Genomic DNA, 128,857 nt, shown 5'->3' on the forward strand with positions numbered 1-128,857 from the left:
AAATCTTGAGTCATCTCAGCAGTCAATGAAAACCAAATACGATAAAAACACCTCAAAACGGAAGTTTGAACCAGGTCAAAAAGTTCTTGTTCTACTTCAATTCCTGGCAAACCACTCCATGCTCGTTACTTTGGGCATATCTAATCGATAAGAAATTGAGTGATTTAAATTACATCATAATAACACCTGACAGGCGAAAACAAAAGCAGCTATGTCACATAAATATGCTTAAGCCATATTTGGATAGGGATAATCCTACTATAACTCAGCCTGTCAGTACCGTCAGTTCTGGCCATTATGAAGATAGTGATACTGAAACTGACTTGAGTGAAAATACTCTAAACTCAAAGCTGGGCTCGGTCAAGCTTCAGAACTCAGAAATCCTGGAGAAGCTGGAGTCTACAAAGTTGGCACACCTCCAGCCAGAACAACAACAACAGGTGAAAGAACTGCTCCACGAATATAAACACCTGTTTCAAGATGTTCCAACGAGGACAAACGTCATCTATCACGACGTTGATGTTGGGGACAGTAAGCCTGTAAAACAACATCCATACAGACTGAATCCAACAAAAGCAAAATATCTCCAGGAAGAAGTCAAATACCTGCTGGACAATGACTTTATTGAACCCAGTAAAAGTAACTGGAGTTCGCCGTGCATACTTGTTCCCAAACCAGATCACAGTTATCGTATGTGCACGGACTTTAGGAAGGTCAACACTTTAACAAAGACAGACACTTTCCCAATCCCGAGGATTGATGACTGCATCGACCGAGTGGGAAAAGCCAAGTATGTGACGAAATTTGACCTACTGAAGGGATTTTGGCAAGTCCCTCTGACGGATCGTGCTCGTGAAATATCCGCCTTTGTTACACCAGACGGATTGTTCCAGTACAAGGTGATGCCATTCGGAATGAAGAACTCTCCGGCAACGTTCCAACGGATGATCAACGACGTCATATCCGGGCTAGACGGATGTGCAGCTTACGTTGACGACGTCATCCTGTATAGTGACACCTGGGAGGAACACATCAAGCTCATGCGGAAGTTCTTTGAGAGACTGAGTAAAGCAATGTTGACTGTCAACCTTGCCAAATCTGAGTTTGGTTGGGCGAGGGTAACTTACCTCGGACATACTGTAGGACAGGGTGAGGTAAAACTGTTGATGCCAAAATCAGTGCCATTTCAAGTTTTCCCATACCAAACTGCAAACGACAACTGATGCGCTTTCTCGGTATGGCTGGTTACTACAGAAAATTCTGTCCAAATTTCTCCACAATTACTGAGCCTTTGACTAACTTACTTAAAAAGAAAGTAAAGTTTGTTTGGTCAGAGCAATGCCAACAGGCATTTGATACACTTAAAGCCATACTGCAAAGTGCCCCAGTGTTGTCTGCACCAGATTTCACTTTGCCATTCAAATTAGCTGTAGATGCTAGTGATACGGCTGCTGTTGCTGATTCATTGCAAGAGGATAGTCATAGGATAGATCATCCTGTTTGCTATTTTTGCACGCAAATTTAACAAATCCCAGAGAAACTACTCTACAATTGAAAAAGAGTGTTTATCTTTGATATTAGCTTTACAGCATTTTGAAGTTTATGTTACTTCTTCAAATCAGCCAATAGTGGTTTATATTGATCACAACCCTCTTGTTTTTCTGCAGAAATTCAAAGGCAAAAATCAGAGATTGCTAAGATGGAGTTTATGTTACAGGAGTTTAATCTTGACATTAGACATATCAAAGGCAGAGACAATTTAATTGCAGACTGTCTCTCTCGTATTTAGAACTTATTGTTGTTCACACTTTTAAGATTACATTTGTAAAAGAAAGATTTTTCATTGAAAAATTTTCTTTTTTGAAGAGGGGGTGTGTTATGTAGGTCATTTACCCCACACTCATCATGACCTGAGTTCAATCAGTCTAGAACATTCCCAAGGTCACTGCCCTTGATGACCTCACAACCTTGAATTCAATTAGTCATGTTTGGAATGTTCTGGAAAGTTGATTAGTTGTGTAAGGGAGATAATTTTAGAACAGTAATTAGCATGTCAATAAAAGGTTCTAGATTGTTCTTACATGCCTTTATAAAAGGGACGTGCACAGCTTCCAGTCAGACTTTTGGGATCGTGTCTCTTGTGTGTTGCTGGGCTCCGGCAGTGGTCGTTCTCGGGACTTTTCGGGGCCTTCGCTGTCGGCGCTGGATTTGTGCTGTGGACTTTGGTGCAGCTGCGGGCCTGCAAGGACTGTTCATTCATTCAGCTGACTGTTGCAGCTCTGGGACTGGAGCTTTGCCGTCCCGGCTGGGATGGGTGGTCTGTGCACTTTTGGAGCTTGTGCTCTGTCCCTGACTTGGCAATTGGTTTTTTTTCGTGGTGGATTTTGTTTAGACGTTGGCTGCTGGGTTCGCCCTTTTGTTCGTTTTCTCTGCACGTAACAAAAGTATATAGGAGCATAATTGTATGCACTAGTAGAAATATTTCAAAACAGCTTTTTTCACCTGAAATTTGTAAACGCTCAAGACTTGACATAATACTGTAGTCTGTGTTCCTGGCATGGCATAGCAACGGTTTATCTGAATTTTCTGACAATGTTTGACAGGACCAATGTACAGGTGAGGAGGTGAGAAATTGGAATGAGGAAAGCACCTTAGAATACCTATGATGGATAACAAACCTGATAACAAACTGAAGGTAATAAGGACAATGTTCACAGTTGAAATTCTGTCTTACATCTGAAGGAATAAGACCTGATCTTTCTATTGCATTAAAACTGGAAAAGACAATTATTGACAAGACTTGAAAGAGGTAAGGATTACTGTCAAGTAATGTAAAGGATTACAGGTATCTGATCCATCAATCATGCACTTGCATCTCCTGACTGATTCCCCTCATCATAATAAAAGATTGTGTCTAGTTCTAGGCCAAATGCAAGAAACAATGATTAGAATAAATTAATAGCAGGTATGACAGACTAAGTGAATTTCAAAGCTCACAGATGCAAATGCATTTGGAAACTTACTCTGGTTAACAAGCCAGGATTTACACGAATTGTAAGGTATTTTGGGGAACTAACTCTGAGTGACATACTTCAGATGTGTGCTATTGTTAAGAACACCCACTTGACAACTCTGTAGTTTTAATGATTTATAGCAGAGTGGTAACCACGTCCACTTGTTTGCTGTGTCATGTACATTGTCTGCAGGTCACCTCACTCAAGTAGTTCTTCATGAGAAAATCAAGGTGATAGAGATCACTAGTTACTGAGCTTAAACTGCTTAAACTTCAGCAAATCCGCCAGACAATCAGCATGTCTAAATGGTGTTTGTGTTTCTCAGATAATTTTGACCTTTGGAATTTAGACGACAGAGAGATTCCCAGTGTGGCTGCAATTGGCCTGTACCTTGGTACCATGTAGGTTTTGTGAAACACATTGACTATTAATTTTGACTTTACTGTCAATGTACTTGAAATGCTGAATGCAATACAGTATCCCAAGATGCAATTTATCTTACCAATGACCAATATGGACACAGGTGTACTGATCAGATTTGAAAAGTTCATGATGATGTAACAACGAGAGAAGCAATACACAATTTAACCTTTGAATGGTATGGTCTAAACATAGTAGCAATGATAACAGACTAGAACCTTATCATATCAAACAAAATGACATTTAACACCATTGTTCTATGCTGCTTATGAAATGGATGGACTGTTAAGATGAGAACAAAGAAGTAACTGAACAGGTACAGCTACATGTATGCTGATAAAATGGTCTAGCCAGCTATGAAAATAATATGGTAGACAATTACATGTACATCTATACGGTACATTGGTCCGGGCAGCAATGGAAATAATATGTCAAGCAATACTCAATGCTTTACCCTGGGTATTGTAAAGTGAACTATTGTATCAAACACAATAGTATCATCATTATCTCTAGTAATGCTAAACCAATGCCTGTAATGCTAAACCAGTGCCTGTAATAATAAACCAGTGCTTGTCATGCTGATCAAGAACGGTTCATACTTGTATCAAAGAAAGTAACAAAAATGCCATTAACAACAACTGGCATCAACTGTTTACCACTGATTCACAATTAGTGCAAGAGGCGAGGTAGATGACAATATAAATCATTTTAATGAACATTTATTTTGGTATTAAAATCATATAATAATGAGTCATAATCAATGTGGAATGTTCATCTACCTCATATCTTGAATTGTACATTGGTTCAATTTTTGTACATTTCCTTTCCATCTGATTTTCAAGTATAACTTCAACAACTTCATAATTGTTGTAACTTATCACCACTTTTAAATTAACACTGGTTAATATTCCTTTACAAATACTGTCTGGACCAATAAATTCCATCAGAGCAACTTTTTTGTTTTTGCCATATTGCCAGCACCAATGCAAGCCTTGCATGTCACAAACAAGTCCTACAAACACTGTCTGTATCAATGCTACGAATAACATATAAAATTTTACTTCTTGTTTGTGAAAATTGACACCATAAAAGTTCTAAGGTCTTCATACAGCATATATACAATTTCAGGCAGAGATTAAATAGAAAATTACACCCTAGATGGTTGAGGTATTGATTTCACATGATAAAACTTAATACTTTCTGTCTGGTGAATACAAACTGTACTTTTAATGGCAAACAGAGAATGGAATTACAGTGTTTTGAGTGGAACAAACAGCTTATACCATTATCCACAAAAAGGAGGTAACTCAGATGTAGTCACACTAAATGATTGCACCATTAGACTCAGAATTACAGACTCTCTACCTTCAGTGTAAAAGCAGTAGATAGTTTTATGCACATTCAGACCTATGATTGGGTTTGTAGCAGTTCCTATTCTCACTTTCTCAAATCTTAGTTTTAGTACTTGGGATAGTTTAGCTTGACATTGTGTTTGAAGAGTCCTAGCTTCTAGCACAGACACTGCAGCAGAAATGCATCCTGGTAAGGTTTCAATTTTCTATCAGTGTAGTGAAAATACACTATCCCTACTAGATACTAGTACACAGCTGTGGAGATATTTGGAAAAAACTGGTCCAGAGCTGGCTCTCTTGGCAGATCTCTGTGTTGTTTAAACAGCTTTGCCTCCAACATTTAACAACACATAGATCCACACAAAGAGTTAGCATGATGAAAATAAAATGTCATGCGATTTATGTCCGTGTTTTTTTTAAGTACTGACAAGCCATGCTACAGAATATGATCACACGGTTATTGAAAATCTGACCAATGACAATCAGAACAGATATACAAAATTATTTTCGAGATCTTGATATTTGCATATATTGATCCGACATCCCTTATTCAACACCAAAATATTCTGGATATATACCCTTATTGCGTGCATACAAATATATATAACTGTTATTTTAGAAAAACACTACAGTAATCGCTGTGTCATGAGTGGTACTGTCATCTTACGTCCATCAATTCCTGGCAAGAGTTCCGTGGCAATGGTAGAAGTATTTCTCTCTTGAATTGGTCGAGGTGAAACTGATTCTCCTAGGGGTCTGGGAGTGATACCTTCAGAGTTGTTTGGGCTTGATATAGACCCAACTTTCCTTGGTCGAACATTCACCTTCTTACGCTCTTTTTCAGGAAACAAAGGCTGTGCATAGGGACTGTCTTTTATCAGTGAAGATCTCCTGGAAATAGCCTTTCCATTGATTCCTTTTGTCATAAAATTTCTATTGGGTGAAGGAGTTTCATTACGGTATTTGTCAACTATTTCACTAGTACATGACAGTGAGCTGCTTGTGTTGCCTTCTGAGGCAGCAATCACACTCGGAGCGCTTACAACGTGTTCTCTCAAATCAACTTCACTGTCACTCTTCATCATCTTTGTGAGAACATCGTTGTCGTCCATAGCCTTCCTCTGAGACGGTGTCAGTTTCCTGAGAGGTTTCAATCCCTGATCTGCAGGCACAATAGTAAATGCTGGAAATTTTTCATAACTTTTAGAGTTCACTTTTCCACTCTCAACAGAATATGCGGATTTCTTTTTCAGTCTGACAGCGTACTGATCATTTTCAGCAAGAGATTCGTCTAACCTCTTGTTAATTTTGTCCAGCAAGTCCATCTCTTTTTCCTTTTTCATACCCGCTTCGTGTTTTGAATAAAGCTGCTGTATTGCTCGTACCCTTGTATTCTCAACAACTAAAGTAACATCACCGCTACCACTCACAGTCGCAGTGGTTTTACCCGAATCATCATGTTTCCTGTGCAGTCTGTAGTCAGCTATTTGCTTATTCTCTTTCCTATTTTCTTTTCCCTGACTCACTGACTCGTCTTTGCGACCGCTTCCAGATGATTCTGTCGTCGATCCGTGTAATACAACCCCGTCCATTCCGTCGGCCGCATTCGATGCATGGCTGGGTTGCAGAGGTTGTTTTGTTTCCACAGCATTTGCACTTTTCCCATTCGCATCCTGACTTCGGAGTAAATTTCCTAAAAAATCGGCTACAAATTTCTCGTTCAGTTTTTGACTCCCAATTTGAGAATCGGTCTGTTCTCGATTTTTGAAGGCCAGCTCCAAGTGCTCTTTAACTTTATTAATGTGTTCTTGTAGTCCGGGATCTGTCGGTTTCTTCGTTACAGTACCTTCGTTTACTGCTTTCAGAGACCGAGTACCGGTACTTTGTGTTTTATTTCTAGTCGTGTATCTGTATGTAGCCGTGGCCGTGGCTCCGTTCTTTTTTCGTTGTAAGTTACTAAAATTACTGTAGTACGGTGACCGCTTTAATCTATCCTCATCATCGTCCTTTCTCCTCTTGACGGGAACTGGATTTAGGATCACGAATTTGGGATTTGGTACTGTCGCTTTCCAGCCCACGGCTGCTTCGGCCCAGTCATCACAGTAAATTGTATCAGCGAAGTCTTCAGATCTGTCGCTGCAGTCCAACAGAGCTTCTATGTACGACCGCTCGTCCAGAGTTGGCGAGTGTGCTTTTTCTGTAGCTTTTTCGTTGTCTACCGAGTTGCTCTCGTTGTTGGTATTTCCTCTAGTCGTGACAGACATATTTATCCCAAGCTGCCCTTAAAAAATTCACAGCGAATATCAATTTTTAATGTATTTCCCGTCGTACTGACCTCATCGAATCAATCACAGACTTCTGTCCTGCTGGCAGGGTGGTTTCGGTGTTTGCGACGAATTTTGAAAACTTCTGAGCGGCGACGGGAGCCTGCGTTTCACACAGCCCGACAGTTCACCTCCTTCTACACATTTTCGCCGACTAGATTCAGCCTCATACAATCGCGAACAAGTTTCGAAGTGATATTGCTCGATAAAACTGTCAGTCGAAAAGGGAACAGTTTACAAGTCATCAAGAAACTGATTCGGAAACACGGAACGTCGAACACACAGAAGAGGGCGGCCACTGTAGCAATTGAATAGAAAATGGCGTACATTGACAGCAAAAGGTAAACAGTAGGGAGAGGATCAAACCATTATGTGAGTGGCACTTTCTGACATATTCACCGCAAGTATGTTTTAATATACCTGTATTAAAAAAAATGGCTTTGAAGAATTTCCTCATCGTAATTGAGAAAAGATGACAAATATCCATACAAGTACTTTTACCACCCGAAATTTAGAGCGACTACCCTAGTCGATATTTTGCAGACAGCTAGAGCGGCCACCCCTTCCTTAAAAATTGGAGAGCAACCTTCAAATCAAAATAGTTTCCCATAGCGTAGCAACGTGTCGGACAACATACGGCATGTACAACACGAGTCGAGTACACTTATCACAGCTTGTACATTGCCATCGGTCGGTGGGTTAGAAATTTAATGATGGATATGAACTCAAAATCCCACAAGATCCAAGGTTGTTTTGTCATCTCAGAAATTTCGCAAATAGCGGCATTAAAAACGTAGCAACAGGGTTACTCACTTACTGCAGAGTAACCGTGATAGCAACAAGCATAAGGTTACAGGAGACTTGCTCATCCCGAGGTGTAAAATGCCAGTAAATCCAAAAGCCAACATCAACAAATACAAAACTCCATAGCTGTTTGCTTGTTAAAAATAATTTTAAAAACCGGATGCCGCAGTGCTTGCTGCGAAAGCGAGGGGATTAGTTGGCCAAGGCAGTCGCCAAGGATAATATCTGGTTAACCCTTAAGGATCTAATTCTACGCCTTTTATATTGATGCCTTTATAATCTTGGAATTTAATTGTGGATTTTTCTCCGAGACAACTGTACCACTGGTTAGGAGACTTTGAGGGGCGTAGTCTTTTTTGAGTCTGTGCGAAGTTAAACAAAGGTTCAAACCCCCCCTTCATCAACTCATTTTCCCATGTTTACGAACAGCGAATAATTTTAATAACAAATTGTTATCATGCTGCTCACTTTTCCGTTTCGTAGTTCCAGTGTGTATAATACAAAGAAACAAAAATGTAATTTTTGTGCCGGTAAATATAAATGTATTGTAAAATCACAGTAACAGCAACACAATACCTGTTTCATAGCTATCACCCAAATAAAAATAGACACTGATCGGGTAAAATTCTCAAGCCATTGTGGTTTTTTATCAGACAGTTAAGAAGGGGAGTCACAAAAATGGTCAGAGATAATTATCCTCTATATATTATCCACCCATCTTCTTTTCAAATATGAAAATATCCACTGATATGTGGGTGATGAAACTACTCGCTAGTAATGGAAGAATGTACATGCAAGAGAAGAGAAACTTGAGAATAAAGCTCCAAACTAACATCAAAGGCTAGACAAGCCTGTTGTTTGGCATTTGTATGCATCTCAGTGAACAGCACTGAATGAAGTTCTGATTCATCTCTCCGTGTGAGCAAGGCTTTCTGCAATCTGATATCTCACCTCTCATTTGTATGCATTCATCTTGCTAAGGTGTTGAATAAATGTTATTAAATCAATGTTATTAAATCGTTAAACGCAAAATCACACTTCTTCTTTACTATCAATCCATCAACAGAGCCAGCAGTTTCAACATACATGTACTCACTCTAATCACACCAAGAAAAGACAAAAGAATATACTGAAAACTTTTCCTTTAATCCATTCTCTGTAGAAAGTAACTACGGGCATAAGGCAAGTTTTCTAACAGAGCTGTAAGCAACTTTACATTAATAAGCTAGTCTATCATAATATTACTATATTTTATGAGAAGAGAAAATTTGAGTAAAAATTAGCAAAAGTTACAGCCTCAGTGATCTGTATGATTCAATGCTACCTATCAACAGAATATGCCGTTCTTTGTCTGATTTCATGTGCATCTGGTTCTCGTATGTATGGTTGTGATTGTTTGTTCATTTTCAATAAACCGTCACTTTCGTCCAACAATGAATGCTCCGTACTGTAAAGACAAAATCAAAGACAAGACAGGTTATAGCAATACCATTTTACACTCTTATTGTCATTTGGAACAGATTATCTTGCAGCATAAATGCATACAAGGTGTTTTTGAAACAAACATATAGAGCAATCCTCATTAAAATACATCAACCACTGCGTCAAGACTAAGTTTTGAAATTAAAATCCTACTGGTGAAATTATAGGTATGCCTGGTATCAATATTTCAATATTTATCAAAAAAACAGTTTGTCAAGTTTGGAAAAAATCAAAACAAGGGCTAGAGGATGCCAACACCTTTCCATCCTTGCCTTGCTCTGAGACTGTGATATGAATGGATGTACTTGTATTGTATTGTGGAAAACATCACAAAGGCTTGTCTATTCTTGCTCTGAGACTGTGATATGAATGGATGTACTTGTAGTGTATTGTGGAAAACATCACAAAGGCTTGTCTATTCTGTAAACACCTCCAGGCAAGATCATCTTAATCTTGGTAATTTTCAAATGTCTCATATGCTGTACATCATGGTTATGAATTATTCATCACATTGTGCAGAAAACTATATAAGCTTATCCCTGGCAATATTCAGCAACCCCACATCAAATTCTACATGGGAACTGATGACACCGACCCTGAAAGCTATTAGTATTATCAAATACAACAACTTTACAAAGTTTACAGTCCAATCCCAGTCCTATAGAACCAGTTGTCACTGCTTGTATGACTAGCTGTCATAGCTGTCAATAATTGTGTCAGTCATTTTGTCAGAGATGATCACTGGAAAGACGTGATTCAATACTCATCCAGCTTGGATGTTGCAATATTTAAATAGTGTCAGTACGTCTTATACTTACTAGAAATGACTGTAGACAATAAAATAATAAACTATTAGACCAGTAAATAACAGCACAACAGCTATCACATAGGCTGTCATTCCAAATGCAGAGCCCTGAAGGTAGAGATCAAAGATTAAGTTACAAACACTGTTCACTGTGACACACACAGGGTAAAATTTGGCATGCAATTCGTGCTAAATGACAGTCAATCCGCCAAGCTACATAGCACAATCACAAACTACAGAGATGACTTTGTACATGCCACATTTGACAAACCTTGGGAGAAAACAGAGTCAGGGCTCGAATTTAACTTTTTTACCTACTTGCCCAATGGGCAAGTATCCAGAAATTTTACTTGCCCAATGTGTTAACCTGCTTGCCCTAATTTTTTGTCTGTTTACATTTTTTGTATTGATGGTAATGTCAATTGTCAAAATCCATAAGTGTTGGTCTCCGTGATGTCTGCCCACTTGTCCTCTGATATTCTAATGAAGGCTTGGGGTCATAGAGGTGAATATTATTATTGGCATAAACACATCTAGTGTCTTTGGAGTCAGTTGCGACAAATGTAAGTTTTACGTTCATGAGATTAGATTTCCCAAGGGAGGAAAGACAACAGCTGGATATCATTGTGAATCGCTGAATGTTGATGTCTGGCAGATTAGTTGTCAGCCTGTCGATGTAATGACTTGAAATTCAATAACAGCAAGCATTGTTCAACGAAATTTCCTTAGATATTTCCAGAAGATGTAAATTTGATCAAAGTCTGTCACTTGCCGAAATGGGAACGTGCAATTTATTTTTATTTGCCTGATGTCAGGTTTTACTTGCCCCAGGCAAGCGGGTACCATTAAGTTCAAGCCCTGAGTGTATTACACATGGACAGCACAGCAATGCATGGCTGTACTAATAGACTGACCACAGCAATGCATGGCTGTACTAATAGACTGACCACAGCAATGCATGGCTGTACTAATAGACTGACCACAGCAATGCATGGCTGTACTAATAGACTGACCACAGCAATGCATGGCTGTACTAATAGACTGACCACAGCAATGCATGGCTGTACTAATAGACTGACCACAGCAATGCATGGCTGTACTAATAGACTGACCACAGCAATGCATGGCTGTACTAATAGACTGACCACAGCAATGCATGGCTGTACTAATAGACTGACCACAGCAATGCATGGCTGTACTAATAGACTGACCACAGCAATGCATGGCTGTACTAATAGACTGACCACAGCGATGCATGGCTGTACTAATAGACTGACCACAGCAATGCTAATAGACTGACCACAGCGATGCATGGCTGTACTAATAGACTGACCACAGCAATGCATGGCTGTATTAATAGACTGACCACAGCAATGCATGGCTGTACTAATAGACTGACCACAGCGATGCATGGCTGTACTAATAGACTGACCACAGCAATGCATGGCTGTACTAATAGACTGACCACAGTAATGCATGGATGTACTAATAGACTGACCACAGCAATGCATGGCTGTACTAATAGACTGACCACAGTAATGCATGGCTGTACTAATAGACTGACCACAGCGATGCATGGCTGTACTAATAGACTGACCACAGCGATGCATGGCTGTACTAATAAACTGACCACAGCGATGCATGGCTGTACTAATAGACTGACCACAGCAATGCATGGCTGTACTAATAGACTGACCACAGCAATGCATGGCTGTACTAATAGACTGACCACGCGATGCATGGCTGTACTAATAGACTGACCACAGCGATGCATGGCTGTACTAATAGACTGACCACAGCGATGCATGGCTGTACTAATAGACTGACCACAGCGCAATGCATGGCTGTACTAATAGACTGACCACAGCAATGCATGGCTGTACTAATAGACTGACCACAGCAATGCATGGCTGTACTAATAGACTGACCACAGCAATGCATGGCTGTACTAATAGACTGACCACAGCAATGCATGGCTGTACTAATAGAATGACCACAGCGTTGCATGGCTGTACTAATAGACTGACCACAGCAATGCATGGCTGTACTAATAGACTGACCACAGCAATGCATGGCTGTACTAATAGACTGACCACAGCAATGCATGGCTGTACTAATAGACTGACCACAGCAATGCATGGCTGTACTAATAGACTGACCACAGCAATGCATGGCTGTACTAATAGACTGACCACAGCAATGCATGGCTGTACTAATAGACTGACCACAGCGATGCATGGCTGTACTAATAGACTGACCACAGCGATGCATGGCTGTACTAATAGACTGACCACAGCAATGCATGGCTGTACTAATAGACTGACCACAGCAATGCATGGCTGTACTAATAGACTGACCACAGCAATGCATGGCTGTACTAATAGACTGACCACAGCAATGCATGGCTGTACTAATAGACTGACCACAGCAATGCATGGCTGTCTAATAGACTGACCACAGCAATGCATGGCTGTACTAATAGACTGACCACAGCGATGCATGGCTGTACTAATAGACTGACCACAGCAATGCATGGCTGTACTAATAGACTGACCACAGCAATGCATGGCTGTACTAATAGACTGACCACAGCAATGCATGGCTGTACTAATAGACTGACCACAGCAATGCATGGCTGTACTAATAGACTGACCACAGCAATGCATGGCTGTACTAATAGACTGACCACAGCGATGCATGGCTGTACTAATAGACTGACCACAGCGATGCATGGCTGTACTAATAGACTGACCACAGCGATGCATGGCTGTACTAATAGACTGACCACAGCGATGCATGGCTGTACTAATAGACTGACCACAGCGATGCATGGCTGTACTAATAGACTGACCACAGCAATGCATGGCTGTACTAATAGACTGACCACAGCAATGCATGGCTGTACTAATAGACTGACCACAGCAATGCATGGCTGTACTAATAGACTGACCACAGCAATGCATGGCTGTACTAATAGACTGACCACAGCAATGCATGGCTGTACTAATAGACTGACCACAGCAATGCATGGCTGTACTAATAGACTGACCACAGCAATGCATGGCTGTAGTAATAGACTGACCACAGCGATGCATGGCTGTACTAATAGACTGACCACAGCGATGCATGGCTGTACTAATAGACTGACCACAGCAATGCATGGCTGTACTAATAGACTGACCACAGCAATGCATGGCTGTACTAATAGACTGACCACATCGATGCATGGCTGTACTAATAGACTGACCACAGCAATGCATGGCTGTACTAATAGACTGACCACAGCAATGCATGGCTGTACTAATAGACTGACCACAGCAATGCATGGCTGTACTAATAGACTGACCACAGCGATGCATGGCTGTACTAATAGACTGACCACAGCGATGCATGGCTGTACTAATAGACTGACCACAGCGATGCATGGCTGTACTAATAGACTGACCACAGCAATGCATGGCTGTACTAATAGACTGACCACAGCAATGCATGGCTGTACTAATAGACTGACCACAGCAATGCATGGCTGTACTAATAGACTGACCACAGCAATACATGGCTGTACTAATAGACTGACCACAGCAATGCATGGCTGTACTAATAGACTGACCACAGCGATGCATGGCTGTACTAATAGACTGACCACAGCGATGCATGGCTTTACTAATAGACTGACCACAGCGATGCATGGCTGTACTAATAGACTGACCACAGCGATGCATGGCTGTACTAATAGACTGACCACAGCAATGCATGGCTGTACTAATAGACTGACCACAGCAATGCATGGCTGTACTAATAGACTGACCACAGCGATGCATGGCTGTACTTATAGACTGACCACAGCGATGCATGGCTGTACTAATAGACTGACCACAGCAATGCATGGCTGTACTAATAGACTGACCACAGCAATGCATGGCTGTACTAATAGACTGACCACAGCAATGCATGGCTGTACTAATAGACTGACCACAGCAATGCATGGCTGTACTAATAGACTGACCACAGCAATGCATGGCTGTACTAATAGACTGACCACAGCAATGCATGGCTGTACTAATAGACTGACCACAGCAATGCATGGCTGTACTAATAGACTGACCACAGCGATGCATGGCTGTACTAATAGACTGACCACAGCAATGCATGGCTGTACTAATAGACTGACCACAGCAATGCATGGCTGTACTAATAGACTGACCACAGCAATGCATGGCTGTACTAATAGACTGACCACAGCAATGCATGGCTGTACTAATAGACTGACCACAGCGTTGCATGGCTGTACTAATAGACTGACCACAGCAATGCATGGCTGTACTAATAGACTGACCACATTAATGCATGGCTGTACTAATAGACTGACCACAGCAATGCATGGCTGTACTAATAGACTGACCACAGCAATGCATGGCTGTACTAATAGACTGACCACAGCAACGCATGGCTGTACTAATAGACTGACCACAGCTATGCATGGCTGTACTAATGCATGGCTGTACTAATAGACTGACCACAGCAATGCATGGCAATACTAATAGACTGACCACAGCAATGCATGGCTGTACTAATAGACTGACCACAGCGATGCATGGCTGTACTAATAGACTGACCACAGCAATGCATGGCAATACTAATAGACTTACCACAGCAATGCATGGCTGTACTAATAGACTGACCACAGCAACGCATGGCTGTACTAATAGACTGACCACAGCAATGCATGGCAATACTAATAGACTGACCACAGCAATGCATGGCTGTACTAATAGACTGACCACAGCAATGCATGGCTGTACTAATAGACCTACCACAGCAATGCATGGCTGTACTAATAGACTGACCACAGCGATGCATGGCTGTACTAATAGACTGACCACAGCGATGCTAATAGACTGACCACAGCGATGCATGGCTGTACTAATAGACTGACCACAGCAATGCATGGCTGTATTAATAGACTGACCACAGCAATGCATGGCTGTACTAATAGACTGACCACAGCGATGCATGGCTGTACTAATAGACTGACCACAGCAATGCATGGCTGTACTAATAGACTGACCACAGCAATGCATGGCTGTACTAATAGACTGACCACAGCAATGCATGGCTGTACTAATAGACTGACCACAGCAATGCATGGCTGTACTAATAGACTGACCACAGCAATGCATGGCTGTACTAATAGACTGACCACAGCAATGCATGGCTGTACTAATAGACTGACCACAGCAATGCATGGCTGTACTAATAGACTGACCACAGCAATGCATGGCTGTACTAATAGACTGACCACAGCAATGCATGGCTGTACTAATAGACTGACCACATCGATGCATGGCTGTACTAATAGACTGACCACAGCAATGCATGGCTGTACTAATAGACTGACCACAGCAATGCATGGCTGTACTAATAGACTGACCACAGCAATGCATGGCTGTACTAATAGACTGACCACAGCGATGCATGGCTGTACTAATAGACTGACCACAGCGATGCATGGCTGTACTAATAGACTGACCACAGCAATGCATGGCTGTACTAATAGACTGACCACAGCAATGCATGGCTGTACTAATAGACTGACCACAGCAATGCATGGCTGTACTAATAGACTGACCACAGCAATACATGGCTGTACTAATAGACTGACCACAGCAATGCATGGCTGTACTAATAGACTGACCACAGCGATGCATGGCTGTACTAATAGACTGACCACAGCGATGCATGGCTTTACTAATAGACTGACCACAGCGATGCATGGCTGTACTAATAGACTGACCACAGCGATGCATGGCTGTACTAATAGACTGACCACAGCAATGCATGGCTGTACTAATAGACTGACCACAGCAATGCATGGCTGTACTAATAGACTGACCACAGCGATGCATGGCTGTACTTATAGACTGACCACAGCGATGCATGGCTGTACTAATAGACTGACCACAGCAATGCATGGCTGTACTAATAGACTGACCACAGCAATGCATGGCTGTACTAATAGACTGACCACAGCAATGCATGGCTGTACTAATAGACTGACCACAGCAATGCATGGCTGTGCTAATAGACTGACCACAGCAATGCATGGCTGTGCTAATAGACTGACCACAGCAATGCATGGCTGTACTAATAGACTGACCACAGCAATGCATGGCTGTACTAATAGACTGACCACAGCGATGCATGGCTGTACTAATAGACTGACCACAGCAATGCATGGCTGTACTAATAGACTGACCACAGCAATGCATGGCTGTACTAATAGACTGACCACAGCAATGCATGGCTGTACTAATAGACTGACCACAGCAATGCATGGCTGTACTAATAGACTGACCACAGCGTTGCATGGCTGTACTAATAGACTGACCACAGCAATGCATGGCTGTACTAATAGACTGACCACATTAATGCATGGCTGTACTAATAGACTGACCACAGCAATGCATGGCTGTACTAATAGACTGACCACAGCAATGCATGGCTGTACTAATAGACTGACCACAGCAACGCATGGCTGTACTAATAGACTGACCACAGCGATGCATGGCTGTACTAATGCATGGCTGTACTAATAGACTGACCACAGCAATGCATGGCAATACTAATAGACTGACCACAGCAATGCATGCCTGTACTAATAGACTGACCACAGCGATGCATGGCTGTACTAATAGACTGACCACAGCAATGCATGGCAATACTAATAGACTTACCACAGCAATGCATGGCTGTACTAATAGACTGACCACAGCAACGCATGGCTGTACTAATAGACTGACCACAGCAATGCATGGCAATACTAATAGACTGACCACAGCAATGCATGGCTGTACTAATAGACTGACCACAGCAATGCATGGCTGTACTAATAGACCTACCACAGCAATGCATGGCTGTACTAATAGACTGACCACAGCGATGCATGGCTGTACTAATAGACTGACCACAGCAATGCATGGCTGTACTAATAAACTGACCACAGCGATACATGGCTGTACTAATAGACTGACCACAGCGATGCATGGCTGTACTAATAGACTGACACAGCAATGCATGGCTGTACTAATAGACTGACCACAGCAATGCATGGCTGTGCTAATAGACTGACCACAGCGATGCATGGCTGTACTAATAGACTGACCACAGCGATGCTAATAGACTGACCACAGCAATGCATGGCTGTACTAATAGACTGACCACAGCAATGCATGGCTGTACTAATAGACTGACCACAGCAATGCATGGCTGTACTAATAGACTGACCACAGCGATGCATGGCTGTACTAATAGACTGACCACAGCAATGCATGGCTGTACTAATAGACTGACACTCATGCTATGTTATAACTATATCCCTATCTTCACACCCCTTCATTATATGACACTTCTTTCACAATGTCAATTTCAATTAATTTTAAATTTCCATGTAGAAACAAAATTGCTATACAGCTATAAATGTATATCATGACAATATTTCTAATATTAGAAACATAGCAGTATATGTACAATGTGTGAAGTTATTGAATAAATGATGAAATATTAGTGTCTGTACCAGAATTCAGCTGTTTACACGTTTAGTAATTCATTGACAAACCTGTCTGTATTCTTCATTGATTAAATCAACCAATTCATTGATTGAATAGTTGAATGATCATACTACTAACTTAGGATTGATAAACTTACAACTATGAAATTATTACTCTATTGATTGATGGATTGATTGATTTACTGATTGTATTCCATACAAGGCAGCTGAGCAACACTGATAATTCCAACATTCAAAGCTATATGAATCATGAGTAATGCTAAAACATATGTTAATGTAAGCATCTCTGGGTTTTCCAATAAATAATAAGTCTATACTATACGTTCTCAACTTCATGTGCTAATACTCTGCTTGTTTAACTGACATGCATGACACATTATGAATAAAATATAACATGTACAAAATATACACTTAGGACAGTGATGTTGCCAGATGTTGCCTGTTTGCTTAAAACTTCTAATTCCTTATTTGGATGTGTTGATTTCATATTATTGTGTGATGCTCTGTAAAATGAAGGAAAGATTTTCAGAAAAAACTAATTTTCTCACCACTCTCTCCCTTGCAATAGTTTGAATGATGTCAAAAGAGTTAGGGACATTTCTGTCCCAAATCAAGACAATAACACTTTGAATTTACCCATTAAAATAAAGATTTTAAGATTGCACTCACATCAGTAAATTTTAAGTAAATTGACCCTCCTACTAAAACTTTGGCAAAATGCCATTTACCGGTATTTATAATTGACCATTAACTTTCGGTTGTTCCTTTTTTAAGCTGAGGCATATTATCATCACTATCTTCTTGTTCATTGATGTTGTTATCTGTTTTATCAGTTATCTGCTAAGATAAGATCTGGTTTTAAACAAAGCGCATTGCATTTTTATGCTTTCACGTACTATCCTGTTCATAGGAAACTCTACAGTACAAATTCCTGGCAATTCCCTCACTCTGTAAGCAGCATGTCTGCTCTTTTACAACATTTTAAAACTCTTTGTGGGAGACAATATGAAAATCCTTTGATATTTTCTTTTGATTGCCCATATCCATGTGCACTGTTAAAACTTTCATTGATTCAAAGGAACTGTTCATGTGCTATTATAACTTGGTATAGACTGATGGATCTGACACTTTCATTGATTCAAAGGAACTGTTCATGTGCTATTATAACTTGGTATAGACTGATGGATCTGACCCTATCATAAGGTCCTTACCTGTTTCAAAGGCACTTCCCAAAACTTGTCACATGTTAGAGATGAACACAAAGATTCTCGGACAACTCCTGCAACAAAATGTAAATTCTTTGTGTTAAGTTCTACATTTGCTGAATAGGACACTGGCCCTTTTGATTCAATTCTCCTTGGTTATTTCCAATGATTTAGTTTGATTTCTTCATACAGCTACATCAGACCAAGGCTGATTTCAATCAATGCAATGAAACTACACAGGAAATAACAGAGATGTTAAGGGTGGCAAAGTCAGCCTCTGGTCTTGCTATCAGATTACTCATCACAGAAAGAGGCAGCTGAACTTGAATGCAAGTTTCAAAGACTATTTAGATTGTACGAAGCACACCCAGTAGTTTGGCCATATCAAATGTTTTAGTCCGAAACATGTGTTTGTTTTTTCCAGTAAAAGATGTACAATACCAGAGTTTTCTGAACTATTGACATGAGTGAGGATCAATAGATACAAATCTTTGGATACAAACTACCTTGGTTTTCTAGTGGAGCCCCTAGCCATATACTCTGCCCCCGAAACTAACCATGACTATGGTACTCCCTGGTTTACTAGAGATTCACACAGAATTCCATCTTTGTCTGCAAGTCTTCACTCTTGCCAAAAGTTTAAACATGATTTGCATAATTGTTGGCATCTTACTTTGAAAATCATATCTCTCTGTTCCGATTAGACTAAGAGGGGCACACACTTTGACCATTGTCTGCAAAGAAGATACAATAATCATTGATGAAATCAAATTGTTATTGCACACAAGAAACGCATTTAATGTTAAATTTGGGGAAGAACAGATTCAACTGATACAAATATTCAATGTGAAAATGATTAGTTGGATCTGCTTGTAATGTTTTGCATCTCTGAACAGTGACTCACATTACTATGATAGTGTTTTAATTCCATTTTGATGTGCATACTATTCCAAGGATTTCGTTTCATTCATAGTCTGGTTCCCTGACCCATTTCCCGGTAGAGGGCGTGGGGAAATATAGGGTCAGGTACCGGGTAGCCATCTTGAACAGAATTTTGTTCAAGATGGCGGAGGTTAGTCACCTGACAGAACATGCTACAACAAATATGGCTGCTACCATGAAAACGCCGGTCAAAATTCGACTGGATCAGAATTATGTTCGAACACTGGTATCCGAACCAAAAACATTGGCACACGAGACGGGAAACATAAACTGAAAGGATTAATCCAAAAGTATGGGGAAATAGAGGTGATTGAAGGCTGGCTGTGATATCGCAGCAGTACTTGTTGCGTGTATCGAACGCGCTAGGGTCATTGAGGTCATCGCCGTCTGTGGCGTGACCCGATCGAATGACCCGAGCACGTTCGATACACGCCACAAGTACTGCTGCGATATCACAGCTAATTGAAAGCAAACTTTGTTGGAACTGTGAACGACGATTGATTTCGATGGATAGAATGGTGTCCGAATTTCGTGAAAAATGCCAGGCATCATGTCGACGTTCTAAAAGTATTAAGAGGTGTGCTAAATCACAGTGGCTAAATCATGGAGGTAGAAAGTCTTTCATTCTACCTCCACGGCTTTGTGGTACAAACAAGAAGTAAGTGAGCGAACCCAAGAAAGATGAGAAAAAGTTACAAGTGTTACTTTCATCCAATCACAGCTTGTTTTATTTTAACCCAATAGCGTCCATGTTTACATTAGCCGGTACCTGACCCTATATTTCCCCACGCCCTCTACCGGGGAATGGGTCAGGGAACCAGACTATTCCAAGGATTTCGTTTCATTCATAGACAGCTTTGATGTTACAGATACATGTATAAGCATTATTATCCCATTGGCATGTGACCATGTGACCCTTGATACAGACTCCTCAAGGAACAGTAGTTGCAACCTTTTATTAAATTTTCATTATAATTGTTCAATAGAACAAATACATTTTCTACTACAACAAGACAAAAGTAAAAGAGGAATAAGCATCAAAAGCTCCAGTGAATGAAGTTTAAATCCTTCAAAATACTCAAAAATAACTGAAATTTGTTGATGTGGTATCAATGTCAGGGGTACCTAAGAAAGTGTAGCTTTTAAATGAAAACGACAGCTTTGACACCGTGCCGGATAGCTTGGGTAGGGAAATGATAGTTGCTGGAATGGAATCCGTAAGTTTGGTCATCGAAAACGATAGCTTTGAACATATTTTTTTTGTTAATGGCGTAAAACAAGATGGCTGAAAGCAAAAGCAGTGGTAGCAGCGGTAAATATTTTACTCGTTTTCTCAACAAAATAACCAAAGTCTGTTGTGTAAGATGCCGCATTCAGTGAGGTTCAGGTTCGGTTGCGCTTCTGTAAAGTTTCTGCACCCATGTTACAAAACTTGCAGAGAAATCACCGTTCCCGTTTTCAAACTGAACAGGCTATCAGGACGTCCTATTCTAATACATGTACAGGGATTAGAATGTATATGATAGTGTAAAGACGTATTCGTTAGTGTTGGCAATGTCTGTTTTCCAGAGTTAAGACTTACCAAGATCTCAAAGTTAGCTTCAGATAAGATGAATAGTTATCTTCTCTACCTTCCATGTATGCACGAGCACTCTTTTCATACACTATCACATACACAATCCATGTACATGTATTAGAATAGGACGTCCTAATAACCTGTCCAGTTTGAAAACGGGAACGGAGATTTCTCTGCAAGTTTTGTAAAATGGGGGCAGAAACTTTACAGAAGTGAAATCAAACCCGAACCTCACTGAAGGCAGCATCTTACACAACACAATTTGGTGATTTCTTGTCGAAAACGGGTAAAATATTTACCGCCGCTACCACTGCCTTTGCTGTCAGCCATCTTGTTTTATACCCTCAACATCAAAATATGTTCAAAGCTATCGTTTCAGATGACCAAACTTACGGATTCCATTTAGCAACTATCGTTTCCCTACCCAAGCTATGCTGCACGGTGTCATAGCTATCGCTTTCATTCAAAAGCTACACTTTCTTAGGTACCCCTGAATGTTTTCATTTGATGTTATTTGACATGTTAATGTAAAAATTACGTATATCAGTATCTCATATCTTTTTATTATTTATACATTGAAGAGATTGCAGCTGCAAATTTTGATGATTTTTTTTCATTATTAGTATTTGTGTTTGGTTTATCAATGGCAAGTCACCTTGTTCTGTTCCTCAAAGCATGTTACAACACCTAATATTTAGCTCACCAATATACCGGTATCATCTATATGTGTAGAATGTTTTCATTGAATTCTAGAGTGGACCAGAATTCACTTATCAACAATAGCAATGCAATTAACATAGTGTACAGGCTGAGTTGACAAGCTGAACACTGTGTATCTTGACATGTTTTTGGATGTAGAACAAGAAAATATAGTTGACATTAACAACATACAGTGGTAAATAATGAAAAAATCATCAAAAATAGAGTTACTGGTCAGTTTTTGGTGATATCACTATTTCAATGAGTTTGACAACTCACCTCACACTTTTCTTTGAGTACTGCAACGTCTGATTCTTTACAAAGTGCTTTGTCCCAATAACCAGGTTTTCTAGCTCCTGATACGATGTCACATCTCAGATAATCACAGTAGTCTGCTAAACACACTGCATTGGGTCCCTTCAAAGATTACCATGTTTTTAACAAAGAAATCAAAGGACACTGCTCATCATGATAAATGTATAAACATGCCAACTGTGATTACAGACTGGTTTGTAATTGTGCATTAAATGGAATTTCAAAATTCATTTGTGTACAATGATACTCCTCAGTCTGCTTGACAAACTCATGCAAAATTGTAGCCTAACAATGATTTCATATTCTTATTATGGCAAATGATATTGACTTGAACATCCCAGGTTTCACTCAGAGCCAGACTGATAACTACATAGACAGACAGACAGACAGATACACAGGCAGACAGATAGGCACACACATAACACTAACCTGAAGGACTTGATCTGAATGTCTGTTATCAAAATGTACATCCAGTGTCTGCTCTGTCATGAAGGCCTTGCCGCAATAATGACAACTCCATTTACTGATGGTCTCCTGGCTTTTGTGATTTTCATTACCAAGATACATATCTCTGGCTGGCAGTAAGGGGCATGACACTGGCACATCAACAGCGCCCTCAATATAATGTTTATAGAAATGCTGAAAGAAAGACATGATGATAATGAGCAGTTACAGTGGCATCAACTACAAGTATTATAGCAGAGACACAAATATAGAAAGTGGAAAGCAGGATAATTAGTCTTTGGTGGAGGAATATGTAATTACAAATGAAAATTAACATTAAATTTTTTCACCTCAAATTTATTGTTGGAGACAGTAAAATGGTTATCAAAATTTAGTTGTAAAGGGTGAGACTTAATGTTTGCAGTATAGGATGGTTCTCTTGAGGCATGAAAGTAAAATCAAGTACGGTATTTTCACACCCTTTCCATGTCTGGGAAACACAGATCAGGGTTATGAAACTGAGTCTATGCACGCTGCTCTATTTCAATGATATCACAGAAATACTAGTAAAAAAAGCTTTGACCATATGTAGTGTGTTTTATTTCAAACACAAATATCATAGAGTGTTATTTATTGAATTTGTGAAACCAAGATAGGAAGACTCAGGAAATTGATTTTGACACTGCAATTATAATTACAATGTAATTGATGCAAATGAAGTGATAATCACGACGCAAACAGAAGTAGTCGGTTACAGAGTTGATGAGACAAGAACAGAAATCAGAAAGAGATTTACCAGTAAAAGAAAACATTATAAAGAACAACATATGTGAAAGCTACAAGTATAAAAGGGCATAATTTTATGTTGCAGTGTACCGGTACACTTACCAACAAAAGTATAACAACGATGCAAGTTATTGTCATCAAATGATTTCAAGTCCAATTTTTAATTAATTATGCTATTGCAGGTTAAACAAATTGTTTAAACTTGGGCAGTCTGCTCTGTATTGTTGACTCTTCACAAACGTTTGTGAAAGTCTCATTTAACATAGTCTAGACTCTACACTTCACTTGTGGCCTTCGCCACACTCTGTCTAGCTGCATGAGCAGTGATCAAGCAGATTCAAGTTACAGTTGTAAATTGTTGACTCTTCGCAAACATTTGTGAAAGTCTCATATCACAATACAGAACAGTTGAGCACAACCCTTGTAAAATTCATGTTTTTCACCAAACGACTTAGCACCCATCACCTACAAACTCTGCTTACCTCCTCTAAAATTTGACGTGCTGTGCGTGAGTGCTGTCGGGAACAACTGTAACCATGACAACTGATGATCAGCATCAAGAAAAGAGTAAATGTATCCTGCAATGAAACATGAGTGATACTTCATAATCTTTGGAAATTATCAAATCTACATGATTTATTTTATGATTAGTTTTTATAGCTACTTTTATAATTATTAGTATTGTATTATTTTACCAAACTGTATCTACAGATGATAGAGCAGTGTAATAAAGTTATTATACATGATAAATGTTGATAGATATATCTGAATATGAGATGATAGCTTAGCTGTGAGTGTATGGCATTGACAATAGTGACATCCATAATTACCCAACATGGCTTGCAAGGAACAACAATTCCTATATCGCTGAAGTACCAGTAAATCTCTCCATAAGTCAACACAGTCTCAAGTACACTGCAACCAACCATTGGGATTTGCTACCAGACTCATTGAAAAAAATCGACAACAGAACCACCTTAGAGCTGCAATTGAAATAAAATCTTTTTCCTGCTTGATCTGTTTATTTAGTCTGTTCTGTCGTCTTACTTTTCCCCTGTCTGATTTATATCTATTTTTTTTATTTGTACTTAAATTTTAATTTAACTTTAATTTTACTTTAATAATAATAATGCAAATGCATCGCATTTCATGTAGAGCTTCCTTTTAGGGCCACAAGCTTGACCAGTTTCTTAAGAACTATTTTTGTGACTCCAGCCAGAAATATTTTTTTTTAAAGTTCGAATAGCATATTAGAGTATGAATGTTTGCTGTTTCTGGCAAATAAATTATTATTATTATTATTTTGTTATTATAAATATATCCTGGCAGCAGATAGTACACACCAATAGGTCAAACCCAGAATTGGAATGGACCATGGTACAAACAAACTGACGTGTGCAAATGTGCATAGACGTTCGTGTATTTCCATACGCGTTTGTGCACATGTGGGTTTGTTTGTACTGCTATAAACACATGATCTTTTGGGTGTACTGAGTCTGTAGAACATATAGCATCCTTTTTATTCCAGAGTAGAACCACTGACCAAAGATCTGTCAGCTACACACTTTGTAACAACACATGGTTGACTTACAACTGCTAGGTAATTGTGTAGGGACTGTGGTAACATACACATACATGTATCTCAATACATTTCACAGAACCCAAGCTGTTTGTAAATCATTTTGTTTTTTGTAATCGAGTTATAAATCATGTTAAAATTGTACTGGTAGTATTCAAGCTGTTGATGTGACCTTAGCTCTGATGGGCAGGGCTGTGTGTTACTGGCTATAGGTCTCCCACCACGGACCCATAGCAAGTAACACACAGCCCTGCCATGTAGAGCTCAACTGACCTGTGCTTGTACAAAGTCTCTCCATCATTGTGGATTGTAATTCACAATGTTATTGTTGATACTATTTTATCTTGTCCTGACTGGGTTAATTTTTGGGGATTGATTTGTCTACAATGGCATTATAACCTATATATTGCACACAGTGTGTTGTGTTTAAAAGTAAGGGATGGATTTGAAGAAAACATTGTTCTGTAAATAATATAATGAAAATATATAAATACAAGACACATGCCAAGATTTCCTGACGTTGAACCAGTGATAGAGGGACCGTGAACCAGTGCATATTTTTGGGTTTGTAGCAAGTGTCTAAATGTGATCACCAATGCCGACCCATCCTACCCCTGTATGGCATAAAGTGCATCAAGAGCAGAATGAATCTGAAATAAACCAAGAACTAACCCAGTGATTTTTATATTATCACTGACTTTGGGGAAACCACACAAATATTCCAAAAGCCTATGATATTGCTATACAATGAGTGGCAACAAAGCTTTCTACGAAGTTAGCCAACGTTCATCGTTTAAAATACAGAGGCAGCCCTAACGATAGTTTTAAGAACAGGCACACGACTCAATGCAAGCACACCGTGACTGATGCAACCAGTATTATATTATGCCATGGCTAGCATTGAGTCGAATGCCTGTGGTTTTGAAGTAAGAGCACCGGAAAATCTTACCCTGGCCCTAGTTACTGCTTTACCGTTGCTATGGAAATCATACATGCCAAATCGAGTCATATCACTCAGAATGACTGTTCTGTTTTACTCTAAAAACAAAACAAGTCGACGTAGTTTGGTCCTCTCAGTGGCCAGCTGGCAAGTTTGGAACCGTCTCACCAGATACAGCGTCCGGGCGTGCATACACACAATACTGGTGAAACGCTCGTCGCCTGTGTATTGTTGAGGATCTCATCGGAGGTAACTGAGATTGTTGGTGTTCATGAACGGAATTATTTAACGTATACTAAAGCGCACATTGTGTCAGATCGCAATACAGCAAACACTTCTGGGTTCTCGACTTATCACAACACTGCAACAACGACAAAACCGGAAACATGTATGTCAGCTATCATAGGTCAACACTGGGTCAGCTGCATTATGTTGTCAAATCTGGTGAGGGCGCTCTGTCTCGCGGAAAGTCTCCCTCATCACAGGCACCGCCGTAAGGTTGTTACCCTTTCTACTACACTAAAAGCCGCTCAATTACGGCGGTGCCTGTGGGTCCGACGAGAAGGATAAACTCATGCGACGGGGAGATGGCGTAGGAAATTTTATAATGGAGACGGCAGCAAGGGAGAAGTTGAAAGAGGATGGTTTAAAGTTTAATCCATCGGAAAATTTAGGCGAAAGTTTCAGTCTTTTAATACTTTCGAAGTGTACACTGTCGTAAGGGTGATCGAGCCACTAATTTTTTTACCAACAATTTTCGTTATTTTTCTCCAACAGTAAGACTGATATGTGAGGATGAGATTACGACAAAAAAAACCGACGTGTCACCAGATTAATTTGGCAGCTAGAAGGATTTGAAATACACCCACTTTATTCCATTCGAATGACAGAAATTATGAATGTCCCGTAAGTGTTGCCCAACCCGATATATTTACTTTCAGTTCCTTTCTTGAAATGCTGCACTTGTTTTATTTACATGTGAACCACATCGAATAATAAATGAAAGTTTTAGCTATTTTCCACTGAAAACGTACATAAGAATTTAAATTATCATTTCTCAGTCCTTCAAAGACAACAGTTAAAGCTGTTGCAACAATTAAATGTTATGGCCACGCCTTATCCATACTTTGTAGAATTATTTAGATTTCAAATCAAACAATTTTGTTGATTTTTACATAAATTATTGTTCAGATATTGCACATTATATGCATAAAAATGGGGTCACCAGCCTATTACATATATATGTATAATCAATGTCAAAGGTCTTAAGGTCACGTGACATTTTGAAAAAAAAATTGTATTGCTAATTAATCCCTATATGCCAAAAATCAGACCTCTAGCTTTATTCGCTTGCCTAGAATTAGATGTGTGCATAATTAATGAGGTAAAGCGTGTGTTGTCATAAGGTCTCCCACCCTACTAAATATAAAGGACATAGCACTTGTGGTCACGTATTTATCAACATAAACGTATATTTCAGGTCAAAGGTCATCGAGGTCACATGACATTTGGTCAAAAATTTCTATCCTATAGTTATCCCTATATACCAAAAATCAGACATCCAGCTCTATGGGCTTGCTCAGAATTAGATTCACGCATAATTAATGAGGTACAGTATGAAGCATCATAAGGTCTCCCATCGATCATACCATATATGAAGGGTGTACCACTTGTGGTTACTGAGTTATGGACAAATATGTATATTTGAGGTCAAAGGTCACCGAGGTCACGTGATATTTTGAAAAAAAGTTGCATTGCTAAGTTATCCCTATATACCAAAAATCAGACCTCTAGCTCTATTGACTCGCTCAAAATTAGATATGTGCATAATTAATAAGGTACAATATGTGGCGTCACAAGCTGTCCCATCATACCATACATGAAGGGTGTAGCACTTGTGGTTACTGAGTTGTGGACAAATATGTATATTTGAGGTCAAAGGTAATCGAGGTCACATGACATTTTGTCAAAAAAATTGTATTGCTAAGTTATTTTCTATATACCAAAAATCAGACCTCTAGCTTTATTGGCTCGCTCAAAATTAGATATGCGCATAATTAATGAGGTACAATATGTGGCGTCATAAGCTGTCCCATCATACCATACATGAAGGGTGTAGCACTTGTGGTTTAATGAGTTAGGCTGCGTTCACAAAAAACGGTTAGGGGGCTGGAGGAATTCAGGGGGGGATTTGAAAATTTTGGGGGTAGTGGAGGGGGGGACTTGAAAATTTTGCTCTACCTGTAGGGGGGGGGGACTTGAAAATTTTTGGGTCCCTTTTGTATTTTACATTTTCCAATTCCAAGTTTTTGTAGGTAATTCAATGAAAATTGAATATCATTTTTTTATGTCATCAAAATGTTGTAATGTTAGTACAAATTTAACAAAATCTAGAACCATTTTGTCACATTTCATGACTTTTATCTCGAAAAAATCTAAAAGTGTGATTTGTCGTAAAAAAACAAACTTGAGCCTCGTAACAGGGCAGAAGCTGCAACTGTTAATGATTTCTGCAATATTTCTATGCAATATAACAACTACAGTTTCTTGCTATCTCCCTACAGCATGCTCAAACACACAATATTTAGTTTGTCGACAAAGCCTGTATATATAAATATAAATATGTATTTGGTGATAATTTAATTGGAGTCCAGACTGACAGTCAGTTGTCAGTGATACAAATGCATGGTACACATACATAGGCTGTGATAGCAAGCTGAATACGCCATGGACAATTCAACATGCTGTAGGAAGTAGAACAAGAACGCAGTTGTAAAACTGAACAAAAATATTGCCAAAATTATCAAGTTTATACAGCCTACGGGTAGTGTCACTACCAGATACTACCCTGCTACTGCAGTGTCACTGTCACTGCATACCTGAACAGTGACAGAGACAGCTCTGATGTACATGGTAGTTGAAGAAGGGTTTGGGTCAAATGACACTCATGACAGTGAAACTCACTTATACACAAGATCAGGCCAGAGAGCAACACATGGAAGAAAACATATAAATGTTTGAATTCTGGCATATGAGAATAATCAAATATTAAAAAAAAAAGATGGGGTCACCAAGCTTGATTTTCTAAATTTTCACACTCTTATTATAAAATGATACAGAAGTAAAACTTTGAATAGTGAAGACTCGAAGAAAAAATATGTGACCAAATGGAATTATTTATTTTTTAACCAAATTTGCAATTATCACACCCAAAATTTCAGATATTAAAACATTTATTTGATGGAATATTTTAACTTTCCGGTATTGTCAATTTTGAGTAGCATCTAATTCATATAGGTCTTGTAGTTTTGAAATAATTTTTGGTAGGTCACTGTGCAATACGGCAATTAGCCAGAATTCACAATTTTCCTACTCTCTCATGATTGCATTTTGTGTGCTCTTCAACAGGAGCAATTGACCTGACCAGAGTTGGATTAACTCAAGTTGGCTTTTAAGACCAAAAATTCACTGATGCATTTAAAGAACTTGCCTTGGGAATATGACTATACAAAGTGCTAATACAGGTAGTGTTGAACACCTGTGAGCAGAACGGCGCAATACATGTTTATTTTTTCTGCGCTCACATCCTTTACAAATATGCAGGCCTGTGATAGTTGGGGGGGGGACTTGAAAAATTTTGACCATATAGAGGGGGGGCATTTGAAAATTTTTTAGGGTACTCAGGGGGGGGATCTGAAAAAAAAAAAGATTTCAATCGAGATTCCTCCAGCCCCCCCCCTAATCGTTATTTGTTAACGCAGCCTTATGGACAAATATGTATATTTTAGGTCAAAGGTCACCGAGGTCACGTGACATTTTGAAAAAAAAATAGAATTGCTAAGTTATCCCTATATACCAAAAATCAGACCTCTAGCTCAATTGGCTCGCTCAAAATTAGATATGTGCATAATTAATGAGGTACAATATGTGGCGTCATAAGCTGTCCCATCATACCATATATGAAGGGTGTAGCACTTGTGGTTACTGAGTTATGGACAAATATGTATATTTGAGGTCAAAGGTCACCGAGGTCACGTGACATTTTGTCAAAATATCTGAGATATCTGCGTGAACGGATGGACTCACGGATGGACTCACGGACGGACATGACCCAATCTATAAGCCCCCTGGACTTCATCCGTGGGAACTAAAAACTTTGTCACTGCATCCTTTTTGCAATATGAATACGATGAGAAACTAAATTTTATTAGTCCCCACGGACACCGTCCGGGGGGACTTATAGGTTTGGTCGTGTCCGTGCGTGTGTGCGTGCGTGCGTGCGTCCGTCTGTGCGTGCGTCCGTCCGTTCACGCAGATATCTCAGAGATGCCGGAAGCGATTTCATTCAAACTTGGTACAAGGATTGCTTCATATGTCATACAGATGCACGTTGATTTGTTTTGTGATACGATCCAATATGGCTGCCAGGCGGCCATTTTATTACGATTTTTTCATGTACAGAGCCATAATTCAGGCATGTTTCAACTGATTTTATTCAAAGTTGGTACAAGGACATTGACCTATGTCATAGCTATGCACGTCAATTCTTTTTGTGATACGATCCAATATGGCCGCCGTGCGGCCATTTTGTTACGATTTTTCATGTACAGAGCCATAACTCAGGCATATCTCAACCGATTATATTCAAACTTGGTACAAGGACATTGACCTATGTCATACATATGCACATCAATTTGTTTTGTGATACGATCCAATATGGCCGCCAGGCGGCCATTTTATTACGATTTTTTCATGTACAGAGCCATAACTCAGGCATGTTTCTACAGATTTTATTCAAAGTTGGTACAAGGACATTGACCAATGTCATAGCTATGCACATCAATTTTTTTGTGATACGATCCAATATGGCCGCCGTGCGGCCATTTTGTTACGATTTTTTCATGTACAGAGCCATAACTCAGGCATTTCTCAACCGATTTTATTCAAAGTTGGTACAAGGACATCGACCTATGTCATACACATGCACATTGATTTGTTTTGTGATACGATCCAATATGGCCGCCGTGTGGCCATTTTATTACGTTTTTTCATGTCCAGAACCATAACTCAGACATGTATCAAGCAAATTTATTCAAAGTTGGTACAAGGAGATTGACCAATGTCATCCATATGCATGTTAATTTGTTTTGTGATACGATCCATATGCTGCTGTGCGGCCATTTTGTTATTTTCTCATGTACAAAGCCATAACTCAGGCATATTTCAACAATTTTAATCAAAGTTGGTACAAGGACATTGACCTATCGTATGTCATACATATGCACATTGATTTGTTTTGTGATTCGATCCATTATGGCCACCATGTGGCCATTTTATTACGATTTTGTCATGTCCTGAACTACAACTCAGACATGTATCAAGCGAATTTATTCAAAAGTATTTTTATCACAGACCTAATGAAGAGGACTCTATCCTCTCTGAGGACCTGTAATCAAAGCACCCATTAACAAGTGGGGACTGTGTCATCAACGATGACTTGTTTTTCTTGGCCTTATACATGGGAGTCTATGTATTGGCTTATACATGGGAATCTATGGACTGCCTTATACATGGGAGTCTATGGAGACTGCCTTTTACATGGGAGTCTATGGATGTGAAAACTAAAAAGTCCTCTAACACGGCCAAATTTGATCGCATTGTGAAACAAATCGACGTGCATCTGTATGGGGTAGGGTACTATCCTTGTGCAAAGTTTGAAAGAAATTGACCAGGGCATGTCTGAGATATCTGCGTGAACGGACGGACGGACGCACGGACATGACCAAACCTATAAGTCCCCCTGGACGGTGTCCATGGGGACTAAAAAGTACAGAGAGGATTTGCATGGTACCCAAATATGAAAGTACCGGTATGAAATGACTGGTTTGTCTTATATATATGATTTAAATAATTCTAGGTTTGGTGCAAACAGTGATTTGTCTTGGCATGAGGTAGAAGAATATTCAGGGGCTATGCAAAATTAGTCATTGCATTGGATTGCATACATGTAGAAATGTCAGAAAACAAACTCGGAATATTGTCAATTTCATAACACTTTCACAAATGATCCACTGAAAGGTACTTTTAATATTGAAAAATATATATAAAAATACCATGTTACTGTGTTTGATTTTTAAAGAGAATCATAATTGTATGTTTTTCTTTTAAAAATCACTGACACAAAAGTGGTGACTCAGCATTTTTTCACCATTCTTATTAAATTAAATAATTTGGCATCTTTGTTGTTGGATAAGTAACTTCATACATGATATTTATATCAGAAATACTACATGCAGACGATACTTAAAAATTGAGTTATGAAATAACAATAATTTTTATCCATCATGGCTATTGTTTCCTTTGAACAGGTCAAATTTACAATAAAGTGATGTAAATGAATGTAAAGAATGTAAATTATCTCAAAAAGTAGGTTTGGAACAGCTACATGCTGAAACAATGTGATTTCTAGAAAATGACAGTGTTCTTGGTATTGGGTAATCCCCACACTTTAAAAGTCTGTACCTGCCACAGTCAAACATTTAACAAGTTTTTCAATTCATTTCCACCTATGGGAGAGTACTTCTGAAAAAAGTGAGACAACTTGTCTAGATAGTGAACACACCCTGCTTTGTATATTATTAGAACATTATTTCGTCCTCTGAGTACTTGTCACTGGTATGTAATGTTAAAAACAACTTGGAAACATTAACAACCAAAGTATTTGATATAGACAACTGATTAAACATCTGGGACAAAGTAACAGTCAAAATAATCAAGAAAGGGGCTATAAAATGGATCATTTATAGTGGACATAACAATAGTATTCATGTTCAATAATAAACTTTTCTTAAGAAATTTACAACCTGATTTGTTCATTGCTAGCCTCTCCAAAAGTGTGCCAATGGCAGTCCCCGCAAAACATGCTTTATTATATATACAGTTCTGCTCTCAAACTTTATCAAACTTATCAAAACATGAACATCCAATTGCACTAGTATCCATGGAGACTGAACCAAAAATACATCGTTGGCTGTTCTTTTCAATGCATACCACGTCATGCATGTCACCAAAGCTGAATGACAGGCGATATTTTGTCATTTCTGAGGGAGTATTATGAGAAGCAACAGCAAATTCATAGTTCGCTACACTGTGCGCTTGGGACACCCTAATATATAGGACATCTTTGCTTGCCGTGTATTGTGACTTTTAAAGGGCAGACAATGGCTTGGATCGCACAGTCGAGAGAAAACCCTGTCTATCTATCTATCTATCTATCTATCTATCTATCTATCTATCTATCTATCTATATATATATATATATATATATATATATATATATATATATATAATATATATATATGAACTGTCTCTTTACTATCATTGCTGAACTGTCATCTGTGAAATCGCGTTCTGCCAATTCCGAACCGGATAACATCAGTAAGGATGACCTGCCATCGAAATTTCTTGAATATTTCGAATCGAAGATATCAAAGCTCCGTAACGGGCTGTCTGCGCAAATTGACCAGTGTGATCATACCAGACTACCATCCCACATACTAATTAAATTCACTCCTGTTACAGTCGACAACGTTAAGGGCCTCATCAAGAATGCTCCATCAAAGTCGTGCGAACTTGATGTCTTGCCGACAAAGTTACTCAAGAACTGTATGGACGTTGTAACACCTTTCCTTACACATCTTTACAACAGCTCCCTATCGTCAGGTATAGTTCCTAGCCATTTCAAGACAGCTATTATCCGACCACTGTTGAAAAAACCCAATCTCGATAATAACATACTGAAAAATTATAGACCTGTGTCTAACCTTCCCTTCATATCAAAAATTCTGGAAAGAATTGTAGCCCTGCAATTACGCGATCACCTCACCAAGTTTCGTCTCTTCCCACGTCATCAGAGTGCGTATCGTCCCTATCACAGCACGGAGACAGCCCTGCTTCGTGTACATAACGACATCATGTGTGCGCTAAACAAGAAAATGGACGTTGTTCTCATCATGTTGGATCTGTCGGCTGCGTTTGACACCATAGACCACGAAATCCTACTTCAAAGGCTTGAATCTCGTTTTGGCATTACGGGAACGGCTTTATCTTGGTTCCGCTCTTACCTTGAAAATCGGACACAATCTGTAACAGCTGGGACTGCGTCATCCCCTAGCTCTCATGTGAAATATGGTGTTCCTCAGGGATCGGTGTTGGGACCACTTCTTTTTACGCTCTACATAGCACCTTTAGAGGACATCATCGCGGAACACGGCCTTGAATGCATGATGTACGCGGATGACAGTCAAGTTTATGTCATTTGCAACACGCCGGCTGATGTGCGCTCTTGTCTCGAACATTGCATTGGCAACATTCGGATCTGGATGAAATCAAACATGCTGATATTAAATGACGACAAGACAGAGGTTATCCATTTCTCATCAAGGCTCAAGTCGGACGTGTCGGTGATGGCCAATCTCAGGATTGGCGACTTTGACATCACACCCTCCACCTCTGTGCGGAATCTTGGTGTTAGACTGAACAGTGACGGTTTTATGTCTGACCAAATCAACAAATATGCAGGAACGGATATTATTCTCTATACCGTATCAGCAAGATCCGCAAATTACTTGATAGAAGTACCACCGAGACATTGATCCATGCCTTCGTCACATCCCAACTGGACTACTGCAATAGTCTCTTGTACGGAGTATCAAAAGAACAGCTTTCTCGATTGCAGTCAGTTCAAAATGCTGCTGCACGTCTCGTCACTCAATCACGCAAATTTGACCATATTACACCCGTGTTGATCGACCTGCATTGGCTTCCAATCGAAGCTGGAATCAGATTCAAGGTTCTGTTAATTACTTATAAATTATTTAATGGTATTGCACCCATGTACTTGAGCGACTTAATTGAGTTGTATGTTCCGGCAAGAAACCTCCGGTCCATGGAAAAGCTACGTTTAGTCCCGCCTAAAGGGAAGTATAATAAGTCCTATGGCCATAGGGCCTTTTCTGTTCATGCTCCTTTCCTTTGGAATTCATTGCCATCAGAGATTCGCTCTGCAAAAAATGTTGAATGTTTTAAACGTGCTTTGAAGACTTACCTTTTTACTGAGTTTTATCAACTGTGATTTTTAGCCATTTTGCTCATTTTACGCTGTTTTTACTTCCTTTCCAAATTTCTTTGCGATATTTGTGACTTTTTTATTTTAAAAACTACCTTTGCTCTCATTTTAGTCATGTATTTTGTTTTCTTCAGTCATGTACAGCGCGCTGAGACGTATGTGTAGTGCGCTTTAAAGAAGTTTTTAATAATAATAATAATAATATATAATAATAATAATAATATATAATATATATATATATATATATATATATATATATATATATATATATATATATATATATATATATATATATATAACCCAGGTAGTTAAACTAATTCCCTTAGACCGAGTTTGTCCTCACAACCACACCACTCCACGCAGTATCTGTCTGCTTGCAGTGCATTGTGGGAGATAACGGCAATCAAGGAATTCCATCTGATTACTTAAATGGGATGGAAGATCAAATCATGTGACTTACTTCGTAACCGGGGTTACAAATTCCCCTCAGAAGCTTACACACTCCGGGTGTAAGTGAACTCCTTTGACAGATACTTAGTTACTTTGTTACAATTAGGTTACTTTGCAATCCCACTACTTTCATGTACACTACCCTCGATATACTTCAGTTTTCTTTTTTCTTCTTCGTTTCCTTGCTTTAACATCAAATGGCTTTGGGAACGGACTAGACTAGCATTTGCTATTTTCCGTTTCCATTTACCCTTTATCACAGCACAACTCAGATGTACATTCATAATTGAATTGTAATATTATTATGATTAAGGGTAATAAAGATTATTATTATTATTATTATTATTATTATTATTATTATTATTATTAGATAATCACAACTCATAATGCAAATTCCAAAGCAGAAACCAGAAAAGAAGGTCACTTGACCTACGGAACACCAAGTGAGACAAATGAAAAGCCATACAACTTTCACAAATGGAGGTGTAGATGTTTACATGCCATAAAATGTGCAATAAAGTTCCTATTCCCCTCAGGAATCACGTGTCATGTGTGATCCTTCATGGCAGTTATCTCTTCATCCCAATACTCCCTCCATCTACACTACATAAACTAACAACAATACAAGGCATTTACACATCTGTACCATGAGTGGTATCACCCATCTTGCTGGTGATGTGACGACTGACGACGTGGTTGCATGGTCTTTCCCATTTTTTTTAAACCTCCAGTCCCGAGACATAAATAATTATATAAACAAACTGCAACAAACTGTATGATAATAACTCACTCTTTCAACCCTCCCAGACGAGCCCCATTTATGTAACCCAGGTAGTTAAACTAATTCCCTTAGACCGAGTCTCTGTCCTCACAACCACACCACTCCACGCAGTATCTGTCTGCTTGCAGTGCATTGTGGGAGATAACGGCAATCAAGGAATTCCATCTGATTACTTAACTGTCAGATGGAATGGAAGATCAAATCATGTGAATTACTTCATAACTGGGGTTTATATATATATATATATATATATATATATATATATATATATATATATATATATATATATATATGACGATCGCCTTGAACGTAAGCGCATTCAACAAAAACTTAAAGTAGAAGCACAGTTTACATCAGGAAATGTGTGAGATGCGTGGAAGGGACTGAAGACATTATCTGGTCTGAATAAAACCAAGTCATATTGTGATAATCTGACTTTTTTGGAACAGGTACAAATGGCCAATGAATTAAATCAGTTCTATTGCCGCTTTGATAAGCTCGATTTCAGTAATGAGATTGATAACACCAGATCTGATCTTCAGCAAAAGCTTGGAGATAAGGGTGATTTCGATGTTAGTGAGGAAACGGTCCTATCAGTTCTCAGGAAAATTAAAGTAAAAAAAGCATCAGGCCCTGAGTAGAACTTTAAAATCTTGTGCCCATCAACTTGCCGGGGTCTTCAGTAAATTGTATACCTGGTCTTTAAAAGTTCATTCAATACCCTCTATTTGGCAATTGTCTGTCCTGTTGCTAAAAATCGTAATCCCAGCTGTCTGAACGACTATCGTCCAGTAGCACTTACCCCAATCGTAATGAAGTGTTTTGAGCGCATTGTCCTCAGGTATCTCATGAATTATACAGACCCACATCTTGACCTGTACCAATTTGCATACAGAAGTAACAGGAGTACAGATGATGCCACACTTGCCCTATTACATAACGCCTACAGTCATCTTGATAAACCAGGTTCATTTGTACGCATCTTATTTATTGGCTTTTCTTCTGCATTTAACACCATACAACCTCATCTGATGGCTCAAAAATTGTTAAATCTCGATGTCCACCCAAGACTTATTCTGTGGATCATTGACTTTCTTGTAAACAGACCCCAGACCGTTCGTTATCAGAAAGCAGTCTCTGACTTTCGTTCTACCTTTAGGTGCTCCGCAAGGTACTGTTCTTTCACCTATTCTTTTTACCCTTTATACAAATGACTGCACTGGCAGTGAGTCGACTCCACTTATTAAATATTCTGATAATTCCGCCCTTGAAGACTTGTCTAATTCCGATGATGTATATTCTAGGGAAGTGGCCAAATTTGCATATTGGTGTAAGGCAAATCACCTAGATCTTAATGTTAAAAAGACAAAAGAAATGGTTATAGATTTCAGAAATAACCCTCCAGAAATTCCAAGCCTTTCCATTGATGGTACCAGGGTGGAACGTGTATCCCAATACAAATATCTAGGTACGATTTTAGACGATAAACTTAATTTTAAAGCACACGTTAACTCAATAAATAATAAATGTCAGTCACAAGTATATTGTTTACAGAAACTGCGCTCACTTGGTGTAAGTCTGGATACTTAAAGAAATTTCTATCGCAGCTTTGTAGAATCTGTCCTAACTTTTTCATTTTTAGGTTGATTTGGGGGTTTAAGTGTGAATTGTAAAAATGTTTTAGGCAGAGTTGTTCATGTGTGTAGTAAAGTCGTCGGGTGAAAAGCAAACAACAGGCCTAGGTAAGAAATATTAGCAAAGCGTACGGTCCATATCGTCAGGATGGAATTCTAGATAGCTAAGCTACGAAGTCCCACCTATGAGATGTAAAACACAGATAGTTGATGACAAAATCTAGATTGTCAAGACGCAATTTTGACGATTTTTCCCGTCATACATGCCGTTTCAACATGGCGGCCTAAGATAACGTCGATGCGAAGGCAGCAGTCGTGGTAAGTTTTTACCGTTATTTTTAGTTTTGAAGTGAGAAATCGTAAAAAAATGTATCGCCTTCCGGGTCAAATATCATGGAAAATGCCCTCGTGAAGTATTTTTGTCGAACGTTTGGTATTTTTAGAGAAGATAGATGTTAATTGTGGACTGGACTGTGGGTCTACCAGCAGATCTGTGCGATTTTGCAAATACTAATAGGAAATAGAGCAAACTTTGCATGAGTACCATTTAATAAGCTAGACCCTGCACATACGGTAATCTCAAAGATCAGATGGTAGAAGTCGCATGTTGTATACGACCAAGTCAACGAGTTGAGATCTTAAATTGCACTGCACTGCACCATACCGTGTACCATACTTGTACTGATACGCACGTGGTTTTCTATGGATATCGCACAGATCAGCTTAGCAGACCCACAGCAGTCCGCAATTAACATCTATCTTATCTAAAAATACCAAACGTTCGACAAAAATACTTCACGAGGGCATTTTCCATGATATTTGACCCGGAAGGCGATACATTTTTTCACGATTTCTCACTTCAAAACTAAAAATAACGGTAAAAACTTACCACGACTGCTGCCTTCGCATCGACGTTATCCTAGGCCGCCATGTTGAAACGGCATGTATGACGGGAAAAATCGTCAAAATTGCGTCTTGACAACCTAGATTTTGTCATCAACTATCTGTGTTTTACATCTCATAGGTGGGACTTCGTAGCTTAGCTATCTAGAATTCCATCCTGACGATATGGACCGTACGCTTTGCTAATATTTCTTACCTAGGCCTGAACAAGCCTAAATGAATTATACACCTGTAGGATCAGAAAGAAAGCCAGCACAATAATAGATGACAAGCGTCACATTTTATCTGGATTTTTTGAATTACCTCCATCTGGTCGCCGGTTTCATGTACGAAAGTCGAAAACAAAGAGAACAAAAAACAGTTATATATATATATATATATATATATATATATATATATATATATATATATATATATATCGAAGTATACAGATGTCCTCGTGGGAAATTACAGTGCTCAATGCAAAAGCAGAGCGTTATAAATAAACAGATTACTTCAAGTACAAAGTAATGAAATCTATTACTTAAGTTTCATGCATCTTGCAATCTTCAGATAGAGGATTATCTGAGGATTATCTGAGGATTGCAAGATGCATGAAACTGAAGTAATAGATTTCATTACTTTGTACTTGAAGTAATCTGTTTATATATATATATATATATATATATATATATATATATATATATATATATATATATATATATATATATATATATATATATATATACTGGCCCTGTAAACAATTCTTGAAAATAATTATAACAAACAACATTTGGGGGCCGTAGATTTTCTTCATAACTTACCAGGGGGACCATGGAAAAAATCACCAGGAAAATGGAAAATCCTCCAGCTGACTATACATGATAGTCCATGATGAAACTATGAAATTTTTTTCCCAATTCAAAACTAGGTAAATCTGTACACTTTTGTACACTTTATTATTGGTATTAATGTTCATGATTAGACTCAGAGTGGTTTCATGGTTGTGCAAGAAATTTGATTTTGGAATTTCACCGAAATGTAGATTGATTGTACATAGCAGTCTATGATGAAACTATGAATAATTTTTTTCCAATTCAAAAATAGGTAATGTTTTGCTTTTTTTTTTGGTACGCTCGATTATTGGTATCAATGTTCATGACTAGACTAGAGCGGTTTCAAGTCCATGGTTGTGCAAGAAAGTTGATTTTGGAATTTCACTGAAATATTGATTCACTACACATACCGTAGTAGTCTATGATGAAACTATTTTTTTTCCAATACAAAACTAGGTAAATCTTTGCATTTTTGTACACTTGATTATTGGTATTTTTTGTTCATGATTAGACTAGAGTTGTTTCAAGTCCATGGTTGTGCAAGAAATGTGAGTTTGGAATTTCACTGAAATGTTGATTCACTATACAGGGTAGTCTATGAGAGAACTATGGACAAATTTTCCAATATAAAACTTATAATTATATATTTGCATTTATATTCATTTGATAATTGATATACACTTTTCCATCTGTTGCATATGTTTTTGTCTCTTGTCTTTCGTCAATTTTAACTGTTCAAGGCGTTTAATGTAGGATACCACTGCATCTTCTTTGCTTAATTGTGAAACTTGCGGATAATGTATATGTATTTGAAAGAATCAGTGTATTTTGTTGGTGATTTCCTATTCAGGAAATATCACACAGACAATCAAAGGTTTGGCCATAAAATCAGCTTCTGTCAAAAGTGACCTTCCCCGAAGATAGGTTTATTAAAAAATGACCCTCCCCTTGACAGTTTTCTAAAAAGTGACCCCCCCGATTCCCCCAGCCCACCCCTGCTGTAATTTCTGAAGACTCCCTAATGTCTTTTTTACTTTGTTTGTTTGTGCTTTCCCCAAATTGGAATTTTCTTTTTCCTTCATCCTTTCAATTTTAGGGCTTCTATTTGTTGTCTTTTCAGATATATAGAAACTTTCAAGGTGATGCCATACTTGATCTGTTATTGTAATAAATTTATACAAAGTTGATTTTCATGTTGATGTCATGGATACATGTAATACAGTTGAAGACTTCTAAGGCTATCTGTCAACATCAGGAATGATTCCCACATTTATACAAAACTTATGATTCACTACAGTACAACTCAAAAACATGCCATTTCAATTTGTGTTTTCTTTTTCAATTATAATTTGTAATTGGTTGGCAACTAATATTTTATCAGCAGAATATCCCATAAAGGCTCATTTTCTGTAGTGTTTGTAATTTTTCAGTTCCTAATCCGAGGAAGTGTTCATCGGTGCATGGTATTTCGTTAACTCGGTAACTTGTGCAAGATGTGTTAAAATCGCTACGATAAAAAGGGATATAAAAGCGCTCGTGATCTAGAAGGCATAAGAAACCATGAACCTGAATATCTATGACTTATGACCTGAATGTCAACAACCAAAATGCGCGCGGCAAGATGCTATGGCAAACAAAAATTTATATAAGAAGTTATAGTCCGGGGTCACTTGTCGTAATTTTGGCTTCCGTGTGCATTTCTTGAAGACTCTTGTCAACATATATCATTTTGTTCCTTAATACCTGGACAGTCCAAAAAACATTGTTGGCATTTTTTCTTTCCACTTTGTCAAGGTCAAATTCATTCGTTACTCAGCAAATTCCATTGATTATTAAGCATTGTAGTGCATACAAATTGGCTAAAATCATTGACCAAACTACTTCATAGTACCTTCAGTGGTGAAAGGGAACTTAACAGCTCATAATATATTTAAAATACCTTGTTTGAGGCATTATTGTTTCTGTTTTTTACCATTTTATGTGGATATATATGCAATTGCAAGGATTTGCTTTAGTTGCAGTTGTACATCGTTACCCATGCACTGTGTTAAATAATGACATGGATCAGTTTCTGACATGCACTGCGCTTGACAACTACATCATAGACTTTATTTTATCAATTTCCGTGCATTTCAGCATAAGCCATCCACAGTATTATCAGCTCTGGTAGGTTGTAAAATCCAGACATCTTCGCAGAATTTAACTAGTGTTGACTGGATTACTGTGCAGCTAGCAGTGTACTCTTTGCTTGTGATAAGGGTAAGTCATCCCTTTTCCTCGCATTTCTCTCCAAGCCATGAAAAACGATTTGGATGTTTCCTTAGTAATAATAGCAGGGATAAGAGACTTGTTGCTAAACGTAGGCTACATGTAGAGGCTGTTTATCAAAACTAAGCCTCTGCAATGATAAATATAGGCTATTACCTGTATCTTTTAAAAATCAACTCCAGTACACATAATGTTGTACTAACCAAGACACCCATTGTTAGAACATTGATATAGAGTACGGAAAATGATACATTAACAATAAGTTAATCCTTTATTGAGACACAGGCTTAGTCCACAGGTTATTTAGGGTTAAAGACCAGAAAAGAAGTCTAAGGCAGTGTTAGTAGTTTCTCAGAAACCGTTATCCAAAGGATATTTACTCGATATTTTAATGTCACGGAATAGTCAACATTCAGTGGTTGCGTTTCACATGTAAATATTTCAAATAACTGACATTGCATGCACATAACTTCGTCAAAACTTTCAGTATGGAAAAACATACCATTTGGCAATACGTAAGGAACATGGAATTGTGTGATCGTATTACCTTTATAGCTAAACTTTCTTCAGATTAGAGTTATGGCATTAAAAGTCATTGACCTTTGACAGGAAATGTTAGGGACCGGTCAGTTTCTTCGGCCTGGGGGAGAAGGCGGCGGTGAATTATTTTTGCCGATGTCAACAAGTGGCTGACCTCCCTATTCCAACTTTTGAAAACATGGTGACCCCCCCCCCCCTTGTGCACGACAAAGGTAAAATAAAAGGTGGTTGTCATGTTAGTTGTCAGATAGGACCTTAAAAGCGTCAATTCTAAAGTTTGAATACAGTATTTTGAATGATCTGTCAATGTATTCCACACTTTTTATGCATAACCACATATCAAGAACTGTTATAAGACAAATGTAAAATTTGTGAAATTTTAGTGCATGCATATTGCTTTCTATAACTGAATTCTCATAGAGGAAACAGAAAAGTATCAGGAAATTGTCATGCTATTCATATGAACTGCAAATTTCATAATGATTAGTACACTTTGCAAAACTGACTTTCAATTTAAAGACATCAAGATATTTCTGACATATCTCTGATATATTAAATTACTGCGCCCTAAGGGCGCGCCGAAAAATGTTAAACATCCAGATATCTCTGATATATGTATGTGATATATGAAAGTCATGCGGATGAAAGACGTGATGAAAAATATGTTAACGTTTTGATATTTTTAAAGTAACGCGCCTGAAGGGCGCGCCGAAAATCTTTAAACATAAAGATATCTCTGATATATATGTCTTATATATTTAAGTTTCGCGCTTGTGGGGGAGCTCTCAAAAATATGTCTTATTACTATTAAAGTTACGCGCCCGAAGCGCACTCCGAAAATGCAACTCAATGATGAATTTTGTGGCTGGCACGATGCATTTTAGGCAAGTATGAGCCCGTGTCGACCCCCCTAATTGGCATTTCAAAAACACGAAGACCCCCTTTACCACCAAGTCAAAAACAGGGTGACCCTCTGAATCCGTCGCCCCCCAAGGCCAAAGAATTTGACCGGTCCCTTAGACATGTGATTTCCTGAAACTCTTGTATAAGTTTTATCAATCTGAAATCGTATACAAGATAATCAATGTGATGTTTAAGATATGGAAAATCAATGTTATATTTAAAATATGGAAAAATTAGAAAGAAATTTCATACTGCCCTTAATTGACCTTTGGTAAAGTAGTTCTATATATTCGTAATGCAATACCTTTTTCTTTCAACAAACCTAAATGTTAATGGTTGTAAGGAATAATCCACAACAAAATGTATGTTTCCAAAATTATTTTGTTGCAAACTGGGCATAAAAATCTTTTTATAGCTAAGAATAACTGATTTTTGTTGATTTTAAGAAAATGACCTTGAAATGACCTTCATAGTTGTCAGAAAAAATGCCAACGATGTTTTTTGAAAATCTTGGCCGTTAAGTAAATCGATGAGCTAGGTTTGCAAAAATTCTTCACTCAAAATACACGGAATGACAATTGACCCCGGACTATTACCAAATATTATAAAAGACACAAGCTACAGTACATGTAAACTGATGTAAAACTTGGGAGTTCATTTTACAGTGATTTTAACATTCTCTTACTTTAACACTTCTCATTCCATTGGGTATAGTCGGGAATATTCGGACCCAACGCAGGTGAAGCTCATATTCAGACTTATTTTCGCTTACCCTTGCTTGCATTGAAGCTCAAATAAGGATGATGATGACGCCAATTTTGCCCTCGTCCTCCAAGCGCTATAAACAAATTGACGAGGACCCAGAGGTCACACTGGTCAAAGTGAAGTGCCACAGTCGCTGTCCTCTCCTCGGCCTTTCCTTTTCTGTTAGTAAATATGGATTTTACATGAAATTGATAGACAGCTACAATAATAATAAATTATATACCAAAAGAAAGCTCTCTTCAAGACCAATTGATTGCATTTTGTTTGATGAAAATCGGTTCAGTACATGCAGAGATATGTCCTGTTGAATTTGAAAAAAACTTCTTCCTATTTAGAAATTATGCCATGGTAGACACCTGTAGTTATCATAACCACCAGGTGACCCCATTTTGAACATTGTTTGAGAAACTAGAATTGCAATTTCTTGTGCTTTTTGCAATAACTCAAGCATTTCTCATTGAAAATTGATGAAATGTTTTGTGGATATTGCTCAGTGGTTTTTAATTTTTATAAATGAAAAAGGTTATTTAGAATGCTGTTTACAAGGTAAACAAATAAACAATACCTGTAAAAAATCAAATGATACCTGTGACATTGATCGCTGTATGCATTATGTATTGTGAACATCAACAGAAATATGATAATCATATTCCATCATATTTACTTTGCATATATGAAAAAAGTTATTTAGATTTATATTTACAAGGTAAACAAATAAACAACAATACCTGTAAACAATCAAATGATACCTGTGACATTTTAGAACTTGATTTAAATTTAACAAAATATTTTTTTAGATTTTTTTAATTTGAACTTCGAAATTTTTTTAAATTTTTTTGTGTGATTACAACTTTTATTAAATGATTATGAAATATGTCTGATTAATGCAGATTTTAAGTTAAACAATTACAAAGAACTTTTCCAAAAAGTCAAAAAAACTTCGTTCTCAACCCTTTGTCAATGCCATAAACAGCAACACGCATTTATAGAATGAACAACTGCCCCGGAAATAACATAGACCCTCGAACATGTCGAAGTCAGCGGTCCGAAATACAAACCAGTATAAAAACCAACTTTTCCAAAGTCCGGGACACCATCAATGAGGAAAGAACAAATCAATAATCTATGGCCTTGTTCTTCAGAGAGAACCAAAATAGTCCCCTTCTCGGGAACTAAAGCCGAAACTAAAATTTCAGTATTGTATCGGCAAAGTGCGGTGCACGTGCGTATGCCTACACTGCAGTGCTGGCTTGACAACTTCTCAGTGTCTATCGCAAAATATCACCCGGAAGTCAAACTACTTCGAACAAGATAACGTTTGAAAGGGTAAAGTATATTTCTCTAGATCCTTGCGTTAGATAAGAATCAGACAAATCTAGCTGCAAAATCATGAACGTCGGAACTCAGCTTAGACCTCCTGACACAGAACATGCGGCGAAGCGCCGATTACTTGTATGTGATTCCTGGGAGTGCCCGGATGTAAAGTTGGGGTGAAACCATACTCACTAAAAAGGGCCTTAAGCGTCATTTTTCGCATCGTCAGACTCGTAATTATTGCAGAATTACAATTAATATTTATCATAAAATTAATTTTGGGGCCGAACGTTTAAGGAAATCAAGATTTTCTTTCAAAAAACACAAACGAAACACAAAGTTTGATAACAGATTGAGTTTTTCTCGGCCGATTTTAACGTTCGCCCCCTCAAAATGAAGCCCATGATCTCTACTTTTGTACCAACCCTAAAAAATAGTGATGCGATCAGAATAAGTCATGCGGAGAGCCTATCAAAGAGGTATATGTTCGATCTCCTTCGCGGGACATTTGAGGTCACGGCACAACGCTCATAATGGACGCCAAAATCGCCGGTACGCGTGAGTTTGTAGTCGTGCTGCTTTGCCATTTATCGTAGTACAAAAGTGAAAATTTCCCAAAATGAAGTTAAAATAATAATCTTCAACACTACAGTTTCATTTTCTCTGATTACTTGGTCTATTTAAGAATTAACACGAAAGTTCGGACTAGACCTGCATCGAACGCGTACGTTCAACACAAATGTCACGTGACCTAAAATCCCTATTAGTAAATATTAAATTTGCTCTGAAAAAATAGCAAGTTCAAATTATATGATACTGACTGCCCCGGTCAATTTTCAACAAATGCTCCTGGTGCACAATGATTCGAGTGGAATAAAACTCATGAATGTATGCATGATAGAAAGCATACTCAGATAGGCATAAGCAACATAAAAAAATAAAATCCTTTTTCTGACTTTGTACATAGCATAGACTGCATAGAGTAGATTTTAATTTTGTCACAGTTCCGCTCTTTACATAGATACTCTTTACACGAGTTGCAGTTGAAACTGTAAACCTTTTATTATGCTGAATTGAAATACACAGAAATGTAGTTGTACATGTTGCCGTTCTGGCTACAGACTTGAACTGAGAAAATCACAAACATAAATCACACTGAAAGACTGGCCTGGAGAATAAAGTATAGGTACACAGTGTCACTGACTTTTCCGACAAGAAAGTATTTGGACAAAACACTCTTGGGACAAAATAATCTTCTAACTTTCACATTAAACTTTAAAAATTACACATAAAATAATTGTGAATTATTACCGAACTGAGTGGCAGAAAAGTAAAGCGTACATTGAAATTGTGATCGGAAATATAACTGGTAATGTCTACTAACCTTAAATATACAGAAAGACAGTTTTACATGTTGCTGTTCTTGCTAGAGGCTCGAACTGAGGCATGCTTCCTCGCACATTTGCTCGTAAACTGACAGCGACGTGGCAAAAGGTGCAAGTGCTGCTACGTGTACGCGTTACTATTGGTGGATTAAAATGCAAATGAGAAATACACATGGTAATGATTGGTTAGTTTCAAAGCTAGCCAGATGAAACGTTACTGTTTGAGAATTAAAAAAAAACACTTCGCCCACATTCATCCATGGCGACATTTCAGAAAAAACCAATTACGTTCAAGACAGTTACCCTGGAACCGAATCAAATTAACGCACATCATCTAACCAAAAAAATCACAACTACGACAATTTCATATTCCCTTTCGGTAATTCCACTCAACGCTCCCGACTGGTCATTCCCCAGTGCACTAGTTTAAAGTCACCATCAGTAAGGCAAAAATAAATAAATAAATAAATAAATAAATAAATAAATAAATAAATAAATAAATTGTGCTGTTCCGATAACATGGTTTTCAAAAATAGGGTAGGTAGGTCGGCAGGGATTTTTTTTCTGAAATATTTTTCAGGGGTTCGGGGTCAAACACTGGTCACGACATTATTTTCAGAAAAATGTATCATACATATGAAAGGAAAAGACATTACAGACATCCTTGATCACGGAAAAATCAAATGCCAAGTAACGAACGCGTGATTTTACGGTTTTTTTCTTTCCTTTTTTTGACTTCCATGTTCACGTAGCTCTAAAACGTTTAGGGTCGGCAGGTAAAAAAGGGTAGGTCGGGTTATCGGAACAGCAAAATTTTTTTTGTTAGGCCTAATATCCACCAAGATGCGACTCTATTCGTCAACGAATAAATCATGAACTCAGAGCGCACGGTTCGAGGTTCTTGCCCGTAGACTATGTTACTTCACAAATTTCAAATTCTTGATTTGACGACTCAAAATTTGTAGTGATCGACTACTTGTGAAATCCATGATAATCGTTCGGTATTATCCACCAAAATATCGATTTTATGACCGTTATAGTTGTAACACGTTAGACTCAGAGCGTACAAAGATGAGTGTTTGATGCCGGTAGACTATGTAACGTCATAGCCTAGCCCTGCGTACGATGCTGTGTCTGCTTTGTGTTCCTGGCGTTGTACGGCCTCCCACTACTTACCATTACTATGACGACCTCAAATTCAGTCATCGCCCGCTTGGGAAATGTGCGATCATCTGTCCGTTATATCCAAGCGGGCGTGAATGGAGAATTTCATATGAGACTCTAACAAAACCGTTATCATGTTATAGTAAAACCCGAGTGAATAAGAACTTAACAGCAGTCGGAAACAACTTTTTTCAACAAATACTGTCAATATGCTTACGAACTGCTGTATGTGTATCATTAATTGTGCGTTCCAAACTAAAGCCATAGGACTGTATCAAACTTCGATGAAACTATAGACTATAGACTAAGTAATGAAGAGTAGAAATGTAGTGCGGTAGTCACATGATCTCGCGCTCTCCATTCAAGGGCCCACGATGCCTCGAATTCAAAAGTGGTAGGACACAACTATCAAAACAAACTCAACAATCTACAATCCCACAAGGCTATCCTGTCATTTGGCACCAGTCGTAACTGATTTTCTTCCACAGGTTCATTTTCAAAGTGGTCATCACAACATATAAGCTATTAAAATAACTTCAAATTGTGGTTATATTGATACGGCGGGAAGATTTAACAGAGACCCCAGGGTCTTGGGAGTAATTCAGAAACCTTCGCATACAATACTGTAGGATCGGATGATGCGCTTCTCGAAATACATGCTTGATTGTGCTCAAAGTGGCGTTTGATGGCCGGAGGGACAGTTTTACTTCGTTGAGTTCAACAAAGTCTTCAAATAGTTTAAACACTTCAGTCGGTCGATCTCAAAATCTGCGATCATTGCCCCATAATATCAGCCTTCATACCGTATTTTTTCATGACACATTATGCACTTCATAGAGCTTAGAGATATGAGCTTATATCCGCCGCCGATGAAAAGATGCACTATGATTTCACAACTTCAAACTAGTCATCTCCAACTGCAGAAATCAGCAACTATCCATCCGTGATATCCACCCAAACGTTGATTTTCTCACCATTCTTCGGGAGTTTATACTTTACGTACTCAAATTTCAAACTTTTGTTGCTGTAAACTGTAATAGATCATTGATTTGCTCTTAATTGGAAGTAATTTGGAATAATTGGATGGTGAAGTAATGTCGATACTATCTGCAAAATAATCTCATCTGCTTTTCTTTTCAAGTTACACATTTGTTTCTATGAGTAATTTGCAATATCGCAAAAATTCAGCTATAGGGCACCTAACATTTTTGAGAAATTTGAAAAATCTATAAAGATTCAATTATCCCAAACTAGTTCAAATCGTGTGTATACTATATCACATATCGGATACCTATCATACTGAGATTGCATAGTCCCGGGAGTGATGGCCGTAACTTGTGTTACTTCACAAAGTTCATATTGTTGTTTCTGTCGACTGTTGTCTTCGGTCAGTCATTTTCTGCCATCATAGTTCCGTGTTACTACCAAAAATATTGATTTAATGATCGTTATATTTGTAAGGGGATTTTCTGTATTCTACGAAAGTGCAGGTGGACGTTTTGATGTCCGTAAACCGTCTTACGTCATAGCGGTACACAAGTTTACCATTACAGGGAAGACTTCAAACCATTGAGAATGTGAGCTCATCAATCCATTTTATCCAAGCGGATGTGAATGGAGAGCATCAGCTGACACTATCATCCATGAAAATAGATCAGGTATAGTAAAAGTTATGGTAAACTTAGTAAAGTTATAGTAAAGTTATAGTAAACTGCAAGTGAATAAGTAATTTGAGCAATCAGAAACATAATTTTAATACCCAAATTTCAAAAGTTTTGGCCACGAATTGTGTCAAAATTTTTCCTGAATGTAACTGCTGTATGTGTTTCGTGCGTTGAGACCAGTCCACTTCTACACTAAACTGTATACGACTCTATTGACTGTTCGATGAAACAGCAGACTAAGTTGCGAACAGCAAAAACGGATTGCGGTGGTCACGTGACCTAAAGCTCTCCATTTAGTCCCCACTACAACACGAATGACAAAAGTGCTGGGATATGTATGTAATATCTAAGCAAACTCCAGAGCAGACAGTCCCGGCTTTGCTTGCAAGTCTTTCGCCTGTCATTTGGCGTCTGTTGACCCTATTTTCTCCGGATTGTCTTTATTGTTCCACGGGCTCACTTTCAACAAAGCGGTCGTCACAACAGGGAGACCAACAGCTGCAATCAAAATCTGCGATGAATTCTCCGTAATATTAGCCTTAATACCGATTTTCTGACCACTGTATTTTAACGGGCATATTATAAAATTAGAGCGTAGAGAGATAGGTTTGGGCAAAACTCTATATCCATCCATCCATCCATCCGTAATATGCACCAAAACACTGATTTCCTGATCACTGCTTACAACAATTACTTCTTTGATGTCATCTGAGAAGAAAACAATCTTAAACGCGATCAATGGATGTCTTTGAACAATTCATATAGCTTTCCAACACCTTTTCATTATTGTCTTCCACAAAACAAGATTCAAGTTCTTCCTATGGTGATGCTTAAACCAGTGTGTTTTCTTTAATGTCAGTTGAACGATCGTAAACACGATCAGTGTGTAACTTGTATGTGGCGTGTTCAGTTTTTGAAAGTGTGAATTCAAGGTGTTAGTCAATGAGGTGTTAATTTTAGTGGCGCGAAAAGGTCCTGGCTGCTAATTTATGCCGATTATGTAAATGTCATGCATAGCTTCCTGTGAACATTGATGAGAACGCAGTTAGACGAAATACGATAATTTCTCATTTATACAGAAATTATCAATGTTTTCTACTCGTTCCCCGTTCTTCGTCACTACTTTCCACGAGTTGACAGAAGAAACATCACAAGATAGAATTTCTAGTGACATTTCATAATTGTTTGTGTAATTTGAAACAAACTGTACAAAGGGCTTTGCAGTTCACAAAGTCATTTTAATACAGAGAAGCAATCAGATCATAGTTTGAGATGTCAGACGTAACCGTGCACGTTCTGAATATCACTGGGGGTTCCAGTTTCTTTCACCTGGTGAAGAGCCTTAGATGCGAATATCCACTGTTAGGTGAATCTTTTAAAAAATGTCAAAAGTATGTAAGTGTTTTCAAGACAAAAAAATGAGTTGGTCCACGGTCCCTCCACAAAAGGACCGTGGTTGGTCCATTTTCGATAGTGTTTCGCGGCGTAGAATTCAAATCAAAAGGGCTTCGATGGAAATCTTCAATGACGGTTTGTAATAAAGATTTTTAATACAGCTGTAGATATATTGTTGTGAAGAAAAAATGTAATTACTGGAACCTATTTCTTCATATTTTGAATCAATCACACAATTAAAACTCAGTAAAAACGAAAAACTCCCAGTTCTTATTTACTTTCTATATAAATTTGAAAACACAAGTTTTGATATTCTTTATGAAAACGTTTCAGTGTTTCATTTTTTATGGGATCAGGGCCTTAGGGGGGCATGACCGAACTGCAGGGGGGGGGGGCAGAACGTCACGGTAGGTTAGCTAGTTTGGGTAATTTACATAAATTGACATTTTGATTGGGTGAAACATTCCGGGGCGCCTATTCCCCTCCCCGAAACCTACGGTCCTGACGATATACCCGAAACAACCCAAGGTCATCAACCTTACAAGCTTGCCACGGTTGATTTACGTCAAGGATATCACTGCCGGCAAGGAATCATGACAAATTAAATTCCAACTTTACTTGGCAGGGGGTTTTCTTCGGGCAGAGACCCTCCCCGTCAAATTCTACTGTTGCTGACCCTCGCTATCAAAGGAGATGTCTTATCTTCATCAAAATTTGAGGGTAAAATATCAAAATTGACTGTCTTACAGTCTGTAAAATAACTGAAAATGGCAACAAAGGTCGATGACCCTGTGTGACCCCGGGTCATCAACGTTTTTCTTTTCTTATATTTCATAAGGCTTTCAATATGCTTTGTGACTAGAAATTACTAACCAGTGGGTCATTGTCGGAGTTTGAATTGGCAAATGTTTTCAGCATCAGCAGTACACATCTATTGTTCGTACTTTATCACCGTGACCCAAAACTTTATTGATATTCGTTTATTTCCATCGCGTTCACTTTGTCGTACAGTGGCATCACCGTTTTAAAAACATTTACGTCGGTTAGTTTTCAATTCAGGTCCGTTTCCGTGTATTTTGTAAACACATTGAAGTTTGTTAACTGAAATTCGTAAAAAATGTGTCAAAGGTCTACTCTTTCTATTTTCTATTACTTCTGCAACCATGAGAAATGCTTATAATGCCGGCTTGGGATAAAAAAATTCTCATATAAATAGAAATACTTCAAAACTTCTAGTCAGATGTAAATGAATCGGAAAGAAAGAAACCGCATAGCTTAGTCTTGAGATGTTGAAAACGCCACAGCATTTAAGGTAGAATTCATCTCGGGGCAGACATTCGGACTCTCAAACATTTTACTATTCTTTGTCTGGTCTGCCTCTTGTGTGAGCTCATTGAAAGCTCTTCGAGTAATTAAGATTTTCACTGTCTTTATACCTTATGTTCTTGAAAATCGAGAATCTATATTTTTTCCACACGGTTTTAAATTGTTTTCTGGCTTTAAGTTTTCCTGAGGAAAATTTGACCGACAGTTTAAGTCTTCTACTGTCGAAGCGCACACTGCTTTAACGTTAATTCTTTTACTCAAGCATGTATTATAGAACAGAATCATGAGATGTAGGAGGTAAATGCAAAGCACAAAGTCACGCGGTTCTTCACTTAGTTATATTCCAGACAAGGTTGAATTATGTAAAACCTAAAAGAATGACAGGTGGATACTGAAGACTCCTTCTAAAAACATTGAGTTCAGTTAGCGTTATTCAATAGACGTGATGTGGATTATGTAACTTTAACGAAAAGGACAGGTGTAAAATTTGAGCTAAGAATATATCGTCCATAAAACAGAACCGTTACAGTAAAATACTGTGAATGAGTAATTTGCAGGATTTCACTACCGCCAGGTGAGGCCAAAGTGTACTCACCACAGCATTGATTTCTGGAGGTGTATAATCCGACTCAAAATTATCGTGTTTGATTGTTTCTAAATTAATCTATTCACCCTTAGGTCTTTACCGGCCATATCAAAATAATCACAACCTGAACGTATTGTAATTCTAGACTTCTGTTGTGTGACCACTACGACCACCCTACGTTAAAATTGATGTGGTGAGAAAACTCAGCTTTTTACGGGATGAATTGTTGTGTAGATTTCTCAGTGGGCGATACCTATACGCCTATGTCAGTAGTCAAATCATAATGAAGCTTGATTTTGTCTGATGATATAAACTTCAAGTTGTATTTCTACACTCTCATTGTTCAGTGAGTCTGTTGAAAAATTATAGTGGTCAGGAATTTAGCAATTCTGAGCAATGAACTGAGATTTTCAGATCGGCTGATGACTTAGTTTGAAGAGTTGAAAGCATGGGAAAACTGTGTGTATATGTTCAAATCTACCCGTCATCGTCAAACTAATCACAGCTTGAACTGATTGTAGACTTCTATAGTGTGACGACCACTGCGTTAGAATTCAATCAATCAATCAATCAATCAATCTTTATTTACTCGACACATACTAACAGAGAGTATAATATGGTACATCAAGATGTGTTACAAATGTAAGTGAACAATACAGAGAAAGAAAAACAACCATTCATCTCTGTAATACGAAAACATGCAATAATTACATTCATTGGAGCTGCTTGAGCTCAGTATAAACATGTGCTCTTTAAGAAAACAGTAAAAGTCTGAACCACAAATGAACAAAAGTTACCAGGCCATTTTTCAGCCCGGAGCTGCTGGAGGGTTCAGCATACATTTGTATTCTTTAGAAATACAGCTAGATCAAGAACATTTTGTTCCATTAACTTTTTAACAACTTCTTCTTTTTCTAAAAGACTGTAACATTTACAAAATCTGTACCACTACTTTGTCCCAATAAAATTCTTTCTGAAGTATGATTTTTACATGAAATAATAAATGAAACTCATCATCAATTTCATTACAATCACGTCTCTGACAGATTCTTTCACTCAAAGGTAATCTATAGGTTTACTTTTTCTTCCCATTTCAATACCCAAGTTATGGTCACTCAATCTGAATTTGGACAAATGTTTACGGAGTGTAAAGTCAGACAAGCAATCTAAGTAATTTTCGAAGACAAACTCAGTTTTGAAAATTCTATATTATATGTACGTAATTTGTTACCATTTCCATTTTTTCTTACATCATCAAACAGATTTCTCCTCCATGAACCCAAATATTCACTTGTAAGATTTTCTTTTATCTTTCTTCTCAGTTGACAATATGATTTCACTCCCAATGAACTGAAAACATGCATATGATTACAATTCCCAAATTGCGATTAATAAATTTCCCCCAAGGAGATTGAACTTTTCTGTTTTCTGTGAGTGCCTTTTTAAGAATGTGATTTGAAGGCACACTGTTCAGTCTACACCAATATCTTATAACAGACATATAAAGTGAGATCTTCAATGGTAGTCTACCCAACTCAGCTCTTATGCCTTCCAAAGGAGTACGTTTACTGACTCCTAGAATAAATCTGTAAAACGACATACAAAGACTTTCAAGACAATTATCAGTACTAGTGATTTCTGTTGCCCAAATTTCAGAAGCATATGAAAGAATTGGACAATCAATGTGTCAAAAAGTTTTAAGCAAAGTCTAGGATTTAACATTCTTTCACATAAAATTGACCTTTTTATGCTGAATAAAGCTTTCATTGCTTTGTTTTTAAGATTATTCTGGTTTTGTTTGAATTTTCCATTTGGTGTAATAAGAACACCAACATATGTAAAATGTTTCACTGTTTCAATCAAATTGTTTTCAAAATAAAATTGCACATTGTTTATAAATGATTACTCTTGTTAAATACCATTGTTTTTGTCTTATCTACGTTAACTGTGAGACCCCATAATTTATTATAAGAAAGTAACTTATTCAGACAATTCTGTAAACCTTCTGCAGATTTTGACATAAGTATTAAGTCATCAGCATACAAAATACAACTCATTTTCAGGTCTCCAATTTCTATTGGGAAATCAGACATATCACCAAAAATACCTGGGAGATCATTTAGAAAAATATTGAATAAAGTTGGTGAAAGGTTACAACCTTGTTGAACACCACACATAGAAAGAAACCCATCAGAAATACCTCTTTGATTGATGACCCGTTGTTGCAATAAGGTAAATCTACAGAATATGAAGTCAAAACTGCGCTGAATTACAGGAGACAGTCTTGTATAACTCGGGATTTTTCGCTGTTAAGTTTAATTAGATAATACGTGCATGTTAGCAGTTTTGCAATACATAGAGTAATGGTAAGAGAATGGAAAGCCTGAGGTCACGTGACCACTGTTGTTTATCTCTGCTGCTTATAACTTAGTTTATGGTTTCGCCACCGTGACAGCTACAAGATGCACGGTTTGCTTTATGACGCTCAACTTGGAGCGTTCACAACTAATACATACAGTTGTTGGTGCATTGAGAAAAGACGATCAACATTGTCTGCCGTTTTTGTCAAATTTATGGTATAAAATCCGTCATGAAAATAAGTTTGCTACTACTACTTTTAATAACTAATTCAGTTACATTTTACTATAACGGTGCTTTCATGCGCGCGTGGCCTAACTGATGGATATGTTCTCAATTTTTCAAGTTGGCGATGGCTAAATTTGCGGTCGTCATAACCATACACAGTGATACCGTGATAACACTGTTAACCTCGTCGCAAATGCAACTTTTCAATAGAACGCCACCAAATTGTGAAATTTTAGAGGCACTGTACGGTCAACATTTTTCTAAATGTACCTTGAGTGTATATATTTCACCAGTCGTAACTCCCCCAACATCTGCATTTGGCAAAAGAGGACGGTTTTGTTTAGCTTCGGCTAAATCGTACACAGCGTTTTGAATTGTGGATGTTTATTATTGCAGTGTTCACGTGACCTCAGGCTATACTAATTCCAAAAAAGAGTACTATACACGATATATCGTTGTAAATGCAACAGCAGAAATTCCCAATATTCAGCTTTCGACTTTAAAGTTGGTCATGGATTTTTTAATTACCGCAGGGTTCATTGGAAACAATAGGATCGTAAGGCTTACATGGTGGAATTCTGCTTGAAATCGTGACGTAGTAGGTAGATCAAATCATTGAAACCCCCCCCCCCAAAAAAAAGATCAAATCATAGACCCTTTCATTCTCTTGCCGAATAGAAGTTGAATCACTTCATCTCGGTACTTGACAAGGGCCCAAACAAGCATGATAAACTGAGCGTGTACGGGAATAAAACTATCGCCTAAGGGAGCGTTCAGTTTTTACGGCCTGGGGGGGGGGCGGCAAAATCTTGTCGCCGGTGTTCAAAAAAAATATAGACCCCCCCTGCATTTTTCGTGAAAAAAGATGACCCCCCCTTTGTCAGACGAAAAAAATTGATGACCCCCCCCCCCCCCCCCGCTGAAAAATAACCAAAACCCATATGTCAAATTTACCCGCATGGTTTGGATTTGAACTACGGTACGCGGCGCACTTTATTCGTGTAGCAGAGATGCCAGTGCACAAACTTCTCAGCCACATCCATTGAAACGTCTGTTAATTAGGACGACTGTAAGGCAATTTTAACTTCATTTCCATAGACAACTTATGTCCATGGACATTATATAAAGTAAACTTTATTGGAGTGGTTCGCCAAAGGCAGCCCTCCGGTTAAGAGGGTCATGGGCCATTACGTAAAGTCAACTTTATTCTAGTGGCCACACGCCTTCAGCAGCCCGCCGGTAAAGAGGGTCGATCATGGCTATTGCATAAAGTAAATTTTACTGGACAGGGCTGCTGAAGGCGTGTGGCCATTAGATTGCCATGGGGTATTACATTAAGTCAATTTATTGTAGTGGGCCGCCACAGGCGGCCCGCCGGTAAAGAGGGTCGATCATGGCCATCGCATGAAGTAAACCTAATTGGAGTGGGCCGCCAAAGGCGTCTGCCCGTTAAGAGGGTCATGGGTATTTTACAATATTTATTGTAGTGGGCCGCTGAAGGCGGCCGCCGGTAAAGAGGGTCGATCATGGCCATGGCATAAAGTGAACTTTATTGTTGGTATTATGTTTTTGAAAATGTGGTGACCCCCCTTTCCTACAAGTGAAAAAGCGATGACCCCCCCTTTGCGGATTCCAAAATTATGATGACCCCCCCCCCTGGATTTGCCGCCCCCCCGGCCGTAAAAACTGAACGGTCGCCTAATACGTTACTATGTGCATTGCAGGGGTTGGTGGTGGAAGGGCTGTGGATATTCTTTTGCGGACATCAAAAAGTGGCTGAAACCCCCACCCCCACCCCCCACCCCTTTCCAGTTTTCGAAAACTATGAACTTCGAAATGAGCCCTACGAGTATTGGGCCAAAGAAATTATTGTAAAAGTTTGAGAATCCGAATACCTACAGTATTTGTCTTCGAGGCGCATTTGTACCTTGAGCACAAGTGTCATTGTGTAATTCAACTATCTAAGGACAAAAGTGATCTTTGCTCCGGATCTGCGTGAAACAAAGGCACAGCTTAGTAATCACGTGAATCTCGTGAGTCACAATGTTTACACATGATTGTCACAATTTGCAGGACATCGTTTGCTGAAACCTATATTGTGGATATTATTCCGCAGGTCAGGGTGATATGCCTTTGGAAAAAAACTTGGTAAAGAAAGGCGTAACTGTAAACTTTCAACGGTGAAGAAGACGGCAATAAAGGATTTCACGTTGTACCAGAAATAACAAAAAATGAGTTTGACCTCAGCATAATTGGGTCACCACAGAGGGCGCTGTATTTTAGGGGAGTAACACGAATGCTGATTCATGACGGTTGTCAGTACTTTTGCTCAGAATCTCACATGCAGATCGTACATCGGAAGAGTCAGAAGTGGTCCAAATTGTCTTAGCAATATCTAAGATGGACAAATTGTACCAATCGCTGTGCATTCTTTTCCTGTCAATATCTATCCTACCATGCAACGCTGTCATTCCACTCTCCTCGCTGAAAGAAACATATGCACGACGAGCCGAACTGGCGATGACTAGGTCATCGCTTGACACACCGGTCTCACAAAAATGTTTGTCGGCCTTACACAATGCGTTAGTCAACAAGACTTCGTTATTGGTGACAAGTAAGTATCGTGGTTTATTTGTTTTGAAGTCAGTCGACTCAGTGTCAGTAATATATACATGTAAATATGACAGTGTAACGCATGGCCGTTGTATGCTTGCATGCTACGGTCGGTTTACTTTTACATGGCTCAGGCATAAGCTACTAAGCACCTCCATGCTTAGCTCTGCGTGACAGGGCTGTGTGTTTACCGGCGTAACACACAGCCTTAATTGCCACGCAGAAGAGCTACTCCATGCCACGGTCCCTCCCACGGAGGGACCGTGTCCATGCTAGTACCGGGGTATTAGCTCCCGGTATTAGCTACAGCATTCATGCAAATGGAAATTATCGTAGCATTTTCATCAGTTTTACTTATTTCTTTATCGCTGTATTTGAACGGAGTCCCTGTCTGTCTCTAGAAAAAATAGTAGGCTCAATCAACGAGCCCTTGGTTATTACCGTTTACATGGAATGGGTTAGAGCACAAATACCAACACTGAAAGATGTATGGGTATTCCACCAACCCGAACCCTAAGGTCAGAGATGGCGGAACACTGATACATGACTGAATTTTTCATTCTGACAACGACACACAGAACACCATGTCCATGGAGACAGCATACAGCCTCCATGCCAGGACTGACTGAACTCAACTCATGACTTTGTTAAGTCACTGACTATGTACTCGTAGGTGTGCACAAGGACATGAATTGTGCAATGTGATATATGTGCAGAAAATTGTCCTACTAATTACTGCCCGTGACTGCCCGTAGCTGCCTGAGGACTGCCCGAGAACTGCCTGAGGACTGACCGAGTAAAAAGTAGGCCAAATTTAGCCAAGTTTAACACTAAGCCAATAGGTTCAACTTTATTATGTCCAGTTAACCAAAAATATCATTGATTTGGCATTCATCTGATGTTTTCTCAAGCGGTTTTGGACACTGGATTATCAGCAAGAAAGACATCCCCAGCTTTGATTGTGAGATCATACCATTCTGTGCAAGGGGTGTGAGGCTGTCAAGCTGCACGTGCGCGGCTAGGATATCATACCACCTCTTGCACTGAATGGTATGATCTCACTAGCGAGCTGGCGACGTCCTTCAAGTCCGGCGTCTTTCTAGTTCCAAAACAGCCGGAGAAATCTTCAGGTTAACGTGAAATCAATGATATTTTTGGTTGGCCGGGCATGATATAAATTAAACCTATTGGCTCAGTGTTAAAATGGGCGAAATGTGGCTTAATTTTTCCTTGGGCAGTCCTCGGGCAGTTCTCGGGCAGTCCTCAGGTACATGTAGCTACGGGCTCCTTTTTCATGTCTCTCCAATCATTGAGATATTAACTTCATGGTCCAATGAACTCTTCAAGCCCCTGTGTGCACGTGCAGGGAGGAGGTTCTGAAGTATGGGTCACATGGAGTACAGAATTTAACATGGGGTAAAAATAGAGTACAGAACAGGGGGTACACCGGGAATTCACAGAACATTAGGTTATATGGAGTACAGATGATGGGGTATAGGGAATATTACAAAACATGGGTAAAAGGGAGTACAAATCATGGGGTACTGGGAGTATGGATAAAGGGAGTACAGAGCTTGGAGTACAGTTGCCACTACATCACATAGGGTATTGAACAAGGGGTATAGGGAGTACATAATATGGGGTACTGGGCAGAACATGGGGTATTATTAAGGGAGTACAAAACATGGGATAGAGTAGGGAATATGGAAGAATGTCAAATGTCGTATGTTACATTACCTGGCAACCAGTTTAATAGTTACATGTATCAGGCTTGGCCATATGAAGGTCAACATTCCTGCGTACCACATGGACACAAGCAGGGGACACTTAGCCCAGACTTTGGTACAGGTGTACCCTGGCCAGTTCAAACTACAAATTACAAACTATTCAATTTTATGTAAAGGGGTGATGAAATTCTACATTTTTGGCCAAATGCTCTGCCAGAACTGTGCACATTTTTGACAAAATTGAAGGTCAAATGTAGTCGCTGGTTATTGTAAAGTCTAAAACAGTGGTCAATAGTCTACATTTTATCAAAACTTTGTTTGTCAAACATCTATAGTAGACAAAGAATTGGAACCAACCAATATACACCCTTACTATGGCAGTGCCATTACATTTCTCAGCAGTAGTGACCGGATCTTTCATAATATTCCAATCATCTACGGGACAATTTGCCAAGTGTATTCCTTCATTCTAGCAATCATCCACTCATCTACGGGACAATTTGCCAAGTGTATTCCTTCATTCTAGCAATCATCCACTCATCTACGGGACAATTTGCCAAGTGTATTCCTTCATTCTAGCAATCATCCACTCATCTACGGGACAATTTACCAAGTGTATTCCTTCATTCTAGCAATCTTCCACTCATCTACGGGACAATTTGCCAAGTGTATTCCTTCATTCTAGCAATCATCCACTCATCTACGGGACAATTTACCAAGTGTATTCCTTCATTCTAGCAATCATCCACTCATCTACGGGACAATTTGCCAAGTGTATTCCTTCATTCTAGCAATCTTCCACTCATCTACGGGACAATTTGCCAAGTGTATTCCTTCATTCTAGCAATCATCCACTCATCTACGGGACAATTTGCCAAGTGTATTCCTTCATTCTAGCAATCATCCACTCATCTACGGGACAATTTGCCAAGTGTATTCCTTCATTCTAGCAATCATCCACTCATCTACGGGACAATTTGCCAAGTGTATTCCTTCATTCTAGCAATCATCCACTCATCTACGGGACAATTTGCCAAGTGTATTCCTTCATTCTAGCAATCATCCAATCATCTACGGGACAATTTGCCAAGTGTATTCCTTCATTCTAGCAATCATCCACTCTCATCTACGGGACAATTTGCCAAGTGTATTCCTTCATTGTAGCAATCATCCACTCATCTACGGGACAATTTACCAAGTGTATTCCTTCATTCTAGCAATCATCCACTCATCTACGGGACAATTTACCAAGTGTATTCCTTCATTCTAGCAATCATCACTCATCTACGGGACAATTTACCAAGTGTATTCCTTCATTCTAGCAATCATCCACTCATCTACGGGACAATTTGCCAAGTGTATTCCTTCATTCTAGCAATCATCCACTCATCTACGGGACAATTTACCAAGTGTATTCCTTCATTCTAGCAATCATCCACTCATCTACGGGACAATTTGCCAAGTGTATTCCTTCATTCTAGCAATCATCCACTCATCTACGGGACAATTTGCCAAGTGTATTCCTTCATTCTAGCAATCATCCACTCATCTACGGGACAATTTACCAAGTGTATTCCTTCATTCTAGCAATCATCCACTCATCTACGGGACAATTTGCCAAGTGTATTCCTTCATTCTAGCAATCATCCACTCATCTACGGGACAATTTACCAAGTGAATTCCTTCATGTAGCAATCATCCACTCATCTACGGGACAATTTGCCAAGTGTATTCCTTCATTCTAGCAATCATCCACTCATCTACGGGACAATTTACCAAGTGTATTCCTTCATTCTAGCAATCATCCACTCATCTACGGGACAATTTGCCAAGTGTATTCCTTCATTGTAGCAATCATCCACTCATCTACGGGACAATTTACCAAGTGTATTCCTTCATTCTAGCAATCATCCAATCATCTACGGGACAATTTACCAAGTGTATTCCTTCATTCTAGCAATCATCCACTCATCTACGGGACAATTTACCAAGTGTATTCCTTCATTGTAGCAATCATCCACTCATCTACGGGACAATTTGCCAAGTGTATTCCTTCATTCTAGCAATCATCCACTCATCTACAGGACAATTTACCAAGTGTATTCCTTCATTCTAGCAATCATCCACTCATCTACGGGACAATTACCAAGTGTATTCCTTCATTCTAGCAATCTTCCACTCATCTACGGGACAATTTACCAAGTGTATTCCTTCATTCTAGCAATCATCCACTCATCTACGGGACAATTTGCCAAGTGTATTCCTTCATTCTAGCAATCATCCACTCATCTACGGGACAATTTGCCAAGTGTATTCCTTCATTCTAGCAATCATCCAATCATCTACGGGACAATTTCCCAAGTGTATTCCTTCATTCTAGCAATCATCCACTCATCTACGGGACAATTTGCCAAGTGTATTCCTTCATTCTAGCAATCTTCCACTCATCTACGGGACAATTTGCCAAGTGTGTTCCTTCATTCTAGCAATCATCCACTCATCTACGGGACAATTTGCCAAGTGTATTCCTTCATTCTAGCAATCATCCACTCATCTACGGGACAATTTACCAAGTGTATTCCTTCATTCTAGCAATCATCCACTCATCTACGGGACAATTTGCCAAGTGTATTCCTTCATTCTAGCAATCTTCCACTCATCTACGGGACAATTTGCCAAGTGTATTCCTTCATTCTAGCAATCATCCACTCATCTACGGGACAATTTACCAAGTGTATTCCTTCATTCTAGCAATCATCCACTCATCTACGGGACAATTTACCAAGTGTATTCCTTCATTCTAGCAATCATCCAATCATCTACGGGACAATTTGCCAAGTGTATTCCTTCATTCTAGCAATCATCCACTCATCTACGGGACAATTTACCAAGTGTATTCCTTCATTCTAGCAATCATCCACTCATCTACGGGACAATTTGCCAAGTGTATTCCTTCATTCTAGCAATCATCCAATCGTCTACGGGACAATTTACCAAGTGTATTCCTTCATTCTAGCAATCTTCCACTCATCTACGGGACAATTTGCCAAGTGTATTCCTTCATTCTAGCAATCATCCACTCATCTACGGGACAATTTGCCAAGTGTATTCCTTCATTCTAGCAATCATCCACTCATCTACGGGACAATTTGCCAAGTGTATTCCTTCATTCTAGCAATCATCCACTCATCTACGGGACAATTTGCCAAGTGTATTCCTCATTCTAGCAATCATCCACTCATCTACGGGACAATTTACCAAGTGAATTCCTTCATTCTAGCAATCATCCACTCATCTACGGGACAATTTACCAAGTGTATTCCTTCATTCTAGCAATCATCCACTCATCTACGGGACAATTTGCCAAGTGTATTCCTTCATTCTAGCAATCATCCAATCATCTACGGGACAATTTGCCAAGTGTATTCCTTCATTCTAGCAATCATCCACTCATCTACGGGACAATTTGCCAAGTGTATTCCTTCATTCTAGCAATCATCCAATCATCTACGGGACAATTTGCCAAGTGTATTCCTTCATTCTAGCAATCATCCACTCATCTACGGGACAATTTGCGAAGTGTATTCCTTCATTCTAGCAATCATCCAATCATCTACGGGACAATTTACCAAGTGTATTCCTTTATTCTAGCAATCATCCACTCATCTACGGGACAATTTGCCAAGTGTATTCCTTCATTCTAGCAATCATCCACTCATCTACGGGACAATTTGCCAAGTGTATTCCTTCATTCTAGCAATCATCCACTCATCTACGGGACAATTTGCCAAGTGTATTCCTTCATTCTAGTAATCATCCACTCATCTACGGACAATTTGCCAAGTGTGTTCCTTCATTCTAGCAATCATCCACTCATCTACGGGACAATTTGCCAAGTGTATCCTTCATTCTAGCAATCATCCACTCATCTACGGGACAATTTACCAAGTGTATTCCTTCATTCTAGCAATCATCCACTCATCTACGGGACAATTTGCCAAGTGTATTCCTTCATTCTAGCAATCATCCACTCATCTACGGGACAATTTACCAAGTGTATTCCTTCATTCTAGCAATCATCCACTCATCTACGGGACAATGTACCAAGTGTATTCCTTCATTCTAGCAATCATCCAATCATCTACGGGACAATGTACCAAGTGTATTCCTTCATTCTAGCAATCATCCACTCATCTACGGGACAATTTGCCAAGTGTAGTCCTTCATTCTAGCAATCTTCCACTCATCTACGGGACAATTTACCAAGTGTATTCCTTCATTCTAGCAATCATCCACTCATCTATGGGACAATTTACCAAGTGTATTCCTTCATTGTAGCAATCATCCACTCATCTACGGGACAATTTGCCAAGTGTACCTGTATTCCTTCATTCTAGCAATCTTCCAGTCATCTACGGGACAATTTACCAAGTGTATTCCTTCATTGTAGCAATCATCCACTCATCTACGGGACAATTTGCCAAGTGTATTCCTTCATTCTAGCAATCATCCACTCATCTACGGTACAATTTGCCAAGTGTATTCCTTCATTCTAGCAATCATCCACTCATCTACGGGACAATTTGCCAAGTGTATTCCTTCATTCTAGCAATCATCCACTCATCTACGGGACAATTTACCAAGTGTATTCCTTCATTCTAGCAATCATCCACTCATCTACGGGACAATTTGCCAAGTGTATTCCTTCATTCTAGCAATCATCCACTCATCTACGGGACAATTTACCAAGTGCATTCCTTCATTCTAGCAATCATCCACTCATCTACGGGACAATTTGCCAAGTGTATTCCTTCATTCTAGCAATCATCCACTCATCTACGGGACAATTTGCCAAGTGTATTCCTTCATTCTAGCAATCTTCCACTCATCTACGGGACAATTTGCCAAGTGTATTCCTTCATTGTAGCAATCATCCAATCAATCTACGGGACAATTTACCAAGTGTATTCCTTCATTCTAGCAATCATCCACTCATCTACGGGACAATTTACCAAGTGTATTCCTTCATTCTAGCAATCATCCACTCATCTACGGGACAATTTACCAAGTGTATTCCTTCATTGTAGCAATCATCCACTCATCTACGGGACAATTTACCAAGTGTATTCCTTCATTCTAGCAATCTTCCACTCATCTACGGGACAATTTACCAAGTGTATTCCTTCATTCTAGCAATCATCCACTCATCTACGGGACAATTTGCCAAGTGTATTCCTTCATTGTAGCAATCATCCAATCATCTACGGGACAATTTGCCAAGTGTATTCCTTCATTGTAGCAATCATCCAATCATCTACGGGACAATTTGCCAAGTGTATTCCTCATTGTAGCAATCATCCAATCATCTACGGGACAATTTGCCAAGTGTATTCCTTCATTGTAGCAATCATCCAATCATCTACGGGACAATTTACCAAGTGTATTCCTTCATTCTAGCAATCTTCCACTCATCTACGGGACAATTTACCAAGTGTATTCCTTCATTCTAGCAATCATCCACTCATCTACGGGACAATTTACCAAGTGTGTCCTTCATTCTAGCAATCATCCACTCATCTACGGGACAATTTGCCAAGTGTATTCCTTCATTCTAGCAATCATCCACTCATCTACGGGACAATTTACCAAGTGAATTCCTTCATTCTAGCAATCATCCAATCATCTACGGGACAATTTGCCAAGTGTATTCCTTCATTCTAGCACACACTTTGTGGAGGGACCGTGATTCTAGCACACACTTTGTGGAGGGACCGTGATTCTAGCAATCATCCACCATCAATGAGACAGTCAACCTGTTGAAGTTTATTTCTTCAATTTACTAACTGCCAGTGATAGTAATTGTCCAACTTTTGGCAAGTCTATATGACTCATTGTCTGATTTATGATATTGGCAATATGGTACACTGTGATGTCATTGTGTTCCCACCCATTGTCTAGGACTTGTAACAAAACAAATCACATGTCTATATATAATGATGACAGTGTGATCATATTATTCTCCCACAGTCATTATTTTATAAAATGTCAACTTCTCACTCTGCTGTATGACAAAGAGTTATTTTCTATTGGTTGAAACATTAACTTTAAACTGTTGCAACACTACTGGGCAACAGTGAACAATAACCTGTGCAAATTATGGTACTAAGGGGTCCAGTGATGTAGAAAGTACAACCAGCAAAAACAACCAGCTGTCAGATAATCATTTGCCAGCTGTGAAAATTATTGGCATATTACAATACATTGTATCGGGACATTTCGCACAAACTTAATATACACACAGGACTTTGCTTTTATTTTTGCCACCTGTAACCAAAATTTTCTACATCCCTTAGGGGAGAAATATATTAGCTAAAATATCTTAAATTATATATAGATTGGCTATTATCTGCCAGTTGGTATGACCATAGACAGTCTGTGGTATACAACAAGTGAATGAATAGATTGTAATATGAATTTTATGCAAAGCACCTTAGACTTCACAAAAATGATATATAAAAATGCCATTATTTACTCCAGCCGTCATATCTACAGATGAGAAAACTAGTTTGAAATCATTTTGTGTGTAATACTTTCACTTACAGGAACAGCTCATTTTGTGTACAAAAAGTTGACAACATGATGGCATTGATTGTTGATGAAATTTTTGACATGGTGAAATTGACCAAAGTTGTAAAGACAACACAAGAATTAGTCACAGAATCATATAAGTCGAGATATTACAGTCTGTGGTTGCAGGCAAAGGTCAACGATGAATAAGGTCAGCAAAGAGAGCTTTATCATCGAAATAATCAGTGCCTATCAAATAGATTGTTTACTTATTACAGAACAGAAGAAGATATAGCTAATGCCAATGGATGCAGATGCAGTCCTTCCATTGATTAAAAACCCCAGAAAAATCTAGGGTTTATGATTATTTACAATGTATGGTACTTGTCCCAAATCACCAATGTAATCTTAATTGTCCCAAATCACCAATTTAATTTAATCTTTTTTTATCTTTAGAGTTTTAGGAGGTGCAATAAATGCATTGTCCATGGAGTGATCATGCATAGCCTTTACATTGGTTTGCATTGAATCATTGGCAACACGGGAACCAGACACACTCACTGTCTAAGTTAAGGAGTTGCCAACAATGTCATGTCAGGTGTATGGTCTGTCAGTAATATCAGTCAAGCACACACACACAAAAACTCTGTGAAGAATTGTCTGGAAGAAGGTCAGGCCACAAGATCTACGTAAACAATGTTTCCAAATGATGCATTCTGGACAACTATCAATTATGTTTGTTGATATATTGGGTTGCTATGACTACATGTGATCTATTTCCTTCCAGATAATGTTATTGTACTGATATTACCACCTGACAGCTTTGGCAACACCTCAATTTGGACATTAAAAATACTGTGTCTAGTTTCAGTATTGCCAATGGTTCAATGCAAATCGCTGTAATTATGTACCACATGCCTTGTGATGACATAGTTGACAGTTGTCATGGCAACAGAAAGAAAAAGGTTCAAGTGTCAAAGAGATGTAAATAACTCTATAAATTAATGATCACCATGGCAATAAACAAGACTCAAGTGACTCCTCAGCCGTTCTAAACCCTGACTATATAAACATTTTCATCTAACTTTAAATTTAAGATGGCTTTCGATTGACTTCTAAATTTTCAAGTCCTTATTCATTCAACATTCAGGACAATATATTACACAACTACCAGCATTTTTCATGTACAATAATCATAAGATTGATCATCAAATCTGAATGTATTATGGCTTTGTAAGTTTGCAACAAGTGAAATGGAAGGGCAAACATTGATTTATCATGTTGTGGATCTTAGCATTTGATGTCAAGCAACCAATTCCATCAGTAAAATTAGACAATTGTAAAAAATATCCATGGCAACATAATTACACCCACCATATCATTCTTAGCATTAATTCTGGTTCCTTTGATGGTTGCCTTAGCTTGTCCATGTGTGCCCATAGGAACCTAAATGCATGTTTTTACTTGAAAACATCAAGAGACTATAACCCCCAAGCCCCACCCCCACGATGAATTTATAGTTATCAGCATTGTAAACACCATGGCCGTAGCCTGACCATTGTGTGTGTGTGTGTGTGTGTGTGTGTGTGTGGGTGTGGGGGGGGGGGGCAGAAACTAGCTTAGATAAATTTGGGTAATTTACATAAATTTACATATTTTGCATATTATTTGGTGTCACGCATCCATTTGATATATGTCCTTGTCATTAAGAAAACTAAGCTATAACAATAATTTAGTTTATATGTGTGATATAAAGTTAACGCCTATTACCAAATGGCCAAAGTTTATAAAAATCACACCTCACTGACTTTAATCTGGCATCTTTCCTCTCTATGGCTATCAGGCTATCATGATTATAAACATGTTCATTATGATTTTTTGTTTCTTTCTGTTCGATTCTGATTCGGACTTAGTGATAAGTAAATTTCAAATTTTCTCTCCAACAAACACTCTTTACCTATAAACTTGTATAGGTAGAGAGTGAATGTTTGGAGAGAGTTGCATTGGGTCAAATAATGATAGTGTCCTTATAGTGTTTCTTAGGACATCTACATTACGTTTGAAACAACAACACAATAGTTATGTTCGTTGAATTTTATTTGTCAACAACAACATGACTAATATCAACATAAACAACAATACAAATGACAACAACAACAACAAAAACAATCAGATTTCTTGGTTCCCTATAGGAACACCAGAATTCTGAGTGAGCTTCATGATCAGCTATTTCGCCTCCAGTTAAACACTGAGTTTGGGGATTTATTTGAAGAAGTTTTGGGTACTGTTGCTGCATTAGAAGCCTACTTTGAAAATGCAACAAATTCAATAAACCACAGCAACAATAGAAATAATAGCGAACAGTCAGTGCAAGTACAGAGACACTTGATGTTAAAGCATTGGATTCAAAGCACGCATGCTGGGAATCGCCCCAGAAATATTAGCAATTTTATCAGCATCGCTGTGAGAAAAACTTGCACTTTTCTCAAAAATTCCAGGGAGAGGCAGCTGCCCCCTTGGCCACCCCCACATCAAGCTACGACTACCCTTATGGCTATGCACACATCCACATGATTATGTCATTGTCTCATGTTAACATTATACTTTTTCAGTGATCGACGCATCAGGAAAGATTGGTGCCGGCTTTACTGATGGTAACATGGGCTGGCTTGGTTCCTTTGAATTGTGCAGAAATTTCAGTGATCTTCATTACTGCCATACTCAACTACCAATTCATGTTTCAATGTATAATGCTGTAAGTAGAACATAAATCTCTCCCATATCAAAGTTCTGGTGTGCCATTAAAAAATAGAATCTGATCTTAGATCCTCAGAATCAATTGACATCATGATAGATAAGATAAACCACAGTATGTTTATTAAATTATTTATGAGACTTCTGTATAATGTGGTGCTTATACTTGACAATGGTACAATGTAGCTGTCCTGTTTTTCAGTGGAACATGCTTTTGAGATATGATTTCAAAGAAATGATGATTTTCTAAATCTATCATTTGCTGTGATGTTAAGAACTCTCTACCGTATATCCACATGAACATTTCAAAGGTACATCATTTTCAGTCCAAGCCTGTTTTACCATTAGCAGGGTGTAATGACTGTATCAATGTATCTATGTTATGAAGTTTGTTTGCCCAAACTTTAAACTGTAGTCTTTGACCCTACCGTATTTGACATTCCATATTTGTCTACCATTATTGCTACGTTCAGACAGGTAAAATTGAAACGCTTCTGCAACACTATTTGTGATTTGTAAACACAGGGGATTAATAGTTTGAGTCCGCTTGCGTCCATACTCACAAAATTAAGCCATTGTTTTGGTGTTTAAGACGTCTTAATGCGCCCTCTCGAGTTCAAAAGGTGTGTATGACCAAGCATACGGCATGGTAATAAGATGGCTGAAATGAACGACGTCGTACTGCCCGTCTTCTGTTTTTTACCTGCTGCATATGCGGTCCAAACCGAGTCATCGTCGTTTTAATGATCTGAATGCAGACCAAATGCAATCGTTAACCGATTTAGCCCTTGCGTTTGATGCGTTCAGAACTGTAATAAAGGGAAAACGGCTCCACGTTTCACCTACACTATTTTTCGTTCTCTGTGTTCATGTTTTATTTTGTGCGTTTGGCTATTGGTGTAGATATAAGCCATGGCGAGGCGTAGAAGTAATCTAGATGTCGAATGACAGTGTGATCCTTTGACGCTACGTTTCGAAACCAGTGTGGTCTCTTCCCCAGTCGCTTTTTGATATTTTCTCCCCTTGGATTTTTGTTTCACTGTTTGTGGCTTAATCATTGTCAGTGTTTTGTTCGTCCAGTAAGGAGGCTAGAATATTTATATTCGAGTCAGTTGATTGTTTCATTTTGTTTGGTCTTTTCTGTAAGATTGTGTACTTGTACATTTATGAGCTTGTCGCCAATGTTTGGATTTCTTTTGTATGCGATGATCAGTTTCATCGTGAATAAATTATTTAGCGTTTGATCTTTTTCTATTTCTTCCTAGTTCTTCAGGAGTGCTTGTTTGATGTCTTTTGTTTTGATATGTGGACTATGTGTGGTAGAAAATATCACTTTATTAGTGTTGTTGCTGTGTGTTTGTTTGTGATTTAAATGTGTTCTTCGTGTTGCGTAATTTGTTTCCGCATTGATGTTCGATATTTCTTGTTGTGAATATCCTCGTTGTAGCAATTTTTCATTAAATGTTTTGACTTTGTTGTTAAAGTCCTCTTCGTTGTTACATGTCCTCATGTACCTTAATGTTTCGCCTTTGATCAGGCCCTTGAAGGTTGATTTTGGATTACATGATTTTCTGTGTAAGAACTGGAATGTATCTGCTGGTTTTGTGTGCGTTCTATAGTGTCTAGTATGTTTTCGTTGTTGTATCGTTGACCTTTGTAATGACTGGGTGAAGATATGTTATTTCGTGTGAAGAACTTTCATATGAAAATTTGAAAGAAGGATGCATCTTTTAAATTACTGTTATAAATTTGTGGAGTTTGTGATCCGTTCCAATGAAGATTAGGAAAATATCGTCTCTGAATCTACATCATAGTGATATTTTTGTTGTGTGTTCACATATGATTTCCAGTTCTAATTCGTGAAACGTGATGTCGATTGGCAATCTCGGGTGACGGTGACGATCCCATTGCGCACCAACATGTTTGTTTGTAGAATTCGTTGTTAAATTCGAATGTGTTGTTTTTCAGAATAATGTTTAGCATAGCTAACAGGTATTCTGTTGGCGTTTCTACTGGGATTGACAGATGGCCGATTACCGAGGATCTGAGACAGTTATTCGAAGAAAGGCATCGGTATTCTGCCTTTGCCGCTCCGTTTGTTGGGGGACACCGCAACATTGCACTTATGATATCCGATATTTACGGCTACTAGACTATAGGCCTACAGTATCGAAGTTAGATTGGCTTAGCTAGATCTATAAAGGGCTGAAATCTCCGATAAATATCGGATACTTAGCGCGATTTGACAGAATCTAGTATCGTCTAGTATAAAAGCAAGAGTCAGTCCTGGAAGTCGGGTTTGACCAGAACTTTTAAGGTGGTGAAATCTCTGATAATGTATATCGGATATTACGCGCGATTTGACAGAATCTAGTATCGCAGGGTTTTCAGTAGAAATTTGCCCAGGCGGAGAAATGTAAATTATAGGTGAAGAAGGAAGCCGAGGTTGGAGTGGGGACGTCGTGTCGAGGCAGTGGCAGCATAACATTGGCAAGGTACCTCGAACAGCACTTTATACAGTTTTGTTGAATGTCAGTGTAAATAAGTTTGTATTTTAAAAACAAAAACTGATTGCATCGTGTTCATTTTCAAATTGACCGGCTACTTTCGTACTTTGGCTGGCTACTTTTCAGCTCTGTGTCGCTCCCTGGCCCGGAAATTTTGGTTTTGATAATAGCCTAATATTTTGATTTTTTTGATGGCCTTGCAAGCCGGAGATAATATGTCAGAAGTGCCGATGTGGCTATATCATGTAGTCTAGCAATTTACGTGGTGAACTTGTTCCTATCACTGTAGTACCGCGATCAGGGGACGTGTTGTACTGGGAATCGCTCTCGAGGTCAACCTTACTTGCCCGATCACAGGCCGAATTATTCGATATTCCAACGTTCACATCGGGTAAAGCCCAAATTGCTGTAAACCAGTACGCGCGCACCCGGAGTATGTCATGTGGTTGCAAGCTTGTCCTGTAAACCAGTACGCGCGCACCCGGAGTATGTCATGTGGTTGCAAGCCTGTCACACGAGTACCAGTAGGAAGTACGCCCTCTGTGGGTCACCTTTCTCGTCCGAACAGAATAGCATTGATCTTTATTGAACCGTATGCCACTCTGGCATATTAGCACATACAATAAAGATATTGAACTTCAAGTGAACATGTTATGCAGAGTTGCCTTGCACTTACAGGTATTACTGGTGAGACGTCTCGTGTCTTGCCTGAAAAATGTCAATAATTTTTAGGTTTTGGTAGAGCAATTGGGTGTGAATTTATTAGAATCCCTTTTTTTCTGATGATGAAACAAGACAGGAACAACAGTGACACAGGATCATGTTTACTTTCCAAGATTTTATTCATTTCAACAATTCAAGATTACAACTAGTAACAACACAATTTTACATGATCAAACTTTCTAAGGTTAACAAAGGACGAAGAGTGAATAAAATTAATGTTTTCCTGTGGTAAAAAACTTACTTAGGGAGTCGTCATTATTTACGGCCTTTGGGGCGGGGGAGTCTGGGGAATTTCATGGTATTCTGAAATTTCGAGTAAACCCCCTGCCAACCCCGATGCATTTGAGTAACCCAGTCTCTAACACAGAAATTAGATCCCTCCCCACCCCCTTACTTAGAAGAGTTGAATATCAAGACATGTATTTGTAACATTTACAGCAATAGTAAAGACCTTTCATATCTGCTAGAATATCATCGGTTACCTCATGACGGTTGAAAAAGATGAAACCAGCAAAAGGAAATTCAAAGTCACAATAAAATGTAGATACAAAAGCTCATGCTGTAACCACTATCCAACCATATAGTATTGTTTACCATACAGTCTTGTTTACTTTGGATGGGTATCATGACAAGGTTTTCACTAAGATATCTGAAAGGGCAGAATTTGAAAGTACAGGAGAACATGCAGGAGGCTGGGGGGCATTGTCAGAGGAGATGTACCCTCTCATGTCGAAAATTTGAGAGATTGATGTGTGCAATAATGCAGTCTGGTGCAATAAGAGAGATGTTATCAATTTGTGTAATACTATTAGAACACCCCAAGGGGGGAAGCGTGAGAGGCATGTCTCCTCTCCCGCGTCGAAAATTTTGAGAAATTAATGAGTGCAATGATGCAGTTTGGTGCAATATTAGGTGTTTTCTATTTGTTTTTACTAAGTAAAACTTTTAGAACACCCCAGGGGGAGAGGAAGTGAGAGGGGTGTCGCATCAAAAATTTTGAGAAATTGATGAAATGGTGCAATCTGAGAGGTATTTCAATTCATTTTGTACCAAAAATTGAGCAACCCCCTTCTTTCTCTCCACATTTTGATCAAACCCCTTGTAGCTTTCAATTTTTTGAGTGACTACCCTCACATTCCTCTGAACCCCCCAGGCCCTTATTTTAAATTACTCTAAAAGATCCCATTAAATATTCTTGATTGCCTTAGAACTAACTTTGTGAACAACATGTACAGTAAAAGTGGTCAACTTTGATGCAGTCTTGCTGATGCATTTTTATGGGGCTTGAACTCATAATATCTACAATACTAATTCGCCTGGCTTAGCAGTCAGTTAAAACCCCTACATATAGGTGTTTCAACAAGCAGCCTGGTGGCTCATGTAGCTGTGCTGTGATAATATTCAAGATAATCCATAGGATAGCTACAGGTGTGTGCCTTAATCAGGCAAAACAACAATTGGCAATAATAACAATAGTAATAAATATCAATTTCTGCAAGTCATTTAAAAATATACCACAAAGGGCACAGTGTTGCTCCTATTTAACAAACAATATGAGGTATTACTATTACTATAAATGCTATTGTGTTTGCAAAGAGTTTGAACTTTCAATTTACGCAGGCAGAATTCCGTTTTAACAGCCACTTTTAAATTGTGTAGATCAACAGTAAAATTTGATGGTCCTTGCTTGAAATGTTTGGATGATTTACTCGGAGTTAAGTTATATACACAGATGAGCCAAGAATACAATGTGCAATATACACACCAAATAAACAACTGGTGAGAAGGAAACTTACAACAGCTCCATTAACTTTCAAATGTTGGACGTCAGAGAAAAATTGAAAGATTTCCATAACTTCTTAGTTGTACGAGTAGTATGTGTAACATTAAATGTGAAAACTCTTTGGTTTCAGATAAAAATGTGCAACTTAATATTTTGACAATTACTGCAAGCAAATAGTAAGTCAACATTGTCTACAGCAAGTTCAAAGCAGACAACCACTGGTAATTGGTCAATGATAACTGATAAATTTGAACCTTGGAAGGAGTAAATATATGCAGGGTACTGATCAAAAAACAATATGGTGTCAGAGGGATATGTCGTCAACATTAATATCATTGTTTACTCTGTTTGTGTGGTGAAGTGACCTGATGTCATCATTCATCACTCATACTATTCAACCTGTACATGATTTCACTCGGCTGCCTCAATCTTTGTGAAGATTTACTTAATTAAGTGATGACATGACAGGTGTTTTGTTTATGTAACAAATGATTGGAGCTAATACAAATAAACTGCAGTCTGTTTTAATGGTATGGCGCATCTTGCCATATGCCTTCTTGTGGATTGAAATTCCTCATCAGTGTTTGGGGTTTCCTCCATGAAATATTTGCTAAAGTTGGTCCACTACATAAAACATAGCCTCACAACTTTTTTCTAGATCATATTTCACTACAAATTGACACCAAATAAAACTACATTATTTTCAGTGTCTTCAAAATTGTTTTCGGGGTTGATATAGGTCATTCAAGCTTGCAGACTAATATATTGGCTCCAAAAATAAAAAATCATGGGTTCCCCCATTTGAAAAATGATTTGGCTTAGGTAGTCTCCAGGGATTTTTATAAGAAAATGCAAAGCTATCAGATAAACACCAATTAGACAAAAGCACTTTTTGACCAAAATTGACAAAAATTGCTCCAAAAAAATTTGCATTTTCTCGCTGTATAAAATATCTGACTTAAGTCATCCTAAGGACCTGTATACTGAATATCAAAAAGTCTGACAGGGAGTTTTTAAGAAAAAATAGATCTACAATGACAAAAATAATCTCAAAAATACAAAGTTGCATATATATCTTGGCACGATTTTACAAAATCTTATTGATGTCATCCCAAGGGACATGTATAATTAATATAATTGTGTCTGACAAGAACTTTTGAATGATATTTTTGGTTAAATATGACAATAATTGCCTTAAATTTAAGTTTTAAAATATTTCATAACAATGTGGACAAATGTCAATAAGCTTATCCCTGTAGAATAGTATATTTAGATTTCTGTTGCAATACTTCAAGCATAACCATTCCTTTCCTTGACACAAGGTAAACTTCAGCCAACAACACAATTGCGATGTGGTCTACAACAAACCTGAGTGAGAAAAATAGAAATATAGACATAATATTAATACATTTTTGTATATTTCTTTCATCCATGAAAACCTGTGGTAGATAATGTCATAAAATGTATGATATCATGATAGGGCTTAGCCCATAAACTTGTGTACAGTAACATTGGAAATGTAATTCAATAGAATGTAATAGTTCAATGATCATAGGAGTTCTGTGTTTGGATAAAAAATATTTGTTAAAATACTCTTACTTAGCACTGGTGTTGATGAACTCCCCTGCTTATGCATGTGGCTCCTTGTTGAGTCTGATAACCCAGCATACTCTGCACCAGGATGCTGATGTTTAAAACAAGTCCTTACGGATCTAATGGATGCTTTCCAATATCAGTGCAATCACACATACAAATGCTATGTTGACAAGCTAAATATTGTTTTTTAAACATTCTTTTTGTAGTAAAATAACAACTTACAAAGGACAAATGTAAATAATGAAAAAAATTATCAAAAGTAAGCATTACAGGCCCTCTAAATTTTGAGAGTTGTAATATAATAACTTACACAATTATCCCAAAACCATTCACCGGATACAGCTCAAGTTGTAACTACAAAATGGTACACCAATGTGAGAAGGAACATATGTACATAATACCCTACTTACATTGATGTTTCTTTCACATTCCTCTTCCAAAACAAACTTCTTACCATCTGTTGTTAAGGCATTGTCATAGCATTCAAAGATACTGTCAAAATAAATGAAAATCCATTATTACATCAGAATACACACCGTTAACAGACGTTTCACATTAGAAATTAGTCTTTTTTAATAGTCTCTGTTTTCAACAGACATGCCATAAACCTTCAAAAGACAGTTTATGTTTTACTTTGCATATAAAAAATGATACCAATCTTGGTTATATATAAGTGGAGCTGACAACAGTTGCCCTAAATGGACACGTGACACATATGATTTGAATAAAATATCACTTTTAACATGGTGGTCATTTCCTTCTTTTGGCAGGTTACTTTTTAACATATTTTACAGTACATGATCCTCATACAAATTAAATTGCCTCTTATTCAAAATGTAAGAACTTTATTGGCAAACAAAAAAAGTTTTGTTTAACAGCATTTAAAGAAAATAATGTGAAAATTGAAGACAATTTGACCAAGTCAGTATGGAGTTAAATTGTTTGGAAATCTTGAAATTGGAGGAATAGAGAAGCCAGGAAATTGGGTGATTTGCAAATATTTGCAAAAATTAACACTTCTTTATCAAGCAGCCTACGACAGCTTGACAACCTTGAAGATGAACCCAACCAATATTTTAATCTTGGGTTAACAAATTCATTAAAATTGAATGAACATTTGCAAAAAAGTGATTTAGGAGCGAAATACCCTGTGTTGGGTGCAGCGCCCCTTATATAGCAAGTTTTATACCGCTGCAAAGTCTCTGTGCAACCAGGTGACACATTCTGACTCAGCATGATCTAAAAGCAGATTCCTGCATACAATTTTGATTTGAAAACTTGAATCATGTTGTAATAGCATAAAAAGAGCAAAACCAAGGAGAAACTCAGAAGTCAAAGCCTTATAAGGGTAAGAGAGATGCATCACATGACTCCGTGCAACCAGGTGACACATTGTGACTCAGCATACTCCATAAGCAGACGATTGCATAAAATTTTAATTTTAAAACTTCAATCACTTTGTAATAGCATAAAAAGATGAAAACCAATGTGAAAACTTAGAAGTCACAGCCGTAGCAGAGTAAGAGAGATCCATTGGAGTCTCCGTGCAACCAGCTGACACATTGTGACTAGACTCAGCATGCTCTAAACGGAGATCATGCATACAATTTTGATTAGACAAGTTAAATAAGTTAGTGACAGAATACAAAGATGAAAACCAATGAGAAAACTTAGAAGTCACAGCCTTGTCAGGGTAAGAGAGATGCACCAGAGTTTCCGTGCAACCAGGTGACATATTGTTACTAAGCATGCTCCAAATGTAGATCCTGTAAAACAATTTGATTAGACAAGTTAAATCAGTTGGTGATAGCACACAAAGATAAAAACCAATGGAAAAACTTAGAAGTCACAGCCTTAGCAGAGTAAGAGAGATGCACCGGAGTCTCCGTGCAACCAGGTGACACATTGTCACCCAGCGTGCTCCAAATGCAGATCCTGCATAATATTTTGAATAGACAAGTTAAATCATGATCAGTTAGTGATAGCATAGTATAAAGGTGAAAACTAATGGGAAAAGAAGTCTCAGCCTTAGCAGAGTAAGAGAGATGCGCCAGAGTATCCGTGCAACCAGGTGACACATTGTGACTCAGCATGCTCCAAACGCAGATCCCTCATAAAATTTTGATTAGATAAGTTAAATCAATTATTGAAGCATTCAAAGATGAAAACCAATGAGAAAACTTAGAAGTCAGAGCCTTGTCAGTGTAAGAGAGATGCACCGGAGTATCTGTGCAACCAGGTGACACATTGTGACTCAGCATGCTCGAAATGCAGATCCTGCATACAATTTTGATTAGACAAGTTAAGTGATAGTATAAAAAGATAAAAACCAATGAAAAAAATTAGAAGTCACAGCCTTACCATAGTGAGAGAGATGCACCGGAGTCTCCGTGCAACCAGGTGACACATGAATTAATTTATTAAAGCTAATACATCAGAACACACTGACAATAAAGACAAACATATTTAGCTGCCTACCTCCATAAGGTACTGAGGATTTCATGTGGGCCTGAATGTGTCTTTTTACTTTCCACTTGTATTTCGTAGGACTAAACATCTTCACTGGGCAAAGCTTGCAGGACATATCTGCTTCTCTGCAGTCTCTAATGCTTCGAGCATATTTTACAGTTGTTACTGAAGCATGCATCCTATGATGAAGAGAAAAGTGATAATGTAAAACAAGGCTAAACACCTTAATGCTTTTAAATAAGTAGACTTTGATGTGTTTCAAGACATCTCTTTGACTCTTTTGACACAACTGTGAAACAACTGGTGAACATGCTAACTATTATTGCTCTCAACGATGGTAAAAGAGCTAGTGTATACCGCTGTGCGTAACACCCCTAAGGTTAAAGTGATCAGTCTAACCATGGAGGTAGCAGAGATTTTAAAAGTCAAACCTTCATTGGTTTCAATACGGATAAAAAATGTGGCTAAGAGATTTGCTATTGATATTTAGCAGTGCCATGAATACAAAAGCAAGCACAGTAGTTTGGCACACGCTTTGTACGGCTTTGCACCATAACAATCACACAACAAAGTGCTGAATCTTTGAATTCTAGCTCTACCGGTAGAGGTCGATCATGATGACTGATGTATGTAGACTTGGTTTCGTCTGACCTCTGAATTTTAAAATCGCCTGCATGTTAACACCATGCACCAGAGATATATGAGAAATCGTATCCTTGCGTTGTGTTACAAGCCTACAATCAAGAATCGAACGGACCACTATACTTGTACTCACTTGCTTAGAAATGGCACAAATGAAAACGTGCTGTGTTATATTTTGATCACCAGAGCTAAGTCGAGGCACGCTATGTGAGCACACTTGCGCGGACTTTCCACTCTGACCTTTGACATCGAAAACATAACCAAATATGGGTGTGTCGTAGCTAACAACCACCTGACAAATTTTGCAACCAGATGACAGGACTCCCTAACGCGCGTACTCCCTCTATCCAAAATTGGACTAACGTACAATTACGTTATGCCCGCGAATAGCCGACCATTTCCGAATGAAGCCGACTTTTGTTTCGCTCAAACGCGGAAGAGAAAGTCGACGCTTGAGAGCTTTGTTTTCTGCGTATAGAGTAGGGCCTTGTCTGATGGGTTTGGTAGGTTTTGATCAAATCTAAAGCGTCCAAAGTTACTTAGTCTCATTTTTCATACTTTGAAACGCCATGTTAGTCCATCCGTGGTCAAACACGATGTCAATATTCAAGTCGATCGACATCGCGTTTTGTGGAGGGGCCGTGGTTGTGTGCATCGCGGAAGAGAAAGTCGACGCTTGAAAACTCTGCTTTTCTGCTTAAGAGTATAGGACTTTGTCTGTTGGTTTTGGGAGGTTTTAGATCAAATCTAAAATTACTTGGTCTCACTTTTCGTACTTTTGAAACGCTGCGTCGATCACAGTGTCAAATTTCAGGTCGACCGATGTGTATTGTGTTACAATTGACTGCCGGTGCTTTGTACACACACGGTGTTGTACAGGCTGGCGTTCGGCGTCGTTAGTTTGAGTTGAAATTTAGCTCTCTTTTTCAATAATATTCAACATCACCAAAAAATCCATATCAGCTCGCTGATTCGTTTTATTGAGAAATTAGTACAGTGAATTAAAATCACTGAAAATTATGTTCCTATATTTCATTGAATTGATTAAACTGTTTGATTTTACTGTATCGAATCTATACTATCGCGATAGTATAGATACAGTAAAATCAAACAGTTTAATCAATTCAATGAAATATAGGAAAATAATTTTCAGTCTAATATCGTAGCTGGAGTCAGTCCTTGGAAGTCGGGTTTGACCAGAACTGAAAGGTGGTGAAATCTCCGATATATCGGATATTTATGCACGATTGGAATGAATTCAGTATCATCCAGTATTGCAGCTAGAGTCAGTCTTGGTAGTCGGGTTGACAAGAACTGTAAGGTGGTGAATCTCCGATATATATCGGATATTTACCTGCGATTTGAATGAATCTAGTACCGTCTAGTATCGAAGCTAGAGTCAGTCCTTTGAAGTCGGGTTTGTCCAGAACTGTAAGGTGTTGAAATCTCCGTTATATATCGGATATTTACGCGCAATTTGACAGATTCTAGTATCGCTAGTATCGAAGCTAGAGTCAGTCCTTTGAAGTCGGGTTTGGCCAGAACTGTAAGACGGTGAAATCTCTGATATATATCGGATATTTACGCGCTTATTTGAATGAATCTAGTACCGTCTAGTATCGAAGCTAGAGTCAGTCCTTGGAAGTCGGGTTTGTCCAGAACTGTAAGGTGTTGAAATCTCCGTTATATATCGGATATTTACGCGCGATTTGACAGATTCTAGTATCGCTAGTATCGAAGCTAGAGTCAGTCCTTGGAAGTCGGGTTTGGCCAGAACTGTAAGACGGTGAAATCTCTGATATATATATCGGATATTTACGCGCGATTTGAATGAATCTAGTATCGTCCATAATATTCAACATCACCAAAAATCCATATCAGCTCGCTGATTCGTTTCATTGTGAAATTAGTACAGTGAATTATAAATCACTGAAAATTATGTTCCTATATTTCATTGAATTGATTAAACTGTTTGATTTTACAGTATCTATACTATCGTCTGGTATCGTAGCTGGAGTCAGTCCTTGGAAGTCGGGTTTGACCAGAACTGAAAGGTGGTGAAATCTCCGATATCGGATATTTACGCACGATTAGAATGAATCCAGTATCATCCAGTATCGCAGCTAGAGTCAGTCCTTGGTAGTCGGGTTTGACAAGAACTGTAGGCCTAAGGTGGTGAAATCTCCGACATACCGTAGGCCTACATCGGATATTTACTTGCGATTTGAATGACTCTAGTATCGTCTAGTATCGAAGCTAGAGTCAGTCCTTGGAAGTCGGGTTTGTCCAGAACTGTAAGGTGGTGAATCTCCGATATACCGTATATCGGATATTTACCTGCGATTTGAATGAATCTAGTACCGTCTAGTATCGAAGCTAGAGTCAGTCCTTGGAAGTCGGGTTTGTCCAGAACTGTAAGGTGTTGAAATCTCCGTTATATATCGGATATTTACGCGCGATTTGAATGACTCTAGTATCGCTAGTATCGAAGCTAGAGTCAGTCCTTTGAAGTCGGGTTTGGCCAGAACTGTAAGACGGTGAAATCTCTGATATATATCGGATATTTACGCGCTTATTTGAATGAATCTAGTACCGTCTAGTATCGAAGCTAGAGTCAGTCCTTGGAAGTCGGGTTTGTCCAGAACTGTAAGGTGTTGAAATCTCCATTATATATCGGATATTTATGCGCGATTTGACAGATTCTAGTATCGCTGGTATCGAAGCTAGAGTCAGTCCTTGGAAGTCGGGTTTGGCCAGAACTGTAAGACGGTGAAATCTCTGATATATATATCGGATATTTATGCGCGATTTGAATGAATCTAGTATCGTCCATGGGGTTCTGTCATAGTATCGATATTAGAGTCCCCAAATCGCCGGTAAATATCGGCAATTTCATAGACGCGGCTTCCCATGGAACAACCACAGTTCATTCTAGTATCGTCTAGTATAGATATTAGTCCCGAAATCGTCGATATGTCAAACTGCGATACTAGATTGTAAATATCCGATATTTAAAAATTGTGCAAAGTCGCGCCTTCATGGCCTGTTGCTGTCGACAACTTCTTTGTATTTTAGCTTCAGTGCCTTGAGCTTGCAGTGGCACTGATCTGCTGTCCGGTTTAAACCTCTCTGTAGATCCTTTTCTGCAATTTTTTTGTACACGAGGCTGTTGCGACACATTCTCTTTAGCATTCTTTGAATGCTTTCGTCTGCCGAGACTCAGATCAGCAAACCTATTCGGTCGTCTGACCAGTTATTTCCACGAGATGTATAGAGCTGTGTTCGGCAGCCATGACCAACGTGAATATTGTATGTTGGTTGTTGTTTGTTTATGTTACAAATACCTGTCGCGTGAGGGCGTTTGAAACGCCTCTGAAGCGGCTCGGTCCGTCCACACAGCGATTTGCGGATAGAGTTAATCCCTACAACGGCTCAGGTCGGGCCGACTAAACCGTCTCAAATCTGAAACGCTTCAGAACCACTTCGGAAGGTATATCTAACCCAGGTAATGCTACACAGATACCCAACCATTGTTTTGACATTCAAATGATGCACTTTGATCAATGTGTATCATTATTTAAAGTAGAAATGTGATCTGCCTTCCTTCAATGATTGTTTGGTGAAATTTTTATCATTGAAAACAGTGGAAAGTAGCAAAGTGACTCAAAGTTTAGGTTTTGTAAGTCAGGTCAAGCAATTATGTGCATCTTTTATTCTGTGGGACAAAATAAAAAAAATATTTTATGTAAACTTGTTCTACCAACTTTTAAACACACTAACCCTAAATATTTTTCATTTAAAAAGAATGTGAAATACCAAATGTTGTTAGTTTGCCTTTGGCACAATAATTAAAAATAATAAGAAAGTTCCTGTATACAAACCCACCTATTACGGTACATGGATGTATGGTACAGGAAACATACTTTGCATTCAATTTGAATTTCACCATTTTGTCACAGTACAAATTACTGTAAGATTGGTTGAAACCACTTTAAAAAGGGAGAGAAATAGAATGTTTTCTCTCACTTGAACAAAAATATTAAGTTTTACTAAAACTTCTAGTCATAAATGTATGAAGTAGCATTTCCTTTTGGCAAATGACACATTTGTTATTTGTCTAAGAAAAACTGCCAATGCAAACAAAATGGTGTTCTATGAATCATGAAATAAATGATAAATGATCTGTGCATGATATCATATTCAAATGTGATCACTGACACGATAAAATATGTTTTAATATATGTGTAGATATGTACATTGAATTCACACTATGGTATTTCTTTAAAAATGGACGTTATACGTGTAGTTGTATTTCCATCATTTCAATGTTGCCAGTAAAGTAGATATCAAGATGATGGCAATGTGAGAGTACTATGGTCAAGTTCAGCTACATTTTAGAATAGTGGCAAGTCACTTGTGGAGCCATGTGATGTAGTGGTATGGCTAAGTAGAGGGATTGTAGTTGTTGATGGGATCAAGTCAGTGTTGGGGCAATGTACATGTACCGGTAGTTGTGAAGTAGAAAGGCTATTGGCAGAGCTGAGTGGTGGGAATAATGGTAATAATGTACCGTACGCGATCAAGTTTTATGTCAGAGCCAAGTGGCCGAATGCTCCAGTATCTAATAAAATGCAGTGCCAAATGCCATTGTAAATGCCATTGTACATGTACATAGACTTTTCAGGTGAAAAACTTTGGTTATCCGTTGTTGAAATAGTTGATAATCCGCACAATTTAAGAACTTTTGTTGATTTGGCATTATCTGTTCGAAAACCAGACAGAAGTTCACACAGCTGTGTATAAGGCAAGATTTAAACAAAGGAACCTTTGTTTAGTCTCACATTTCAGGGTTAGCGGTACAAGGATTTTCAAGTTAGTAGCCACACTTACTCAGTGTGGCTAATTTGGTCCTAATTTAATTAGCAACACGCAACTTTCATTAGCCACACATACTAAATACTGGTAGAAACATATTTCAGTCTTCAAGTTTTTGATGTGATACATTCATAAATACATACACATATACATAAATATATATATATATATATATATATATATATATATATATATATATATATATATATATATAATATATATATATACGAAGTATGCGGTTCGACTTGTCCGATACAAAGTGCTCAATACAAAAGTAGAGCGAGATATATAAGGGATGCTGGAGAATTGATTTTACAATTTCATCTCTACAACGTTGTTTCGTGAGTCGCGAATACACGACGTCTTTGTTTCACGTTTACTTTTTACAAGTTATGATTTCGCAACTCACGAAACAACGTTGTAGAGATGACATTGTAAAATCAATTCTCCAGCATCCCTTATATATATATATATATATATATATATATATATATATATATATATATATATATATATATATATATATATATATATATATGAGATAAGTGAGGTTTTACATTATTTATATATATATATATATATATATATATATATATATATATATAGATATATATAAGAGATAAATGAGGTTATACATTTTTTTTCACTGCAAAGGCTACACAGACAGTAGACATGATGTTTAAGTAAACTAATTAAAACATTTGTAAAAACACATTCAGAGACACACAAGACCTTATAAACATTTTTCAAGAACAGACAAATCATCATTATGTGATTTGGGAAAATTGTTTGAACTCAGACCAAAATAAAAATGAAAAAGAGTAAAATATTGATGAACATGTTACATCCTCATCTATATATACTCTTTTGTTGTTGATTTTGCAAAACCTGTATTGAACTTTATGATCAAGATCCCCAATGGGGATAGGATTTCAATAAAGGCTTACTTCACTTTACTTTATGTGCTCTTACCCTAGTTAAACCCCGATACAGAAAGGTGATGAGCGTATAATAGATCATTACAGTTAATAAGATTACTTTTCCGATCAGAAAAACTATTGAAAAGGTGTTACAACAATGGGACATTGAAGTTCCCGCGACAGCATCGCCAGGAAAATGGCACGTTTTGCCAGTACCTTCATGAATCTGTGTCCCTCCGTACCCCCATTACCTAAATAGAGAATAGTCCCACTCCGCACATCCGCCATTGTTTATTCTCACTCAAGGCCACGATGCGACGTTGGTTTTCCTTCTCTAAATATGCAATTTCATTTGTTTGACGCTATTATCACTTCATCAGTGAAGAGTTTTTACCGGTGACTATTACAACTTTCACTGCTACGTCGTTGTTTTCACAAGATGTAGACCGTTTGATATTGCAATGTCGACTTGCTTTTATCATGTGCAGTCAATGCACATGCCATGCCAGCTGGTTTACGGTTCACACAATGCTGTTGATCGACAGCATACACGACGTCTTTGTTTCACGTTTACTTTTTACAAGTTATGAATAATGTGGAAATTTCACTAAAATGTCGCTGATCCAGGGATTGTGTAATCAGTTTGATTTGATACTGCGATATGAAATACTGTGTCAATAAAGCTCAGAATTGTCGCTGAGTTTTGCTGCTTTTGGCTATGGTTGTCTATCTCAGTATCAACGTGATCGGAAGGCCAGTTCATGGAGATCGCGAGAATGTAATTGTAATATTTTGTCTTCCTTTACAATTTCAAGTAAGCGCTTTAAATAAAGAGTTTTTTTATGTTGTCTTTAGCATATCAGTGGAAAAGCATTAAGATTTGGACTGCTTAGTTTTATCAATTTCGACGAAATCAGCTGTCGCCACGCTTTTGAGATCGTGGCGAATGCCGATGGGTTTTTGTTCGCCACAAACAAGTTTTAGTCGCATTTTGCGACTGTGGCGACCTCTACCGCGAACCCTGGACCATGTAAACCATTTCCTTCCTAATCATTTCCTATTTTGAGAATCTTTGAACTTTTGCCTTTATTAATAGCAAAATAGCTTATTTAGACCTGAGTGGTGTACCTTGTTTTATTCAAAAGCTCTTCATGAAACACAGATATTTGTAGATTTCATGTCACACTACAGGTATCAGTAGACTTGGTACAAGTCTGTGCATGAAAGAAATTTTTCAATGCGGTGTTGTAGAGTTATTGTGATGTAGTGGAGTTCTTGCAATGAAGTGAAGTTATCACAAGGTTGCTGGCATAAACTTAGAGCATTCATTCACCCTAGACATGCACAGATGTTACACTTTCGTACAACTCAGTCAAAACCGTATAGTCTTATTGAGTTGAACTCAACCTCAAACTCATGTCAAAGTGTTTCACATAAAAAGTAACACTAAATTATGCGTAATGACTTGTTGAAATGACTTTATTTTACCAAATCACTGATTTGAACCGAGTGTATGTACAGTACTACCAGTAGCTTTATACGATATTCCTCAAAGGAACCACTGGTCATTTTATTTTTTTAAGAAATAAAAACGCTTTCAAAAAGGTAAAGAGAGAAACTTAATTGAATGTTAATAAAATGATTTAATAGCAGTCAACAGATAAATACATATTGATCATTAATAGAAGTTATGTCTTCTCATTTCAGACTGTACCAGTACAGTGGGGTTTGTGCACTGTGACAGAGTGCAATGAAACAGATGTTGCTAATACTTTAGATCTCTTCATTGGTGGTGAGTTTTCAACATTCAACAAAAATATATAAATGAAAACAAGAAGAATTGCTCTGTCTACTGTTGTTAATTTGGATTTTTGAATTAAATACACAAAATGAACTCTGGGTATTTCCATATCATAATTTCCAAAGTTATCCATCAGGAAATGTGTTCTCATTGTTTGATAACATACAGTAGTGAATTCATTTGTTGCAAACAGTATTTGATAATTGCTTCCATTAATTAATTTACACTGCAGTGACTGGGCATTCAATATTATCAAAATCATGGCGTTTTGTAAAATAATTAAAGGGGAAGTTCACCAATAATTTGAAAATTCTATTCCTGCTTCTATTGTCTGAAATCTGTCAGTTTGAAAACTGTAACTACAACTGTCCTTGTTAGAGTGAGTTATTTTACAAAGTGCATCATATTATTAAATCCAATAAAATAACATATTTTTTCCTACCGTTTGCACACTTGCATGACATAGAAATTTTAGGAACAGAAGCAGCTGTATCTGTGCCCCCAAGTGGTATACCAGTAGCATGTGCCAAAGACCCTCCAAAGCCCCACAGCATTGGCTTCTACTTGACGGTGTAAGTAATTCTACATCATTGCATTTTGTTTCAACTATATTTACATTTTCATATTCTATGAACACCAATGCCTCCCTACCAAGCACTTTCCCTTCAAAGATGAAAATAGTTGGATCCCCAATTTAGAAGGTACATGTAGTAAGTGAAAAAGGGCCTAGCAAATTCATACAATTGATAGTGTATTCAACAACTTATCTTGCTAGGTTTACTGGCACCAGTTATCATGTTTGGTTTACAAGCAATGATAGGTTTACTAGCAGCTAGGTTTACTAGCAGCAGTTATCATGTTTGGTTTACTAGTGCTAGTTATCATTCCTGGTTTCTGGCACTAGTTTTTTGTCACTACTTTGTTTCTGACACAAGCTATCATGCCAGGTTTACAAGTACAACTATTATGATAGCCAAAAAAACTTATCATTACTGTGTCTGGCTGAATTTTGTAAAATGCATTAACTTTTGTAACAGCTCAATTTGTTGCACTCATAGTCAAGGGGAATACATGTATGAGTTGAGGTACTAGTCTGGATTGTAATGCCAAGGAAAGAGTAAAGTAATATACAAATCAGAAATTTCGCTTCAAAACTAATTTTTCATTTTCACAGAATATTAGCATGTCATTTTAATATCGCCATAAACCGAGGTGTCGGTTGTAAACACCACTTTCAATCTTTATTACAAGATGGCAAACAATAAGATTTCAGTGTACAACAATTGAGAAAGTATCCTAAATGGCTTTTGCTATTATTGACTTTTGCAAATTTCTTTGAATTGTTTTTCTCGAAGTGACATCTGAGTACAACCAATAAAGCAAATAAAGCAATAAAAATGCATTTTCTCAAATTCATCAAGCACATTATTTTTTTTCTGGAGTTCAACATTCATTTGATCAAATCAAATTCTTACAATAAAACTCCTTTATTTCAGTGTTTTGTGCTGCATACTTGCATCCTTGATGTTGATTGGATGGTTTCTAGATATCTATCTACAATACGCAGCGAGACGTAGAAGTGGCCTGCCTCTCATTGATAAGAGTTACCAAGAAGATGGTGGTGATGATGAAACAGCTAAACTATTAGCCAATTCAACTAGAACTCAAAATGGAGAACCACATGTGTACTTTGCCAGTAATGAGGAAAATACCAGTGAGTATTTATGAACAAATTGTAAAACAAAAAAGCTATCTTTAATTTGATTTAAACAGCAAAACCTGGACAAAATTGCTTTCAATATTTAATGTGTCAAAGCACATTTTAATCAATCTCCTGCTGAAGTGTGAAGTTACTCGTAAATCAACATTTTCTCCGTACAACAGTAAGACTGTAAGAGCACTTTTTCTTTAGGAAATTGTGAGGAGCAAGGCAAATGAAAAGAAATGACTGATTGCATTTGAAACATCAATGTGATGTACAGTTTTGTTGGGTGTTAAAAAATTAAACAACTAGAAATCCAACTTACTCTGGGGACAGTTTACTCTTCATCATTTACTATGTAACCATGATACAGTTTTAGACGTCTACCTTCTCGACTTTTTTGATTAGTTCAATGATTTACCTCACATTCAACTCACTGACTGTAATTCCATCTGTTTGTTTTTCCATCAGATTTCCTTCAAGAATTCTTTCTTTGCTTTGCATTGAATCGCAATGTTGCCAAGATCATGGATACCAGCCAACCAAAGAAGGCAATACGTTGTTTGCATGGAATTCGTGTACTCAGCATGTTGTGGGTCATACTTGGTCACTCATTTCTTTGGCATTCACTGGTCCCCCTTGGTGAGTATGTTGTTAACACTGTCCTATAGTGTAAATTTGGGCTTTCCAGAGATGATGTGAAAAAAAGAGACTGTGTGTAGTATGGACTGAAGGCTCACTGTTCCAGTAAATGTCAATTTCATGCTCAAGTGACTGTTCATGTAATGCCATACAGTGTAGTTACAGCACTTCAAGTGAAAGTACATGTAAATACAGTGTGCTATCTGATATAACTATCACTACAGAACTACTGTATATTGACAATGCAATGTTCTAGTTAATACAGTCACTACAATACAAGTTGTTGATGGTCCATCGTGATGTAGTGACAGCCATTGCAATACTGTACCCGGTAAGGCAATATCCTGGTGCCTACATGTATATTGCATTGACTGTAAATACAGCATTCTTGTGACCATCTACGGTATGAAGCTTCCTGTATCAGTTCAGACAGTGCTCATTTGACAAACAAGATGGTATTCTATTACCTGCCAATACAGAGTTCTAGTAACTACATGTACAGTGCTGTAGATCCTGTCAAGACTGCCAAGACTGTGCTTGGGTGACAGTCAGTGACAGTCAATACAATGCTGTGGTGACCGTTAGTACAGTGCTATGCTGACAGTCAGTACAGTACTCAAGAAATTCTGTAGCCATCACTTCAGTATTATAGATAATCACTGACACAGTGCAGTGGTCGTTTGAGCAATGACTAAGAATTCAGTTCCACAATAAGGTTTCTGGTGATAAATGTTCTTGAACTTTATTTAACCTTTGGCACTCTTTTTGCAGATAACTACATCACTGGTTCTTCAATTCTTAAAGACTTCACCTTCCAAGTCATTAATAATGCATTTTTCTCAGTGGATACATTCTTTTTCTTGAGGTAAGGTAAAGTCATTATTGTGATAGTGGGGCGCCATTTTATGAGTGCGGCACTCGTTTATTATTCAGCCTGTTAAAATGTGAAGGCATGGTCCAAATCAGCGAGCAGTGATACTTCTATACACATCTTTCAGTTAGCACATTTACACAAACCAATTTTGGTTTGAAAATAAAATCAGGAAAATAATGCATAAAATTTGTAGCTATTGGGGCTTTAATGACAAGTGATAACCACTTAATATGTTGGAAACCAGCTACATCTAGGTAACTTTGCCTCAAGAAAATATTACCCACCCTGATTGTTTTATCTCACATTTATATACCGGTACCTGGTGTCTCTGGCTCCTATCAAGTTTTCACTTGTATAATGCAAATGCACTTATGTGCATTATACCAAAAATAAATTTCAAAATGCAATAACAAGAATTAACAGAGAACATTGTCAGTGACTTTGCAGAGCAGATTGTAAAGTTAAATAGCAGATATACTCCTCTCTTTGTCATCTTTTTGAAAACATTGTATTTATTGTCATGTTTTTTTCAGTGGTTTGTTGGTGACATACCTTGCAATGGACACGCTGGAAAGAACCAATGGTCGGCTACCGTGGTTCAAATTCTATTTCCATAGATATTGGAGGTAAGACACCAAAACAGTTATTTCAATCTTTTATGAAATCTCTCATTTTGATCTATTCAATTAACTGTTTTCTTATAATGTTGACAACGCTTTGTCATATTTTACTAGAACACCCCTTTAATTCAATTTTATAACCAAGTTACAAAGTTGTGTCTGAAATCTCAGCAAAGAGAAATTGGTGATTTTCATCACACCTGTAGTCTGTCATCAAACTCAACATTTCAAATTTCCTTTTTTCACCAGATTGACGCCTACATTGGCAATGGCTATTTTACTGTGGATGTATATACATCCCTGGACTGGTCAGGGACCATTGTGGTTTACAATGCTTCCAAAACCATATTGTGAAAAATATTGGTGGAGCACTTTGCTATATATCAATAATTTTGTACCAAATTCTCTCACAGAGGAGGTAGGAAGACACAAATCATTGTTTTCAATTCAACCCTTTGTACACCAAATGTTCAAATGTTGGTGTGACCTTGATGTGTTCTTCTGCACTGTTGGACCTCTCCATTCCGAACTGGGGGTTGCTTTGTTTGACCTCTTCATTCAGAAATGGGGGTGGCAGAGTAGGATCTATCCATTCAGAAATGAGAATGAAAGGATTCAGTTTGTCAAAATAATGAGATAGAGTATCTGCTGCTTCAATTTTGATTAAGTACTTCATGATTCACATTTTGATTTGATTACAAATTCCACTTACATTCAGCTTCCTCTTAAAAATCTTTTGTTTTCAAGAAATAGTTGTGAAGAGCATTCTCTGTTTATGTATATATGAGGATTCTTAAAAAAAATTTTCATGATAGACTTCAAAAGTACATGAAGATATAAATACATTGTATAACTGATAATAAAAGCCTCTGTGCTTTCTAAGTGTTCATTTTTGGGGGGAGGGGTGTATGAGAAGGTGGGGAGAGGATGTGGCAGGGAGGGGTCATATCAGAATTTGAACCTCTGAGTATGAAAATATGACATAGTTGAATCATAGCTGTAATCTTTGAGATATAATGTGCATGAATTCTTTATGATTAAAAAATGATTCATCATGTTAAGGTTATACCGTACATGTATATTAGATTATTTACTGACAATCTTGTGTGATTTCATCTACATTCACAACAATTGAATTGTGCATTAGAGCGGATTTCTTTCCTCATACCAAGACTTTGATCTCTTTTCTGTTTTGTTTTAACAGTGTATTGGATGGACGTGGTACTTGGCGAATGATTGGCAGTTCTATGTAATCACACCACTGATAATTTTACCGTTGTTCAAGTGAGTATTCCATATTGTATGTACTCCTGTCAGTGAAATTCCTTGACAGCTATTGTCACAGTAGAGATATTGACTACTGCTTTATAGTGTACTGACCCCACATCTGTCTGATTATTCACAGAATGTGTACTTTACTTTCCCATTGATTTAATGTAATAAAAGCAGATGATTCAAAAGACTTCTTGCATTAAAGTTTTTAAAATCCCCTAAATGTAAACATATACACTCAGTGTGACAGTTTTGGGACAACCTCAGTTTTCGGACATTTAACGACATGCTGTTCGTTGTACTCACTTCACTCTGTATTGATAGCGTTTTAAAAGTCGTATGACAGCATATTAAGTCAGGTGACTCTGCTGTCCCGTTTTGGATAGTTCTTTTTCGGTAGAAGCTATTCCAGGCGCTACAAACTTGGCGAAGTTAGCCACACCGTACGATACAAGGTGTTGAATGCAACACACGGGGACAGCCCATGTCCGATATCTAAGCACCACACACGTCGAAATATAGTTGCGTCGTCCATGAATTAAACGTAGCTAATTTATCACGACATTTTTACAAAAAGTTTTCTAAACACATCGAAATTGGAAATGGGGGGTTTGAAATTTCAAACTATCAATATTTAGCCCCTATATGATGTCCGATTACTGAGATAGCAGTCCAATTTCTACACATCTACATGGGGTCAACAATTTGGCAACTTTGACCCCTAAATACCACTTCCGTGGTGTTAACAGTTTGAGGATAAACACAATAAAGTTTCGAAAGATATGGTAATAAGATTTTGTACTGGTTGTCATTTATGAAACGTCTTTAGGCAAAATTAACTACCCTGTCCGAAAACTGTCACACTGAGTGTATCAAGGATAATTTGAAAATTACAAATTATATACTGACGATGTAGTCTTCATATTTAAAAGCTGGTGCAATGTTTTATAGCATTGTAATAAATTCAACTTTGGTAAAACGAAAGACTCAGTGTCTGTAGTAATCACTTGTCTTTCAGTAATTGTATGGTAATGTATCACAAAATAATTTAAGTCCTGAGGAAAGATTTTTTCATCTGCATACGATCTCTTTTTTCAGATCGGCAACTGTTGGTTTTGGAATCTTGTTTACTGTGTTAAGTGCATCGTTTGCAGTTACTGGTGCCATTATGGGTCATTATGGTTTTGTTGTCAATTTCTTGTCTGGTGAAGGAGGAGCCGCAGGAGGGTAAATCAGATTTGTTTATTGTATTTATCATGTTTGTTTTGATTGCTATATTGTGTATATCATCTCTATTCTGCATGTTGTGTTCATTGTGTTTATTGTGTTTGTTGTTTGTATTGTTTTTATTATGTTTAATATGTTTATTGTGCTTATTCTGTTTGTTGTGTTATTTGTATTTACCTTGTATATGTTGTATTAATTTTGTCATTTTTAGTTTTCATTGTTTATTCTGTTGTGTTCATTGTGTTAATTTCTTTTTGTTTATTTTTATTGTTTTTATGTTCATTGTATTTATTATGTTGATTGTTTTTGTTTTCATTTGTATTTGTTGTGTTTATTGTGTTCATTGTCTTTATTGCTTTTATTGTGTTTATTGTCATCTGCACCAGTAGTCTTTGTCAGCCATTTCCATGGTTTGGAACACAAGTAACATTAAATTCTACATAATTTTGTAAAGTTAGAGTGTTTGACCTCTTTATAGCCACGCATTATTGAGCTGGAATTTAAACCATTTCATTTCTGAATGTTTGTTAAAAGTTGCCATTATCAAGTTAGGGAAGTTTTTATTTTCATGAAGTATTGATAAATCATCAATTATTACTTTATACATCCAAATGAAAATTGCTGTTCAAATTTCCACCAGAGAAAATGCTGAAAAAGTAACCAGTGTCGGTGGTTCAGATTTTATAAAAGTGCCAGTGTTGCAGCCAGGACTCACCCTTGCGGCAATGTCTCAAAATGGACACTCTTGCATACGGTACTACGGGTCACCTCAGGTGCACCCATGAGTCGACTGTGTTGGGTGTACCGGTAGTATGCAAGCAATATTATCTGTCACTGACGATGACCTTTGTTTTACAAGATTATTTTTGAGGCTTACATTTACATACTTTCAGAGCTATGATTAAAAGTATAAAACGCTGCACTTGATTTTATAACTTGCTTGTAGTCAGACTTAGCTCTGATTGGCAGCATAGTATAAAGTTACAATTATTCGCCTGAAATTCAAACATACTTGTAGCGACGCAGTCAAGCTTGAATTTTGTTTAGTGAAACTAATTTTTTTACAAAATCATACAAAATTTGATTGACGGTTCATGCATGTTGTCCCCAAAATGTTAAACTGTCCACCACAACAATAAACGGTAGTGGGACAGTGTCCCCTCCATTAAAATTCTAGGCTGCAACACTGAGAGTACTATCACAGTAAAAAGGTGCCAACTTCATTAACTGTGATCATGATGTGCTGTATGTTTATATTTTTATAAAAAGAGGAAGAAAAAAATTCATTATACATGTCATGTATAATGAATGTTTTTCTTCCTCTTTTTGTGAATTCTTGTCATTCCTTCAAAACTTTCCATCGACCAGTCTTGATATGTAGTGTACACTGTCTGATGGTGATCTGGTTATATTTGTTTCACTTTCATGAAAAACTTTTTGTTTTGTATGTTGCTTGTTAAACAGTTTGGTATTTATTATTCTGCTTCCCAGAAAAAATTTAATTCAGATTTGTTCAAATTCTCACAAAATTTTCTGACAATGTGTTGTTTGCATTTCTACAACGTTTCATATGGTATGTGCACTATGACACATCCCCAGAGTAACACTTCCGATGAACAATTGATGTCATAAATAATGTACAGTTCATTTTAGTAACGCAGAGTGACACACTTACTTTTTGTTTTCACAGTTCCAACGCAAATACCCCAACTTACCCAGACTATGTGTACATCAAGCCATACTGTCGCATTGCTCCGTATCTAGTTGGAATGGCTGTAGGATATGCCTTGCAAAAAATCAGAACAAAAAGTATCAAAATCTCATTGTCACCTGTAAGTATACGTTAACAAATATTAAGATTTGCACATTTTTATCGTCCTGCAAAATTAAGACATATTAATGAAATTTGTTTACTACCCAATTTTTGGTGCAACTTCTTCTTTTTCAGTGGCATACTTTGACTCTTCCACAGTTCATGAAAATACCCATTATGCATTGTAATTTGTATACACAGAGATCGTGTTGTATTGACATTAAAATACCTTTGTTTGATTTGTGTGCAGTAGAAAGCAGTGAGAAACACAAAGTTATACACAGCAAAATGCCTCAATACTTTAATATTTGCTGCTGTGGCACATGTATGTGGCCATGCATGGCTGGAAAACAGTTTAAAATGCTGTTAAGAGTGTTAGAAAGTACCAGGAATTATGATGTAGCATTAAATGAATGGAAATTTATGTGAGTGTACAGTGTACAGTGGATGGACAGGGATCAGTCTATAGTCTGTTAAGCTGTTTGATCATGTAATTTATCGTACTTCAACCTGCACAATTATGAACTTTGTATGAAAATGTACAATACATTAATATTCTTTGATTTGAACTGTGCTGTTCAAGATACATTGCAAAACCAATTGCTGTAAATATTCTGCAAAACATAGGAAAATTTACATTTTCTGCAGTCTCACATGAGATCATCTGAAACAAGCATAAAAGGTCATTGAATACACAAAAGAGCTGTACTAATAATGGGTCAGTGCTTTTGCACACTACACACGCCGCCCTGGAAGATATCATATAATGCATTGCTGTAAGGCCAACGCCTAAACCGGAAATAGGCTCATTTGGCGTCAAGACACCGAGGCGAGCGGATCGGCTTCGCTCATCCAATCTTGCCGCATATGGCAAGCAATTGCGATAATGACGAATGCCTTATTTCCAAAAATCAGTAAATGACATGCTTTATCCATTCCCACTTCAGTGAGACACGTTCCCTAGTCAGTAAATGACAATGCGGCCGGGGTACCCCAGGCCTCCCACAAGTATCAGATTGTTGTAGCGAATTCGAAGCAAGCAGCTTTTCTCACAGAAACAAGTTGCATAATGTACTCAGTAAAACGTTGTCAGGTACATGTAACATGAAAAGTGACTGAGGTCGAAGTGACTAAGGCACCGGGATTGATCTGACCACAAACAACGACAAGAGGGTGTGAATACTTGGGTCGAAACAGACGGGGTCGAGGTGACCTGCTGCCCCGGCCCCAGCTAATAGGCCTAGCGGCCTGGCTATGTTTACATAAGGCGTCCACATTTTAGAAAATTGCTAAAAGTAGGCAGAAAGAAAGCCCCCATTACGTGAAAACGCTAGGGGTCGATAGGGGTCGGCTGACAGTTTGACACATTTCGTACCATTAAGAGTCGAATGATACTACATTGACTGGGTTGACCATACGACTTTCATCAAAAAACGTTCGGGGAAAAGTGAATACATTGGATGTTTGACCAAACTTTACAAAGCATCAATTTTTTAATCAAAAATTCATGCGTAGAACTAATGAAAATTCGTAAAAAAATACCACTGCCTTGTACATCAGGCAATAAAATGTCGTTGGCATGAAAATGAGTTTACTAGAAAATACACAGTGACTCTTAAAATTAGTTTGAAAATTTAGCGTATTTACCGCGGTATAGCTAGATGGCCGTCATTTTTAAGTGAAGATGAAGTGGTGGATTCTGGGATATCATCCAGGGCGGCATGCACACTACACTACGAGGTGTGAATTTTCATAGCGCCCTCTGTGGTGGCAAGGGTGATCCTCATGTGATGATTTGTGCTGCATCTTGGGAAACCTAACATGCTGGGGAAACATAGCCAGAGGGTTGAAATAAAAAAAAATAAGATATCTTATGTTTCTGTGTATGAGTAGTTTTCATTTTAGGTTATTACCTCTCATTTTTAATAGGAGCTCATACACAATTTTTTGACAGTAACATAAAAATGTCCATTCGCTGTGGGCAAAACGGCCTCTATTTTGTTCACTCAACATGTGACAATTTTTTGCCGCACATACGCTGAATGAGCGTAAAGAGAGCCAAATCAAGCTTAAGTGTAATGTTGAAAACTTCGCGGAATTTCCTAGCCGCACAGCTAAATATTCAGGAAAGAGATGCAGATTCCATTTCCTCATATGTTCCTCTGTCCATTATGATATTTCGGCAATAATTTCATGAAGGAATTCTTAAAATACGGAAGCAAAAAAACTCTATGCAAAAATAGGCGAAAACCGGCCAACAGCACAAAAGATCGTAAACTCATCATTTCATAAAAATAAGAGGGAAATTTAAAAAACTAAAACCATAGAGTTTTAGTTAACCTTCATGAGATGCTTAATCTCAAATATTGTGAGAAATAACAGCGAAATGAAAAATTGGTCCGGCAGATGTATTTTTCATTTTACGATGTGCCGAATAATCTCGATTCAAACAGAAAACAATGGCGTTTATGCGCGTCCGATCGACCGAACAGATTGCACACTTCTTGCCAGTTCAAATTTTTCAATTCTGAACCAATGATAATGAAATTGGCACGGTTATCCTTTGACTTATAAGCAAAAATCGTATCGTTTTAAATTTCTGAATTTCTTCGTAAAATGTTTTATTGCCATTCTATTTATTCTGATCACTGAAATATACTGTTGCCGTCAACAATATGGCGATCTGACGGCGTTTACATGTGCAGAACAAGGGTCTGAAATTGACGCAAATTAATCAGCAAGTGTCTCCTAAATTGAACAGACCAAATACCTGTCAAGTTGTTGTCTTTTATACAAAATTTGGGTGAATATGAACCATGAACATCGCAGTAAATTGGTAAAAATAACACGAAACGGAAGCGAACTGGTGTAGAGTCTCCACTGTGAACGTGTAGTGAACGTTATCGATCGATATTCTTTTGTTGCAAATTGATACAATGTTGTGTTGCATACCCGCGGATCGCATGGCGCCAAACTTGTCCAAAGAGCGCCAAAATACGCTGAGACATAAAAGTATCACCAATACTAAACAAACTGTCTTCGATTCAATTTGAGTGCAAGAAAACAACAGATACATTGATTTTATGGTACATAAGTCAATATATACAGGCTGTTATAAAAAAAATCATGATGTAACCTGAATATAGGAGTGGCAAGCGAGCAGATTTCGATCTATATTTTATTGAAATGGAATCGATAAAATTTTTGCTGCCGTCATTAACAACCAGCCGAAAGCATTGCCCGATAGGTGCGCTGCACTGACTGTTTAGAGCCCTTTTTGCCCATAGTCGATTGCCAGCATATGATGGAAGCATCCACAATTTTATACCATGCTTTTTGACTTCCCAGATATGGGCATCTCTAGCTTGGGCCCTGGCAACAGCCATTGGCGTGACTGTAGTGTATGGACTCTATGGCACTACACACGGACATGAACTGAGCCAAGCTGGAAACATTATGTATGCAATGTTCAGTAGATTTGCATGGGGAATAGCACTAGCATGGGTTGTCTTTGCCTGTCAACATGGACTCTCAGGTAAGATTTAATATCTGCAATATCCACTGGTCATAGATTGTCATCCTCCGACATTTGTCACAAGTATGCCATGTACATAAAGGCTTTATTGATGAGCAAGTGACAATAGAATGTGCTCTTCAACACAAACCAATTTACAAGTTACAAGTACAGCTTTACATCTGGTATGTGAAATTTCCAGCTATTATTTTCTTGATTCATAAATTTCATAAGATGGGGTGTAGAGTGCGTCAAACGTATTTGCAATGAAGCTATCCTGCAATGTCTGATCAATAAGAAAGCAACGTTTTGAGACATTAAACAGCTAGTCTCTTAAGATGCTATCTAGTCTCTTAAGATGCTATCAAGATTTGGTGGCATTTTATATGTAAATGAAGGAAACATCATTAAGGACAAATTTGAATGTCATTATTTACAGGAGCTGTAAATGATCTGTTGTCATCGAGTTTTTGGATTCCATTGAGCCGCCTGACATATACAGCATATCTTCTACACCCAATGGTCTTAGATTTCATGGTTTTCCAATTCACCTCACCAGCTCATTTCAAACCCAACGTAATAGTAAGTATTGTCAACCAATCGGTGATTGTGGCCTACCCCTGCCTGCAGATTTATCGAGACACACCTGTGTCTGTAACCTATGGGGTTTTATTGTACAGTAAGTTTCGGTATCAGAGGACGCGGAGTCCAAGAACTTTGACACGTTATTGGACACTACTTGACCTTTGACCTCATAACACCTTTACATCAACACGGGATGAAATAAGAGATTTTACATTTTTTACAAAAAAAAGTACATTTATTTCTTCACGTAGTGAATGATGGTCATTCCAAAACCTGTGAATTTGAGTGACATTATGCTGCTGACCTACAAATTCTACCATGTGTACTGCACTGTGTGGGTAGAAATTTTGTTCTATGCAGACCGTATATGTGCTTAGCAGACGTGCTGAACACATTCCCAGTCTACTTGTGCTCACTCAGTGCAGCGCCTGACAGACATCCTGAAAACACCCCAAATTGTGGTAAAATTTGACTAGGTGCATAATAATAAACTTATTCACAAAATACCAGGATTTATGTCCTCGTACATTGTATGCTTCAGTATTGTCCTCGACGCTATGTGTCTCAGACAATACCACCGCTCGACGATGTACTCAGACATAAATCTCGGTTCTTTGTGAATAGCCTTATATTATTGATAGAAATTAGAAAACCTAGCATGGTATCATTTACACAGTCAGCAAAATCTGTTTTGTGGCATTGAATAAAGTCTGCTAACTCTAGTGTTTGATTTATATAATTAGCAAAGTCTATTTTTAGCTTCCCTGATAGAGGTGGAGCTGTAGAGTTAGGTTGATTGATAGTGATGTCCATCATCCATTGTCTTTTGTCAATTTCATCCTCCTCCTCTGAAACCACAGCTCAGAAAACTTAGTCATATTTGATCACGCAGGATGATAAACATCAATTGGTTCATAGTAGCATGATTAGGAATTTGCATGTGCATTTTTGCTATATTTGTCGTAGTTTGTCAAACATTATTTTCTCTGATTCCTCTTCTTTGACAAATCTCTCAAAATTGTTGTTTAGCTTTATTTGGATGACCGTATTCAATGTTTTAAAATAAGCAGGAAATTTGCATGTTCAAATTACTAAGAATTTTTCCCGAGCTGTGCTCAATTTTTTTCACAAACCTTCTCTAACACTGATTGCCCATATCAAATTTTGTTTGTGAATTACCAGGATTGACTTCATTCAGGTTAATTCAAATAGCAAGGAAATTTGCAAATGTTTCAGGCTATCTTTCAGATTCTGGATCAAAACATTGTTTTCTCTTTACCACAAATAATGCCTGAGAATATTGTCATATAATTTACATATATTAGTATTTGAAATTTTATCTCAATTTTCTTCAAACATGCGCTAAATGTTTGTCCAATAGCAATCAAAGTTGTGTCATAGAATCCTAGGAAGACCTTGTTCAATTTTGTCCTGTAGTGGTGATATGTACATATGCTAATGTTTGAGACAAGTTTCCGCAAATTTTGTGAAAACATTGTTTTCCCTATGCTGCAATTCATACACCTTTGAAATTCAATATTTAGCTTCAAAGAGATGCCCTCATTAAGTTGTGTCAAAACTAAATAAAAATTTGCACATACAAATGTTTTGAGAATTTTTTAATTTTTTCTGCACATTTTCTTGGCCTCTCTGAACCTGTCTGTTTATGTCCAACAGAAATCAAATACGTTTCATAAGTTTGCAGACATAATGATGAAATTTGCACGTTTTTGGGATCAGTTTTCTCATTTTTGGTCAAAACACCTCACTCACTGACGACTTTTGCTTTATACTCATTATGAACTTCATATTTAGGTGCTGACACAATAAGGTATTTTATCAGATGACTGGGTGTGTTATCTGCACCAACTCATGTACAAAAAGATATTTTAAAGCACTATTAATGTCATGTATTTTCCTCTGTTTTTCACTCTGTTTGTAAAACACAGCTTCATGCTTTACTCTCTCAATCAATCAACAAATTTATTTGAAATAGGTTACCAAAGTCTGGCTATGTTCCTTTAATTTCCATGAGAAGATAACCTTGCAGTTCAGTCAATAAAAATCACACATTTGGGAATTTCCCAAATACAGTAAAATCAGGAATTAATGTTCCTTCTATTTTCCACCCTTACAGTCCTTCCACTTTGTTGGTGTTGCTGCAGTGTCTTATGCTGTCGGCCTGCTCCTATCCATGGCAGTGGAGTATCCAACGGCAAATCTGGAAAAACTCATCCAAAAGAGGATAACTTGCAGTTGCTGTTTCAGAAAAAGGAATGAAGATAACAAAACAGGATCAATTCAACACTAGAAATGCAGGTCATAGGTCATGACCTTACTTCAGATAAGTCGTGAACTCATAGTGATTGTATTGCTGCATACCAGTAGGTCATTACATGTAAACCAGACAATGAAGTGTTCACTTAGTGTTTCCTTTTCTCATATATTTTGCAAAGCTATTTTGACAAATCATATCAGTGTTATACTTTGACTTATCTTCCTCTTTCAGAAGTGATTATATCTTACTCTCAGTGAATGCTTAACTCGTATTTCGTGATTGTGTGTTTCAATGCAAAGGGACTTTGTGCAAAAGTAAAGGTCCACCAGATGTACTTCTTTTGTACCTGGTTTCACAAGCCAGTCCTCTTGAAGTCAGACACAAATCTCTATGAAACCGTGATTATTGTTATAATTTACTTGTAAGAGATCAAGCCATATAATCTAAGATATGGCATCAGTAAGTTTTGATGTGCCAAAATGTATTTGTTTTGATATTCAAAAACCTAGTATTCAGGTTATTGAGGGAAAGTCACATGATCATATCCAGCGTTTTATCCTTTTCAGTGAAAAATATAAAGTAATTTACAAAATACTGGTTTTTATGTCCAAGTAGACAGTACAACTAAGGTACATGTTTGGTCGAAGATGCATAATTTTGAGGACATTACAAATCTCAATGGAGGACAGATTATCGTATTTTATGAATAACCTTGTATTGTTATAGACCTTTTACAGGCTCGCTTTAGAAAAATTATAGTGTAGTATGTTTTGAACATAAACAGTTCATCAAGTGGTCACATGCAGACTTATGTATGTGTACAGAATGAAAATTAATCTCTTAAAGAAATAATTGATCATAAGAATCATTTCACATACCAAAAATTACCGTATTTTAATAAGTTTTTTACAGATCTTCTTTCAGTGTGCATTTCAGTTATCATGAGATGTATGGTTTATCAAAAATAATAATAATAATATCATATCAGATTTTCAGGTATTTACATGATACAGATATCAGGTCAGCTATCAAATTGCATGCAATAAACACTATTACTGGACTCAGCCTCAGATTTCAGGTCAGCTATCAAATTGCATGCAATAAACTCTATTACTGGACTCAGCCTCCTCTGGTAACAAAATTAATATGCAAGCATTTCATAGGTTAAAGAAGTAAATGAATAATAATACCGTGGTACTCTTTATCAACAATCAGGCCATTTTAATGTCTAGTTAAGTTGACTGTTTGAGAGGAATTACTTTCCTAAGGGGGAGAAAAACCTAAACGAGTGAGCATTACATGTATTTTCCTATGCAGAACTAAAACGTTAAAGGATGACCAAATTTGCACACCTACCACATTTTTTAATCAGAACATTGAAATCTTTTTACTTCTAATCAGTACTGGACTTGTTTCAAATGATGCAATAATGCCTTACAGCTAAGTAGTTTTCTTAATTTCTAGTGCCCTAAGTTTGTAAGTTTTTAATTTTTAAAAGGTACAAAACTCTTGACTTTCATTTAAACTCATAAGTTTGCAGACATACCATTTGGACATAGTATCACCTATTCACAGTGTATAGGTCTCTGTTCACTGTGTGTAATTGCTGTTCACAGTGTACGGGTCTGTGTTCACAGTACTATGGGTCTCTGTTCAGTCTATTGGCCTCTGATGACAATGTTTTGGTCTCTGTTCACAGTGTATGGGTCTGTGTTCACAGTATATTGGTGTCAGTTCACAATGTATAGGTCTGTTCACAGTCTATGGGTCTCTGTTCAGTATTGGTCTCTGTTTACAATGTATTGGTCTCGCTATAAAGTGTATTGGACTCTGTTCACAGTCTATGGGTTTCTGTTCACAGTGTATACCGGTAGGTCGCTGTTAACAGTGTATGTGTCTCTGTTCACAGTGTATGGGTCTCTGTTCACAGTGTATAGGTCTCTGTTCACAGTGTATGGGTCTCTGTTCACAGTGTATGGGTCTCTGTTCACAGTGTATGTCTCTGTTCACAGTGTATGGGTCTCTGTTCACAGTGTATAGGTCTCTGTTCACAGTGTATTTGTCTCTGTTCACAGCTAGTGTACATGTCTCTGTTTACTGTGTATTGGTATTTGTTTACATTGTAGGTTTCTGTTCACAGTGTGAGGTTTCTTTTCACAGTGTATGGGTCTCTGTTCACTGTGTATGGGTCTCTGTTCACAGTGTACGGGTCTTTGTTCACAGTGTATAGGTCTCTGTTCACTGTGTATGGGTCTCTGTTCACAGTGTACGGTCTTTGTTCACAGTGTATAGGTTTCTGTTCACTGTGTATGGGTCTCTGTTCACAGTGTATGGGTCTCTGTTCACTGTGTATGGGTCTCTGTTCACAGTGTACGGGTCTCTGTTCACTGTGTATGGGTCTCTGTTCACAGTGTATAGGTTTCTGTTCACTGTGTATGGGTCTCTGTTCACAGTGTATGGGTCTCTGTTCACTGTGTATGGGTCTCTGTTCACTGTGTATGGGTCTCTGTTCACAGTGTATAGGTTTCTGTTCACTGTGTATGGGTCTCTGTTCACAGTGTATGGGTCTTTGTTCACAGTGTATAGGTTTCTGTTCACAGTGTATGGGTCTCTGTTCACTGTGTATGGGTCTCTGTTCACAGTGTACGGGTCTTTGTTCACAGTGTATAGGTTTCTGTTCACTGTGTATGGGTCTCTGTTCACAGTGTATGGGTCTCTGTTCACAGTGTATGGGTCTCTGTTCACAGTGTATAGGTCTCTGTTCACAGTGTATAGGTCTCTGTTCACAGTGTATTTGTCTCTGTTCACAGCTAGTGTACATGTCTCTGTTTACTGTGTATTGGTATTTGTTTACATTGTAGGTTTCTGTTCACAGTGTGAGGTTTCTTTTCACAGTGTATGGGTCTCTGTTCACTGTGTATGGGTCTCTGTTCACAGTGTACGGGTCTTTGTTCACAGTGTATAGGTTTCTGTTCACAGTGTACCGGTATGGGTCTCTGTTCACAGTGTATGGGTCTCTGTTCACAGTGTACGGTCTTTGTTCACAGTGTTTGGGTCTCTGTTCACAGTGTATAGGTCTCTGTTCACAGTGTACGGGTCTTTGTTCACAGTGTATAGGTTTCTGTTCACTGTGTATGGGTCTTTGTTCACAGTGTATAGGTTTCTGTTCACAGTGTACCGGTATAGGTCTCTGTTCACAGTGTATGGGTCTTTGTTCACAGTGTACGGGTCTTTGTTCACAGTGTATAGGTCTTTGTTCACAGTGTATAGGTCTTTGTTCACAGTGTATTTGTCACTGTTCACAGCTAGTGTACGTGTCTCCTTTTACTGTGTATTGGTCTCTATTTACAGTGTATAGGTTGCTGTTCACAGGGTATGGGTTTCTGTTCACAGTGTATAGGTTTCTGTTCACAGTGTATGGGTCTGTTCACAGTGTACGGGTCTCTGTTTGCAGTCTACGGGTCTCTGTTCACAGTGTATGGGTCTCTGTTCACAGTGTACGGGTCTCTGTTCACAGTGTATGGGTCTCTGTTCACAGTGTATGGGTCTCTCTTCACAGTGTATAGGTCTCTGTTCACAGTGTACAGGTCTGTTCACAGTGTTTGGGTCATATGTTCTTAGAAGAGTGTCTTGATTTAGAAGTCTGCTTGAAGAAAGTACTTGATTTGAAAAATTTATAATGAATGTGGTGTTCAGAAAATTACAATGTATGAACCATGAATCCCCTCAGCTCAATCAGAAATTTTGTATTTCCTCTTTTAATAGTCATTTACATAACAGAAATGATTTGTAAATATTGATTTTTTGTATAAGTATAAAATTGAACTCTGACATAGAAATAATTTTTTAAAGACAACCATATTTTTATATAGTGCCGAATATTAGGCCAGTGAATACAAGCATTTCAATTGTGAGTTGTGAGTTGGTTTTGGTAGAAACTTTGCATTATGAATACTGGTACATCTGTTTATCAAATTAAATTAGATGTGTATTTTTAAAGAAGGTAAACTTTACATAGTTTGGCAATAAGGCTGTAGATAGACTGTCAATCATGATGAACATGATTGAAATGATTTAATCACGCAGGGAATTCCAACTGAAATCTGTTTGATTATTCAGTAAGCACTGCAAATGGTACCAACAAAGTCTGTGATGTAAACTATGCAAGTTTGAAGTGAAACAAGTTTTCAAGTTTAATGAAAGCCTGTTTTAATGTATTGTTAGTGCAATAAAACCAAACCTTTCAATTGTAGATGTTGCATGTGTAATTATTTCTTTTGCTCAGTCTCTGTCCTTATAAAGACAATGTTACAGTGTTTTGGTTTTTATGTGTGACAACTTAGTATCACTATATAAAGTCATTAATATCTATCTGGAATCATGAAACTCTCTCAGAGTGGTTGATAAATGATATTTTCAGCAAATTTGCAGACAAAAATTAAGTTACAAGGAAGGAAATTTAGCAGAAATACCAATGGTTTTAGCTCACATTTGGTATACCAATGTGAGGTTATCTTATAAGCTGAAGTCAGTGGTGTATGTATGTATGTACGAATAGTATGTCCTTCAACATCAAAAACACACAAACCGCTGCACGTTTTAGCTTGGTATTTGGTGTGTATATGCATCCTGGGCTACAGATGGGATTTTGTTCAAATTAAGTTTGCTTTGCCAAAATTATGCAAATGAGCTTAGAAAATGTGAAAATGGTCAAAAATTAATAACTGATTGCTTTGAAAATTTGTGTGCAAGTATCTAAGGTGAACCTTAGACAGTTTTATGTATATTGTGAAGATATCTTGAATTTTGTATTTTTGCTGATTTTTAGCTCCCATATAATATGCATATGTATATATGCAAATGGGAGGTATTCGTATAAGGTGGAAAAATGTCATCTGTATGTATGTATGTATGTCCGTCCACATCAAAAACTCCTAAACCGTAGCACCTACTGTCTTAGTATTTGGTGTACAGGTGCACCTAGGGGTGGAGATGTGAATTTGTTCAAATGAACATGTCAGTGCCAAAAATATGCAAATGAGGGAAAAAAAGGAAAAATCCTGCAAATGGCTAAAACTCAGTAAGCAGTGGTCAGATTTGGTTGAAACTTGGTATGCAGATTTTTTTAGGTATTCTAAAATATGTGTGCAAAATTGGGATGAAATTTGCGTGTTTGTATTTTTAGGGTATTTTTTTTTCCGTTTTTAGTCAAAAAATCTTGTTCTCTGAAATCGCTCATCTGATTGCTATGAAACTTCATATTCATGTTCCTCAGAATGACCTCAGTCATGCTTGTGCAAATTGTATTGATATTGTCATATTTGTAATTTTGGGGCAATTTTCATAATTTTTGATAAAAAAATTTTTTATCCAAAAACTACTGATTTGATAGCTTTGATATTTGGTATACAGGTATCTAAGATTAATCCCAATATAATGTATTGAAGGTATGTTGAAACTGGCAATTTTTTTATTTTGGGGCAATTTTTGCCTTTTTTGGTCAAAAATTTTTCTCCTAAAACTTGTGATCTGGTAGCTTTGATATCTAGTGTACAGGTTCCTAGGGTTTATGTTAATTAGATGTATTTAAAATTAGGATGAAATCTGCAATTTTGTATTTTGGGGGGCAATTTTTCTCATTTTTGGTCAAAAAATTTGTTTCTCAAAATTTACCAGTCTGATTGCTTTGATATTTAGTAAACAGGTTCTTAGGGTTTTTGTTAATAAGATATATTGAAATTAAGTTGAAATCCGGAATTTTGAATTTTTGGGGCAACTTTGCGAAACTTTCAGTTTTACTGGGATATCTTTCATTTTGTATTTTTAAAGATTTTGTTTGGTAATTTTATACCTACTGGAACTAAGAGTATATAATGTGGTGATTTAGTAAGCATTTGATATGGTAAACTGTATTTGGTGTTGAAATGCAGTAAAAAAATCCTGGCAGATTTTGAAAAAATTCCAAACAAATAAATAAAAAATTCAGCCAGAGAAGGTTTGACAAAACGAAAAGATGGGAGAGTGGGGAAAAAAGAATGTACAATGGATCGGATAAAAAAGATACTGTAATGTACCTCATCGATCTTCCAGACACTGTCCCTTATCAAATAGTCCACCCCGATGTATTTTTGTGCGCAATTAACCATGCAGTGTATTTTAGTTTAAGATGTCAAGTTAGGTAAGGATTTGAAAGGGATGGTCAAGTTCACCACAGTTTAATTTTATCTCTTGTTTCATCATCCTTGTGTAATTGGTTAAGTTTGTAAGTTGTTCCAGATGTTGATGCACCAGCTGTTCTGGAAGAAAACAATGTTTACTTTTCCGTGTAGGGTTTCTGAGTTGATGATTGTATGTTGAAATTTCTCCATGTATCTGGTGTATAGGCAAAGTTGTAAACATTGGTTGCATGTTATGTATTTCAGTCTTTGTCAAATATTGTAAATGAAAAATCAAGAAGTTTACTGTGTACTTGTAAAGATAACATATTTGTCAATACATAAACTGCCTTGCAGATTGATTGTCTTAAAGATTATCACAGGAGTAGAAAAGGAAAAGAAACTAATCAACTAAACAAATTGCTGTAACATATTCACTCTCAGTGCCTGTATAGGTCTATACTTAACTATTTTATCATAACATTCAGCTGTTCGTTATCTCCATGAGCCAAGGCAGACTTGGGGTCAATGTCATCACTCTGTGCCAGTCTGTGTATGTCAGTCTGTCTGTATATGTATGTCCATGTTTCATACAATTGTTGACTTGTTTTGATAACTATATGGGAGCGAACAGTGATGTTGTCACTATTTTTTTGTTATTTTTCTCATTTTAAGTAAAAATTCTTCTTCTCTGAAACCGCTGGCCCAATTGCTCTCAAATTTGGGGTGGATGTTTGCAAGGGTGTTACCCTTCTAATTTGTTGAAATTATGACAAAATTGGAAAAATTACTGGTTTGGGGCAATTATTGTCATTTTTGGATAAAAAATCTTAAGAAAATATATCTTTGTAAAGCCGTCAGACAGACAGCTTTTATACTTGGTATACAGACGTCCAGGGATGACAATAGTTAAATATGTGAAAGTTGTCCTGAAATATACAAATTTGTATTTTTAAGACAATTTTGTCATTTTTGGTTAAGAAAACTTGTTCTCACAATTACTTCTGAAAGCTGTGTAATTTGGTATGAAAGTCCCAAGGGATGTTATTAGATAAATTTTCTGCTCAAAGTGTTGTGAAACGCCCAAATTTGTATATTTTAGGTAATTTTCTCAGTTTGTGACCTTAAATGACCTTAGGTACACCAACCGACATGCCGAGATGCCGAGGATATGTTGTGAGACAGTTTTGAAGGCTGTGAACATAATTTTGTCATATTTGGTATCAATTTGTAGTAAAATTTGATCCAGAAAACAAAGCTGAGGGTATTTTTAGCTCCCATAGCCATATGTATATATGGCAATGGAAGCTATTCTTATAGGCTAGGGAAATGTCTGTATGTCTGTATGTCTGTATGTCTGTCCGTCTGTATGTCTGTCCGTCAACATCAAAAACTCCAAAACCGCTGTACATTTCATCTTGATATTTGGTGTGTACATGGATAATGGGCTGTAGATGAGATTTTGTTCAAATGAAGTTGTCATTGCGAAAAATATGCAAATTAAGTGAAAAAATGTAAAAACAGTCAAAATTGAAAAAACTCAATAACCACTGAGCAGATTACATGAAAAATTAGCATGTAAGTACTTTGGGCTGACATGAAATGATTGTGCACATCTTGGGTCAGTATCTTTGACTTGCTATTTTTCATGAATTTTTTGTAATTTTCTCCCATTTTTGGTCAAAAAATCTCCTGCTCTGAAACCACAAGTCCGATTGATTTGAAACTTGGTATGGAAGTGCATAGGAGTGACCTTTCCCAAATTTGGGCAAATCGTGGTGAAATTTGCATATTTTTAGTTTACACGTCCATAGACTCCCATGTATAAGGCAGATCTCCATAGACTCCCATGTATAAGGCCACGAAAAATAAAAATTTAGTTTCTCATCGTATTCATATTGCAAAAAGGATGCAGTGACACAATTTTTAGTCCCCACGGATGAAGTCCAGTGAGCTTATAGATTGGGTCATGTCCGTCTGTTCGTCCATCCGTGAGTCCATCCGTTCACGCATATATCTCGGATATTTTGACAAAATGTCATGTGACCTTGATGACCTTTGATCTCAAATATACATATTGTCCATAACTCAGTAACCACAAGTGCTACCACCCTTCATATATGGTATGATGGGACAGCTTATGACGCCACATATTGTACCTCATTAATTATGCGCATATCTAATTTTGAGCGAGCCAATAGAGCTAGAGGTCTGATTTTTGGTAAATAGGGATAACTTAGCAAAACAATTTTTTTGACAAAATGTCACGTGACCTCGGTGACCTTTGACCTCAAATATACATATTTGTCCATAACTCAGTAACCACAAGTGCTACACCCTTCATGTTTGGTATGATGGGACACATTATGACGCCACATATTGTACCTCATTAATTATGTGCATATCTAATTTTGAGCGAGCCAATAGAGCTAGAGGTCTGATTTTTGGTATATAGGGATAACTTAGCAAAACAATTTTTTTGACAAAATGTCACGTGACCTCGGTGACCTTTGACCTCAAATATACATATTTGTCCATAACTCAGTAACCACAAGTGCTACACCCTTCATGTATGGTATGATGGGACACCTTATGATGCCACATATTGTACCTCATTAATAATGCGCATATCTAATTTTGAGCAAGGCAATAGAGCTAGAGGTCTGATTTTTGGTATATAGGGATAACTTAGCAATACAATTTTTTTGACAAAATGTCACGTGACCTCGGTGACCTTTGACCTCAAATATACATATTTGTCCATAACTCAGTAACCACAAGTGCTACAGCCTTCATGTATGGTATGATGGGACACCTTATGACGCCACATATTGTACCTCATTAATTATGCGCATATCTAATTTTGAGCGAGCCAATAGAGCTAGAGGTCTGATTTTTGGTATATAGGGATAACTTAGCAATACAATTTTTTTGACAAAATGTCACGTGACCTCGGTGACCTTTGACCTCAAAAATACATATTTGTCCATAACTCAGTAACCACAAGTGCTACACCCTTCATGTATGGTATGATGGGACACCTTATGACGCCACATATTGTACCTCATTTATTATGCACATATCTAATTTTGAGCGAGCCAATAGAGCTAGAGGTCTGATATTTGGTAAATAGGGATAACTTAGCAAAACAATTTTTTTGACAAAATGTCACGTGACCTCGGTGACCTTTGACCTCAAATATACATATTTGTCCATAACTCAGTAACCACAAGTGCTACACCCTTCATGTTTGGTATGATTGGACACCTTATGACGCCACATACTGTACCTCAATAATTATGCACATATCTCATTCTGAGCGAGCCAATAGAGCTGGATGTCTGATTTTTGGTATATAGGGATAACTATAGGAGAGAAATTTTTTGACCAAATGTCATGTGACCTCGATGACCTTTAACCTAAAATATATGTTTATGTCAATAATTAAGTAACCACAAGTGCTATGTCCTTTGTATTTAGTAGGATGGGAGACCTTATGACAACACACGCTTTACCTCATTAATTATGTACACATCTAATTCTGGGCAAGCGAATAGAGCTAGAGATCTGATTTTTTGGCATATAGGGATTAATTAGCAATATAATTTTCTTTTTCAAAATGTCATGTGACCTCGATGACCTTTGACCTTGATTATACATATATATGCATATTTCAGTAACCACAAGTTCTATACCCTCCAATTTTGATAGGATATTAGACCTTAAGATGTCACATCTTGTACCTCATTTATAATGCACATATGTATTTCTTGGCTGGCCAATACTGCTAGAGGTCTGATCTTTTTTCCCGATTTAGAACCATAACTTAGACATGCCTCATGTGTTTCAAATTGGAAACAACGACATAGACCTATGTGCCCATAGATCTCAACATATACACTCCAGTGATACTTCTTAATGACCACATTTTCCTGCCCCATCAAGACTAATACTCCTATTACAAGTGGGGACTATGTCATTGTAAATGACTTGTTGAGTTAATGGTTGTATCACAGTATTCGATATATCTAATTCTGTATTTTTTCCATTTTATATTCTGAATAATTACATTAAACATATTTCACTGTCTCCAGTACATTTCATTTAAGTATTTTCACTTCATGCACTTTATCCCTTTCACACATGTTCAAATATCTGACCAGAGAACAAACACTAAATAGTCCAGGATTGGAGCTACAGTGTCATTGACGGTATTTTTTTCCTTGCTGACCAAATTTTGCAACTTTTCCATGTAAGACACATGAGAACTGATGAGAAATTTGGATCCAGGATAATTCCAGATGTCATTAATATCCCCCACAGTGGAAGGCACTTCACTATCTATAACGAACTTAAGTGCTGTTTACATTCGAATGATAGCACTCGTAGCATCAATTAAAAAATCCCCAAGGTTGTAAATACATTTCCTGCCATCTGGCCGTTGTGACTAAGTAAACATGGTCAATACCAAGGGGTGGAACATTGATATGCAGGACGAGGTAGGGTCTAGAAGATTGATGAGGTAGCATTACTTTTTTACCAGATCCTTTGTACATTTTTCCCCCACTCTTAATTTTTTCCCCACTCTCCCAACTTTTCTTTTTGTCAAGCCTTCTCTCGTTGAGTTTTTGTTGACATTTGCTTATATATTTTGGATCTGCTTGTCCTATTGCTATAGAAGTTGATATGCATGTTCCTAAAGATGACCTCCAGTACCTAAGTTTGAGACCTTATTTGCTTTTGTCATTCTTGTTTTTCTGGTTTAAATATTTCTTGAATGGACCAATTCAAACCTAATGCGAGCACATAGTGTCCTTGGCGGTATATTTTCGAAATTATTCTTAATATTAAGCAAAATTTTTGTGTGTGGCCATTATCAAGTATAAGTACAAAATTCATATTTCTATTTTGAATCTACACACAAAAGTTTTCATTTTTGACACTCGTAAAATGATGAAAGTCAACATGTCCAGAAAACGTTAGAAAATTAGGGCCTATGTTAAAAGTCAAAAGCTTAATTATCCTAAAGACACGACTACGATGAGATACCACTGAAGACAACATTAATCCCAGGGAGTTGTAAGGCCTGCCCTCGTCCTACCGCCATTTTCCAAAATGATGTGCCTCAGTGGTTCAAAAAAGCACATTGAGAGTAGGATTCACCACCAAATTTAAAGTTAAAAACTACACTCTAACTTAGGCCGAACAAAAAAATTGTGCTGTTCCGATAACCAGACTTACTCTATTTTTTACCTGCCGACCCTAAATTTTTTAGAGCTACATAAACACGGAAGTAGAAAAAAAGAAAGAAAAAACCCATAAAAGCACGCGTACGTTATTTAGCATTCGATTTTTGCTTGAACGAGGAATCTTTGTTTTTTTTCCTTTTATATGTACGATACATTTTTCTGGAAATGTGGCCAGTGTTTGACACCCCCCCCCCCCCCGAACCCCTGAAAAATGCATATTTGAAAATAAAAATATTTTGGAAAAAAATCCCTGCCGACCTATACCTACCCTATTTTTGAAAACCATGATATCGGACCAGCACAATTTATTTTTTGGCAGCTTTCAATCTTACGGTGGCTTCTAAAATAAAAAAAGGAAATTTGGTCAGCATGCAAAATTTTGGACTATGTAAATATATTACTTTTAATTATATTTGACATTCGCAATGGCTGGTCTTGACTTTCAGAGGAAAAGTTAAATTTTTGTTATTCAAAAAAAAAGGTGCTCAAATGTTTACTTATAAATGTACTGTAATATTTTCAAAATGAAACCAAACAACTGGTATGGACCAATAAAGTATTGCGAAAATTTGAGGTATGAATATCTGTCCCAGGAGTTACACTCTCCTTTAATAAATACTCAACTCCGAGTACGCATGGAATTCTAAATGCCTTTTAAGGTATGATTTCAGCCATTCAACATTCTTAATTAGAAATAATTATATGTAATTGAAAGCTACGATGGAGGCCAGTGGAGATATTATTCAGAGAGGTCTGGAACCACGCACATTATGCAAAAATGCGTTGTCGTCGACCCTCGCTATTGCAGGATATGCTTGAACTGTATCACGATCGACAAAAATGAAAATTGACTTTTTCAGCCTGTAAAAAAATAGCTAAAAGGTTTGAGCGAGCCATCCTCTTATCTGATCATCCCCACTAATTCCTAAAGAGCTCAAACAGTAAACGAAGCGTCCAAGGGGTGGGGTGGGGTAGGGATGGAGTGGTCTAGTTATCGCCTAGTACACCACCATGTGTATTTGAGCGTCGTATTTTCCATTCTTCTTTATATACATACATGCGTCCTCAAAGTCTTAGATTTGCGGCAATATTGTGTTTGTCAATATCGGCAATAAAACGGTGGATGTCCTTGGATGACCCCGAATGATAAACCCTTTGCGATTTTTGTCTATGAGGATTTTAGTATAATTTTGATTGGAATATCCTGATTATAATATGTCATTTTTGGAGTATAAATTAGCACATGTTTTAAACATGAGCGGCACTTATCCGTATAAAAATATTAAGAAAGTCACTTCCTAGTTTCCTCTTCCTCTTTTGAGGTACACTAGTACCATGAACGTGAGGAGCGCTGTTTGAACTGCCATTCCGTTCGCTTTATCCGTTGCATAATCTTTTGAAGACAAGATTGAACATCTTTAAGTCGGCTGTTAATTTTTATGATACCTGTACCGCCAATTACATTTATCTGTCAGCAATTATATAAACCATGAATACTAGATTTTGTCCTCCACGATTGACGAAAAGGGAAAAATAAAACACTTGTGAGACTTTTCACAGGTCCGTCGTGTAATTGTTTGGATTCTCCTAGGTTGGTTGTACCTCTATTGTTGGTATCGACGCTCTGTAAAAGGCGGAAGTAAAAATGCTCTAAAGGATGTTTATAAATAGAAAATGGGGAAGTCCGGCAACGCCTGAACCATAGCCTCTGATTCATTCTGTTGGCCGGCAGACACATTTATGAACCGTAGTGCTGAATTCGTGTCCTGTACCGCCTTGGATTCAGACGCTAGCTTAACGCCTTGCGTCAAATCTCTGCACACCTGCTTTGGTATATTTAGTACTGTATATCGTGGTTGACGGCTTGCCAGGTTGTGCTTATATACTGTGGCACCGAAACGCGACGCATGCACGATGATGGTATTCAAGTGGCTAGCTTTCACCTGCTTGGCGTTTACACTCAGTGTCATCGCTGAAGATATCGAAGTGTTTATCGATAAACAGGTGGTTAGCGAGAAAACTGGGATCGTTTTCGGTCCTTTCTACATAAGGAAAGAATCGCCTGATATGACCGTACCAGAGACAGGACCGAAACAGGAATTCAAGAACTGTGGTAAGTTTAAGTCACCTACATGTCTTGTTGGCGGGCAGAGAATGATCTGATTGGAATGTATCTGCTAACATTTCGGTTGTCAGTGTCTCTCTTTTTCTTGACTTCAAGATCTGCAATTTTCTTCCATGCGGAAGTCAAAACGAAAGTAAAGTGGTTCATTTTTTGCTATTCTTCCCTATTACCTATAAATGTCAACCTACAGCGCTTTTAATTAGTGAACAAGAACATTATTTTTTTCAAACTTTCGGCCTGATTGCCAAAAAATTCGAGTATTAGGGACATTTGGGGATACATTTGACACTAAGGTCAAAGAGTGAATTGTTTATGATTAGTTTGTACTAACAGTTAAAGAGAATTTGAATCATTCGTCAAATGTCAATGCCTTGTTGAACATTGTGTCTGTAGGCGGTAAAGCTGAAGAATTCAAGTATGGTTGGACACCAAAGGGACCTCTGAAAATAGGACAGACATACAACTTCACTTTTGATGCAACTGCAGGTATGACGTCATGGTGACACATTTGAATATTTGTACTGAACCTTCTGTAACTGTAAATGACGAACAATATTAAATATGAGAACGAGGATTATTCGCAATCCCTCATCTATGCATTCTTAAAAATATTTAATGTCTATAGTTGCAAGCCGTTGCAAGTTGTTACGACACATCGTAAACAGATGTCTTTTTTCAGAGTGCGCAAGCGCTGAATAACTATACAGCCAAGCTTACCTGTGGCCATTGCTATTGTGACTAAGACGTATGCAACTTCACCGGTATCGTTTCAAAATGACCTTGTTTACGAAAGTGAAAGACTTATAAACTTTTGCTCAAATTTTCCTCATTGAAAAGTTCGACCAATGTCTTACACAAGCAAGAATAAAGGGCCATCGTTCCAAGTTTGGTGACAGATAAACAAATTGCCTATATAATAAACCCATACTTGAAATTCAAAATGGCCATGTGAAAACGTTAAGTTTTCGACATCCGAACGACTACGACGATAAACATTTTTCTTACTCAGAGAGCTTTAAAATGAGTCCCCAAAAGTGGTAGATAAGAAAAGTATGGCAAAAAATTTAGTCCAATTATTTGTCCCGAGGCATATTCTACCTCTAGGTAGTGAGCTTATGTGCCTCGAAAGTGAAAGCCTTAAACTTTTGCTGAGATTTTCGTGATTGACACTTTCATCCATTATCTTAACAAATCAACAATAAAAATTGAGAGGCACGTGCAAAGTTTGGAACATCGAAACAAATTACTCAACATTTTGCGATATTTGAAATTAAAAATGGCTGCCATTCCTGTCTTAACTCTATTTACTTTGTGGTGTAATATTAAATTTTGGATTTTCAAAAAACTAACACTATGAAATTTTTTATTTCATCACAGGCTTGCGTAGAGTACAGGTTTTGTAATCACCATACAAGCTATACGCGACACTAGTTACGGTTGAAGTTTAGCGCGACAGACTCTGCTGTAGATTATTCCTTCGGTTTGTTCTGTTATAATGTCAATAAGCCAACAGACTTTTGTGCACGTATATGAACATATCTATTTTAGCAAACAATTAGAACTATATAACATCTTCAACATTTCGCGATTATTTTGCAGCTCATGACATGAGGACAGGCACAGCTGAGCCAATCATCTACTTTAACGAGTATCTCATCTTAGATACAACGATATTCTTCTGCAAATTGATTCCCAAGGAGTACAAAATCTGTCCCATCAAGAAAGGGGGTAAGTAGAGTTCGCTTACCCGTCCCATGATGCTTTTCGTGTCAGAGTGGGTAACTTATTGCATTCGTGGCTGACGTTACCCTAGCCCACAGGGTTATTATGTTATCACAGGGTAGCCAGGATAAACAAAAACAAACAAAAAAATAAATAAACGAAAAGATGAATAAAAATTGAAATAATTGCCTGAACAACACATGCAGCATATTCAAAATGCGAAGTCAGAATCACTGCAAAGCTTACTGACTGGAGTTTAGTGCCACGGAGCTGTCTGTACTGACGTCGCATCGTGAATATTATTACATGTGTTTTTCAGTCAATTATTTCAATTCTTATTCAATTTTATGTTTTCTCATACATTTATTTATTTGTTGAGCATTTATTTTTCGTTGATTTGTCTGTTTGTTTGTTTCTTGTTTTGTTAGTTTATTCTGGCTTCCCTGTTTGAGTCATTGTTGGGAAAAGCTATAGGGGTAGGAGGCTGACAGGCAAAGCAAAGTCAAAGGCCATGCCAACGGCATCGCCTGCCCCCAACCAAACGCTTATCCCAGCAATAGTATGAGTACATGAGATCGATACATTTTGTCGCGAACATCATGGAAGCTATTACTGGAACAGAGAACATTGTTATACAATGCGATCAATGTGATACAATTCGATACAATGTGATAAAAAATCATGCAAGAATAGGACACAATGTGTATACAACAAAAACACCATGTATTGTTTCAAGTTCGTATGCAGAATCTGAAACGGCCTCAGCAATGCATTATGGGACAATCGACAAGAAAGTTTATCGTCAACTCTTCCTTCATCCATCCTTCAAGAATGCTAAATTGGAAGTTTTGAGGCTGTGTGTGGAGGACGGAAAGATATGATCAGTTATTTCAACAATGCTAGTAAATAATTACGTCACTGACGGTAACTGTTGGGTGCAAATCAGGACAATATAAATCTATGGTGTCAATCTTGAGGATTGATTCTAATGCCACAAATCTCTGCTCTTTCTTTCCATACACAGAAAAAATCCATGTCAGTACCAGTGCCCAGGTCAGAGGAAAGTACGTCCAGAAGGTGAGTATACATTATGCAAAGGGACCTACTGGTCTTTATTTCCACTGTGATTGCCAGGAAGCGTGCTTTCAAAGCTGTCACTTTTAAATATTACTCATCATTATCTGCACAACCACTTTTCAAAATGCGGAAATGTCAATGCAAAAATGAGTAAATTTAGAATACTTAAACAGATATTCATTTCCCTTCTCTTGAAAACCGGGTATTGAATATACTCTGACTGGTTGTTTCATCGAATGTTGGTATGATAGTTTTGGCCAATCTCAACATATTTGCTGTCCTTCTTTTTAGCTTTCCGAATTTCAGTTTTCAGCGATTTGATGATATTTTAGACGCGACTCTGCTTTTAATCTGCCAGAGAAACATAACATGATGATCATTAAATAATTAGAATATGACATATAATCTGTCGGGGATACCAAAATGCATTTGTACTTGTATTTGATCTTCCTGTCTAATCAATAAAACCAACGTTTAATATCATTTCCTCAGTCATAATTTTCTATTTCCCTTTCTAAACTAGGGACGTTACCATGGTAACACGACGGTGACCAATGAGAAGGGAGAACAGATGCTGTGCATACTTGGTGATGTCCAATTGGATTAAGATCTGTTCTAGACTTGGTTCAAGTCGGTGAATTTTAAAAAAATAAAATAATTTATAATAGTTTCTCTTGTGTCTCTCCTATTTCGTACAAACCTATCCGGAATTTGGCAGCTCACGCCAGGTTTTCCAAGCGACTGAATGCGTCACGTTTGAGTCTGCGCAGTAGTGAGTTAGTTTCTGCCGGATTCCGGGTGAAACTCCGCTGTATAGCGTTCACTCCACTCATCGCGTTCACCCTACTCATCGCATTCACCCTACTCATCGCGTCCACTCACGCGTGCGTTTCACATGAAAGAAAAATACAAATCATTGCGTTCACTCCATTCAAACATTCACAAATCACAGACTTGAACCAAGTCTAGATCTGTTCTATATTGAAGGCGCAACCATGAGACACAGTAGCCGACTTGGAAAAAAAACCAAGTCACATTTACAAAGCGAAATACGTGTTACAATTGACCCACTCTGAAGTACAGAACTGATACCTGAACTGGAGTGACATATGGTATAAAGTCACAGCTTGAATTTGAAGTCTGCTATCACAAATTTCGCGTGATTTCCTGCAAGGCATTGACAAATAGCGAGGAATGCATTTTAAAATTTAACACGATTGGAACTAATTTGGGATAATAAGATGGCGAAGTAATGTCTTTAAAATCTGCAAATGTAAGCTAATCTGCTTTTTTCACGTCACACACTTGTTTTTATGAGTAATTTGTAATATTAAGACATTCAGCTATAGGGCACCTAACATTGTTGAGAAATTTGAAAAATGTAAAGATCCAATTATCCCAAATTAGTTCCAGTCGTGTTATTTTAAGAATATTGTTATCAAAGCTCCGTATAAATTTGCACTTTCTTAATTTTAAGTATATCGTACACTTTGAAATAACAGCATGTCATTCATGCATAGAATCGAATACAAAGGTAGAGTACCGTCATCACCAATGCTACATTCAGACTTGATGCGTAGAATCGAATACAAAGGTAGAGTACCGTCATCACCAATGCTACATTCAGACTTGATGATGCGTATAGAATCGAGTACAAAGGTAGAGTACCGTCATCACCAATGCTACATTCAGACTTGATGATGCGTAGAATCGAGTACAAAAGTAGAGTACCGTCATCACCAATGCTACATTCAGACTTGATGATGCGTAGAATCGAGTACAAAAGTAGAGTACCGTCATCTCCAATGCTACATTCAGAGTTGATGATGCGTAGAATCGAGTACAAAAGTAGAGTACCGTCATCTCCAATGCTACATTCAGAGTTGATGATGCGTAGAATCGAGTACAAAAGTAGAGTACCGTCATCTCCAATGCTACATTCAGAGTTGATGATGCGTAGAATTGAGTACAAAAGTAGAGTACCGTCATCACCAATGCTACATTCAGACTTGATGCATAGAATCGAGTACAAAAGTAGAGTACCGTCATCACCAATGCTACATTCAGAGTTGATGATGCGTAGAATCGAGTACAAAAGTAGAGTACCGTCATCTCCAATGCTACATTCAGAGTTGATGATGCGTAGAATCGAGTACAAAAGTAGAGTACCGTCATCACCAATGCTACATTCAGAGTTGATGATGCGTAGAATCGAGTACAAAAGTAGAGTACCGTCATCACCAATGCTACATTCAGAGTTGATGATGCGTAGAATCGAGTACAAAAGTAGAGTACCGTCATCACCAATGCTACATTCAGACTTGATGATGCGTAGAATCGAGTACAAAGTAGAGTACCGTCATCTCCAATGCTACATTCAGAGTTGATGATGCGTAGAATCGAGTACAAAAGTAGAGTACCGTCATCACCAATGCTACATTCAGAGTTGATGATGCGTAGAATTGAGTACAAAAGTAGAGTACCGTCATCTCCAATGCTACATTCAGAGTTGATGATGCGTAGAATCGAGTACAAAAGTAGAGTACCGTCATCACCAATGCTACATTCAGAGTTGATGATGCGTAGAATCGAATACAAAGGTAGAGTACCGTCATCACCAATGCTACATTCAGACTTGATGCGTAGAATCGAATACAAAGGTAGAGTACCGTCATCACCAATGCTACATTCAGACTTGATGATGCGTATAGAATCGAGTACAAAGGTAGAGTACCGTCATCACCAATGCGGAAAACCAGAAAAGTATTAAGAGTAATGTAATGATTCATTACAGTGATTTGTAGATGACTGAATTGAAAGGGAATGAAGATGATATGGTCAAAAGTAAAGATATCTTTTTTTAGGCTGAATAGACTTAAATGTCTTGTACTTTCAAAACATATACTTGTCCCTGACGTTTATAGATAGCAAATTTGATATTTTCATTCCGAACCATTGCTATTACACTGACTACACTCAGAACGCTGAAAAAGTACCATTACGTCGTGAATGTGCATTTCACAAAGTGCATGAATGTTGGTTCGGGCTTTATTTTAAAACAACAAAGTCAAAAGAACAGCTTAGATTTTTTTGTCCGACATACTGTGACTTTGTCTTGATAAAAGTTAAATTTACTGGAGGACGTCCACTTTAAGAAGAGCAGAAATTCAGAATGTAAAAATAAATCGCAATTGTTGACCCTCACAGTTGTACTATGGAATCAAGGCTGGTAACTCTTTTGCTGCCGAGTCATCGGTAGATTTAGTGAGTTCTCAGCGATGTGTAAGTGCAGTATGATATATGATACAGACCACGAGGGTAGGAGCATAAAGTCTAGCTGTTTGCTTGAGGCCTAGAGGAGTGTGGTATAGATATCCCTTCCCCATGCATTATTAGATACTGAGCGATAGTATTGTTGTTGCTAATGAGAGCTGTGAAAGAAAAGTGACGGCAATTTCAGACCTCTGTCATTAACGCTATTTCTTCTACGTGGTGATGACGATGATTGACATTAACCATAATGAACTCAACTTTTCACACATTGCGAACTTGTTTTCAATCTCCCTACTCTATCCTCTTCCGTTTAACTCATTCGACAGAGACACAACTAAATGTCTTTGTGTCTTTGTCTTTGAATACCAAGTTTTTCGTCAATTCACGGCATGCTCGGGTCAGCGTCTCTTTCTGACTTACGTCCATGTCTCTTTTTTCGACACAAGTTCGAATCCCCCCTCTCTCTGCTATTGATTCTGAGAGGTAGAGATGGTCCAGATTTCACGCACTATTTTCAGTTATTGTGAGATGATGATGATGATGATGATGATGATGGTGATGATGATGATGATGATGATGCTTAGACTTTATTTAAAGCGAGTATTTACAAATGAATTGTGATTTCCGCCAAAGCCCCCTAAGAGCGTGAAAAAGTACACATGCGTATAAAATAACACAAAATAGAGCAAATATATAAAATAAACAAGAGCAACACATTCATTACATCACAAAAAGAAAATTGTAATCTAAATCTGAAACCTCATTTGTAAACTTCACCATAAGATAATCACGCAACGTTACTTTGAAAGTGGACAGCGTTGAACTGTTTCTAATCGAAGGGGGAATTGTATTCCAAGTACTCGCAGCACGGAAAGAGAAAGACTTTTGACCTGCAATGGTGAGGTTGGTGGTCTTGAATTTTGGAAGATAACGCTTACCATGACTGGCATCCCCAGCAAGGTGTTTGTTGTTGACTTTATCGAAGTTAATCTGGTGATAATCTTTTGATAGGATCCACAGTTCAATAGCTTTAATAACCTTGCTTGCTTCGGCTAATTAGACGGTCAAACGCTGCGTTAGATTATAGATGCAACCACAGTCCCTCTATCCACGTGATGCAACATAGTGTTAAAAACCTGGCGTCAGATTTTTACGTGACAAATACATGACACAGTGAAGGAGAAAAAGAACACTTACAAAACCAGGGCTGAAATAAGACCAATGCATCAAAGGTTGATAGTATAGATCTTTGTTGGCAATATTGTAGTCCAACGTTTAATAATAAATAAACTATAGCAACCTGTGCCGAGACCAAGACACTTCTATCTCACCCCTGGGGACCGACATTTATACCATCCCTTATGGACAAAAGGAAAGATTTCAACGCTCAGTTATCACCTCACTGTACTCTTCCAAGGGAGCATAAAATTGTTTTCTCACTAATCTTAAATATCTCAAGCTCAACAAGATCAGCTGCAAGTGGAAAAACTCGAATTGAAGTACTACTTGGCTTGCGGACTAGCACTTCGTACGACAGTGAACAAGCCTCAACAAAGGTTCCAAAGTCATCAGAAAAAGTACGAAAAGATAGACAGCAAACAAATAAACAATTGTCTCCACAGTTGGTTAACGTGCAGCCAACCCGGGCCATCGACTTTACACGTTTCTCGACTAATATCGGGAAAATATTGAGCTGATGCTCGATTATTTCATATCTAAATGTGCTTGAAAGACTGTAGTCCTGTTAGCCTTTTGTCGACTTAGAGTCTACTACCGACCTGTGTAGGTTTTTTCATAACGTTGACCTGATGTCAATAACATGATTGTACCTAAACCTAGTCCACAAAGTAACTTTATCTTTTCGCATGCATTTCCCCGGAGAAGACGGACAAGTTTAGCCGTTTAAACGTTTATGGCCGAACAGCGCCTGCACACGGCTAAATTTTGAGTCTAATCTCAGGAAAAAAGGCAAAATTTTTCAACGCACACTCATTACCTCACTCTACACTTCCATTGGAGTATGAAATGTTTCACATCTCAACCCCAAGCTGACCAAGCGTCTCTGAAGGTCGGAAAAAAGTACGAAAATTCAAAAAAAAAACATCTCTGCAGTGGGTTGACGCGTGGTCAACCCTGGTTATTCATCTTACAAGTTACCTAGGGTAGAACAGTTTCAGATATAATATCTTGCAGATTTTGGTCTCGACTAATTTCTGGCAAATATTGAGCAGATGCTTTGTTTCCTTTGTATGTAGCCCTGCTATTGTTTTATTGTCTTAGAGGCTGGCAACTTCATTGAAAAGTTGTCCCGTTAGGCGGCCGTATTGAGGGGAAAGGTGAATGAGACGAATATGTGTATTTGAATTTCCCGGGAGAAGACGGTTTGAGCCTGAAGAGCGCCCGCACACGCTTTGATTTTTTGTCAACTTCCAGCAAAAAGCGGCACATTTTTCAACGCTCAGCCATCACCTCCTAATATTTTTAAACAAAGCTTTATACGTATGAAGCTCAAGCTGAACAAGCAGGTCGGAAAACTCTTTTTTCAATTGAAGCCTATATTGACAAATGTAAACTGTTATTTTTTTGAAATCTTTGCAACTGTAATATTTTTTCAACAAGAAAATGTATTTTTTTACATCGACTTTTTGAATTCAAACTGTCTTCTACAGAGAAATCTTTAGGATTTATTGCTGATACTGTTAAGATCATTTCAAAATACGATCTGACATGCTTTCTTGATGAATTTTGTGCCACTTTCTATTTCCCGCCAAAACCTATTTGGAAAACAATTGTGAATGATGCCATCAATGAGTATGAAAATAATTGCTGGAGACAAAGATTGGAAAGTAGAGATGATATGCTGGTTTACTCTCGATTGCACACAAAGTTAGCTCCATTTCACTTGTACACATATTTACGCAATTTTCCTGAACGCCGTGAAGTTGTTTACAGTATTATGAAACTTCTCACTTTTCCTAGAAATGAAGTCTGTTTTAAGTGTCAAAATACAGTTGATGATGTTTTGACTCATTTGTTAACTTCCTGTCGTCATACAACAATAGCAAGAGACTCTTTTTGGAACTGTCTTTTCGACAAAATGAGCATCACTGTTTCTGCAACACTTTTCAACTTAAATGACATTGACTTCATTGGAAATATTTTAGGAGATAGTATTTACATGATTGACTACCAGGAGTCTGGTGAACAAGCAATTCTTCAAGAAATTGTGCTGGACTTTGTGCAATAATGTTCCTTGAGAACTGAACTTAGTATCGTGTATTGCCTTCTGTCAGAAGCTTACTTATATAATTTAGTGTTTTTCTGAGTAACTTATTTCCCTTACTACCCCTGTAATTTAATGTGTTTATGTAACTCTTCTCATGTGTTGAGGAGGAATAAAGAAACAACAACAACAACTACTTCAGTACAACCGTTTGCTTTAATACGGATTAGTACTTCGCATGACAGTGAACAAATCTCAGTTTCAGTTTATCATGGTTCGAAGTTTCTGGGCTCGTTTTTTTCGGAAAAAGACTGTAGACGATGCACGGTTGCTTCATGGTATGTCAGCGTCTGTTTATCTGGTAATCGTCGATCCTGTCTCGCAAATACACATATCATCTTAGTTTTACCCAGCTTTTATGTAATTTTAATTAAGACCTGTAAGAGGATAAGTTGTCACAAAATCTAGCCGAACGCAAGTTTATGTAAACACCCGTTTCATTTCTCATCTCGACAAACACTTCAATGACGAAATTATTCAACATTATACTTTCGATGCATTGGGCATAATATGAAGTACTGGACATTCCCCGAGGCCGAATAAATTACCGAATAAGGTGTATTTCATACATCATTGGTAGAATTCAATGATGGGGAATGTATACATCTCTGATGATTTAGAGCAATAATTATATTTCGTGAATTAAGGAATCCGAACTTCAAAAAGACAAAGTGCAAAGAAAGAAAATCTAAATTGTCAAGTCAAACAAGTGATTCAGAAATAGTTTAATACTCTAAGTATTTTATGGATTAAAGTTTATCTCCTCATAGGTTTCATGAACAGTGGAAAAAGTTCACACAGGCTACAAAAATGAAATAAACAATTGTCTGCAATTTGGATTGACCTTGGGTTACTCAGGGTCATCAACCTCTCAAGTTCACCGGAGTAAAGGAGTTTCATGCATCTCATGATTTGCTGTTTTTTGGTTCCGATAAATTTATAAAAATGTTGATCTATGCCCGATTTCATAGTGTTAATTATGTAGGTCATTTCCCCCAACGCTCATGACCTGAGATAAATTAGTGTAGAACATTCTCAAAGCCACTGTCCTTCACGACCTTACGACCTTGGAGTCAATTAGTCATGTTTGGAACATTTTATAAATTCAATTAGTCTTGTAAATGGAGATATTTTAGGGCAGTAATTAGCATATCATTAGAAGTTCTAGATTGTTCTTATATTCTCTTACGTAACCATTTGAGTATAAATACTGGGACCAGCACAGCTTGCAGTCAGACATTTTGGGATAGTAACAATAGCTAAATGTTTTATAGATACATGTATAATGTTATATTCTAAGTATGTCTATAAGATAAAAATTTGTCTACGTATGGAGGCTTTTCATCCAAAAATTACCTACTATAAAAGGCTGTCTGACAAAAACGGTCAATTAATTACCTGCTTGAAAATAAGCTAAATCTGCAATGAAAATTTAACGGCCAAAAACACCGGAAAATTCGGTCGATTTGGGAACTTTGTGCGCACTGGCGGATTTTTTTTTTAGTAAAGGTCCCCTTCAACGCCGGCAATGATTTGCGCCTCGGGGACAGTTATTTGGACTCTAAAGCTTTTCTATTCTTTTCTGATCGGGCACTTGTAGTGTTCATTTTAATGCTCTTGGTGTATTTCAGCTGTGTGCAAGAAAACAATTTACGACACGCTCTTAAGTCGGGTCCGTGCGCTCTGAGTTTGTTATTTACCGAAAAACAACTTAAGTGGTAAGAAAATCGCCGTTTTTTGGGATATTAGAGATGGTCTTTTGCATATTTTTCTCTAGTCTGCGATGCCTAATTGCCAGTGATCAAATCATAATCAAACTTAATGTCGTAGCAGGATATAAGCTCGTATTTCTACGCGTTTACGATATCGTGTGTCTGTTGAGACTATCTACTAGAGTAATTTGTTGAATGAATGCTTTATTTCACCAGATGCTTCACAGTATGTACAATAATGAAAATTATAGGAAACTGTCTTACTAAAGTTGTACAAAGTCAAAGAAAAGGAAGAACATTGCAGTATTGTAAAATCTGGTGAGGACCATGAAAATAGTCTAAAAGGACTAGTCGAGTTCATGGCCCGTGAGTATACTAATATTTATTCAATACAAGCTTAAGTGTGGTGGAGGATAGAAACAAACACAGTTTTAAAGTAGATTCAGTAAGTGATGTTTCAATGCGGACTTGAAAACCTGTCTACTTGACAATTGTTTTAGATTGTCAGGCAGGGAATTCCAGTGTTTCACAGCTGCATACCTAATGGTATGGTGTGAAATTGTCGAATACGAAAATTTTCAACTTGTGTTAAACGTGTTGGATAAGAGTGCTTTGAAATCTCAAAATTGTTAGTGTTTAACTGCTGAGGAAGAAAATCATTGTTATTTTCAAGTCATAGACAAACATACAAGGGCAATATTTACTCGGTTTTTAAATATCTAAAATATTCAGTTTGTAAAACAGAGGTTCGGAATGAGCAATAAAATGAGATAAAGTAATTGAGCGAACAATTCGTTTCTGAAGGCGAAAAATTGGCTCTGAATAGCTGGAAAAAGTGTTTCCCAAGATTTCCAAACAGTACATTATATGAGGTAAGCTGAAAGATTATATAGTTGAATGAGAACGGATTTTGGAACATAGTGTCTTAGTCGTGTAATAATACCAATTTTGGGTGTAATTACTTCAATGACCTTTCGTATATGATATTTCCATGACAAAGATGAATCTATCGTAACCCCTAAATAGCTGGCACAAGAAACTTGTTCTATTATATCATTCCCAATTGACAGATTTCCTTCAAATGTGGTGTTTCTCTGAGGTGTCTTTATGATCATATAATTGGTTTTGTCAACGTTGACTGTGAGTTTGTTGGCCATACACCAACTGATAATTTCATTAAATTTGGCGTTAATTTGAGTTAGATTTACATTCTGGGTACGTTGAGATTTAAAATGTTGGTATCATCTGCAAAAAGTCTACAATTAAAATAGTCAGTTGAATTACAAATATCGTTAATATAAACCAAGAATAAAGTCGGACCCAGAATGGAACCCTGCGGTACACCACATTTGATTTGCCTGTAACAAGAAGATTTACCATTGACAATTACAAATTGATTACGATTTGTTAAATAACTATGAAATAACTTTAGTGATGGGCCCCGTATGATGCAGTTTGTGAAGAAGGATATCATGATCTATAGTGTCAAAGGCTTTTTTCAAATCAACAAAAATACCTAATCTAACATAGCCAAGGTCCATCTTCTCTATAAGATCAGCGACAATGTCAGCGAGGGCAACTTTAGGACTGTACTTTTTGCGAAATCCAAACTGCGTATCAATTAAAATATCGTACTTGTCAAGAAGAGAAACCAGCTGTTTGTTGATAACTGCTTCAAAAATTTTACTACAGACTTGCAGAATTGAAATTGGCCTGTAATTACCAACATCAAATGGACAACTGTTTTTATAAAGAGGAGTAATTTTTGCACCTTTTAGACTATCAGGAAAAACACCATTTGAAATCGAAAGATTGATAATATTTGAAAGAGGGCCAGCGATATACTCAGCTGCATGAATAGTCAAAAGAGGATGAGTAAAATCATAACCATGGCTTTTTGAGGAGTCGTCTCCACATATTATTTTACTACAAAGGGTGCTATTTTTCATGGGCGACGGTTACAACTGAACTTCTCCACACACGTGCCTTGCGGAATACCAAAGTAAATATGTCCTCTTGTAATATTGTATTGCATGAAATTTATGTAAACAATATTTGGTAATTCATCTGGCAGTAATATTAAAGAAAAAACAACTTATTATTAGTTTGGAGGTCTTTATACAAATCATCACCAACATGTAAAATTCTGACTTAAAGTTATTGAGATTTTAAGAAAGTTCACGTTTTTGCTACCTATTAGCATACTTTTGATAAATGATAACTTCATTGGAACAAATTGCCATTTAGTGTTGATCAAGTTTCAATTTGGACGAGGGAATTCAAGATTCCGATAGTTGGTATTGTTAGCACCAAAAAACAGCATAAATACAGTATTACAGGTTTCGTCACAATTCAAACAAAACATTATAAATCATACCCAAGAACCGATATCTCAAATTTCAAAACAATTTGACAAGCAAGTTTTGAGATGTTTTTGCAAAAAAAAGAGGAAAAACTTACCAAACCATAAAAATGCAAAGTTGACCACAACTTGAACAATCACAGCCAAGTTTTACCTAGCAACATGCATATTGAGTTTCACAGTAATCAAACAAGTGATTCAGATGATTTTTTTTTTACCAACAGTGGGAAAATTGCCCCCAAATAAAAATATAAACATTTCCTCAAGAACATCTGACTGACATACACATAAGATGATGTACACAAAGTTTTAAAGCAATCTGACAGTCATTCACACAGGAAAAGATTCTTTTTGGATCAAAAATGGGTGAAATTGCCCCTAAACAGAAATATGAAAATTCCACCACAATCGGAACAATTCTGACAAAGCTCAACCCAAGGATCATGAATGCAAATATTACCGTAAGTTACATTTAAGTTTCAACCAAATCTGGCCTGCGTTTGCAGAACTTTAGCACTATGCAGGATTTTGCCTT

At 37.7% G+C, this 128,857-nt stretch overlaps 3 protein-coding genes and 1 long non-coding RNA gene across 7 annotated transcripts; 2 read left to right on the forward strand and 2 right to left on the reverse strand.

The window, feature by feature from the left end:
• Positions 1-9,041: 9,041 nt before the first annotated feature.
• LOC139148466 (uncharacterized) lies at positions 9,042-44,588 on the reverse strand. Of its 3 annotated transcripts, XM_070719927.1 has the most exons (9): positions 26,264-26,670; positions 24,566-24,681; positions 24,218-24,313; positions 22,935-23,144; positions 22,470-22,607; positions 19,647-19,707; positions 18,980-19,047; positions 10,215-10,309; positions 9,042-9,361 (listed from the first exon to the last, which is right to left on the reverse strand). In XM_070719927.1, exons 2-9 carry the CDS (start codon positions 24,662-24,664, stop codon positions 9,235-9,237), a joined length of 894 nt encoding a protein of 297 aa, XP_070576028.1. In that variant the 5' UTR covers positions 24,665-24,681; positions 26,264-26,670; the 3' UTR covers positions 9,042-9,234. The 3 variants fall into 3 exon arrangements, with proteins under 3 accessions (XP_070576028.1, XP_070576030.1, XP_070576029.1); XM_070719929.1 differs by lacking the exons at positions 24,566-24,681; positions 26,264-26,670 and adding an exon at positions 44,448-44,588; XM_070719928.1 differs by lacking the exon at positions 24,566-24,681 and having other exon boundaries at positions 26,264-26,688.
• Positions 44,589-58,127: 13,539 nt separating this feature from the next.
• On the forward strand, positions 58,128-102,554 carry LOC139148468 (nose resistant to fluoxetine protein 6-like). The gene is made up of 15 exons (XM_070719930.1): positions 58,128-58,474; positions 69,380-69,522; positions 86,744-86,828; positions 87,304-87,409; positions 88,334-88,551; positions 89,011-89,181; positions 89,953-90,046; positions 90,589-90,681; positions 90,925-91,093; positions 91,880-91,959; positions 93,046-93,174; positions 94,865-95,006; positions 98,336-98,522; positions 98,941-99,083; positions 101,224-102,554. The coding sequence occupies exons 1-15, from the start codon at positions 58,261-58,263 to the stop codon at positions 101,395-101,397; spliced, it is 2,148 nt and encodes a 715-aa protein (XP_070576031.1). The 5' UTR covers positions 58,128-58,260; the 3' UTR covers positions 101,398-102,554.
• On the reverse strand, positions 75,266-79,473 carry LOC139148788 (uncharacterized). Its single transcript, XR_011556017.1, has 4 exons — positions 79,375-79,473; positions 78,609-78,778; positions 76,541-76,622; positions 75,266-75,902 (listed from the first exon to the last, which is right to left on the reverse strand). It is a non-coding gene; the product is annotated as an uncharacterized lncRNA (long non-coding RNA).
• An 11,907-nt stretch (positions 102,555-114,461) lies between the features above and the next one.
• Positions 114,462-120,896, forward strand: LOC139148469 (uncharacterized). 2 transcript variants are annotated; one of them, XM_070719932.1, is made up of 6 exons: positions 114,462-114,881; positions 115,287-115,379; positions 116,493-116,621; positions 117,640-117,692; positions 118,216-118,298; positions 118,660-120,896. In XM_070719932.1, coding segments are annotated over exons 1-6 (558 nt in total). In that variant the 5' UTR covers positions 114,462-114,682; the 3' UTR covers positions 118,661-120,896. The 2 variants fall into 2 exon arrangements, with proteins under 2 accessions (XP_070576033.1, XP_070576032.1); XM_070719931.1 differs by lacking the exon at positions 118,660-120,896 and having other exon boundaries at positions 118,216-118,362.
• The last annotated feature ends 7,961 nt before the right edge of the window (positions 120,897-128,857 follow it).

The sequence above is a fragment of the Ptychodera flava genome, chromosome 13 (genome assembly GCF_041260155.1).
Source record: "Ptychodera flava strain L36383 chromosome 13, AS_Pfla_20210202, whole genome shotgun sequence".
In the NCBI taxonomy this organism is placed as follows: domain Eukaryota; kingdom Metazoa; phylum Hemichordata; class Enteropneusta; family Ptychoderidae; genus Ptychodera; species Ptychodera flava.

Excerpts from the sequence above, each read along its gene's own strand:
- LOC139148466 (XM_070719927.1), bottom strand. The coding sequence starts at position 24,664 with ATGGTTGGTTGCAGTGTACTTGAGACTGTGTTGACTTATGGAGAGATT. Across the intron at positions 24,314-24,565 it reads TTCCTTGCAAGCCATGTTGG|GATACATTTACTCTTTTCTT; the intron begins GTAATTATGGAT and ends GTTTCATTGCAG. Across the intron at positions 10,310-18,979 it reads GGGAAGTGCCTTTGAAACAG|GGCTCTGCATTTGGAATGAC; the intron begins GTAAGGACCTTA and ends CTCTACCTTCAG.
- LOC139148468 (XM_070719930.1), top strand. The coding sequence starts at position 58,261 with ATGGACAAATTGTACCAATCGCTGTGCATTCTTTTCCTGTCAATATCT. Across the intron at positions 58,475-69,379 it reads GACTTCGTTATTGGTGACAA|TGATCGACGCATCAGGAAAG; the intron begins GTAAGTATCGTG and ends ATACTTTTTCAG. Across the intron at positions 89,182-89,952 it reads GCATTCACTGGTCCCCCTTG|ATAACTACATCACTGGTTCT; the intron begins GTGAGTATGTTG and ends CTCTTTTTGCAG.
- LOC139148469 (XM_070719932.1), top strand. The coding sequence starts at position 114,683 with ATGATGGTATTCAAGTGGCTAGCTTTCACCTGCTTGGCGTTTACACTC. Across the intron at positions 114,882-115,286 it reads ACAGGAATTCAAGAACTGTG|GCGGTAAAGCTGAAGAATTC; the intron begins GTAAGTTTAAGT and ends TTGTGTCTGTAG. Across the intron at positions 116,622-117,639 it reads CTGTCCCATCAAGAAAGGGG|AAAAAATCCATGTCAGTACC; the intron begins GTAAGTAGAGTT and ends TTCCATACACAG.